General features: G+C 47.9%; 3 protein-coding genes and 1 pseudogene across 6 annotated transcripts; all 4 read right to left on the bottom strand.

Annotated features, from left to right (window-relative positions):
- Positions 1–4,980: 4,980 nt before the first annotated feature.
- Positions 4,981–11,308, bottom strand: LOC131414596 (palmitoyltransferase ZDHHC19-like; annotated as a pseudogene).
- Positions 11,309–28,061: 16,753 nt separating this feature from the next.
- Positions 28,062–56,383, bottom strand: LOC131414595 (palmitoyltransferase ZDHHC19-like). The gene is made up of 8 exons (XM_058555605.1): positions 56,157–56,383; positions 55,685–55,809; positions 54,993–55,138; positions 54,412–54,576; positions 34,264–34,380; positions 28,766–28,851; positions 28,219–28,423; positions 28,062–28,097 (listed from the first exon to the last, which is right to left on the bottom strand). The coding sequence occupies exons 1-8, from the start codon at positions 56,381–56,383 to the stop codon at positions 28,062–28,064; spliced, it is 1,107 nt and encodes a 368-aa protein (XP_058411588.1).
- A 16,179-nt stretch (positions 56,384–72,562) lies between these two features.
- On the bottom strand, positions 72,563–81,727 carry LOC131414594 (palmitoyltransferase ZDHHC19-like). Its single transcript, XM_058555604.1, has 8 exons — positions 81,568–81,727; positions 81,102–81,223; positions 80,429–80,568; positions 79,830–80,002; positions 79,330–79,435; positions 73,832–73,917; positions 73,285–73,489; positions 72,563–72,670 (listed from the first exon to the last, which is right to left on the bottom strand). The coding sequence occupies exons 1-8, from the start codon at positions 81,711–81,713 to the stop codon at positions 72,563–72,565; spliced, it is 1,086 nt and encodes a 361-aa protein (XP_058411587.1). The 5' UTR covers positions 81,714–81,727.
- Positions 81,728–120,913: 39,186 nt separating this feature from the next.
- LOC131414832 (palmitoyltransferase ZDHHC19-like) lies at positions 120,914–134,355 on the bottom strand. 4 transcript variants are annotated; one of them, XM_058556043.1, is made up of 8 exons: positions 129,607–129,766; positions 129,141–129,262; positions 128,468–128,607; positions 127,869–128,041; positions 127,369–127,474; positions 121,871–121,956; positions 121,325–121,528; positions 120,914–120,944 (listed from the first exon to the last, which is right to left on the bottom strand). In XM_058556043.1, the coding sequence occupies exons 1-8, from the start codon at positions 129,750–129,752 to the stop codon at positions 120,914–120,916; spliced, it is 1,008 nt and encodes a 335-aa protein (XP_058412026.1). In that variant the 5' UTR covers positions 129,753–129,766. The 4 variants fall into 4 exon arrangements, 1 of the variants encoding a protein (XP_058412026.1); XR_009222239.1 differs by lacking the exons at positions 120,914–120,944; positions 121,325–121,528; positions 121,871–121,956; ... (2 more) ...; positions 128,468–128,607; positions 129,607–129,766 and adding an exon at positions 133,884–134,355 and having other exon boundaries at positions 129,235–129,262; XR_009222240.1 differs by lacking the exons at positions 120,914–120,944; positions 121,325–121,528; positions 121,871–121,956; ... (3 more) ...; positions 129,141–129,262; positions 129,607–129,766 and adding exons at positions 132,306–132,793; positions 133,884–134,355.
- Positions 134,356–143,197: the final 8,842 nt, after the last annotated feature.

Raw genomic sequence — 143,197 nt, 5'->3', positions numbered from 1 at the left:
CGCAGGACCGCTTGCAGCTCTGAGAGGAGAAGGGGGAGGGGGCAGTCATTCGTGGGAATGCCTTCGCTCTCTGAGTTGCCTCCCAGCCTGTGGGACAGCTCCACTCTGAGGAGGCTAGGCAATCACTGGGGCGTATTCACCAAGCCCAGCATGCCAGGAGGGCAGAGAGCAAGGACAGAGGAGAAGCACCCGCAGTCTTGTGCACAGGAAAAAAAACGCCCCTCCCCCACCAAGCACACCAGTACTGTTGGTCAGCCAGAGCAAGATACCCCCGCCAGAGCGCCAGCACATATATGTGTAAATCAGCAGCATCCAGCAGTCAAATGCAGCTAGGCTCTGTCAGCATAACTTCCAAAGGACAGGCACAGCTGCCAGGGCATGGGGCAGGCTCGGAATACACAGGTCCTGTCACCCCCCAGTGGCAGCAGGTGAAATCTGTAACCTGATGCTACCACTCTGCGAAGGATCAAATCCACCCCATCAAATAGTATGAAAGTGTAAACTAAGACACCAGACCAGAAGTAAAATGACAAACACCCAGAAATCAATCCTGAGGGCAGCGCTATTTACAATCTAAATGACAGAGAATTCTCAATAGTTATCATGAAAAAACTAAACAAGTTACAAGAAAACTCAGAAAAATTGTTCAAGGAAATCATGAATAAAATTAATGACCAGAGGGAATTCTTCACAAAAGAGATTGAAACTATCAAGAAAAACCAATCAGAAATGTCAGAGAGGAAAAACACAATGAATGAGATAAAGAAAAATCTGGAGTCCTTAAATGAGTGCAGAAATAATGGAGGACAGAATAAGCAATTTAGAGGACAGAAATATAGAAATGCTTCAGATGGAGGAGGAGAGAGAACGAAGACTACAAAGAAACGCAGATATTCTTGGAGAAACATCCGACTCAATTAGGAAATGCAACCTAAGGAATATAGATATTCCAGAGGGAAAAGAGAGGGAGAAAGGAACACAAAGCTTGTTTAAAGAAATAATAGCTGAGAATTTCCAAAACCTGGGGAAGGAGCTGCAATTACAAGTAAAAGAAACTAATAAAACTTCTAACGACACCAGTCTAAAAAGACCTTGTCCAAGGCATACATTAGTAAAACTGGCAAAAGTCAATGACAAAGAAAAAATATTAAGGTCAGCAAGGCAGACGAAAATAACCTACAAAGGAACCCTTAGCAGGCTTTGAGCAGATTTCTCAGCAGAAGGCTTACAGGCTAGGAAAGAGCAGAATGATATATTCCAAATTCTGAAAGACAGAAACTGTCAGCCAAGAATACTCTATCCAGCAAAAATATCATTCAGACAAGATGGAGAAATAAAAACTTTGCCAGATAAATAAAAGCTGAGGGAGTTCCTTGCCACAAGACGCCCACTCCTAAAAGAAATGCTCAAGAGGACCCTCATACCTGAAAAAAAAAAAAAGGGTTTAGAAAGCCGTGAGCAAGGAGATAAATAGGCAGACAAAAATGACCATGACTTAACATTACTTTAAAAATGAATTTTCATTTAATTAGCCATGACCAGCCCATAAGGATGGAACAAGAACTATACTTTATAAGTAGAAACACACTAAAACTTCCTGCAAGAAAATAGCTACCTGCTCCCTGACTTTCCCTGATAACACCCTCCCCTTATCAGTGGGCCAAGGCCTGCGAGGGCTGTGAGTGAGATCATGGGCAGGTCCAGCAGAAATGGAGAGGAGGTGGAAAGGGAAGGTGGGTGCAGCTCAGCTGAGGCTCCAGCCTGGCAGGAAAGAATCTGTGAGGGGGGCCCAGCGCGTAGGGCAGAGGGTGTGTCGGGGATGTCAGAGGAAGGGGTGCACTAGGTCCCTCTTAGTCCTGGAGATGCAGAGGAGCATGAGGCAAGGGACTTTCCTAAAGAAACCCTACAAATCTCTGGCTGGGAGGGACCAGAAAGACCCAGAATCTATGTCCGAGAGCAGGAAGGGTCATGGCCGCCTTTGAGAGTCTGGGGAAAGAGATGTCTTTGCCCAGTGGGGAAACCGAGACCCAGGCTGTTGGGGGAGATGACTCACACCTGGCTTAGGACTTGGAAGGCTCGGCCTGGGACTGGGAGAGTGGCCTGTATAGCCGGAGGCAGGGACCCAAGAGGTGCCACCCTGATGACCAGTCGTCCAGCTCTGACCCAGGCAGGGAGGCAGAGGGACGGGCAGCAGGGTAGGGCGGGACTAGGCCTCCACGGACTCTGGGGCCTGGCCTTCCCAGCCTCCTGCAGAGCTGGGGCTCCAGCAGGCGCCACTCCTACACTCACCCCGTTCCATGCATATGCCCCTCCAGGCCTTGGCCCACGTTCCTGGATCCTCCTCCTATGAGGCCCAGGCCCAGACCACCCCTAGGACTCCCATTTGGGAGTGGGCCTGAGAGCCTCTCCTCACTGCTGGGCAGCCTGGGCTGAGCTGTGCCCTCTGAACACACACAGACGAGAGACCCACACAGATTCGTGCGCCACATGCACACCTGGGCTCAGGGGCTCAAAAGGCCTCATGCCCCCCTCCCCTCGCCACTTAACCATGGACTGTGGGCTTCCCAGACAGAGGAGGCTGCTTCAGCTTCACTCAATAAATGCAGGCCCCAAGCAGTGTAAATGTGGCCAATGAAGTCATTGACGGCAAGGCCCAAACTGGGCTGCCTTTTTGAATGTCAATGAATACCCTGCACCCCTCCCCGGAACCGTTGGTTAACCCTGAGTTAAGCATGATGAGAGCTGAGAACAAGCCTGCACCCCAAGGGAGCTTGGGACTGGGGAGATGCTGGGACCAGGGCAAGGGGACACGATAGAGCTGGAGTCCCTGGGGTTAGGCGAGGCTGCCCAGGAGCTCAAAGAGCCAGGGCCAGAGCCGGGGGTGACGCAAGGCCCAGACACAGAGGGGCCCGAGGCCACCACAGTCAGGGTGGGAGGAAGAGGAAAGGGCAGCCTCTAGGGGATTCAGCCTGTAGGGCACTGAAACCATGTCCTACATTGGAGGTCACTCGCCTCCTCAGGCTGTGCTGACACTAACCAAGGACGAGCTCCTGCCCCAACACAAAAGCTCGGGCATGCACACACAGGCGCACACACCTCCACGGGCCCCGGGCTGTTCATCTGGCCCTTCAGCCACATCCTGCCTTCTCACCCTCACCATATCTCGATTTCCCCTGGAGACAAGGGGGGCAGGAAGCAGTGTGGCTGGTGCCCATCTTCCCCTCCTGAGACAGTAGTTTGAAAACATCAGGGTGGCAGCATCACACCGGGCACTGGACAAAAATTCAGATTTAGATTCCCACCCACCCACACCCCGAGATTCTGAGTTCGTGGTCTGGGGGCCCAGGAATTCTGAGAACTTGCTTCAGAAAGGAACACAGGGTGGTCTGTCAGCAGTGTGATGGAGAAAATAATCATAATGGTACCGGCTGCATTCACTGTGTGCCTACTGTGTACCTGGTGTTTGCATGTACAACCTCATTTCATCCTCTGACCACCTGCCAGGAAGGTGCCGTTATTTTCCATTCCCAAGCTCACACACAGCACACTAGAGGAGCCCAGTTTGACGTGGTTCTCTCCTCCTCCCTCCCCCCACCCAGAGGTCTGCAGACTCACCGGGTCTAGAACCCCCACCCCCAGGAACAGGACCAGAACAGCATCTGACACCCAAACAGGAGGGAGCGACCAGGGTGAGACCCGCTTGCAGGAAAGATGCACGGTGGACTGTGATGGGGAACACCCCGTGATGAGGCCAAGGGAGGGTCCACTCCTAGCCTGAGGGCCAGCCCCAACCCACCCCAGAGCCTCCTGTGCTGCCAGGCTGGACCTGGCCAGGCAGGGCGAATTCCCAAGCAGCGCTCGCCCCCTGCATGCAGACAGCGGGGCTGCAGGGCGGAGGCCGGGACATTCCCTGGGCTGACATCCAGGCACTGCTGGGTTTTCTCTTCCATCATCTCCAGTCCTCACTGTGGTTGTTATGGTTTTCCGATTTGAAGGATGACGAAAATGTTGAGTGTCTTGCGCAAGGTCACAGAGCCAGCTGGTATTGGACCCTGGCTTATCCCTCCCAGGGTCTTTGTCTCAGCCCCCGGAGTCCAGCTCATCCATCCACTCCCTTGATCCCAACACACAGTGCAGCAGGGCAGCTGTAGGAGGCAGGCAAAGGAATCCGCCTCCCAAAATTTAAACCACTGGACTAGTCTCAGTTGTCACCAATAGCTAAGGAAACTGAGGGCTAGAAAAGGTAAGTGACTGGCCCAAAGCCAATCAGCAAGTGAGTGGTGTGGTCTTTTCCCTTTGTGTCTCCAGGGACCCCTGGTGTATTCTGGAGGCCTGGGACTCTACTTCCAACACTCCTCAGGGCTATAATCCCCCGCCCTTGAGCTCTGTGTGCTCCTGCTTCAGGGCCAGCCCTCAATGGCGGAGGCTTTCCCTAATCTGCACATGCCCTTTCCCAGTACAAAGGGCACCCACACTTGCATACACACACACACACACACACACACACACGCACACACACACACACACACGCAAGCACAGAGAGACACCTCATCTCCTGGAGGGCTGAAGCCTCACCACTCCGCTGGGGACTCTGCCCTGGTTGGTAGAGACCCAGAGGTGGGCTCGAGACTGGGCGTGGAGGGGCATTTCGGGATGTGCAGGATCTGCATGGGCACCCAGTCAGGCCTCCACTTTCTGTAGCCTGACCTGGGGATCAACACACCAAATGGAAGGGGTCGTGGCCACCCTCGCCTTTTTCCCCTCAGCTTGTGGAGCACAAGGCCAAGGGCCCGTCCCTGCAGAGAGCTGGGGCCTGCCTCATCCAGGCTGCCATGCCCTCTACCCCTTTTCTTGGGGCATGAGCCGACAGAGGCAAGGAAGGGGAGGCTCCCACAAGGCCCTGGGGAAAACCCCAAGACAATAGGAAGAGTGAGCGGAAGGGCCTGGGAGCTCTGCTAAGGGGCCAGGCGAGATGACCCAGCTTCACCCCACCCCACCAGCCCCAGGGCCACCACTCAGGCCTCTGGTTTGCCAACTCACTTGGGTCCCAGCGCTGCACAAAGTGTCCAATACCAATTTTTGGCACAGCCAAGGTCGAAAGGGTTGTGTCCATGTCGGTATTGGTACTGGAGAGGGCGAGGGTGGGACGAGGAGCTCAGATCCAGCAGGACTGGGCAGGCCGCCCCCACTGCCCTCCCTGAGCCGGTCAGCTCAGCCCAGGGCTGCAGCAAGACTCCAAGGGCGGGGAAGCTGGAAGGGTCAGCCAAGGCCTCCCCCAACCCACTTCCGAGGAGCTCTCTCCACGCGACCCCTGGCCCCGCACCCCCAACTCCTGCCATCTCTGGGATCCCTCCATCACCTGGCACCCCCATTGGCAGCATCTGCCCCGTCTCTGCCTCCTTTGGCCACACACATCCTCCTGCTGCCTCCTTCCAAATATGCTTTCAGATCTGCCTTGTTCTATTAAGCTGCTCCAAAGACAGCTCCACACCCCGCTCCCCCCTCTTCTCTGCTTTCCCCTCTCTCATTTTTTCTAAACTTGTGCCTTCACTGAATTTCACTATCTGGAAGGGCAGTGGTTTGGGGCCCAATCACATTCCCAACCAAACTCACATGGCCTTGGAAATCCGGGTTCAAAGTCCTGAGCACCCAGTGCTGTAAAGGTCAAGCCCAAAGGTCAACTTCACCCCTAGACACTCTTGACCCGGTTCTCCTCCCCCCTGCACTCCACCCACCACCCCCTCGCATCCTCCTCCCCAGCACACGCCGACTCTCACCCCGACTTCAAGACTCCTAGCTACAAAATGGTGGTGACGACCTCCACCCACCACCAGCTCTCCTGTGTCCCATTCCCCTGTCACAAAGACATTGATCTTCAACACTATTCTCCATCAAAGTGAACCAGGACCCCACAGAGGGCAGTGGAGCCCTGGAGGAGGAACAGTCAAGACAGTTCCATAATGTCCCACTGTGGCCAAAACCAACACTAACCATTGTGAGATTTTGAGTTCTGCGTCCTTTAAAGTGTTTAAAGATTTAAGCGAAACTAGTGTTCTAATCAAAATTTTAATTAAATGCCTAAAAGAGTTTGACTAGGGTCAGCCCTAGTCGCCTAGTGGTTAAGTTCGGCTGCTCGGTTTTGGTGGCTTGGGTTAGGTTCCCGGGCGCAGACCTATACCACTCTGTTAACGGCCACACTGTGCTAGCGGTCCACAAACCACAAAATAGAGGAGGATACCATGGATGCTACCTCAGGGTGAATCTTCCTAGGGAAAAAAAAAATTGTTTGACTAAATTGACAATCAAAATGTCAAATGTAAAGACATAAATTTTGGGCCAGCCCCGTGGCTTAGCGGTTAAGTGCGCGCGCTCCACTACTGGAGGCCCGGGTTCAGGTTCTGGACACACACTGACGCACCGCTTCTCCAGCCATGCTGAGGCCGCATCCCACATACAGCAACTAGAAGGATGTGAAACTACGACATACAACTATCTGCTGGGGCTTTGGGGAAAAAAAAAGGAGGAGGATTGGCAATATATGTTAGCTCAGAGCTGGTCTTCCTCAGCAAAAATAGGAAGATTAGCACAGATGTTAGCTCAGGGCTGATCCTCCTCACAAATAAATAAATAAATAAATAAATAAATAAATAAATAAATAAATTTTGATTCATGAGATCAACATGAAGTGTAGGAAAAGCTGATTCTAAAATTTACATGGAAAGTGAAAGGAACTATGATAGCCAAAAGAAATTTGAAAAAACACAACAACGTGGGAATCTCACATTCTGTGATTTCAAGACTTAATAGAAAGCTACCAATGAAGACAGTGTGGTAGTGGCAAAAGAACAGGGAGTTCAGAAATACACACACCTATAGAGTCAATTGATCCTTGAGGAATGTGAAAAGGCAACTCAATGGAAAAAGGATTGTCTTTTCAACAAATGGTGTTGGAACAACCAACACGCAAAAAATAAATCTTGACCCACACCTTGCATCATATAAAAAAATTAACCCAAAATGAGTCAGAGGCAAAAACAGGAAATCTAAAACTATAAAACTTCTAGAAGAAAACGGATGAGAAAATCTTAGTGACCTTGGGTTAGGCAAAGATTTCTTAATTACAACCTCAAAAACACAATCCACAAAAGAAAAAAACTGCAAATTCACTTTATCAAAATTTAAAACTTCTCATCTTTGAAAGACACTCTGAAAAAATGTGATGACAAGCCACAGCCTGGGGGAAAATACTTGCAAATCATATATTTAAATCCAGAATATAGAAAGAACTCTTTAAATTCAATACTAAGAAAACAACACAATACTTTTAACGGACAAAAGGTTGGAACTGACATTTAATCAAAGATATACAGGTGGCAAATGAGAACATGAAAAGATGCTCAACATCATTAGTCATTAAGAAGATGCAAATTCAAACCATAATGAGATACCAGTAAACGTTTATTAGACTAGGTAAATAGAAAAAAAGAAACCAAGAAAAGCTGACAGTGCCAAATGTTAGTGAGGATGCAGAAGCAACTGGATTTCTCATATATTACTCATGGGACTGCAAGAGGGTACAACCATTTTGGAAGACGATTTGACAATTTCTTATCAAGTTAAACATTCAGTTACCTTATAACCCAGCAATGCCACTCTTAAAAAAAATGAAAACTTATGCTCACATTCCTGTACACGAATGTTTACAGCAACTTTCTTTATGATCACCAAAAACCGGGAACAACCCAAATATCCTTCGATTGGCAAATGGATCAACAGGCTGTGGTACATCCATACGATGGAACAGTACACAGCAAGAAAAAGGAAGAAAGAACTCCTATCAGCAGCAACATGGAGGAATCTCAAATGCATTATGCTAAGTGCAAGACATCAGACTCAAAAACCTATGATTCCATTCACAAGAGACTCTGGAAAAGGAAAGACAAGTGGGATAGAAGACAAATCAGTGGTTGCCAGGGGCAGCAATTATGGGGAGAAACCAACTACAAAAGTGGCTTCAGAGAATTTTGGAGGGTGATGGAACTGTTCTAAATCTTAACTGTGGACATGGTTGCAGAACTGCATGCATTTGTCAAAACGCCTATAACTGGGCACTAAAAAAGGGTGAATTTTACTCCATGTTAAAAAAAAAAAAATCACTCCTGTCCTGGCTCCCAGGTTTCCACCAAACCAAGACTAATGCTCCACCTGACTTTCTGGGCCTTTTCCATCTGGCCAGTCGCTAGCAGTCCACTTGATTTCCCATCCACTTTCTGCTCCAATTACAACTGTCTCCTCACCATCCTATCAACATTCCACAGACTTTCAGGCTTCACTGCCTTTTTGCAAGCTCTGCCCCTCACCTGCAATGCCCTCCCCTCTGCCTTCTGCCCCCCAAACGCTCTACAACCGCGGTCCTCTCTGAACTCTCCATTCCCTCTGAGTCTGCGCTGCACAGCACAGGGCAGGCCCCTCTCTCAGTGTTCCAGGGCGTAGGGCGGGAGTTATTCTGACTTCAGGTTCCTTATCAACAGGAGCACAGGATGTGGCCTTACTCACCTCCAAGCCCAGCGCTCAAAATAACGCACGCGCGGCATAGCACTCACTAGGCCCTCGACACAGTGCACCCGGGAGGGAGAGGGACCCCCGAGCCCCTAGAGGAGGTGAGATCTGAGCTGAATCTGTGTCTGAAGGGCTAACGAGGCACCTTCGAGGGAAGTCAGGCCATGAGGACAGGGGTGGGGGAGAAAGAGTGGAAAGTGTGGCGGTTCTGGAGGCGCAAGGTGACCGCCCAGAGCCCGCTGTCGTGGCGCCCCCCGGGGACACGCGTACCTTGTCCTCGTAGGAGCGCTGGGCGGCGCTCACCGACCTGGCCTTCATCAGCAGAAGCACCAAGAGAGGCACAGGGAGCCAGTGGCGGGTACCGCCACCATGATGCTGCCCTGGAGCTAAGGAGCTGCCCCCCCAACGGTCCTCCTCGGCCCCGCCCCTCACCCCGACTCCGGCCCTAACGGACCCGCCCACGACCAGCCAGTCCATCCTCTCCCCACCCTCCAACTCCTGGTAAACCTCACCCCACCCTGCCGACCTGGTCTCGGTGACACCCTCAGCGTCCTCCATCCAAGACCCGGCTAGATTGCCCACTCACCGCAGTGCCTCATAGCCCCACCCATCTCCCCGACCCTACCATCCTCGCCTGGTCCAGACTGGTCCTCCTCACCCTTCTCTCTCTCTAACCTCGCCCACCAATCGCTCCGCCCCTGGCACCCCGCCACTCGGCTGTCCCCGCCGTCCCCACTGCTCCCCAAGTGGGCCCAGCAGACTGGCGGTGATGGGATGACCCTGTCCATGCAGAAGGGCAGGTGAGTCGTGCGCACCAGGAAGACCACGGAGGTGACCAGCAAGGCGCCTGAGGAGAGGCATAGGGACAGGATGGGCAGCATGAAGAAGCCAAAGTTGCACTGACCGATGCTGTTGTTGACACACTTGCAGTGGTGTTCTAAGTCCTGGGCAGAGGGAAGGGGGCAGCGTTCTGGACACCAGAAGAGGACAGGTAAAGCTCCCCGGGCCAGGCCTACAGCCAGTGTGGGGCCCCGGGGCATCTAGTGTCAGCGAGCCCTGGGGTAGGACAGGGGTGCCTTTTCTCCCCCTGGCCTGACCAGGCTTAGCGTAGATGTGGATGCTCCTGGGTGTGTGAGCTTTGGGTCGGCAGGGGCCAGCCTCCCAGGACAGGTGCAGGCAGGGAGGCAGTGAGCTGCATGAGTGACGAAGACTGGCTGGGAGTTACTGCCACCCTTGGGCTTGGCAGTCCCGGAAGTGGTTTGAGGCCAGCTGCTGGTCCCCTGTGCAGGTGGGCCTCCTGAACCGGCCCGGTACTGGGCAGGTGGGGTGGCGGCCGGAAGGGGGCAGATGAGAGGGGCGTTCATCTGCACACAAATGTTGCACCAGGGGCACGGGTAGGTCCGCGGCGGGCGGTGGAAGCAGCACTGTGGGCACCACTGCAGGCAGAAGGCTGTGTGGTTCACCCATTCCACATGCACCGTCCTGGGGCCCTGTTCGTTGGAGCCTGGCATGGGAAGAGGATTGTGCAGCAGCAGGAGCCCTTCATCAGTCTGCTGCTGCCGGGAGTGGGGGACAGCCCTGCAGCATCACTGGGCTCCACGAAGGGTGGGGAGGAGGGGGGCAGGGGAGTCCTAGTCCCCACTGAGAAAGCTGACCGAACTCGGAGAGGCTGGCAATCCAAGAGAAGGTAGACTTCCAGCCAGAGGAGTCTGTGATGACTCAGGCCTTTGGAACTGTGATTGATGCTGTAAGCAGTGTGTGCAGTGGGAAGGAAGAAGACAGAACTGAGTGGTTGCCAAGAGCTGGCTTCTCTCCCTGGCCTGCTCTGCCGTCCCCTCCAGAGCAATTGGAAAGCCTCCAGACTGCAGTTTTTTCACGTCTTGGTGGCTTGGGAAATGAAGCACCAGAAGCAGGGCCCAAGCAAAGGGGATAGGGGTTGACGGGGTCTTGAGACCCACGGAGGTGAGAGGGGAGGAGCACTTTAGGAATCATCCCTGCATGGAGGAGCCTTTAGGGTGCTACCTCCTTAACCTAGGGCCCGAGAGCACACCTTGATGCAAGATGTCAGAGTCTGAGAAGTTCAGGAAAACCAGACTGCTGAAGGTGAGGACGAACAATGGGAGGCCTGTGACAATGGGAAAGAACCACTCCCCACTCTGGGCCAGCCATCTGCAACTGAGACCAGAGAAGGACTCAGTCCTGATCCCGGGGGGCCCAAGCTTCTCGGGGGACTCAGTCCACCTGGTCAGGACTCACTGACGTCAAAGCCTGCTCTAAATAGCCAGAGTAGTCACAGATCCAGAGCGACTCCACCAAATGTCACCCACTATTACCAGCCACCAATAGCTCCCAAAGGCACCAAGCACTCTATGCCTCTGTGCCTTTGCATATTGGGTTCCCTCTGCCTAGAATATCCTCCCTTCCCTGATGCCTCTTCTGCACTTCACCTGTCCGGACTCTCATGATCTGTTTTCCTTTCTGACTCTCTGTAAGAAAACTGCCGGATTGTGTGGGAGACTCACGGGAAACCGAAGAAGAGTCCGTTGACATAGACCAGCAGGACTCCAGTGAAGGCAGCCAGCAGGCTCGGGTCGAGCCAGGGAAGCGGGACCTGAGGCGGGGATTGGGACTCCTTCATGAGGGGCATGCCATCCTGCCAGAGCCGCGCGGCCGGACCTCCGGTGCCCACAGGACCCCACCCCGATACTGCCTCCGAGAGCCCTATGTCACCAGTGACCGCTGAAGCCATAGTGAGGGCAGAAGCCACAGCCCAGGGTGGAAGGCAAGAAGCCCCAGCGTGGCATCACAGACGATGAAGAGGTCTGGGCTAGGGGCTCTGTAGCCTGTGACTGCCACTTCCAACAGCCACCCCCCAACCCTCAACTGTGCTGGGGAAGGAGAGGTCCTGCCCTCTGAGGATGGCCTCCACACTGCAGGAGATTAGAGAAACTCCTGGGGAGAAGAAGTTGATTTCAATCTCCGTTTCAGGCAAAGCGCTAATCGAAGCAAACAGTGCTCATTGCTCATCTGTCTCCAGGTTTTCTTTTGTACTATTCTGAAATTATACTTTGGGGGAGGGGGCAGCAAAATAATTTTGCAGGCTTCCTCATTTCCAGGCGTTTCATGACACAATTCTGCTCAATGAGATATGAGTGGATGTCTGTTCAGGGTTTCTAGAAAAGCTTTTGCCTTCCTGATAAAAGGGGGAAAGGACACAGTTGGCAGAGCTCTGTTCCTTCTTCCTGTCTTGAACCCAGATGTGCTGGCCGGGGGTGCCCCCTTTGACCCGTTAGCCAACACCTCCACAAGCTACACAGACAACAGTGAGGACCTTGTTGAGTCACTGCCCCAGCCTTGACTCCCTCCCTCTGAGCTGCTTATTATGTGAGAAAATAACTGGCCTCTCTCTTACCTGCAGCTGATAGTTGTCATTCGTTTTAGCCACTGAGCGTCTGAACCCCTATGTGTTTGGAAGATTCCCCCAACTGGGAGTCAGGTGCCACTAGTCAGCCTCAGAGCTGCTACCACCAACCGACGGGGAGTCTTGGCCGACAGGCAGCCAATGCACACATTTTCACAGCTCCCGCGTGTTGAGGTGTAGTGTCCATTTTGAAAGTCACCTTAATTTCAACAGCGATTGTATTTTTCCCGAACCTGGATAAAATATGTAATTCCAAGGTTCCTACTTTGCTTGGAAAAAGGCTGATATTGAATGGGAGTAATTGAATTGGAACATTCTGAGGAAATTACTTGGATTAAAAACAGAGAGCAAAAGTCCCTCATGGACACATAATTATTGTTACTTTTATTTTCCTGTCTACAGAAACATATTTTTTCTTCATGACATTCAAATTAAGAGGTCAAAATTCAAGGCCGGTCCCGTGGTGCAGTGCTTAAGTGCGCGCCCTCTGGTGCTGGCGGCCCGGGTTCGGATCCGGGGCGGGCACCGACGCACTGCTTGTCAGGCCATATGTGGCGGCTTCCCAAATCCAACTGAGATGGATGGGCACAAATGTTAGCCCAGCGCCAGTCCTCCTCAGCAAAAGGAGGAGGAATGGCATGGATGTTACCTCGGGGCTCATCTTCCTCGCATACACACACACACAAAATCCATGCAGTAAGAATACTGTCTTCTACCTGGTGAGAATATATTTTAAACACTAAAGTTGAAACCTTTAGATATTTTCATTTGTTATCATACAACTGTATATATGTATGCACATTTAAACTACTTACATATTGAAATATACTAAAATTACTTTTTTAATGGTGTAGTTATAATAGACAGGAAGACCTGGTAGCTTGGAAGAGAAATGATCTTTGTAGAACAGTCTCTTTGCATCCCGAGCCACTAAAAACTTATTATTTAGTTTCTGCCTATTCTTGTCATGGTAGAGACTTATTATCTCACTTAACCTCAATGAGTAATCTTCATTATAAGCAAATTAATAGAATGATAAAAGAGAATTAAGAGAATGATAGGAGATTCCTCACTTCTAAAAAAAACTGAAAAGGCTGAGTGCTTGTTATTTTACCTTCTGCTGTGCCATCTACAGGATTGTTAGTCTGACTAATGACACAGCCAACACAGTGACCATTTCTTGTCCTCAGACACCTCTACTCATACAGGGCAATGACTCTTTGAGGTTGCTATTTTCTGATACTGGGCCCCAAATTCAGAAGAATAAAATTGACCTTGTGTCTTGTTGGCTGCTAGGTAACACCAGAGGCTCGCTACCCACCCCGAACCCAGGAACCCATAATATGGCTCTCTCAGGCATCAAATGATGTGAAAGACATAGAGATGGAATTAACATGCTTTATATCTCCTTTATGTGCTCAATGATTTTGCAAGAGCTTCCCTATTGATTGGGACCACCTAGTGGGGTAAACTGATAAATACAAAAGAAGAGGGAAAATTGGTTTTGCGTGGGTAAAAGGTGTGGTCAGGGGGCTCTGACCATGTTGAAAGGACTAGAGCTCTCACGCAGAGAGGACTAACTCTGCTCTCCGTCTCTTGTGACACTTGTGTGTGTGCATGTGTATGTGAATGTGAAGTTTGTTTGCCTGTTTCAGGGGTTTTGTTCTAGGTTATGGGAGTCTGTCCGGAGGGAGCCCCAATTTGTAGAAAGGACTAACTCTTGGCACCATCTTTTCTGACACTTGTGTGGACATGTGTGAATGCAGGTAATGTGTGTGTGTGAGTGGTGCCATAATGGGAAACTGGGATTTGACTCCCAGTGGCAGCCCTCAGGGTCATGTATTGCAAAACTGGGATGTTTCCAGTTATAAACCTATGAAAAAAAAAGATGAAACTTAACCAAATTTGGGGTCTCAGCCTCCTCTCGTGGTCTTACAGAGGCTAATGAAATTGTGGGAGATCAAAATTTGGCCACCCTGAAATATATCTCTTTACCTTGATTGTTTTCTCTGAAGGACATTTGACCTCCCCCACTAACTGCCTAAAGAATTTGACATGGTGGCTCCTTCCTGGAACAGATCTTCTATCATGATGGCTATAAAGATAATGTAACATAGATGTTACAATGGGAGGGGCACCAAGCCCCTTTTATCAAAAACTTTGTCTCTCGCTGACCACATTATCTTATTTTTTTATTTTTTTTAAATTTTTTGTTTATTGCAGTAACATTGGTTTATAACATTGTAAAAATTTCAGGTGTACATCATTGTACTTCTATTTCTGCATAGATTACATCATGTTCACCACCAAAATACTAATTACAACCCATCACCACACAAATGTACCGAATTATCCCTTTCACCCTCCTCCCTCCCCCCTTCCCCTCTGGTAACCACCAATCCAATCTCTGTCCCTATGTGTTTGTTTATTGTTGTTATTATCTACTTCTTAATGAAGGAAATCATACGGTATTTGACCTTCTCCCTCTGACTTACCTTACACCATACACAAAAATTAACTCCAAATGGATTAAAGACTTGAATGTAAGACCTGACCACATTATCTATAGATGATCCCGAAAAGAATTGTCCTCCTGCCCTCTGAAGTCCCAGGCCATTCCCCACCCCCAACACGCTCCTCGCCTTTAGCTGCAATACTTACGGAAGCAGCTTAGACAGAGGGACGAGTTGCTCATTTCTGAGTTTCTCCCATGTATACATGTTATTAAACTTGGTATTATTTTCTCCTGCTAACCTGTCTTGTTGATTATTTGGCCAGCCAGAAGAACCTTAAGGAAAAGGGCAGAGGGAGATCCTCCCTCTTCCCCCAACAAAAACAAGTTAACAGAAGAATAAAAACAAGCTGAGAGAAAAAAAAGGGACTCTTCCCAGCAAGTTGGAAATTTTTAAAGGTATTTTTTGTATTCTAAGGGAAACTAAAGTAAGTAAGACAGTGGGGTAAATAAGACAAATATTAAAAGGGGGAAAAACAAAGAGGACTCAGAAAAGGAAAGAGTCACAGGACTCATCTCAGCAGGATGGAAATCTTTAGCTAGTTATTAAAAAGAAAAATGGGATAAATAAAACAGACATGAATGAGGTTAACATAAAGGTTTTCATAAAACACCGCCTAAAGTTAGGTGGGCTGAAAGGACCCCCTACTGGCCCCGCAAGATTAAAAGACCTCAGACAGGCCTGTTCTAGTCGTCCCAGTTTGGGGAAAAAAAAATATTTTTAAGCCAGAAAGCAGGAAATCACAATGAGAAATCTGACCAACAATTGTTGGGGGCAACAGTTAGAATGCTAATCTTGATAAGATCATAAAGATTATAATGTTTGAGCTAATATTAGAGGAAGAGGTCATGTCCACTTCGCCTGGATGTTTTTTCGGAAACGGATGTTATGTCTGGCTGGGAATGCTTTCCCTATACAATATTATAAGACAGAGACTTATTGATGGAATCCTAACGAAAGCTATGATGAGAGGTATAAAAATTGATAAAATTGAAATTAAATGTCGTTGAAAAATTAGTACAGTTAAATGGGCTTTATGTAAAATGATTACATCTCTTTGGCCTGATGCTATTACAGTATGTTACGGGGATAAAATATTGTGTCTCGCTGGGGAACGTTTCCCCTGCCTGATATTGTAAGGCCATATAAATCCACCCTTCAGCTAATGTTACTTAAACATGCTAAAGGAGACCTTACTTTAAAATGGCCAAAAGGGGGCAACTTCAGTTTACCCAAACTGGTGTATTTACATACGCAATTGGAAAAAGCCAGCCACAAAGTTAAACAACCAATGGGAAGCCTATTTTAATCTTTTGAGGCTTCTAAACGAAATCAGGACTAACTTCCTGCCTCTTTCAAAGGAAATAAGTAAGTAATTAAACACGCCAGATTGGGGGATGCCAGCGGCCCTGCTAGCGAAAGAAACCAAATCTCCTCTCTTGCTGAGCTTCCCCACTTCAACTCCCCCGAAATTCCTGAACTCAAGTTAAGCAAGTACAAATAGGTAAACTTTTGAGATCATTTGGAATTGTAACGGCCAGGCTGGGGAACTTCTGTTTCAAGACCACCTTAAGAGTCACCCTTAAAAGTGAGGATTCAAAAGCTCTCATAATGGAATGCAGTCTTTGAGTAATATGCAGAGGCTTCTCAAAGACAAAATGATGTCAAACACAGCCATGAAAAGGATCCTTACAACAAAAAAGAATCTTGAGGAAAAATCTTTGGCCATCTGAGCAGGTCCATTTGCTAGGGAGTAATTTGGATCCAACTGTTCTTCTGAGTTTCGTCCCTGCGACCAGGCTAAAGTTTTAAAGATCTCTGTTGGCATCTATCTGGATGTAAGTCTCTCTCTCTCTATTCGTCTGCCTACAGATGATATAATTTCTAAAGCATCTCCATTTAATTGGCTTAACGTAAGTGCTTATATAAATTCTTTCTAAATGTAATGGAAACTAACCCAAATGTCTTTCAAGTTAACATGATATAAAATGATCTTTGGTAAATAAAAGCTTATGGAAGTTTGTTGGTTTGATTAAAATAAATACGTTTTCAGAGTTATCAACATCATATATGGTGTTGACATGTTATGCTTGTGACAAAATTTGTCGGCCAACAATAATAACTTTCAATAATGGCTGATTTTGTCTGATGTCTCAGGAGGGTTTTGTAGGCAATCTAAACATAATTATTGGGAACAAGTAAACGAAATAGATGTGAAAAGGATAAAGGTGTTTTGGGGATCTTTTAACAATGATCACATTATGGTGTATATACTTCAAACAACTTAAGATGATGGCTAACGGCTGAATGTCACATGAAATTTTTGTGAGTAACCTAAACATAATTATTGGGAACAAATAATTTAGATAGATACAAATGGGTAAGAGGTTTGGGGTGCAATAATTATGTTTTATGGCCTATATGCTTGAAAAACTGCTTTGAAAATCTTTTTTGGTTACTTAAAACTTAAGAGTTTTGCTAAATTAAGTTAAACGATAAAATCTGTTGAGTACCTAGGTCATTTCTGCATTAAAAAAAATTAGAAATTGATTACTAAGCATAGATTTGTCCGCCTTTGGTTTCTGTTCACAGGGAACCTTAAAGATGCTTAAGTTGATTAATAAACGGGTTTTATGCATGCTCAAAAACTTTCCTTTGAAAACACGTATTTCTAGAACCTCTGTCTGCAAGGAAAATAAAATGTATGTTTGCAGTAAAGAAGGTATGATGCATAGAGATATCTGTCCTAAAGCATAAGGAAAGACAAAATCAAGGCATGGGACAAATTCTGAATGTAAAAAGTAAGCGACAGAAGGGTTGCGAAAGGAAAACCCTGAGGAGTTCTGTGTTCTTGGTCAAGTTGGCTGTGGTTGAAATGAATTTAATTAAGTCAATACGTTTCAATATGAAAAGTAAGCTGGTGCAGAATTAGAATTTGGCTTTCTTTCTTCAAAAGATAATTCTCTTGAACTTTGGGTCTGCTCTTGATAAAGAGGTTATAAAAAGTTTTTCTTTACCTTTGAGTAAGTTTACCTAAAAGACAGAAAATCCATGTTTTGTGAAAATAATTTCCTATGTTCAAGAACTGAGGTCTCTCTATTAAGGTTTGCTGACTGCTTGAACTCTCTGTTGCCTTTGCTGATTCTGTTGTCTCCTTGATTAAATGAATAACTAAGCATTGTTTCCTACATGACCAAGTGTTTTAAACCTTTTTGATATTTTTGATGAACTTCCCCCCAAATTCAAGTCTTTCTTTTGACTTAAAAAGAAAGCTTTGAGAATTTCCAATCAGCTCTGAGATGTTTCCAAGAATTTGTTCTCTCTTTCTACAAAGAGGAAGATGTAAACTCACGAAACTTATTTGGTACGTTAAATTACACGGGAAGCATTATCAAATAAACCATAACAAGCCTTCCGAGGTAATATTGTGTGGGTAAATGTTACTAACGTAGGTTTTCTTTTCTAAAAATTATCTAACATTCCAAAAATTCTGATCTGTCCTGGTTATCAGTCATAATTCTAGTCATTATCTCAAAGTGTTGTATGTTACAGAAATAGCCGAGTGTCTTTGCCAATTTGCCATTTTTGAATGTTGGGTCATACGTAGGCACTTGTCTTACTCTCATGTTTCATCTTCAGAGAGATTCATGGAAAGGACCCTGACACTTGCTCTAAAATACAGGTTGCTGACAAACTTTCAGATTACAAAACTGATCTGGGTAGGAAATCACAAAACTGTAACTGAGAAATTAGTGGCCTCATGAAACTGCAAACAGAAGATCAAAAGTTGACATCGTAGGACTGAATAAATTGATGAGGATGATTATAATTTTTATGACTCCCTGTTTGAAATATTGCTGATATTTAACGTTTTGTTTTTCCAGAGTTAGTAAACCTTTTTCTCTTTTCTCGTTAAGCTAACTATGACTTACAGCAATTTGTAAGCAAAAGGGAAGCATTTCTCTTTTTCTCCCTTATCTTATGCCTCCAGCATTTAAAAACTCTTCAAGAGTAAGTATTCTTATTTTCCTGGCAATATAGTTATTTGTATAAGTTCAATAAGAATCTGTTTCCCTTATAGCAGGGCAGAATTAGAAACGGGTTATATTGCCAAGGCTTTGACTGGAATGTCATATTTGACAGAAACATACACAAACTTGGATATGACCGTACAAATTTGAGAAGCAAACACTGGACTTTCCGGAATAAAGCCACTTAAAAATATTGCCCTGGCACCTTGCTTACAAGGTTCCCAGAAACCTCACCAGGCCAGTAAAGCAGGGCACTTCCCTGGCAGGTGCAAGAACTTTAGGATATTTGGGGGACCCTCAAGAGAAAAGAGGAATTCACACAAATCTGTAGGTATCCCAGGTCAAGTCTGATGACAAGTCCTTGGCTTGACTTTTCCTGGCGTGGAGGTGCCTTTCAAGTTCAATCTGAGATTCCTTATAAAAAGTTCCAGCAAAGCAGATTTAAAAGAACCTATATGATCAATTGCTACTCTTGCTGTACTTATGTAAATCATTGGGCAAAGTTTATTAAAACTAGAGTTAGTTTGCAAACCAATGACTCTTAATTTCACTGTCATTGGTACAAATGAAGGTAAATTTAGCGAGCAAACTTATGTTTCAATAGAAACTGTAATACACATTTGTGGATGTTGGATTTTGGTTCTGTTCATTAAAAACTTCAAGGTTTTTGTTTTTTATTTGTAAATTGGACTGGATCCTGAATTCTGCTAGTTTGCTCAAATATCTGGTACAGATCTCCAAATTGACGTTTTCAACTTTTTCTTTCCTTTTCATTTCCAATCATTGAGAACTAAAATCACGTTTTTTCCTGAAGCCCGGGAACCTGAAGCTGGAGAACTTGATATAAACCTAAGAGAGCGCACCACGACAACCCATGTTGGGACGATCTTCACGCCTGTTTCTGTGTAAGCCACTCAAAAGGTTTACCTGAACACCTGATGACATCATCGGAGACATTTTAAACTGCAGGGCATTCTTCAATGCTGACATCCAGAGATCTTCTTGAATAACCATACCCTGGGCTCAGAAATTGGTTTATCATTTGCTCCAAACCCATTAACTTTGCTTTTCTTTTCTAAAAATGCTTCCTATTAAATACCTGGTTACTTGCTGACACAACATAGGCCTAACTTTGGGAGACCCTTTCTACGTTCCAGAGATGATCCAAAAGCCCTGAAGGGAACTCAAACCAAGGAACTAGACACCGTCAGAGGTTTCTCTGCAGCATCGTTGTCATGGAGACTGGGTCCTATTGAATTCTTGGATTGCAGGGGACCATACTGAAAACGCCACAGGGAACAAGAATCATGCCACAGAAGTACATCACAACTGGGATCTCCCAAACTTTGGCTGGCTTCATCCTCTAGACACTGACTTCTCCGAATGCTCAAACGGACTCGTGACAGACTGCAAGTTGCTGTGCACAAGACAGCCTCCTATAGATGAGTAATACATGACTCCCAGGTTCTTACATTACTTGTTGGACGATTAGACAGCAGGCTACTTGGCTACATCAGATTTCACCTGAGCTTCCAGGCAGTAACCTTGATTGGTTTACAGTCACCTTCTCCGGGATTCCTCAAGGACTGAGGTCCATTATGGAGGGGATACTAAAATTTGGGCTGTCTATTTTGCTATCTGTGTGGTTATCCATGTAATTATAAGTGATGAACTTAAGTGTTGTTCCAAAGCCGTTGATCAGAGTACTAAAATATTAGTGATGCAAAGCGTAGCTCTCTCTCCCCACCCGGTACTCAAAACTATTTTAAAGTGACGGTAAAACAGTTTCATTCCTCCGATCCTGATCTTTGCCCTTTCACAGCAGAAGGTAGCTAGAGAGGCCTTCACCGCCGTTCCCGAAGACTGAAGCCTGATCATAAGAGGTGGGAACTGAAACCGAGCATGAAAAAGTTCAAAAATCTGCCCTAGAGCCAAAAGTTTTGACATAAGCTTTGCTAACTGCCCCTGTGCATATTCAGCATAATCGGCTGTTGTCTAAAACTAACCAGGTCTTCCTGTCTCTCCTCACTATATGAGTGAGCTGTCTTTCCCAGAAAGTCAAGGCCCAGACATCAGGATTCAGCCTCACAAGGCCAAATGCAGGCTAATGCCGAAAACTAACCGGAAAAGTCCAGAAAGTCAAGAGAAAGGAAATTCAGTCTTCAAGGCCAAACACAGGCTGCTGGAAGGTGCCAAGCAGCACAGCCACATGCTCCTGCTGCCCTACCTCAAACCCGGAACATGCTCTTGTTCCCCTACATAAAACCACGGCACATGCTCTCCCTCCCCTACCGAAAACCTCAGATACAAACCTCAACCTTTTTTCATTCGACCAGGTGGATCTGAGTTCTAACTCCCGTCTACTCATCTGGCTGCCCTTCGATAGTAAGGCTCTTTCCTTGCCACAAGCCTGCTGTTTCAGTTCCTTTACTTTTTTGGCCCTCCTGTGCGCTGGGTAAATGAACCTGTGTTTGGGATCGGTAACAAATATGATTAAGTTTTTCAGTAATTTACATACTCTTGCAGAGTGGGGAAAAGCACATTAGAATTCAAGTGCCTCGCCCGACACAGAGAATGTCAACAAATTAGCTTCTAAGAATACTTTATTCCTTGGTTTAAAACACTTATGTCAATTGGCAGCAATTGTGGCACAAACTGTACATAACAGATTCGTCACTGTTTTCATTGTCCATTAATCCATTTTCTCATTGGATTAATTATCAGTTGAGTCTTCATGGAACAATTACAGGGACCCACGTGCCTATGTACCTCACTCCCATAGAGATTCCACTCTCCTCCATTCTGATATTGTTAGTTACTGGAAGAAGTTAACCTGCCTTGTCATCAACACGTGGTTTCTCTGCTCCCTTCATTCTTGCCTGAAGGTCCCTGCTAGAAGCTACAACCAGAGATTGGGTCTTCTGGAAGAAGCACCCAAAAAAGACAGCCTGAGAAAGGGATATAGGGAACAGATGCATGATTACAGCCTTCCTAGAAGAAGCTGACACACCCACCATAGCAGATACCGGGAGGACCCGACACTCAGGACTCTAGGACTACAGGGTCTGGGAACAGATGACTTCAGGAACACAGACTTTTGAGCCAATACCGACAGAATTCACAACACGAGACTGAGTAACACTGATGAGAGAAATCTGCTGCTTGCTATTTGTTGCAGAATTTGTGGCTGTTTCTCTCAGAATTCTGTTGATCAGTTTTACTGTTTTATTTTCTGATGGGCATACAATAAGGTCCCGTTTTATGCTTTCTGTTCCATCTCCAAACCCTCATTTTTGCAGGCTATGACCACGACTATAACAACGGCCAACCTTAATTGATTATTGGTTTTGAATTTAAATCTTTGCTGGATTGACATAGTCATCCACTATACATGAAAAGGAAAAGAACAATCCAGTTTTAAAGAGAAAAAATATTTCTTCACCTGGGCCCAGCCTATCAGGATCCGGGCACATATACAAGGTCCTACATACAGTAACTGTGAGTCTGAATATGGAAAACTGTGAGTATATTTTACAAGGTAATTAATTCTCAGGAAAACTGTAAAATGATCCCCTAATAACTGGAATTTAGAGGAGTTCTGGGTCACATATTTATGCTTGGGAAAATTCCAGTGGCCCTATGAACATTCCACCAAACATTTAAACTATAATTTGTAGATAGCTCCACTTAGTAGTAGTGTCCATGATAACTGGATAGGAACGATGACATATATTGAAAAATTGATACTCAGCCGGTGCGTGATCACTTTCGTGGCCGGCTGAAGAGCCCACAAGGCCGCTTCAGTCCCAAGGGGTGGCCCAGGCTCCGACCCCCCTTGGAAGCCCCGCCCAAGAAGCAGCAACCGGAGTGAAGATGAGAAGAGCGGTTGGCAGACCTACGCATCTGGCCCAATGCATTCCCAGCCAGCATAAATGCCCATAGCACTTCCACAACTTTCAGCTGATGTGGTAGTACCAGAAACACAGTTCCTGCTTCAGCCCCAGTGGTAGCAGGTGGAATCTGCCAACGGATACAACCACAAATGCGCTGGCAAAACATTACTTCATCAAACACCACGAGAAACTAGAGCAACAATTCAGAGCAGAAGGAACATGACACTTCTCCAGAAACTGACCCTGAAGTCACAGAAATTTACAATCTCAATGGCAGAGGATTCAACACAGGTGTCATAAAGAAACTCCATGAGTTACAAGAAGACTCAGAAAGTTCAATGAGCACAGGAATAAAGCAGGAATAAAATTAATGAGAAGAGTTAATACTTCACCTGAGAGATGGAAACTATAAACAAAAATCCAAGCAGAAATTCTGGATATGAAGAACACAATAAGTCAAATAAGAAATAATCTAGAATTCTTAAAAAATAGAGCTGACGGGGGCCGGCCCAAAGGCGTAGTGGTAAAGTTGGTGCACTCCACTTCGGCGGCCTGGGGTTCGCAGGTTCGGATCCTGAGCGTGGACCTATGCACTGCTCATCCAGCCATGCTGTGGCAGCATCCCACAAACAAAATAGAGGGAGATGGGCACAGTTGATAGCTCAGGGCTAATCTTCCTCAGTGAAAAATGAAGATTGGCAATGGATGTTAGCTCAGGGGCCAATCTTCCTCATGAAAAAAAAAAAGAGCTGATGTTTGCAGGAAAGAACTAGTGATTTAGAGGATAGACAAATAGAAATCCTTCAGGTGGAGGAGGAGAGAGAACTAAGATTTAAAAAAAAATGAAGGAATTAATCAAGAAAAATCCCACTCAACTAGAAAAAGCATCCTAAGGACCATAGGTATTTCACAGGGAGAAGAGAGGGAGAAAGGAGCCGAGCGTTTCTTCAAAGTAATAATAGCTGAGAATTTCCCAGGACGCGGGAAGGAACTGGACTGACAAATACATGAAGCCAATGGAACTCCTAATTACATCAAGGATAAATGAGCTTCTTCGAGGCACATAACAGTAAAACTGGCAAAAGTCGATGACAAAGAGAGTGACGTCAGCATCCTGGCGGAGTGAGCTCTTCCCTTAGACTCTCCCTGCTGAGATACAATGGAAAGGACACTCATAAATCAACAGAGACATTCAAACAACACAATAGATGTCTGAGAGACCCATGCAGCCATATCTCTGAACGTGGAGGTGCAGAACTGCCCGGGAGGCAGTGGAAAGAGGTAAGGGGAATCTCCTCTACCTCCCCCACTGGCAGACACTTAGGGCGCAGGACCGCTTGCAGCTCTGAGAGGAGAAGGGGGAGGGGGCAGTCATTCGCGGGAATGCCTTCGCTCTCTGAGTTGCTTCCCAGCCTGTGGGACAGCTCCACTCTGAGGAGGCTAGGCAATCACTGGGCCGTATTCACCAAGCCGAACATCCCAGGAGGGCAGAGAGCGAGGACAGAGCAGGAGCACCTGCGGGCACGTGCACAGGAATGAAAGCGCCCCTCCCCCACCTGGCATGCAAGTACTATTGGTCAGCCAGAGCAAGAGACCCCCGCCAAGGTGCCGGCACACATATGTGTAAATCAGCGGCGTCCAGCAGTCAAATGCAGATAGGCTCCGTCAGCATAACTTCCAAAGGACAGACACAGCCGCCAGGGAATGGGCAGGCTTGGAATACACGGGTCCTGCCACCACCCAGAGGCAGAAGGTGGAATTTGTAACCTGATACTACCACTCTGGGATGGATCAAATCCACAACAACAAATAGTATGGAAGTGTATACTAAGACACGAGACCAGAAGTAAAATGACAAACACCCAGAAATCAATCCTGAGGGCACCGCTATTTACAATCTAAATGACAGAGAATTCTCAATAGTTATTATGAGAAAACTAAAGAAGTTACAAGAAAACTCAGAAAAATTGTTCAAGGAAATCACGAATAAAATTAACGACCAAAGGGAATTCTTGACAGAAGAGATCGAAACTATCAAGAAACATCAATGAGAAATGTCAGAGAGGAAAAACACAATGACTGAGATAGAGAAAAGTCTGGAGTCCTTAAATAACAGAGCTGAAATAATGGAGGACAGAATAAGCAATTCAGAGGACAGAAATATAGAAATGCTTCAGATGTGGGAGGAGAGAGAACTAAGAGTAAAAAGAAATGAAGACATTCTCTGAGAAATATCCGACTCAATTAGGAACTGCAACCTAAGGATTATAGATATTCCAGAGGGAGAAGAGAGGGAGAAAGGAACACAGAGCTTGTTCAAAGAAATAATAGCTGAGAATTTCCCAAACCTGGGGAAGGAACTGGAATTACAAGTAAAAGAAACTAATAAAATTTCTAATGACACCAGTCTAAAAAGACCTTCTCCAAGGCATATATTAGGCAAATAGGCAAAAGTCAATGACAAAGAAATAATGTTAAGGGCAGGAAGGCAGAAGAAAAGAATCTACAAAGGAACCCTTAGCAGGCTTTGAGCAGATTTCTCAGCAGAAGGCTTACAGGCTAGGAAAGAGCAGAACGATACATTCAGAAATCTGAAAGGCAAAAACTTTCAGCCAACAATAATCTACCGAGCGAAAATATCCCTCAGATATGATGGAGAAATAAAATCTTTCCCAGATAAACAAAAGCTGAGGGAGTTCCTCGCCACAAGACGCCCACTCCTAAAAGAAATGCTCAAGAAGACCCTCATACCTGAATAATAAAAAAAGAAAGGGTTTAGAAAGCTGTGAGCGAGGAGATAAATGGCAGACAAAAATGACCATGACTTAACATTACTTTAAAAATGAATTTTCATTTAATTAGCAATGACCAGGCTCAGCCTGGGACTGGGTGAGTGGCCAGTATAGCCGGAGGCAGGGACCCAAGAGGTGCCACCCTGATGACCAGCCGCCCAGCTCTTATCCTGGCAGGGAGGCAGAGGGACGGGCAGCAGGGCAGGGTGGGACTAGGCCTCCCCAGACTCTGGGGCCTGGCCTTCCCAGCCTCCTGCAGAGCTGGGGCTCCAGCAGGCACCACTCCTACACTCACCCCATTCCATGCATATGCCCCTCCAGGCCTTGGCCCACGTTCCTGGATGCTCCTCCGATGAGGCCCAGGCCCACACCACCCCTAGCACTCCCATTTAGGAGTGGGCCTGAGAGCCTCTCCTCAGTGTTGGGCAGCCTGGGCTGAGCTGTGCCCTCTGAACACACGCAGACGGGAGACCCACACAGATTTGTGAGCCAGATGCACACCTGGGCTCCGGGGCTCAAAAGGCCTTGTGCCCCCCTGCCCTGACCATGCGACCATGGACTGTGGGCTTCGCAGACAGATGAGGTTTCTTCAGCTTGACTCATAAATGTAGGCCCCACGAATTGTAAGGGTGGCCACTGAAGCCAGTGAAAGCAAGGCCCAAACTGGGCTGCCTTTCTGCCTGTCAGTGAATATCCTGCAGCCCTCCCCAGAAACCCACAGTTACCCCTGAGTGGAGCAGGATGAGAGCTGAGAACAAGCTTGCACCCCAATGGAGCTTGGGACTGGGGAGACCTGGCACCACGGAAAAGGGAACACAAAAGAGCTGCAGTTCCTAGGGTTCAGCGAGGCTGGCCAGGAGCCCAGGGAGCCAGAGCCAAGCCCTGGGTGAGGCTGGGCCTGGACACAGCGGGGCCTGAGACCACCACAGTCAGGGTGGGAGGAAGAGGGAAGGGCAGCCTCCACTGGGACTCTTCGTGTAGAGAACCGGAGCCATGGCCTGCATCGGAGGTCACCTACCTCCCCAGTCTGGGCTGACACTCCCCAACGATGAGCTCCTGCCCCAACACACAAGCTCGGGCGTGCACACACAGGCACACAATGTCCACGGGCCCGGGGCTGTTCATCTGGCCCTTCAGCCACATCCTGCCCTCTCGCCCTCACCATATCCTGGTTTCCCCTGGACACCAGGGGGACAGGAATCAGTGTGGTGGTGCCCATCCTCACCTCCTAAGGCAGCAGTTCGGAAACTTCAGAGTGGCAGCATCACACCGGGCACTTTACAAATATTCAGATTCAGATTGCAGCCCACCCCAACCCCGAGTTTTGGAGTCGGAGCCTGGGGCCCAGGAATATGAGAAGGTGGTCCGTGGAGGAACACAGGGTGGTCTGTTAGCAGTGTGAAGGAGAAAATAACCAGAATCATACCGGCTGCATACACTGTGTGCCTACTGTGTACCTGGTGTTTGCATGAACCACCTGATTTCATCCTCATAGGACCTGCCAGGAAGGGACCATTATTTCCCACTCTCAGCCTCACTCACTGCCCACTGGAGGATTCACCGTTTGACATGGTTCCCTCCTCCTCTCTCCCCCTACCCAGAGGTCTGCTGGCTCCCAGAGTCTAGGACACGCCCCCCCCACCGCCAGACACAGGACTAGAACCGGCATCTGACTCCCCAACAGGAGGGAGTGACCAAGGTGAGACCCACTTGGAGGAATGATGCAGGGTGGACTGTGATGGGGCACACCCCACTCCTCCACTTCCCTGTCTTGAGGCCGCAGGAGGGCACACTCCTAGCCTGAGGGCCAGCCACAACCCACACAGGAGCCTCCTGTGCAGCCAGGCTGGACCTGGCCAGGCTGGGCGAATTCCCAAGCAGCGCGTGCCCCCTGCAGTCAGACAGGGTGGCCGCAGGGCAGAGGCCAGGACTTGGCTAGGCCGACATCCAGGCACTGCTGGGTTTTCTCTTCCATCATCTCCAGTCCTCGCTTTGGTTGTTATGGTTTCCTCGTTTGAGGGGTGAGAGAAATGTGCAGTGTCTTGCACTAGATCGCAGAGCCAGCCAGTATTGAACCCTGGCTGCCCCCACCCCGGGTCTTTGTCTCAGCCCCCAGAGGCCCCCTCACCGCCCCACTCCCTTGATCCCAACACACAGTGCAGCAGGGCAGCTGTAGGAGGCAGGCAAAGGGTTTTTAATGGGCTTTCAGGGGTCTCGGTACTCCCGCCAGGGGACTGGGCAAGGATAGGGCTCAGAGAGCCTCCACGCGCGGCTCAGGGGGTGAGGCTCAGGTGCCGGGTCTCCTGGCATCTCCCGGTGCAAATGGGTGAGAGGCAGATCGAGCCGCCTCTGGGGCCTGAGCAGCAGGGGCCACACTGGGCCGGCCGGCGTGGATCTAAACACAGAGTGGAGGAGGTCAGCTCTCCAAAGGTGCCGGCCCCACACCGCATGACCCACCAGCTCGGGAGCAAGAAACTGTCCAAGGTGCCACCCCCCTAGGCAGAGCCAAGGGAGTGGGCAGGACCCACAGAATGTCACTGCAGGGGCCCTGTGGGCGGGGCTTGTGAATTACCTTCCCCGCAGCAGTCCTAAAGCTCCACTGCCACCTGTTTCAAACATTGAGCTTCAGGTTAAAAGTTGCCCTTAAATAAATGAATCCGCCCCCCAAAATTATTGCCCACTGGTCTAGTCTCAGTCCTCATTCATGGCTAAGGAAACTGAGGCCCAGAAAGGGTAAGGGACTGGCCCAAGGGCAACGAGCAAGTGAGTGGTGTGGTCTCTTCCCTTTGTTTCTCCAGGGACCCCTGGTGTAGTCTGCAGGCCTGTGACTCTACTTTCAACGCTCCGCTGGCCTATGATCCGCCGCCCTCGAGCTTGGAGTGTTCCAGCTTCAGCACAGCGAAAACATGGAGGGGGGCTTTCCCTAAACCTGTACAATCTTCAGATGCCCTTTCCCAACACGACGGGCGCATGCGCATGTGTGGGCACAAACACACACACACCCCTTACCTCCTGGAGGGCTGCAGCCTCACCACTCCCTGGAGGATCCTGCCCTGCTTGGTACAGATCCAGAGGTTGGACCTGGCGGCCAGACCCCAGCCCAGGGAGGGCTTCGGGAATGGGCATGGAGGGGCACGTCGGGAAGTGCAGGTTCCGCGTGGGCACCCAGTCAGGCCCCACCACTCTCTGCAGCCCGACAGCTTCGGACATGTACCTGGGGAGCAACAAGCCAGATGGAGGTGGTCGTGACCCTCCTTGACTGGTGCCCCTCATCTTAGGGAGGACAAGGCCCAGCGCTCGGCACCACGGGGAGCTGGGGCCTGTCTCATCCAGGCTGCAATGCCCTCTACACCATTTCTTGGGGCAAGAACCCACAGAGGCAAGGAAGTGGGGGCTCCAAATGCTCCCACAAGGCCCTGGGGAAAATCCCAAAACAATAGGAAGAATGAGCGGAAGGACCTGGGAGCTCTGCTAAGGGGCCAGGCGAGATGACCCAGCTTCACCCCACCCCACCAGCCCCAGGGCCACCACTCAGGCCTCTGGTTTGCCAACTCACTTGGGTCCCAGCGCTGCACAAAGTGTCCAATACCAGTTTTTGCCACAGCCAAGGTCGAAAGGGTTGTGTCCATGTAGGTATTGGTACTGGAGGGGGCGAGGGTGGGAAGAGGAGCTCAGATCCAGCAGGACTGGGCAGGCCGCCCCCACTGCCCTCCCTGAGCCGGTCAGCTCAGCCCAGGGCTGCAGCAAGACTCCAAGGGCGGGGAAGCCGCAAGGGTCAGCCAAGGCCTCCCCCAACCCACTTCCGAGGAGCTCTCTCCACGCGACCTCTGGCCCCGCACCCCCAACTCCTGCCGCCTCAGGGATCCCTCCACCACCTGGTACCCCCTTTGGCAGCATCCTCCCCCTCTCTGTCTCCTTTGGCCACACACATCCTCCTGCTGCCTCCTTCCAAATATGCTTTCAGATCTGCCTTGTTCTATTAAGCTGCTCCAAAGACGGCTCCACACCCCGCTCCCCCTACTTCTCTGCTTTCCCACCACTCATTACTTCCAAACTTGTGCCTTCACTGAATTTCACTATCTGGAAGGGCAGTGCTTTCGGGCCCAATCATATTTCCTACCCAAACTCACATGGCCCCGGAAATCGGGGTTCAAAGTCCTGAGCGCCTAGTGCAGTAAAGGTCAAGACGAAAGTTCAAGTCCTCTCCTGGACACACTTGACCCAGCTCTCGTCCTCCCCGCCCTCCACCCACCAGCCTCATCCCCTCCTCCTCCCCAGCGCAGGCCGACTCTCACCCCGACTTCGAGAGCCCTAGCTACAAAGTGCTGGTCACGACCGAAAGGGGCCCAGGAGCACATCCGCCCACCACCAGCTCTCCTGTGTCCCATGCCCCTGTCACAAAGACGTTGATCTTCAACACTATTCTCCACCAAAATGAACCAGGACCCCAGGCAGGGCAGCTGAGCCCTGGGGGAGGAAAAGTCAAGACAGCTCCAGAATGTCCCATTGTGGCCAAAACCAACACCAACCATTGTGAGAGTTTGAGTTCTGCGTCCTTTAGGGTGTTTAAAGCATTTAAGGGAAACTAAAAGCTTAAAAGAATTTGATTAAATTTACATTCAAAATTTCAAATTTAGAGAAATATATTTTCATTCATGAGATGTATATGGAGCATAGGAAAATGCTGATTATTCAGTGCCTCAAGGAATGATAGCTGTTGAAGGAATTTGTAAGAACTGACTAATATAGCAGAGCACCGTGCTCCCCCACATGGCCCCTCTCAGCTGGGAACGGAAGCCAGCAGCTCTGAGCTTCCCACACTGTCCCCTCTCACTGGCTCCAGACCCGGGTCTCCTGCTCCCATTGCGAGTCTCCAACGCCCTCACCCTCCACAGGCCCAGAGCAAAGTGGGCGTCTTCTTGTCCCGTCTCCTGCCCAACTCCCTGCTTCCTCTGCTCTCTCGTTTCTTCCCCAGGGTTTATGGCATCAGGCTTCTCTCTCTCTCTCTCTCTCTCTCTCTCTCTCTCTTTCTTTCTCTTCCTCCCAAAGCCAAATGCATTCCTTTGTCTGCAGGTTCACTCTTTGCTCATAAATACGTTGAGGCTTCAACAATGTTCCGGGCACTGCACTGGGGACAGAGGACACACCATGAACAACAAAGCCAGTCGTAACTTTCAGGGTGGAGAGGGCAGCTGGGGGTGGCAGAGCAGCAGGGAGAGGGGATCAGCGAGAAGAGCAGGCAGCCTAGGGCAAGACTCCACGGTGCAGGCCGAGGAGCATCAGCCAGGTGAGCAGAGGGATCGGGACCCCGAGAGCCTGGGGCAGGGCCATGGCAGCTGCGTTCCGTTCCCCATGGGGCTGTGTGCGGCCAGGAAAGATCAGTCTGAGGACTTCCTGCTGGCTGTGGCCTCGTGGAGAGCGCAGCATCACCGTGACAGTGAGGACAGAGGCTGAAGTGGGATGAGGAAGGTGAAGAACGATGCTAGTGAGCACAGCCAACTCTGTCAGAAACTCCGGCTGTGCCGAGGGGAGAGTATGACAGTTGGAGTGGAGGCCTGTGACGTTAACAGAGATTTGCTTTGTTTGTAAGATGAGAGAGACATGAAGACGTGGCAATGATGATGCCAAGGAACGGTAATAATAACAACAACAAAGTCTAGGACACTTACTTGTACCAGCCATTGTGCTATGTGTCTTACACATATTAACCCATGCGGCCTCCTTTTACAGATGGGGAAACTGAGGCACCAGGTGGCCAAGCAGTACTCCTAAGATCTCCATGCTGGCATGTTGTGGAGCTGGCAAGTGAATTTACATGGTCTGGCTCCAGAGCCCTTACTATGAACCACTAAGCAAGTGGCCCCAGCAGAAGCTGCGGTCAGGGGAAGCAGGCGGGAAGGGAACGAAGTGGAGGTGTGTGAAGGATGCCTGAAATGGGATCTGCAGGTGATGGGAAAGAGCCCTGCCTGGTGAATCACAGAGTGCAGACCCCAGTCGGGCTTCTCAAGGGTGGAGACCCCGGACTAGAAGAACCCCATGCGGAGCAGAGCAGGGGGCGCAGAGTTAGGTCCCGACCCGAGGCTGAAGAACCATAGGATGTGGGATGGGACAGTGCTGCCCAAGAGAGGCTGAAATGATGGACTGAGGATGGAGAGAGAAGGCATGCAGACAACAGGGGGCTGATGAGGAAGGGATGAGCAGAGGCGTCACACGGGAGCTGTGAACCAAATACGGGGGGAGCGATGGAGTGGTGATGGGAAGGATGGGAGGAGGTGGGCACAGAGGGCTCCTCTGTCCTTTCAGCTGCCTCGGTGTCTCCAGCCCCTCCCTCATCACTGTGGCCCACTACAGTCTTCCTAAAAAAGCCTTTACTCAAGTCCCTGTCCTGCTGAAGGAACCCCACGGCAAGGAGCTCCACTTTTACCACTCCACCTGCCACTGTAGCGGAGGGCCGAGACAGTGCAGGAAGACAAGAAAAAGAAATAAAGCCAGACACGCTGGAAAGGGGGAAATGAAACTGTCCTTATTCACAGATGACATGAATTTTGAGGTAGAATCAACAAAAAGGCTACTAGAACTTATAAGTCAATCCAGAAAAATTCCAAGATCCGAGACAAACATACAAAAGTCCACTGTATTTTCTAACAATAATAAGCAAATGTAAATTCAATTTTGCAAAAAATTTATAAGAGCACAAAAAACAAGGAAATACTTAGAAAACATCTAACACAAGGTATGCAAGCTGTATATGCTGAAAACTACACAACACTAAGGAAAGACATCAAAGAAGACCTGAATATGGAGAGGTATCCCATTTTCGTGGATTAAAAGATCAATACTGTTAAAAGGTCCATTTTCCAAAGCGGTCTATAGGTTCAATGCAATCCAAGTGAAAATCTCAGCAAACTTAGTTCTAGCAATTGACAAGCTGATTCTTAATTTATATGGAAAATCAAAGGAACTAGGATAGCCACAAGAACTCTGAAAAAAAGAACAAAGTTGGAGATGTCACATTGTGTCATTTCAAGACTTCATAGAAAGCTACCAGTGAAGACAGTGTGGTAGTGGCAACAAAAGAGACAGTTCAGAAATACACCCACATCTATATAGTCAATTGATTTTTGAGGAATGTGCAAAGACAACTCAACAGAAAAAGGACTGTCTTTTCAACAAATGCTCTTGGAACAACCCACACGCAAAACTATAAGTCTTGACTCATACCCTGCTTCATATCCAAAATTTAACCCAAAATGAATAGGAGGCCTAAAGAGAAAACCTAAAACTATAAAGCTTCTAGAAGAAAACATAGGAGAAATTCTTGGTGACCTCGGTTTAGGCAAAAATTTCATAATTACAACACCAAAACACAAGCCATTGAAGACAAAACTGAAAACGCTCTTGATCCAAATTGAACACTTCTGATCTTGGACAAACACTGGCAAGAAAATAAGGCCAAAGGCTCGGAAAAGACTGCAAACACGTAGCTGAATCTAGCAGATAGAAAGAACTCTTTAAATCTAATACTAAGAAAACAACATAATTTTTTGAATGGGCAAACGATTGGAACAGACATTTAATCAAAGATATACAGATGGCAAATAAGAACATGAAAGGATGCTCAACAGCATTAGTCACTAGGAAGATGCAAATTCAAACCACAATGAGATACCACTACACGTTTCTTAGACTAGCTACAACGGAAAATCAGAAAACAAAATGGTGACAATGCCAAATGTTAATGAGGATGCAGAAGCAACTGGATTTCCCATGCACTGCTTGTGGGAATGCAAAAGGGTACAGCCATTTTGGAAGACAATTTGGCACTTTCTTATCAAGTTAAACATTCAGTTACTGTCTAACCCAGCAATGCCACTTTTAAGAATTGACTCAAAGAAATGAAAACTTATCTTCCCATGCCTGTACACGAATGTTTATAGCCACTTTCTTTATGATCACCAAAACCCAGAAACAACCCAAATATCCTTCCGTTGGCAAATGGATAAGTAAGCTGTGGTACATCCATATGAGGGAATAGTACACAGCAAGAGAAAGGAGGAAAGAACTCCTACGGGCAGCAACGTGGAGGAATCTCAAACGCATTATGCTAAGTGCAAGACACCAGACTCAAAAGGCTATGATTTCATCCACACGAGACTCTGGACAAGGAAAGACAAGAGGGATAGAAGACAAATCAGTGGTTGCCAGGGGCAACAAGTATGGGGAGAAACCCACTACAAAAGGGGCTTCAGAGAATTGTGGGGGGTGATGGAACTGTTCTAAATCTTAATTATGGAGGTGGTTGCAGGACTGTATGCATTTGTCAAAACTCCTATAACTGGGCACTAAAAATGGGTGAATTTTACTCCATGTTAAAAAAAAAAAACAAAACCTGTCCTGGCTTCCAGGTTTCCACCGCACCAAGAGAAGGCTCCAGCTGACTTTCGTGCCTTTTCCATCTGGCCCGAGCCCAGCAGTCCACTTGATTTCCCATCCACTTTCTGCTCCAATTACAACTGTCCCCTCAGCATCCTCAACATTCCACAAACTTTCTGGCTTCCCTGCCTTTTTGCAAGCTGTGCCCCTCACCTGCAACGCCCTTCACTCTGCCTTCTGCCCCCAAACCCTCTACACCGCGGTCCTCTCTGAACTCTCCATTCCCTCTGAGTCTGTGCTGCACTGCACAGCACAGGGCAGGCCCTCTCTCAATGTGCACGGGCGAAGGGCGGGAGATTCTCTGACTTCAGGGGCCTTATCAACAGGAGCGCAGGATGGGCCTCCCTCACCTCCATGCCCAGCCTTCAAAATAACGGATGCGCAGCCTAGCACTCACTAGGCCCTCGACGCAGTGCACCTGGGAGGGAGAGGGACCCCCGAGTCCCTAGAGGAGGTGAGATCTGAGCTGAATCTGGGCCTCAAGGCCTCACGAGGCCCCTCAAGGGAGGTCAGGCCATGAGGACCAGGGCGGGGGAGAAAGGGCGGAAAGTGTGGAGGTCCTGAAGGCCCAAGGTGACCGCCCAGAGACCGCTTTCGTGGCGCCCCCGGAGTCCCGCGTACCTTGTCATCGTAGGAGCGCTGGGCGGTGCTCACCGACCTGGCCTTCATCAGCAGAAGCACCAAGAGAGGCACCAGGAAGCCGGCAGCGGGGACCACTACGACGATGCTGCCCACAAGCTAAGGAGCTGCGCCCGCAATGGACCTCCCGGGCCCGGACCCTCACCCCGACTCCGGCCCTGACAGACCCGCGCACGACCAGCCAGTCCATCCTCTCCCCACCCACCAACCCCTGGTAAACCTCACCCCACCCTGCCGACCTGGTCTCCGTGCCACCCTCAGCGTCCTCCATCCAAGACCCCGCTAGATTGCCCACGCACCGCAGTGCCTCCTAGCCCCACCCATCACCCGGACCCTACCACCCTCCCCTGGTCCAGACTGGTCCTCCCCAGGGGGTTTCTCTCTAACCCCGCCCACCACTCGCCCGCCCCCGGGACCCCGCCCTTCGGCTGTCCTCGCCCTGCCCACAGCTCGCCAAGTGGACCCTGCAGGAAGGAGGTGATTCCAATCTCCCTCTCAGGCAAAGTGCCAATAGAAGCCAACAGTGCTCATTGCTCATCTGTCTGCAGTTTTTCCTTTGGACTCTTCTAAAATTATACTTTGGGGGAGGGGGCAGCAAAATAATTTCGCAGGCTTCCTCTTTCCAGGCTTTTCATGACACAATTCTGGTCGATGAGATACAAGTGGATGTGTGTTCAGGGTTTCTAGAACAGCTTTTGCCTTCCTGATAAAGGGAGAAAGGACACAGGTGGCACAGCTCTGTTCCTTCTTCCTGTCTTGAACCTAGATGTGCTGGCCCGGGGGGCCCCTTTGACCCGTTAGCCAGCCCCTCAACAAGCTACACAGACAACATGTGAGGACCTTGTTGAGTCACTGCCCCAGCCTTGACTCCTTCCCCCTGAGCTGCGTATTATTTGAGAAAATAACTGGCTTCTCTCTTACGTGCAGCTGACAGTTGTCATTCGTTTTAGCCACTGAGCGTCTGAACCCCTCTGTGTTTGGAAGATTCCCCCAACTGGGACCCAGGGGCCACCAATGAGCCTCAGAGCATCTACCACCGACCGACTGGGGAGTCTTGGCCGACAGGCAGCCACCGCACTCATTTTCAGAGCTCCTGCGTGTTGAAGTGTAGTGGCCATTTTGGAGGTCACTTCAATTTCAACAGTGATTGTATTACTCGTGGACATGGGCCAAATATGTATTTCCAAGGTTCCTGCTTTGCTTTAAAAGCTTAGGCTGATAGTGAATGGGAGTAATTGAACTAGAACATTCTGAGAAAGTTAATTTGATTGAAAACAGAGAGCAGGGGACGGACCTGTGGCGTAGTGGTTAAGTTCGACGTGCTCTGCTTCGTCGGCCCAGGCTTTGCGGGTTCGGATGCCGTGCACAGACCTACACCGCCTGTCAGCCTGACTGTGGTGTCGACCCACATGCAAAAGAGAGGAAGAATGACACAGTTCTTCGCCCAGGGCTAATCTTCCTCAATCAAAAAAAAAGAGGCAGATTGGCAACGGATGTCAGCTCAGTGTGAATCTTCCTCAGAACAAAAAGAAGACAGCACAAGTCCCTCATCAACTCACAATGATTGTTACTTTTAGTTTCTTGTCTATAGAAATGTTATGTTTCTTCCTGATATTCAAATTAAGAGGTTGAAATCAATGTAGAAGAATATTGTCTTATAATTTGCTTGATAAAATTATATTTTAAAAACTAAAGTTTAAAGCTTTAGAATTTTCATTTGTCAGAATTTTGTATAACTCTATATTTCTATGCACATTTAAAATACGTACATACAGAGAGATATTAAAAACTTTTAAAGGTATATGTATAACAGAGAGAAAGAATTGGTAGCCTGCAAGAGAAATGACCTTTGAATAACAGTCTGTTGTCAACACGATACAGTAAAAAGTCCTTATTTGCTTTCTGCCTATTCCACCCAGTGGTAGACAGTCATTATCTCAGCGAAAACCTAAGTGAGTCATCTGAACGGGGTCTATTCACGTACATGCTTTTTTGCTGTTTTGAGACATGTTATCACCATAGACAATTCTAAACAAATTAGTAGAATGATAGGAGAGTCCTCACTTCTAACAAAAACGGAAAATGCTGAATGTTTGTCATGGTACCTTCTGCTATACCATGTAAAGGGCTGCTAGTCTGATGAATAACACGGCCAACACTATGACGCTTTCTTATCCTCAGGCACCTGGACTCATATAGAGCAACAGCTCTCTGATGTTGCTGTTTTCTGACGCTGAGCTCCAAATTCAGAAGAACAAAATTGACCCTGTGTCTTTTTGGCTGCTAGGTACACCACAGGCTGGCTCCGCCATCTCAGAACCCATGACATGGCACTCTCAAGCATCAAAGAATGTGAAAAACATAGAGATAGAACGAGCGTGCTCCATATTTTCTTCGTGTGCTCAATGACATTCTAAGCACTGCCTTACTTATTGGGCCCACATTGTGGGGTAAACTGATAAATTAGAAAGATGATTTCATGTCGGTTTTCTATTGGTAAAGTCTTATCAATGTGAATAAGTTTTCACTAATTTGGATCCTCTTGCAGAGTCAGGAAGAGCACATTCCAAGTCAAGTGCACGGCCCAACAAAGAGACTGTCAACAAACTGGCCTCTAAGAATATATATATATATTGTTTTGGAGAGGAAGATCAGCCCTGTGCTAACATTTGCCAATCCTCCTTTTTTTATTTTTATTTATTTTTTTGCTGAGGAAGACTGGTCCTGGGCCCACATCCGTGCCCGACTCCCTCCACTTTATATGGGACGCCGCCACAGCACGGCTTGCCAAGCGGTGCGTCGGTGCGTGCCCGGGATCCGAACCGGCGAACCCTGGGCCACCGCAGCAGAGCGCACGCACTCAACCGCTTGTGCCACCGGGCCGGCCCCATAAGAATATTTTATTCCTTGGTTTACAACACTTATGTCAATTGGCAGCCATTGTGGCACACGCTTTACATAACAGAGTCCTCAGTGTTTTCACTGCCCATTAATCCATTTTCTCCTCAGATTAATTACCAGTTAAGTCTTCATGGAACAATTACAGGGACCCATGCACTTATGTACCTCACCCCCATAGAGATTCCACTCTCCTCCATCTGATAATGTTGGCCTCTGTAAGAAGTTGCCCTGCCTTGTCATCAACACATGCTTTCTCTGCTCCCTTCATTTTTGCCTGAAGGTCCCTGCCAGAAGCTACTGGCCAGAGATTAGGTCTTCTGGAAGAAAATCAGAGAGGTGCAGCCTGAGAGAGGGATACAGAGAACAGATCCATGCTTACAGCCTTCCTAGAAGAAGCTGATGTGCCCACCAGAGCACACACCGGGGGGATCTGACACTCGGGACTCCAGGACTCCAGGGTCCAGCAACAGATGACTTGAGGAACACAGATTGTTGAGCCTGGGTTGACAGAAAGAGAATTCACAACATATGACTGAGTGACGCCCATGAGGGAAATCTGACGGTGCCTATTTGTTTCAGAATTTGTGGCTTCTTGTTTCAGAATTCTGTGGACCAGTTTTACTGTTTTCTTTTCTGATGAGCATACAATAAGGTCCCTTTTTATACTTTGTGTTCCGTCTCCAAACCCTGAATTTCACAAGCTATGACCATGACTATGACAATGGTCAAACTTAGCTGACTATTGCTGTTTAATTTAAATCTTTCCTTGATTGACATATTCATCCAAAATATATGGAAAGAACGATCCTTTTTGAAAGAGCAAAAATACTTCTTCACCTGGGCCCACCTATCGGAATCCGGGCACAGATGATAAGAGTTCCTCCACGCTATCACGGTGAGGCTGAATATGGAAAGCTGTGAGTTACAGCTGGAATTACAAGCTAATGAATTCTCAGGAAAACTTTACAATCATGCCCTAATAAGTGGAATCCAGGGGAGTGCTTTTGCACAAATTGAAGCCTGGGACTATTCTAGCTGCCCTGTGAACCTTCTGGGAAACATTTAAACTGTGATGTGTAGAGAGCTCCACTTGTTAGTGTCATGATAACTCTACAGGAACTTGAACATACATTTACACACAGACACTCAGGAGGCTGCTTAGATACACACAGTGCCTTTACTGAGTCCCTGTACTGATCACGGCAATGTCATTATTGTCAAAGTTTCCATAAGAACTAGTTCTCTTACCTAATTGAATACATCAAATCTGTTATCATGCCCATGACTGAAATGTCACTTCTAAAAATAAATTTCATTTAATTAGCGATGACCAGCCCACAATGAGGGAACGAGCAGTATACCTTATAAGTAGAAACATGCTAAAAATCCCTCCCAGAAAAATGGTACCTGTCCACTGGCTTTATAGACGGCACGTCAGGAACATTGGACAGCGTGGGGCTCTCAGAGAACACCTGGAGGTTTCTCACTACATGCCTGTAGCGACCGGCAGCAAAACCTGGAGGAGAAAGCACACTTGATCTCGACCTTGGAATACACAAGAAGATAGGTTCAGCAAAAAACTATATCTGGCATTTGGGAAGCATCTAAGTGACTCTCCAGGCAGAGTTTAATTCTCTAGTCTTAGGGTCTTACAGCTCTAGATCTCTGGCCAGAAATCAAGGAGGTCTTTGGGTGTCTTTTACTTACACCTCTTCCTATTTTACATAAACAAAAGAGCCCAAACAGAACACGACATGCACAAGTTGAAAGCCCAGGTCCTCCCAGCACATGCGCTGCCACCGCTGCCCTGGTCGCCGTGAGGTTTCGTTTCGATATCCTTGCCTAAGGGAGGAAACAGGCATAAACCAACAATATCAATGTGTGTAAAAATATAGCTGCTAATTGTGACTGTGTATGTCTTCTAAAGATTAATTTACATTCATGATAATTTCCTAATTATTCCTAATTTCCACTTCCTATAAAAACTGTAAAGAGGTAACATGTTCAATTAATGATATTGTCAAAACAATACAAAACAAAATACCACAGCTGAGATGGAACTTGAAACATTCGCTCAGTGAAAAAGAGGTATTGGAGAAAGTTGTGTGAAAACCCGATCTGGGACATTTTGCCTGTGATAAATCGCTAGCTGCTCCTGGGGAACAACTAGTGTGCTTGATCAAATCTGGTAGATTTTAATCAGATTAAGATTTCTTCTACGCAGTTACCAAGAGGACCCAGCCAACCGTCCATCAGAGGTCACATTGTCTTGAACAAGACATTTATTTGACCCCTTTCCTTCTTTTTCTTTCGTTCTTTTCTTTCTTTCATTTCCTTCCTCCCTCTCTCTCTCTTTCTCTCTCTCATTCTCTCTTCCTTTCTTCCTATTAATGTCTTTGAGAGAACTCTTCGAATTGGACTGCTTAGACTCCTCTGTCCTCGCAGCAAGTTTGAAACGAAACCTGCACGCATGCTTGTAGCCAAGTTGTAGAAAAAGTTGTACTGTTGTACTGTCTACAATAATTAGACACCACAACCTCCTGGTTTTCCTCCTCCTTTATTTACTGCTCTACCTGAGTCTCCTTTGCTGATGCTCCCTCCTCTCTGACCTCTAAATATTAGAGCACCCGGTGCTCTTCTCCATCTCTGCTTCACTTCCTAGACCATCTCATGTGGTCCATAGCTTAACTACTCTCCATCTGCTTTCAGTTCCCAAATTAGTATCTCCAGCCCTGTCCTCTCCCCTGAACTCCAGACTCATCCTTCCACCTGCTCAGACGACATCTGCACTTGGTGTCTAACAGGCATCTCACATTTCACCTTTCCAGACTGAATCCCTGGATTCCTTCCTCCAGAAGCCTACTCCTCCCTCAGTGCTGTACGTCCCAGGAATTAGGACCATCATTCACCCTCCTGTTCAGATCAAACCCTTAGAGTCACCTGACTCCTGTCTCTATCTCACATCCCACCTCCAGTCCATCAGCTCGACATTCAAAACAAAATCTCACGAGTCCAAGCCATCACCTTCTCTTGCTTGGATATTGCAATACCTTCCTAAGTGACCCGTGCCTCTTCCTCCCTTGAACCTTAATAGATTCTGCTGCAAATAGTAGCCAGTGCTCCTTATAAAGCTTAGATCACGGCCTCTGCTCAGAAGCCTCCAATTGCTTCCCGGCTCACTCCCGGTAAAGTCCGCACTCCTTACTGTGGCCTTCAGGCCCTCCCTCATCTGGCCCCACTCACTTCCTGACCTCATCCCTAACTGAGTGTTAGGAATGCTCACTCCATGCCAACAGGCACACAGCATTCCCCGCTACAAATATTCACAGAGCTGGCTCCCTCACTGCACGGAGTTCTTTGTTCAAGGGGTGCCGTCTGCCATTATCCACATGCCTGCATCTCCTATGACACCCTTAGAATAGATTCCTAACTGTTGGATTTGGGTCAATGAATGTGAACATTTGAAACTTCTTTTGCATAGTTTGCAAGATGCTTTCCTGAAAGTTTGCACACGTTTATACTACCATTGTGAGCATCCCCATGCCATAAGACTAAGATTATAATTAAATATTCACATAAAATAGTTTCACCAGTTTTATAGATGACAAATGATATGCTGATCTTTTCATTTATATCTTCTTAAATTACTTATGAAATTAAATATTTTTATACACCTGTAGGTCATTTTATTCTAGTTGTTTTGTTAATTGCCCTTTTATATCTTTTAGCACTCACATTTCAAGTTTATATCTTGGGGTATTTTTCTTTTCTTTATGTGGTAAATAAACATAACATAAAATTTACCATTTTAACCATTTTTAAATGAGCAGTTCTGTGGCATTACGTTCATTCACATTGCTATGTGACAATCACTACTATTCATTCCAGAACTTTTTCATCATTCCAAACAGAAACTCTGTACCCATTAAATAATGACTCCTCATTCTCCACTACCTCCAGCCCCTGATAAGCACTGTTCTGCTTTCTGACTCTATGAATTTGACTACTCTAGGTACCTCATACAAGTGCAATCATAGGATATCTGTCTTTTTGCGTATGGTTTACTCCACTTAGCATAATGTCCTCAAGATTCGTCTCTGACATTTAGCAGTCCTGAAAGTTGGTATGTTGTAGCGTGTATCAGAACTTCCTTCCTTTTCAAGGCCCAATAATATTTCGTTGTATGCATATGCCATATTTTCTTTATCCATTCATCTGTTGTTGGACATTTAGGTCCTTTCCACCTTCTGGCGATCGTGAGTAAAGCTGCTATGAACAAGAGGGTAGAAATATCTATTCAAGTCCCTGCTTTCAATTCTTTGGGGTACATAGCCAGAAGCAGAAGATCTGGATCGTATGGTAATTCTATGTTTAATTTTTTGAGGAACGGCCATATGATTTTCCACAGCAGCTGCACCATTTTACATTCTTGTCAGCAATGTGCAAGGGTTCCAATTTCTCCACATCCTTGCTAACACTTTCTGTTTTCTTCTGTTGCTGTTTTATAACATCTATCCTAATGGGTATCAAGTGGTATCTCATTGTGCTTTTGATGGAAGTGTTGGGTTTTTATTTCTGATTTACAGGAGCTCCTTTCTTTAAAACTTTTGGCACTGTTTATTGCAAATATATTCCTGGTTTGTTCTTTGCCTTTTAATTTTGTGTGCGATTTTGAATATCAGGTTTTGTTGTTTTTCTGTAATCAAATCTATTGATATTTCCTTAGCATCATCTTACCTTTCTTCTAAGTCTTTCCCTCTCCTTCTCTCTGATAAATATTTACCTATACATCTTATTTTCTTTGTCATTTAAATCTTTAATCTATCTGACATTCAGGTAGTGGTAAGACATCAGGTAAAGGTCTAATCGTGTATGTCACTCATGTCATCACAGTAAATTGTTCCAGCATCATTTATCAAGTAAGCTTTCCTTTTCCTCTTACAACAGTTACTAAGTTCTTCATATATGCTAAGATCTGTGGGTGGCCCTGTGAGGTGCCTCCCAGACCCCAGTCCTGGAAGGCAGAATCTATCCCCCAGCTGCTGGAAGACAGCCTCTGCTTTGAGGGTAGCCTCCTCGAAAGGAAATTGCCTCACCCAAGGTCCTGCCTCCTTCAGGGGCAGTTTGTTTGCATCCAGGGACTGGTCAACAGGAGAGTTTCAAGGCCCAGCCACTTTGCCCCAGTGCAGGACAATCCTGAAGGGCCATCCCAGCCCCCATGTGACCTCTGGGTTGCCTGAGGCTTTTGGGGGCCCTTACCACAGATGGACTGCTCCCTCTGCTCAGGCCCGCTTCCTTCCCTTCCCTTCCCTTCCCTTCCACAGGTGTTGATCCCAAAATCATTGCCTAATAAACATTCTGCAGGCTACTCTTTAGAATCTGTTTGTGAACTTCTCTTTCATTAATTTACTGAAATTAGCACCATGCATTTCGGTGTTTGTAGTTTTAGAATTCAGGGGGCTTTTTGCGTTCTTAGTTGTCAACCTCTGAATCCCTAAAGTTAGCATGTTACGTAGTAAACAAAAACACCAGAACGCAAAAATATTCACTCATGAACAAGAAATGAGGCCCCACCCAAACGTCACCTTTCACTCAAAAGTAGCATCTTCATTTCCCATCTCAACTGCAATGTAAAACAATGCCAAGTGCAGGTATAATGAAAACTTACTGCAAAGTGACATTTAAAATCTTGCAAAAGAAGCAGAATTTAATGATGTTTATAGAAGTGATATTAGAATACCATTGAAGTCACCCAAACGGCCATGAACCGATAAGGAGCTAGTCTAAAACAGCAAAACATTGAAGAAGGGACAACATGGTAGGCTCTTCAGAAAAGAATGGCCTATGGCTTCCCTGGTAAATTCTCAACACATTACAGAATGAACACTCATCCTTCTCAAATTCTTCCGAAAAACAGAAGAAGGAAGACTTTATCCAATTCATTCTAGCAAGTCAGTATCCCCATAACACCAAAGCCAGATGAAGACATCACACACATACAAACTACAGACCAGTATCCTTCATGGATATAGATGCAAAAACCCTCAACAAAATACTGGAGAACTGAAACCGGGGCATATTAAAGGATTACACACCAGGATCAAGTAAGATTTAGCCCAAGAACGCAAGAGTGGTTCAACACACAAAAGTCAATCAACGTACTACACCATATTAATAGAGTGCAGGGAAAACACAGCATGATCATCTCAATGGCGAATAAGCATTTGGCAAAATCCAACACCCCTCTGTGATTAAGACGCTCACACACCAGGGATGGAAGGGAACTTCTTCAACCCGATAAAGGGCATGGATGAACACCCCACAGTTAAATTGTACTTGATGTCAGAAGGACTGAAAGCTTTCCCCGTAAGATCAGGAACAAGACAAGTGTGCTTGCTTTTGCCATTTCCATTTAACACTGTGCTGCAAGTTCTAGCCAGAGCAGTTAGGCAAGAAAAACAAACAAAAGCATCCACACTGGAAAGGAAGAAGTAAAACTATATCCATTTGCAGATGACATGATCTTGTATATAGAAAACCCTAAACAATACACACACACCCACACCCACCCACCCACACACGCATACACACACACACACAGAGCTAACTAATGAGCTCAGCGAAGTAGCAACATTATTCATAGTAGCCAAAAACAGGGAAACAACTCACATGTCCATTAGATGATGAGTAGATAAAACAAAATATGACATATCCGTATGACAGACTATTATTCAGCCATGAGAAGGAATGAAGTACTGATACATACTATGACATGAATAAACCTTGAAAACATGCTAAATGAAAGAAGTCAGATGCAAAAGGCCACATATTGTATGATTCTCTTTAGATGTACCATCCACAAGAGACAAAACCGTTGAGACAGAAAGTAGATTAGTGGTTGCCAGGGGATGGGAGGAAGGAGGAATTGGGAAGTATGAGGCTTCTTTTTGGGATGATGGAAATATTCTGCAATTAGATTAATGGAGATAGTTGTACAACATTACAAATACGTTAAAAACCTCTGATTTATGCACTTTAAAGAAGAAAATGCTGAATTTTATGTTATGTGAATTTTATCTCAATAAGAATTTGTTGAAAAGAGAGAGCACGGCTTTTAAACATCAAATGATTGAGGAGTCCTGGGGAAAACACGGTGAATCTCAGGTTTCTTTTGCGTATTTTTATCTGTCAAAAATGACCCTTACACTGAGAAAGCCAAACTGAAGGGATAGGTGTCGTATCACATTATCATACAATTTTGTGAGGGAAATTAAGGCAAAAACATGAAACGAAGGAAGCTGTGTTCTTCTTGGCTCTAAAAATCGGTGTTTGAGAGGTAGCAGTCCAAAACTGTCAAGAGAAGAATTGATTGGCTGGTCTAGCTCGTCCTCTCTTGCCACAGCTGAGCTATGAATCGGCTGGCCTTGAGTCAGGGCTTCGCCCTGGACTAGTCACGGGTCACCCTGCACAGAAGATAGCCGCTGAGGGACTTTGGGTGGGGCAGCTAAAAGTCCTCCCCCTCACCCACACCCTGCCATTCCTCCCGCCATCCTCAGCCATCTTGAGAATTCGCCAGTCTCCCCTGGACCTCACAGCCCCTACAACCCAGCTGTGGGAGCACTGAGTGTCAGCCCAGCCGCCTCCCTTCCCGACTCCCTCCTGCTCTTCAACTCCCCTCTCTTGCCTCCCCCACCCCCAACGCTGTCCTGAAGAAGTTATGGAGAACACCCTCAGCACCCTGTTATCGGCTCTGGAGAAGGCTAAGGTTCAGGGCTTTGGCCCATTAAGCTCAAGGCCTCTCGCTGGCTAGAGATGAACGACCCAGGGAGCGCTCTGTGCACATAGTTTGAGGAAGCTGAGCCAGCCTGTGTCTTTGTCAGGGCTGCCAAGGTGATGGACCCTCTGGGGCTCAGTGCCCTTGATTCTTTGTTGTGCCTTTATCCCCACCGCAGGAGGTAATGGGGCCCCTGAGACTCCTGGTTCCCTGCATTGTCCTGTCCCCAGCATGTACTTTAGGAGGAGGCTGAGAGAGGGAGAGGATTCTGTTGACCCTGGGGAGATACTTGGAGGTGTTCGCGGACAGGAGGAGGGAGTCCTCTTGGTACCACAGCAGTAACTGCTCCTCTGATCGCATCTACTCCCCAGCCAGGGCAAGAGCCGCCTCTGCTTTCCCAGAATTCACTCTCTTGACCCTCTAGGAGTCCTTTCCTTACCATCAAAAATCTTCACCCGAACCTCAACAGAGCCCCTATAGCAGGTCCCTTCAGCTCTCTCCATACCTCCACAGCTTTCTATCCAATCTGATGTCATAACCTCTCTGAAACTCAGTTTCCTTAACTGGAAATTGGGAATAAAGATAGTATTTACCTGATAAGAGTGTTTATAAGATTGAAATGAGATCAGGAACATATTGTATTTCACACAGCACCTGGTGGTCCATAAAAGCTTAATACACATTAGCGGTTGCTGTTGCCATGATTTTATTACTTTAGAAGTCATGCAACCAATTCTAAGGAGCACTGAGTATGTGTGAGGCCCTGTGCCAGGAACCTAGGGTCACACTCTTTGGCCTCAGATAGGTTTAAATCTATTCTGAGAGAGAAGAGAAATCACCAGTCAATAAAATAGTTCATAAGCATATAATCGGCTTATCAAAATTGTCAGTTTTTCAAAATGTGTCAAAATGCTCAGAAATCTCACTCAGTACCTCTGCCTCTGAAATACAGCCTCCCTCGCATTTGCTGCAACCTTCGCTGCTGTGTGGCTGGATAAGCCCGTCATCTACATGTGGTGGGCCGGGCTTTGGGAAACCCACAAAGGCCTCATCTGGCTTTTCCAGCTGGTCCTCCCTTCCACACGCCGGGCCAACAGCACCAACACAGCCTAGGCCTCAGCCCTGACTCTCCCATCGCCAGGGCACCAGAGACTGAGCTCCGGACAGGTTCTGGGGGAGGGAGGGTTGCTGTCCAGGAGGTCTTGCAGGGAGGATTGAGAACTCTGTCCCTACCACTGCCTTAGAAGACGCCTTAGTGGGGGAAGTAGGATGGGGGTGGGCCAGGGGCAAGGGGTGGCCAAAGGCATTTGTGGGAGGGAGGCAGGAGGGACCACACCTAGGGACAGGGAGGAGTCAGGAGCCAGGGAACTCAGCCAGCAGACAGGATCCAATTCCTCCAGGGTGAACTCTGAGAAAGATTCTGGGAACTTTTGGGCACAAAAGGCTCCAAGAGGGAAAGAGCCAGAGGGGAAGACCGGCCACTCCACCTACCTGTGGCCTGAGTCCTCTGGGAAAGGCCAGCAGGCAACAGGGCCAGTGGGAGCCGCCTCCCTCAGGGCCCCCTCCTGCCCACCCCTCCTTGCCCTTCAGTGCCTGCCTGCAGAGCTGGAGAGGGAGAGAAGATCACGCAGTCAGGCAGGACTCAGATAAAACTGGACCCCAGCTCTTTATATATTTTGGAGATTAAGCCCTTATCAGATGTATGGTTTGCAAATATCTTCTCCCAATTGTTAGGTTGTCTTTTCGTTTTGTTGATGGTTTCCTTTGCTGTGCAGAAGCTTTTTAGTTTGATGCAGTCCCATTTGTTTATTTTTTCTATTGTTTCTCTTGCCCGGTCAGATGTGGTGTCAATAAACAAACACATAGGGACAGAGATTGGATTGGTGGTTACCAGAGGGGAAGGGGGGAGGGAGGAGGGTGAAAGGGATAATTCGGTACATGTGTGTGGTGATGGGTTGTAATTAGTATTTTGGTGGTGAACGTGATGTAATCTATGCAGAAATAGAAGTACAATGATGTACACCTGAAACCTTTACAATGTTATAAACCAATGTTACTGCAATAAGCAAAAAATTAAAAAAAAAAAAAAAACTGGACCCCAGGCGAGTGAGAGCACCAGGCCCTGAGCCAGTAGCCAGTTGATAAGGAGCGGTGGCCCCTATGGCTCTGGCCTGTCCCTCTCTCCCTCCCAGGGCCCTTTGGCTCCCAGCACACAGAGTGAGACAGGACTGATAATGGTCTGGCTGTCCATGAGGTCCTCAGGGACACTGTGGGTTTGGGCCAGTGCATGACCCCTCGGAGCCTTGGCTTTGCACGCCAACTGGAGAAAGAAAGATCCCAGAGGTGGGGACTCTGGGGGACTTGCACAGGACCCTGAACAGTTGGGGACCCTTCCCTGGTGCTAAGGCTCCTAAGGGTGCTAAGCTCTTTCTCTGAGATCCTGCTCTTTCTCCATAGCCAGCCTCTGGGCTGCTGCCTCAATGGAAGTGGAGAGAATGCACTGTGGGCTTTTTGGACGCCACAGCCAGACCTGCCTGTGGCCTGCGTGCCAGCCTGCCTGACACCCTAGCCTGGGCCAATTCTCCCTTCCCTACAGGTCTTGAGGGGAAATGGCCAGGCTTCCTGAACCCAGGAGTGTTTGAGGGAGTGTCAAGTAACTGGTGTCCCTTCTGGTACCCTCCCCCTTCCCCAAGTCCCCATATTCTGAAGGCAGGCTGACGTCTCTCCAGGTACACGGCAGGTCTTCTGGACATACTGAAAACCAGCTACAGCATCCCCTCTGCCTGCTTCTCTCTCCCGCCCACCGCAGCCCAGCTTCTGAGAGGTGAGTCAGGGACCCTCCCCAGAGGGAACTGAAGGGAGGAAATGAGCATCCCAGCGGGAAGTCAGGACAGCTGAGAGGAGCTGAGGAGAGGTGCTCCTGAGCTGGCCAGCCTGGAGAGCCTGGGAGGACGGCTGGCCCGGTATCCGTCGTGGTTAAGGCCTTGGAGAAGAACAACTCCTCACGGAGCCAGTAGGTCAAAGAAGGGACGTGACAACATAGCCCGGGAGACAAACTTGCATGTGGGGCCTCCCACAGATCCCGGGCTCAAAGCTCTCAAACAGGGGACACTGGCCTGGAGCAGTTTTCAGACCCCAGGGCCGTCCAGGGACTCAGGACGGTGCCCGAATGATCCAAGCCCCACAGAATCCCCTTGACGCCTGCACAACAGCCTCCTTGGGAAAGGGCCTGTGTCATTCCAGAGGGGTAGCCACTAGTAATAAAATTCTTAAAATGTAGATGAACCTGTGAAAGTATTCTGACCCTGCAGGCCCACTAGATCCTATCACTGAACGCTTTTGAAAATGAGAGGCAGAGGATGGGACTCAGTTTATTCTCTGGACACCTAAATCATCAACAGTCAAATGAATCTAGCACCTTTATAGCAAATGTGGTTCATATCCACGTTGTATTTTGTTTTCCCACTGCATGATTCACTTCCTCGAAGATGTGGATAAACAGGTGTCTCTATGGTATCCTAAATGCTTTCCCAACCTCCTTCTGATCTCGTCACCTCAAGGAGCAGACGCTCTCTGAACAACAGGATGTGCTCAGCGTGCACCAGGAGGCAGACGTGGACATGGCCTTGGGCAGTATTCAGCCCCGTTTCAGATGCTCTGAACCAGAGCAGATGCCAACTGCCAGAGAGTGTCCAGAGACACCTTGTAGCTGCTCTGTGGTTCGTGCCAGGAGGCAGCTGCCACCTCCAGCTCCAGGGACCCCTTGTTCAGACGGTGCAGCTGGGGGTACAAGTCTTCCCTTGCATCAGTGGTTGTCAACCAGAGGCCATGTTGTCCCCCAGGGGACTTCTGACAAGGTCTGGAGACAGGTTCAGGTGCCACAACTAGAGGGTGCTCCTGGCATGTAGTGGGCAGGGGCCAGGGATGCAGCCTGGAAACAAAGGAAAGCCCCCACAACAAAGAATTATCCGGGCCAGGTGTCAACAGTGCTCAGATTGAGAAACCCTGCCTTACCACGTTGCTTTGCTACAAAGTCTGCAAATAGAAGCACCAAGGATGTTCACAGTAGGGAGACCATTCTGGCTCTGGTCGTCGGGTGAGCTGCCTTGTTCCAGGTGGAACTGTTGGAGTTGGGTAGCAAGTGGAGAGTGGAGAGCAGGCAGTGGGCACGGCTGGGGTGGGCATAGAGACTGAATGAGCAGGCAGGTTCCCCAGACACTGAGGAGCTGGATCCGGCAGGAGTCAAGGTTACCGATGGAAAGCAGGTGACAGTTGAGAGGGCTTGGCAGGAAAGCTGGGGCCTGCTGAGCGTCAGGCAGAGGAGCTGTACTTGATCCAGCAGACAGAGGACTCTGAGATTGGGAGGGCCTGGATGGTGCTTTACGACCACTGATCAGTAATCAGGGTGCCTTCAGGGAAGAAAAGTCCTGAGAAGCAGGGGCATAAACGGGAGGTTATTGCCCCAGCCCAGCAAGACAGACAAGAGGCTGAACCAGGGCAAAGTCAGGGAAAGGAAGGGAAGGCTAGGGAACAGGCAAATCAAAGAAAGAGCCGGCAATCTGCTAAATATCTATACAAGGAAGGAAAGTAAAGGAGACTCTAATGATGACTCGGGATCTGGGCAAAGTGATGACAGTGCCGGAAACAGGGCGTCAGGAAGAGGCGCCCATTGGAGGATGTGGCGAAACCCCTTCCTCCTTCATTTGTAAATTCTTGTCTTCCTTGAGTTAAATGCCACTTAAGAAAGAGCTATTCTCGAAGAGCTATTGAACCTTTCACTAATTCATTCGTGAAATGCCTGTGATATGATTGCAATTATAATCCCTACAGGATTTTTTTTTTAACGGACTGATCCAAACATTTATATGGAGGAGTGCAAGGCCAAGAAAAGGCAAGAGAGTTCTCAAAAAGTGAAAGCAGGGTACGTGCCCTACCAGAGATTAGTTTAGCTTTAGATGCTAAAACGATAGTAATTAAAGCTATGAGGTACTAACTGTAAGGGGCCTGACAAGTAGACGAATGGAACAGAATAGAGGGCCCGGAACAGACCGCTGCCCACTCGGGGGCTGGCTTTATGAAACGATGCTACACATATCAGGGGGCAGGATGGATTCTCCAAGAAGAGATGCTGGACAATTGCCTGTCCCTATGGCAAATAAATAACCATGAAAATAGCTCCAAAGTAGCTTTAATCTGGATTAAGTACCTAAACGTAAAATGTAAATACCTTTACAAAAGAAAATATAGAGAGATATTTTTATGATCGGGAGTAGACAATAATTTCTTAAAACAGAAAAAAGCACAAATAATCATGGAGAAGATTGACCACATAAGGTAAACAAACTTCTGCACAACTAAAAACAGTAAAAACAACATTAAAAGCCAAACCATAGACCAGGAGAAGATATTTTCAAGCCTCTAAACAATGAAGGATGAGTAGGCAACATAAGAAAAATTACCCCATAGAAACTGGATAAAAGATATGAACAGATGATTCACAGAAGAAGATACCCAGATGGCCAATAAATATACAAAAAGATTATCTGTTTTGTTAGGAATTAGGGGACTGTGAATTGAACAATGAAATATCATTTCACTCCCGTCTTATAGGCAAAAATAAAGAGTCTGAGATTCCCCAGTGATGGTGAATTGGAGGTGAACTGTGAGCTCTCATAGACTACTGGTGGGAGTAAAAATTGGTGTAACCACTTTGGAGGGTAATTATATATCTGTAACACTGAAGATTCTCATCTCCTACACCCAGCAATTCCAGTCCGGCGGGTCCGAACACAGGAACTCCCCTATACCCGCCAGGGAGACACATCCATGAATGCTTACCGCAGCCTTTGTTTATCATGATAAAAATAAAAATCGTGAAAACAATGTTGGGTGGGAAAAGCATTGTGTAGGATGGTGCCATTTGCCTAGGTTTTGGAAGATGCAAAGCGATATCATATGTTGAGTGTGAACATATGTTGTAAAACTTAAAACATGATTGGGAAAGATATACACCAGCTTCAGAACAGCAGTTACCCCTGGGGAGTGAGGTCAGGAAGGGAAGAGGATCTGGGAGGTACATACAGGGGCCTTCAGATACGTCTGTAATGTTTTGTCTTGCTAAAAATAACTTTTGAAGCAAAATTAGCAATTTCGTAAAACTCTTTAAAATGGGCTCCGGGTATATTTTATGTTTGCTCTATTATTGTCTTTGTTTTGGGAATATTTTATAATTTTCAAAATAATTATGAAAATAGTTTTTGAAAGGCAGAGATGAAAAACCAGAATATAATCTTTACAATATGATTGCAGCAAGATACTATCTATGCACTCTGAGCACCATATTTTTTAAAACTACGGTTTTTTACACCTTCTTTTCTCTTTCTGATGAGCAAGACTGTCCCTGAGCTAACATCCGTGCTAATCTTCCTCAATTTTATATGTGGGATGCCGCCACAGCACGGCTGGATGAGTGCTGTGTGCGTCTGGCCCAGGATTCAAACCCGTAAGCCCCGGGCCACTGAAGAACAGGGCGTGAACCTATCCACTGGGCCACCGGGTCAGCCCCTAATCAGCATATTTTTTAAAACTACTTTTTATTGAGCAAATACTACACGCCAGGTGCTGTGCTAAGAGGTTTAATGAGAGGATAAATAAGCTGTCCAAGGTCCTACAGCAGGAAGGAGAATTTCGCTTTGAACTCAACTATCTATGACTCCAGACCTTACGATCTTAACCTCCCTGGAAACAAATACGCAAAAAGGAAAATAATTTTGGGTTGGGGACTAGCTAGGATTATGACTCATCCACTTTTTTTCAAAATTTTAATGTTGTGATATTGTTTGCATTATTTAAATAAGGAATCTTCGCTATTTCAGAGACAGTGGGAAATGTGCTAGTTGCTAAAGGTATAGTTGTTTTCAAAACGGTCAGCTAGACAAGCATTTCCCAAAGTGTCTTCCTGGAATAAGAATCCCGAGGAGCGCATCGTGAAAACAGAGTCGGCAGAAACACAAGTTTTGTACAAGCTGTGGTCTATGACATCCTTTTGGAAATTATTAATGTAAATCAGATTAAAAGGTCCAGTATGCTCTGCAGGAAAGAAACACGTTTAACTTTGTGTAAGGCATTTCTTTTGTCTAAGGCAGATCTTTAGGCGATAGAACACTTTTGTCCCATCATATCTATTAAGATGATGCAGTCAAATACGGTGGGGGACAATCTTCTAAGAAGACAAATGAGTGTGATGGAGCGAGGGGTGGCAGGCTATGGGTGCTCAGGCCCTGCTCTCTCTCAGCTTCTGCGCTGTGGAGGTGCACACAGGAGCCTGTAGATACTGCGGGTGCGAGAAAGAGTCGAGTGCCCAAGCCAGCACTCACAAGACACTGCACAAGCACTTCTGTACTGAACAGTCAGGAAATGCCCATCCCCACCTCGATCAACCGAAACAACCCTTTAGGGCTGCACTTGATTGTCTGTATCACTCCACGCTCTCTCCCGTATCCACGTGAACACACACCAAGAGTGAGTGTGTATAATGGTGAAGAATACGGGCTTAGCCTCAGGACCCCTGGGTTTCAATCAAGCTCCTTCTTTTCCAGGCTGTGTGACCCTGGGCAAGGTGCTTAACTCTCTCAGCCTAGTTGCCTGGAAAAGCCTATGCAATGGAAATGACAATAGCAATTGTCACGGGGTCATTTCTTTCATTCAAGAAATAGTCACAGACAGTTACTGCTCCAGGCAGTTGGATGGTGGAACGGAGAACAAGCCCCAAAGAGTCCTTGCCTTCGTGGAGCTTACACAATGGTGGGAGGACGGATGGTGGGGGCAACGACACACAGGGCCGGGGGGAGGCTAGCTGAGCAGGGGCATTGAAGCAGAGAGCTCAGAGATGAGAAGGAGCCAGCCACACGCAGCTCAGGGAGAAAAGCTGAGCAGGCAGAAGCCACCTGGAAAGTCCTGGAGGTGGGAATAGCTCACATAGTGGCAACATGGAGGAATCTCAAACGCATTATGCTAAGTGCAAGACACCGCACTCAAAAGGCTATGAGTCCATTCACATGAGACTCTGGAAAAGGAAAGACTAGAGGGATAGAAGACAAATCAGCGGTTTCCAGGGGCAGTAGGTACCGGGAGAAACTGACTACAAAAGGCCTCAGGAGAATTTGGGGGGGTGAAGGAACTGTTCGAAATCTTAATTATGGTGGTGGTTACAGGACTGCATGCATCTGTCAAAACTCCTATAACTGGGCACTAAAAAACCGTGAATTTTACTCCATGTTAAAAAAAAAAAAATCTTGTTTTGGCTCCCAGGTTTCCACGGCACCGGAACTTCTGGGCAGTTTCCCTAGGGTCAATCCCTAGCAGTCCACTTGATTGCCCATCCACTTTCTGCTCCAATTACAACTTTCTCCTCAGCATCTTACCAATATTCCACAGACTTGCCATCTTCCCGGCCTTTTTGCAAGCTGTGCCCCTCACCTGCAATGCCCTCCCCTCGGCCTTCTGCCCCCCTAAACCCTCTACACCGTGGTGCTCTGAAGCCTCCAGTCCCTTGCAGAGTCGGTGCTGCACAGCGGAGGGCAGGCCCCTCTCTCAGTGTTCCAGGGCGTCGGGCGGGAGTTATTCTGACTTCAGGTTCCTTACCAACAGGAGCGCAGGATGTGGCCTTCCTCACCTCCACGCCAAGCGCTCAAAATAATGCACGCGCGGGCTAGCACACAGCAGGCCCTCGACGCAGTGCACGTGGGAGGGAGAGGGACCCCGGAGCCCCAGAGGAGGTGAGATCTGAGCTGAATCTGTGTCTGAAGGGCTAACGAGGCACCTTCGAGGGAGGTCAGGCCATGAGGACCGGGGCGGGGGAGAAAGGGCGGAAAGTGCGGAGGCCCTGGAGGCGCAAGGTGACCGCCCAGAGCCCACTGTAGTGGCGCCCCCGGGGACCCGCGTACCTTGTCCTCGTAGGAGCGCTGGGCGGCGCTCACCGACCTGGCCTTCATCAGCAGAAGCACCAAGAGAGGCACAGGGAGCCAGTGGCGGGTACCGCCACCATGATGCTGCCCTCGAGCTAAGGAGCTGCGCCCCCAACGGTCCTCCTCGGCCCCGCCCCTCACCCCCACTCCGGCCCTAACGGACCCGCCCACGACCAGCCAGTCCATCCTCTCCCCACCCTCCAACCCCTGGTAAACCTCAGCCCACCCTGCCGACCTTGGTCTCCGTGCCACCCTCAGCGTCCTCCATCCAAGACCCGGCTAGATTGCCCACTCACCGCAGTGCCTCCTAGCCCCACCCATCTCCCCGACCCTACCATCCTCACCTGGTCCAGACTGGTCCTCCTCACCCTTCTCTCTCTCTAACCTCGCCCACCAATCGCTCCGCCCCTGGCACCCCGCCACTCGGCTGTCCCCGCCCTCCCCACTGCTCCCCAAGTGGGCCCAGCAGACTGGCGGTGATGGGATGACCCTGTTCATGCAGAAGGGCAGGTGAGTCGTGCGCACCAGAAAGACCACGGAGGTGACCAGCAAGGCGCCCGAGGAGAGGCATAGGGACAGGATGTGCAGCATGAAGAAGCCAAAGTTGCACTGACCGATGCTGTTGTTGACACACTTGCAGTGGTGTTCTAAGTCCTGGGCAGAGGGAAGGGGGCAGCGTTCTGGACACCAGAAGAGGACAGGTAAAGCTCCCCGGGCCAGGCCTACAGCCAGCCGTGGGGCTCCTGGGCATCCAGTGTCAGCGAGCCCTGGGGTAGGACAGGGGTGCCTTTTCTCCCCCTGGCCTGACCAGGCTTAGCGTAGATGTGGATGCTCCTGGGCGTGTGAGCACCTGGGTCAGCAGGGGCCAGCCTCCCAGGACAGGTGCAGGCAGGGAGGCAGTGAGGTGCATGAGTGACGAAGACTGGCTGGGAGTTACTGCCACCCTTGGCCTTGGCAGTCCTGGAAGTGGTTTGAGGCCTGCTGCTGGTCCCCTGTGCAAGTGGGCCTCCTGAACCGGCCCGGTACTGGGCAGGTGGGGTGGGGGCCGGAAGGGGGCAGATGAGAGGGGCGTTCATCTCCACACAAATGTTGCACCAGGGGCACGGGTAGGTCCGCGGCGGGCGGTGGAAGCAGCACTGTGAGCACCACTGCAGGCAGAAGGCTGTGTGGTTCACCCATTCCACATGCACCGTCCTGGGGCCCTGTTTGTTGGAGCCTGGCATGGGAAGAGGATTGTGCAGCAGCAGGAGCCCTTCATCAGTCTGCTGCTGCCGGGAGTGGGGGACAGCCCTGCAGCATCACTGGGCTCCACGAAGGGTGGGGAGGAGGGGGGCAGGGGAATCCTAGTCCCCACTGAGAAAGCTGACCAAACTCGGAGAGGCTGGCAATCCAAGGGAAGGTAGACTTCCAGCCAGAGGAGTCTGTGATGACTCAGGCCTTTGGAACTGTGATTGATGCTGTAAGCAGTGTGTGCAGTGGGAAGGAAGAAGACAGAACTGAGTGGTTGCCAAGAGCTGGCTTCTCTCCCTGGCCTGCCCTGCCGTCCCCTCCAGAGCAATTGGAAAGCCTCCAGACTGCAGTTTGTTCACGTCTTGGTGGCTTGGGAAATGAAGCACCAGAAGCAGGGCCCAAGCAAAGGGGATAGGGGTTGACGGGGTCTTGAGACCCACGGAGGTGAGAGGGGAGGAGCACTTTAGGAATCATCCCTGCATGCAGGAGCCTTTAGGGTGCTACCTCCTTAACCTAGGGCCCGAGAGCACACCTTGATGCAAGATGTCAGAGTCTGAGAAGTTCAGGAAAACCAGACTGCTGAAGGTGAGGACGAACAATGGGAGGCCTGTGACAATGGGAAAGAACCACTCCCCACTCTGGGCCAGCCATCTGCAACTGAGACCAGAGTAGGACTCAGTCCTGATCCCGGGGGGCCCAAGCTTCTCGGGGGACTCAGTCCACCTGGTCAAGACTCACCGACGTCAAAGCCTGCTCTAAATAGCCAGAGTAGTCACAGATCCAGAGCGGCTCCACCAAATGTCACCCACTATTACCAGCCACCAATAGCTCCCAAAGGCACCAAGCACGCTATGCCTCTGTGCCTTTGCATATTGGGTTCCCTCTGCCTAGAATATCCTCCTTTCCCTGATGCCTCTTCTGCACTTCACCTGTCCGGACTCTCATGATCTGTTTTCCTTTCTGAATCTCTGTAAGAAAACTGCCGGATTGTGCGGGAGACTCACGGGAAACCGAAGAAGAGTCCATTGACACAGACCAGCAGGACTCCAGTGAAGGAAGCCAGCAGGCTCGGGTCGAGCCAGGGAAGCGGGACCTGAGGCGGGGAATGGGACTCCTTCTTGAGGGGCATGCCATCCTGCCAGAGCCGCGCGGCTGGACCTCCGGTGCCCACAGGACCCCACCCCGATACTGCCTCCGAGAGCCCTATGTCACCAGTGACCGCTGAAGCCATAGTGAGCTCAGAAGCCACAGCCCAGGGTGGAAGGCAAGAAGCCCCAGCGTGGCATCACAGACGATGAAGAGGTCTGGGCTAGGGGCTCTGTAGCCTGTGACTGCCACTTCCAACAGCCACCCCCCAACCCTCAACTGTGCCGGGGAAGGAGAGGTCCTGCCCTCTGAGGATGGTCTCCACACTGCAGGAGATTAGAGAAACTCCTGGGGAGAAGAAATTGATTTCAATCTCCGTTTCAGGCAAAGCACTAATCGAAGCAAACAGTGCTCATTGCTCATCTGTCTCCAGGTTTTCTTTTGTACTATTCTGAAATTATACTTTGGGGGAGGGGGCAGCAAAATAATTTTGCAGGCTTCCTCATTTCCAGGCGTTTCATGACACAATTCTGCTCAATGAGATATGAGTGGATGTCTGTTCAGGGTTTCTAGAAAAGCTTTTGCCTTCCTGATAAAAGGGGGAAACGACACAGTTGGCAGAGCTCTGTTCCTTCTTCCTGTCTTGAACCCAGATGTGCTGGCCAGGGGTGCCCCCTTTGACCCGTTAGCCAACACCTCCACAAGCTACACAGACAACAGTGAGGACCTTGTTGAGTCACTGCCCCAGCCTTGACTCCCTCCCTCTGAGCTGCTTATTATGTGAGAAAATAACTGGCCTCTCTCTTACCTGCAGCTGATAGTTGTCATTCGTTTTAGCCACTGAGCGTCTGAACCCCTCTGTGTTTGGAAGATTCCCCCAACTGGGAGTCAGGTGCCACTAGTCAGCCTCAGAGCTGCTACCACCAACCGACGGGGAGTCTTGGCCGACAGGCAGCCAATGCACACATTTTCACAGCTCCCGCGTGTTGAGGTGTAGTGTCCATTTTGAAAGTCACTTTAATTTCAACAGCGATTGTATTTTTGCTGAACCTGGATAAAATATGTAATTCCAAGGTTCCTACTTTGCTTTGAAAAAGGCTGATATTGAATGGGAGTAATTGAATTGGAACATTCTGAGGAAATTACTTGGATTAAAAACAGAGAGCAAAAGTCCCTCATGGACACATAATTATTGTTACTTTTATTTTCCTGTCTACAGAAACATATTTTTTCTTCATGACATTCAAATTAAGAGGTCAAAATTCAAGGCCGGTCCCGTGGTGCAGTGGTTAAGTGCGCGCCCTCTGGTGCTGGCGGCCCGGGTTCGGATCCGGGGCGGGCACCGACGCACTGCTTGTCAGGCCACCTGTGGCGGCTTCCCTAATCCAATTGAGGTGGATAGGCACAAATGTTAGCCCAGCGCCAGTCCTCCTCAGCAAGAGGAGGAGGATTGGCATGGATGTTACCTCGGGGCTCATCTTCCTCACATACACACACACACAAAATCCATGCAGTAAGAATACTGTCTTCTACCTGGTGAGAATATATTTTAAACACTAAAGTTGAAACCTTTAGATATTTTCATTTGTTATCATACAACTGTATATATGTATGCACATTTAAACTACCTACATATTGAAATATACTAAAATTACTTTTTTAATGATGTAGTTATAATAGACAGGAAGACCTGGTAGCTTGGAAGAGAAATGATCTTTGTAGAACAGTCTCTTTTCATCCCGAGCCACTAAAAACTTGTTATTTAGTTTCTGCCTTTTCTGGTCATTGTAGAGACTTATTATCTCACTTAACCTCAATGAGTAATCTTCATTATAAGCAAATTAATAGAATGATAAATGAGAATTAAGAGAATGATAGGAGATTCCTCACTTCTAAAAAAAACTGAAAAGGCTGAGTGCTTGTTATTTTACCTTCTGCTGTGCCATCTACAGGATTGTTAGTCTGATTAACGACACAGCCAACACAGTGACCATTTCTTGTCCTCAGACACCTCTACTCACACAGGGCAATGACTCTTTGAGGTTGCTATTTTCTGATACTGGGCCCCAAATTCAGAAGAATAAAATTGACCTTGTGTCTTGTTGGCTGCTAGGTAACACCAGAGGCTCGCTACCCACCCCGAACCCAGGAACCCATAATATGGCTCTCTCAGGCATCAAATGATGTGAAAGACATAGAGATGGAATTGACATGCTTCATATCTCCTTCATGTGCTCAATGATTTTGCAAGAGCTTCCCTATTGATTGGGACCACCTAGTGGGGTAAACTGATAAATACAAAAGAAGAGGGAAAATTGGTTTTGCGTGGGTAAAAGGTGTGGTCAGGGGGCTCTGACCATGTTGAAAGGACTAGAGCTCTCACGCAGAGAGGACTAACTCTGCTCTCCGTCTCTTGTGACACTTGTGTGTGTGCATGTGTATGTGAATGTGAAGTTTGTTTGCCTGTTTCAGGAGTTTTGTTCTAGGTTATGGGAGTCTGTCCGGAGGGAGCCCCAATTTCTAGAAAGGACTAACTCTTGGCACCATCTTTTCTGACACTTGTGTGGACATGTGTGAATGCAGGTAATGTGTGTGTGTGAGTGGTGCCATAATGGGAAACTGGGATTTGACTCCCAGTGGCAGCCCTCTGGGTCATGTATTGCAAAACTGGGATGTTTCCAGTTATAAACCTATGAAAAATAAAGATGAAACTTAACCAAATTTGGGGTCTCAGCTTCCTCTCGTGGTCTTACAGAGGCTAATGAAATTGTGGGAGATCAAAATTCGGCCACCCTGAAATATATCTCTTTACCTTGATTGTTTTCTCTGAAGGACATTTGACCTCCCCCACTAACTGCCTAAAGAATTTGACATGGTGGCTCCTTCCTGGAACAGATCTTCTATCATGATGGCTATAAAGATAATGTAACATAGATGTTACAATGGGAGGGGCACCAAGCCCCTTTTATCAAAAACTCTGTCTCTCCCTGACCACATTATCTTATTTTTTTATTTTTTTTAATTTTTTGTTTATTGCAGTAACATTGGTTTATAACATTGTAAAAATTTCAGGTGTACATCATTGTACTTCTATTTCTGCATAGATTACATCATGTTCACCACCAAAATACTAATTACAACCCATCACCACACACATGTACCGAATTATCCCTTTCACCCTCCTCCCTCCCCCCTTCCCCTCTGGTAACCACCAATCCAATCTCTGTCCCTATGTGTTTGTTTGTTGTTGTTATTATCTACTACTTAATGAAGGAAATCATACGGTATTTGACCTTCTCCCTCTGACTTACCTTACACCATACACAAAAATTAACTCCAAATGGATTAAAGACTTGAATGTAAGACCTGACCACATTATCTATAGATGATCCCGAAAAGAATTGTCCTCCTGCCCTCTGAAGTCCCAGGCCACTCCCCACCCCCAACACGCTCCTCGCCTTTAGCTGCAATACTTACGGAAGCAGCTTAGACAGAGGGACGAGTTGCTCATTTCTGAGTTTCTCCCATGTATACATGTTATTAAACTTGGTATTATTTTCTCCTGCTAACCTGTCTTGTTGATTATTTGGCCAGCCAGAAGAACCTTAAGGAAAAGGGCAGAGGGAGATTCTCCCTCTTCCCCCAACAAAAACAAGTTAACAGAAGAATAAAAACAAGCTGAGAGAAAAAAAAGGGACTCTTCCCAGCAAGTTGGAAATTTTTAAAGGTATTTTTTGTATTCTAAGGGAAACTAAAGTAAGTAAGACAGTGGGGTAAATAAGACAAATATTAAAAGGGGGAAAAACAAAGAGGACTCAGAAAAGGAAAGAGTCACAGGACTCATCTCAGCAGGATGGAAATCTTTAGCTAGTTATTAAAAAGAAAAATGGGATAAATAAAACAGACATGGATGAGGTTAACATAAAGGTTTTCATAAAACACCGCCTAAAGTTAGGTGGGATGAAAGGACCCCCTACTGGCCCCGCAAGATTAAAAGACCTCAGACAGGCCTGTTCTAGTCGTCCCAGTTTGGGGGAAAAAAAATATTTTTAAGCCAGAAAGCAGGAAATCACAATGAGAAATCTGACCAACAATTGTTGGGGGCAACAGTTAGAATGCTAATCTTGATAAGATCATGAAGATTATAATGTTTGAGCTAATATTAGAGGAAGAGGTCATGTCCACTTCGCCTGGATGTTTTTTCGGAAACGGATGTTATGTCTGGCTGGGAATGCTTTCCCTACACAATATTATAAGACAGAGACTTATTGATGGAATCCTAACGAAAGCTATGATGAGAGGTATAAAAATTGATAAAATTGAAATTAAATGTCGTTGAAAAATTAGTACAGTTAAATGGGCTTTATGTAAAATGATTACATCTCTTTGGCCTGATGCTATTACAGTATGTTACGGGGATAAAATATTGTGTCTCGCTGGGGAACGTTTCCCCTGCCTGATATTGTAAGGCCATATAAATCCACCCTTCAGCCAATGTTACTTAAACATGCTAAAGGAGACCTTACTTTAAAATGGCCAAAAGGGGGCAACTTCAGTTTACCCAAACTGGTGTATTTACATACGCAATTGGAAAAAGCCAGCCACAAAGTTAAACAACCAATGGGAAGCCTATTTTAATCTTTTGAGGCTTCTAAACGAAATCAGGAATGACTTCCTGCCTCTTTCAAAGAAAATAATTAAGTAATTAAACACGCCAGATTGGGGGATGCCAGCGGCCCTGCTAGCGAAAGAAACCAAATCTCCTCTCTTGCTGAGCTTCCCCACTTCAATTCCCCCGAAATTCCCGAACTCATGTTAAGCAAGTGCAAATAGGTAAACTTTTGAGATCATTTGGAATTGTAACGGCCAGGCTGGGGAACTTCTGTTTCAAGACCACCTTAAGAGTCACCCTTAAAAGTGAGGATTCAAAAGCTCTCATAATGGAATGCAGTCTTTGAGTAATATGCAGAGGCTTCTCAAAGACAAAATGATGTCAAACACAGCCATGAAAAGGATCCTTACAACAAAAAAGAATCTTGAGGAAAAATCTTTGGCCATCTGAGCAGGTCCATTTGCTAGGGAGTAATTTGGATCCAACTGTTCCTCTGAGTTTCGTCCCTGCGACCAGGCTAAAGTTTTAAAGATCTCTGTTGGCATCTATCTGGATGTAAGTCTCTCTCTCTCTATTCGTCTGCCTACAGATGATATAATTTCTAAAGCATCTCCATTTAATTGGCTTAACGTAAGTGCTTATATAAATTCTTTCTAAATGTAATGGAAACTAACCCAAATGTCTTTCAAGTTAACATGATATAAAATGATCTTTGGTAAATAAAATCTTATGGAAGTTTGTTGGTTTGATTAAAATAAATACGTTTTCAGAGTTATCAACATCAGATATGGTGTAGACATGTTATGCTTGTGACAAAATTTGTCGGCCAACAATAATAACTTTCAATAATGGCTGATTTTGTCTGATGTCTCAGGAGGGCTTTGTAGGCAATCTAAACATAATTATTGGGAACAAGTAAACGAAATAGATGTGAAAAGGATAAAGGTGTTTTGGGGAACTTTTAACAATGATCACATTATGGTGTATATACTTCAAACAACTTAAGATGATGGCTAACGGCTTAATGTCACATGAAATTTTTGTGAGTAACCTAAACATAATTATTGGGAACAAATAATTTAGATAGATACAAATGGGTAAGAGGTTTGGGGTGCAATAATTATGTTTTATGGCCTATATGCTTGAAAAACTGCTTTGAAAATCTTTTTTGGTTACTTAAAACTTAAGAGTTTTGCTAAATTAAGTTAAACAGTAAAATCTGTTGAGTACCTAGGTCATTTCTGCATTAAAAAAAATTAGAAATTGATTACTAAGCATAGATTTGTCCGCCTTTGGTTTCTGTTCACAGGGAACCTTAAAGATGCTTAAGTTGATTAATAAACGGGTTTTATGCATGCTCAAAAACTTTCCTTTGAAAACACGTATTTCTAGAACCTCTGTCTGCAAGGAAAATAAAATGTATGTTTGCAGTAAAGAAGGTATGATGCATAGAGATATCTGTCCTAAAGCATAAGGAAAGACAAAATGAAGGCATGGGACAAATTCTGAATGTAAAAAGTAAGCGACAGAAGGGTTGCGAAAGGAAAACCCTGAGGAGTTCTGTGTTCTTGGTCAAGTTGGCTGTGGTTGAAATGAATTTAATTAAGTCAATACGTTTCAATATGAAAAGTAAGCTGGTGCAGAATTAGAATTTGGCTTTCTTTCTTCCAAAGATAATTCTCTTGAACTTTGGGTCTGCTCTTGATAAAGAGGTTATAAAAAGTTTTTCTTTACCTTTGAGTAAGTTTACCTAAAAGACAGAAAATCCATGTTTTGTGAAAATAATTTCCTGTGTTCAAGAACTGAGGTCTCTCTATTAAGGTTTGCTGACTGCTTGAACTCTCTGTTGCCTTTGCTGATTCTGTTGTCTCCTTGATTAAATGAATAACTAAGCATTGTTTCCTACATGACCAAGTGTTTTAAACCTTTTTGATATTTTTGATGAACTTCCCCCCAAATTCAAGTCTTTCTTTTGACTTAAAAAGAAAGCTTTGAGAATTTCCAATCAGCTCTGAGATGTTTCCAAGAATTTGTTCTCTCTTTCTACAAAGAGGAAGATGTAAACTCACGAAACTTATTTGGTACGTTAAATTACATGGGAAGCGTTATCAAATAAACCATAACAAGCCTTCCGAGGTAATATTGTGTGGGTAAATGTTACTAACGTAGGATTTCTTTTCTAAAAATTATCTAACATTCCAAAAATTCTGATCTGTCCTGGTTGTCAGTCATAATTCTAGTCATTATCTCAAAGTGTTGTATGTTACAGAAATAGCCGAGTGTCTTTGCCAATATGCCATTTTTGAATGTTGGGTCATACGCAGGCACTTGTTTTACTCTCATGTTTCATCTTCAGAGAGATTCATGGAAAGGACCCTGACACTTGCTCTAAAATACAGGTTTCTGACAAACTTTCAGATTACAAAACTGATCTGGGTAGGAAATCACAAAACTGTAACTGAGAAATTAGTGGCCTCATGAAACTGCAAACAGAAGATCAAAAGTTGACATCGTAGGACTGAATAAATTGATGAGGATGATTATAATTTTTATGACTCCCTGTTTGAAATATTGCTGATATTTAACGTTTTGTTTTTCCAGAGTTAGTAAACCTTTTTCTCTTTTCTCGTTAAGCTAACTATGACTTACAGCAATTTGTAAGCAAAAGGGAAGCATTTCTCTTTTTCTCCCTTATCTTATGCCTCCAGCATTTAAAAACTCTTCAAGAGTAAGTATTCTTATTTTCATGGCAATATAGTTATTTGTATAAGTTCAATAAGAATCTGTTTCCCTTATAGCAGGGCAGAATTAGAAACGGGTTATATTGCCAAGGCTTTGACTGGAATGTCATATTTGACAGAAACATACACAAACTTGGATATGACCGTACAAATTTGAGAAGCAAACACTGGACTTTCCGGAATAAAGCCACTTAAAAATATTGCCCTGGCACCTTGCTTACAAGGTTCCCAGAAACCTCACCAGGCCAGTAAAGCAGGGCACTTCCCTGGCAGGTGCAAGAACTTTAGGATATTTGGGGGACCCTCAAGAGAAAAGAGGAATTCACACAAATCTGTAGGTATCCCAGGTCAAGTCTGATGACAAGTCCTTGGCTTGACTTTTCCTGGCGTGGAGGTGCCTTTCAAGTTCAAGCTGAGATTCCTTATAAAAAGTTCCAGCAAAGCAGATTTAAAAGAACCTATATGATCAATTGCTACTCTTGCTGTACTTATGTAAATCATTGGGCAAAGTTTATTAAAACTAGAGTTAGTTTGCAAACCAATGACTCTTAATTTCACTGTCATTGGTACAAATGAAGGTAAATTTAGCGAGCAAACTTATGTTTCAATAGAAACTGTAATACACATTTGTGGATGTTGGATTTTGGTTCTGTTCATTAAAAACTTCAAGGTTTTTGTTTTTTATTTGTAAATTGGACTGGATCCTGAATTCTGCTAGTTTGCTCAAATATCTGGTACAGATCTCCAAATTGACGTTTTCAACTTTTTCTTTCCTTTTCATTTCCAATCATTGAGAACTAAAATCACGTTTTTTCCTGAAGCCCGGGAACCTGAAGCTGGAGAACTTGATATAAACCTAAGAGAGCGCACCACGACAACCCATGTTGGGACGATCTTCACGCCTGTTTCTGTGTAAGCCACTCAAAAGGTTTACCTGAACACCTGATGACATCATCGGAGACATTTTAAACTGCAGGGGAGTCTTCAATGCTGACATCCAGAGATCTTCTTGAATAACCATACCCTGGGCTCAGAAATTGGTTTATCATTTGCTCCAAACCCATTAACTTTGCTTTTCTTTTCTAAAAATGCTTCCTATTAAATACCTGGTTACTTGCTGACACAACATAGGCCTAACTTTGGGAGACCCTTTCTACGTTCCAGAGATGATCCAAAAGCCCTGAAGGGAACTCAAACCAAGGAACTAGACACCGTCAGAGGTTTCTCTGCAGCATCGTTGTCATGGAGACTGGGTCCTATTGAATTCTTGGATTGCAGGGGACCATACTGAAAACGCCACAGGGAACAAGAATCATGCCACAGAAGTACATCACAACTGGGATCTCCCAAACTTTGGCTGGCTTCATCCTCTAGACACTGACTTCTCCGAATGCTCAAATGGACTCGTGACAGACTGCAAGTTGCTGTGCACAAGACAGCCTCCTATAGATGAGTAATACATGACTCCCAGGTTCTTACATTACTTGTTGGACGATTAGACAGCACGCTACTTGGCTACATCAGATTTCACCTGAGCTTCCAGGCAGTAACCTTGATTGGTTTACAGTCACCTTCTCCGGGATTCCTCAAGGACTGAGGTCCATTATGGAGGGGATACTAAAATTTGGGCTGTCTATTTTGCTATCTGTGTGGTTATCCATGTAATTATAAGTGATGAACTTAAGTGTTGTTCCAAAGCCGTTGATTAGAGTACTAAAATATTAGTGATGCAAAGCGTAGCTCTCTCTCCCCACCCGGTACTCAAAACTATTTTAAAGTGACGGTAAAACAGTTTCATTCCTCCCATCCTGATCTTTGCCCTTTCACAGCAGAAGGTAGCTAGAGAGGCCTTCACCGCCGTTCCCGAAGACTGAAGCCTGATCATAAGAGGTGGGAACTGAAACCGAGCATGAAAAAGTTCAAAAATCTGCCCTAGAGCCAAAAGTTTTGACATAAGCTTTGCTAACTGCACCTGTGCATATTCAGCATAATCAGCTGTTGTCTAAAACTAACCAGGTCTTCCTATCTCTCCTCACTATATGAGTGAGCTGTCTTTCCCAGAAAGTCAAGGCCCAGACATCAGGATTCAGCCTCACAAGGCCAAATGCAGGCTGATGCCGAAAACTAACCAGAAAAGTCCAGAAAGTCAAGAGAAAGGAAATTCAGTCTTCAAGGCCAAACACAGGCTGCTGGAAGGTGCCAAGCAGCACAGCCACATGCTCCTGCTGCCCTACCTCAAACCCGGAACATGCTCTTGTTCCCCTACATAAAACCACGGCACATGCTCTCCCTCCCCTACCGAAAACCTCAGATACAAACCTCAACCTTTTTTCATTCGACCAGGTGGATCTGAGTTCTAACTCCCGTCTACTCATCTGGCTGCCCTTCGATAGTAAGGCTCTTTCCTTGCCACAAGCCTGCTGTTTCAGTTCCTTTACTTTTTTGGCCCTCCTGTGCGCTGGGTAAATGAACCTGTGTTTGGGATCGGTAACAAATATGATTAAGTTTTTCAGTAATTTATATACTCTTGCAGAGTGGGGAAAAGCACATTAGAATTCAAGTGCCTCACCCGACACAGAGAATGTCAACAAATTAGCTTCTAAGAATACTTTATTCCTTGGTTTAAAACACTTATGTCAATTGGCAGCAATTGTGGCACAAACTGTACATAACAGATTCGTCACTGTTTTCATTGTCCATTATTCCATTTTCTCATTGGATTAATTATCAGTTGAGTCTTCATGGAACAATTACAGGGACCCACGTGCCTATGTACCTCACTCCCATAGAGATTCCACTCTCCTCCATTCTGATATTGTTAGTTACTGGAAGAAGTTAACCTGCCTTGTCATCAACACGTGGTTTCTCTGCTCCCTTCATTCTTGCCTGAAGGTCCCTGCTAGAAGCTACAACCAGAGATTGGGTCTTCTGGAAGAAGCACCCAAAAAAGACAGCCTGAGAAAGGGATATAGGGAACAGATGCATGATTACAGCCTTCCTAGAAGAAGCTGACACACCCACCATAGCAGATACCGGGAGGACCCGACACTCAGGACTCTAGGACTACAGGGTCTGGGAACAGATGACTTCAGGAACACAGACTTTTGAGCCAATACCGACAGAATTCACAACACGAGACTGAGTAACACTGATGAGAGAAATCTGCTGCTTGCTATTTGTTGCAGAATTTGTGGCTGTTTCTCTCAGAATTCTGTTGATCAGTTTTACTGTTTTATTTTCTGATGGGCATACAATAAGGTCCCGTTTTATGCTTTCTGTTCCATCTCCAAACCCTCATTTTTGCAGGCTATGACCACGACTATAACAACGGCCAACCTTAATTGATTATTGGTTTTGAATGTAAATCTTTGCTGGATTGACATAGTCATCCACTATACATGAAAAGGAAAAGAACAATCCAGTTTTAAAGAGAAAAAATATTTCTTCGCCTGGGCCCAGCCTATCAGGATCCGGGCACATATACGAGGTCCTACATACAGTAACTGTGAGTCTGAATATGGAAAACTGTGAGTATATTTTACAAGGTAATTAATTTTCAGGAAAACTGTAAAATGATCCCCTAATAACTGGAATTTAGAGGAGTTCTGGGTCACATATTTATGCTTGGGAAAATTCCAGTGGCCCTATGAACATTCCACAAAACATTTAAACTATAATTTGTAGATAGCTCCACTTAGTAGTAGTGTCCATGATAACTGGATAGGAACGATGACATATATTGAAAAATTGATACTCAGCCCGTGCGTGATCACTTTCGTGGCCGGCTGAAGAGCCCACAAGGCCGCTTCAGTCCCAAGGGGGCTCAGATCCCCCTTGGAAGCCCCGCCCAAGAAGCAGCAACCGGAGTGAAGATGAGAAGTGCGGTTGGCAGACCTACGCATCTGGTCCAATGCTTTCCCAGCCAGCATAAATGCCCATAGCACTTCCACAACTTTCAGCTGATGTGGTAGTACCAGAAACACAGTTCCTGCTTCAGCCCCAGTGGTAGCAGGTGGAATCTGCCAACGGATACAACCACAAATGCGCTGGCAAAACATTACTTCATCAAACACCACGAGAAACTAGAGCAACAATTCAGAGCAGAAGGAACATGACACTTCTCCAGAAACTGACCCTGAAGTCACAGAAATTTACAATCTCAATGGCAGAGGATTCAACACAGGTGTCATAAAGAAACTCCATGAGTTACAAGAAGACTCAGAAAGTTCAATGAGCACAGGAATAAAGCAGGAATAAAATTAATGAGAAGAGTTAATACTTCACCTGAGAGATGGAAACTATAAACAAAAATCCAAGCAGAAATTCTGGATATGAAGAACACAATAAGTCAAATAAGAAATAATCTAGAATTCTTAAAAAATAGAGCTGACGGGGGCCGGCCCAAAGGCGTAGTGGTAAAGTTGGTGCACTCCACTTCGGCGGCCTGGGGTTCGCAGGTTCGGATCCTGAGCGTGGACCTATGCACTGCTCATCCAGCCATGCTGTGGCAGCATCCCACAAACAAAATAGAGGGAGATGGGCACAGTTGATAGCTCAGGGCTAATCTTCCTCAGTGAAAAATGAAGATTGGCAATGGATGTTAGCTCAGGGGCCAATCTTCCTCATGAAAAAAAAAAAGAGCTGATGTTTGCAGGAAAGAACTAGTGATTTAGAGGATAGACAAATAGAAATCCTTCAGGTGGAGGAGGAGAGAGAACTAAGATTTAAAAAAAAATGAAGGAATTGTTCAAGAAAAATCCGACTCAACTAGAAAAAGCATCCTAAGGACCATAGGTATTTCACAGGGAGAAGAGAGGGAGAAAGGAGCCGAGCGTTTCTTCAAAGTAATAATAGCTGAGAATTTCCCAGGACGCGGGAAGGAACTGGACTGACAAATACATGAAGCCAATGGAACTCCTAATTACATCAACGATAAATGAGCTTCTTCGAGGCACATAACAGTAAAACTGGCAAAAGTCGATGACAAAGGGAGTGACGTCAGCATCCTGGCGGAGTGAGCTCTTTCCTTAGACTCTCCCTGATGAGATACAATGGAAAGGACACTCATAAATCAACAGAGACATTCAAACAACACAATAGATGTCTGAGAGACCCATGCAGCCATATCTCTGAACGTGGAGGTGCAGAACTGCCCGGGAGGCAGTGGAAAGAGGTAAGGGGAATCTGCTCTACCTCCCCCACTGGCAGACACTTAGGGCGCAGGACCGCTTGCAGCTCTGAGAGGAGAAGGGGGAGGGGGCAGTCATTCGCGGGAATGCCTTCGCTCTCTGAGTTGCCTCCCAGCCTGTGGGACAGCTCCACTCTGAGGAGGCTAGGCAATCACTGGGCCGTATTCACCAAGCCGAACATCCCAGGAGGGCAGAGAGCGAGGACAGAGCAGGAGCACCTGCGGGCACGTGCACAGGAATGAAAGCGCCCCTCCCCCACCTGGCACGCAAGTACTATTGGTCAGCCAGAGCAAGAGACCCCCGCCAAGGTGCCGGCACACATATGTGTAAATCAGCGGCGTCCAGCAGTCAAATGCAGATAGGCTCCGTCAGCATAACTTCCAAAGGACAGACACAGCCGCCAGGGAATGGGCAGGCTTGGAATACACGGGTCCTGCCACCACCCAGAGGCAGAAGGTGGAATTTGTAACCTGATACTACCACTCTGGGATGGATCAAATCCACAACAACAAATAGTATGGAAGTGTATACTAAGACACGAGACCAGAAGTAAAATGACAAACACCCAGAAATCAATCCTGAGGGCACCGCTATTTACAATCTAAATGACAGAGAATTCTCAATAGTTATTATGAGAAAACTAAAGAAGTTACAAGAAAACTCAGAAAAATTGTTCAAGGAAATCACGAATAAAATTAACGACCAAAGGGAATTCTTGACAGAAGAGATCGAAACTATCAAGAAACATCAATGAGAAATGTCAGAGAGGAAAAACACAATGACTGAGATAGAGAAAAGTCTGGAGTCCTTAAATAACAGAGCTGAAATAATGGAGGACAGAATAAGCAATTCAGAGGACAGAAATATAGAAATGCTTCAGATGTGGGAGGAGAGAGAACTAAGAGTAAAAAGAAATGAAGACATTCTCTGAGAAATATCCGACTCAATTAGGAACTGCAACCTAAGGATTATAGATATTCCAGAGGGAGAAGAGAGGGAGAAAGGAACACAGAGCTTGTTCAAAGAAATAATAGCTGAGAATTTCCCAAACCTGGGGAAGGAACTGGAATTACAAGTAAAAGAAACTAATAAAATTTCTAATGACACCAGTCTAAAAAGACCTTCTCCAAGGCATATATTAGGCAAATTGGCAAAAGTCAATGACAAAGAAATAATGTTAAGGGCAGGAAGGCAGAAGAAAAGAATCTACAAAGGAACCCTTAGCAGGCTTTGAGCAGATTTCTCAGCAGAAGGCTTACAGGCTAGGAAAGAGCAGAACGATACATTCAGAAATCTGAAAGGCAAAAACTTTCAGCCAACAATAATCTACCGAGCGAAAATATCCCTCAGATATGATGGAGAAATAAAATCTTTCCCAGATAAACAAAAGCTGAGGGAGTTCCTCGCCACAAGACGCCCACTCCTAAAAGAAATGCTCAAGAAGACCCTCATACCTGAATAATAAAAAAAGAAAGGGTTTAGAAAGCTGTGAGCGAGGAGATAAATGGCAGACAAAAATGACCATGACTTAACATTACTTTAAAAATGAATTTTCATTTAATTAGCAATGACCAGGCTCAGCCTGGGACTGGGTGAGTGGCCAGTATAGCCGGAGGCAGGGACCCAAGAGGTGCCACCCTGATGACCAGCCGCCCAGCTCTTATCCTGGCAGGGAGGCAGAGGGACGGGCAGCAGGGCAGGGTGGGACTAGGCCTCCCCAGACTCTGGGGCCAGGCCTTCCCAGCCTCCTGCAGAGCTGGGGCTCCAGCAGGCACCACTCCTACACTCACCCCATTCCAGGCATATGCCCCTCCAGGCCTTGGCCCACGTTCCTGGATGCTCCTCCGATGAGGCCCAGGCCCACACCACCCCTAGCACTCCCATTTAGGAGTGGGCCTGAGAGCCTCTCCTCAGTGTTGGGCAGCCTGGGCTGAGCTGTGCCCTCTGAACACACGCAGACGGGAGACCCACACAGATTTGTGAGCCAGATGCACACCTGGGCTCCGGGGCTCAAAAGGCCTCGTGCCCCCCTGCCCTGACCATGCGACCATGGACTGCGGGCTTCGCAGACAGATGAGGTTTCTTCAGCTTGACTCATAAATGTAGGCCCCACGAATTGTAAGGGTGGGGACTGAAGCCAGTGAAAGCAAGGCCCAAACTGGGCTGCCTTTCTGCCTGTCAGTGAATATCCTGCAGCCCTCCCCAGAAACCCACAGTTACCCCTGAGTTGAGCAGGATGAGAGCTGAGAACAAGCTTGCACCCCAATGGAGCTTGGGACTGGGGAGACCTGGCACCACGGAAAAGGGAACACAAAAGAGCTGCAGTTCCTAGGGTTGAGCGAGGCTGGCCAGGAGCCCAGGGAGCCAGAGCCAAGCCCTGGGTTAGGCTGGGCCTGGACACAGAGCGGCCTGAGACCACCACAGTCAGGGTGGGAGGAAGAGGGAAGGGCAGCCTCCACTGGGAGTCTTCGTGTAGAGAACCGGAGCCATGGCCTGCATCGGAGGTCACCTACCTCCCCAGTCTGGGCTGACACTCCCCAACGATGAGCTCCTGCCCCAACACACAAGCTCGGGCGTGCACACACAGGCACACAATGTCCACGGGCCCGGGGCTGTTCATCTGGCCCTTCAGCCACATCCTGCCCTCTCGCCCTCACCATATCCTGGTTTCCCCTGGACACCAGGGGGACAGGAATCAGTGTGGTGGTGCCCATCCTCACCTCCTAAGGCAGCAGTTCGGAATCTTCAGAGTGGCAGCATCACACCGGGCACTTTACAAATATTCAGATTCAGATTGCAGCCCACCCCAACCCCGAGTTTTGGAGTCGGAGCCAGGGGCCCAGGAATATGAGAAGGTGGTCCGTGGAGGAACACAGGGTGGTCTGTTAGCAGTGTGAAGGAGAAAATAACCAGAATCATACCGGCTGCATACACTGTGTGCCTACTGTGTACCTGGTGTTTGCATGAACCACCAGATTTCATCCTCATAGGACCTGCCAGGAAGGGACCATTATTTCCCACTCTCAGCCTCACTCACTGCCCACTGGAGGATTCACCGTTTGACATGGTTCCCTCCTCCTCTCTCCCCCTACCCAGAGGTCTGCTGGCTCCCAGAGTCTAGGACACGCCCCCCCCACCGCCAGACACAGGACTAGAACCGGCATCTGACTCCCCAACAGGAGGGAGTGACCAAGGTGAGACCCACTTGGAGGAATGATGCAGGGTGGACTGTGATGGGGCACACCCCACTCCTCCACTTCCCTGTCTTGAGGCCGCAGGAGGGCACACTCCTAGCCTGAGGGCCAGCCACAACCCACACAGGAGCCTCATGTGCAGCCAGGCTGGACCTGGCCATGCTGGGCGAATACCCAAGCAGCGCGTGCCCCCTGCAGTCAGACAGGGTGGCCGCAGGGCAGAGGCCAGGACTTGGCTAGGCCGACATCCAGGCACTGCTGGGTTTTCTCTTCCATCATCTCCAGTCCTTGCTTTGGTTGTTATGGTTTCCCCGTTTGAAGGGTGAGAGAAATGTTCAGTGTCTTGCACTAGATCGCAGAGCCAGCCAGTATTAAACCCTGGCTGCCCCCACCCCGGGTCTTTGTCTCAGCCCCCAGAGGCCCCCTCACCGCCCCACTCCCTTGATACCAACACACAGTGCAGCAGGGCAGCTGTAGGAGGCAGGCAAAGGGTGTTTAATGTGGTTTCAGGGGTCTCGGTACTCCCGCCAGGGGACTGGGCAAGGATAGGGCTCAGAGAGCCTCCACGCGCGGCTCAGGGGGTGAGGCTCAGGTGCCGGGTCTCCTGGCATCTCCCAGTGCAAATGGGTGAGAGGCAGATCGAGCCGCCTCTGGGGCCTGAGCAGCAGGGGCCACACTGGGCCGGCCGGTGTGGATCTAAACACAGAGTGGAGGAGGTCAGCTCTCCAAAGGTGCCGGCCCCACACCGCATGACCCACCAGCTCGGGAGCAAGAAACTGTCCAAGGTGCCACCCCCCTAGGCAGAGCCAAGGGAGTGGGCAGGACCCACAGAATGTCACTGCAGGGGCCCTGTGGGCGGGGCTTGTGAATTACCTTCCCCGCAGCAGTCCTAAAGCTCCACTGCCACCTGTTTCAAACATTGAGCTTCAGGTTAAAAGTTGCCCTTAAATAAATGAATCCGCCCCCCAAAATTATTGCCCACTGGCCTAGTCTCAGTCCTCATTCATGGCTAAGGAAACTGAGGCCCAGAAAGGGTAAGGGACTGGCCCAAGGGCAACGAGCAAGTGAGTGGTGTGGTCTCTTCTCTTTGTTTCTCCAGGGACCCCTGGTGTAGTCCGCAGGCCTGTGACTCTACTTTCAACGCTCCGCTGGCCTATGATCCGCCGCCCTCGAGCTTGGAGTGTTCCAGCTTCAGCACAGCGAAAACATGGAGGGGGGCTTTCCCTAAACCTGTACAATCTTCAGATGCCCTTTCCCAACACGACGGGCGCATGCGCATGTGTGGGCACAAACACACACACACCCCTTACCTCCTGGAGGGCTGCAGCCTCACCACTCCCTGGAGGATCCTGCCCTGCTTGGTACAGATCCAGAGGTTGGACCTGGCGGCCAGACCCCAGCCCAGGGAGGGCTTCGGGAATGGGCATGGAGGGGCACGTCGGGAAGTGCAGGTTCCGCGTGGGCACCCAGTCAGGCCCCACCACTCTCTGCAGCCCGACAGCTTCGGACATGTACCTGGGGAGCAACAAGCCAGATGGAGGTGGTCGTGACCCTCCTTGCCTGGTGCCCCTCATCTTAGGCAGGACAAGGCCCAGCGCTCGGCACCACGGGGAGCTGGGGCCTGTCTCATCCAGGCTGCAATGCCCTCTACACCATTTCTTGGGGCAAGAACCCACAGAGGCAAGGAAGTGGGGGCTCCAAATGCTCCCACAAGGCCCTGGGGAAAATCCCAAAACAATAGGAAGAATGAGCGGAAGGACCTGGGAGCTCTGCTAAGGGGCCAGGTGAGATGACCCAGCTTCACCCCACCCCACCAGCCCCAGGGCCACCACTCAGGCCTCTGGTTTGCCAACTCACTTGGGTCCCAGCGCTGCACAAAGTGTCCAATACCAGTTTTTGCCACAGCCAAGGTCGAAAGGGTTGTGTCCATGTAGGTATTGGTACTGGAGGGGGCGAGGGTGGGAAGAGGAGCTCAGATCAAGCAGGACTGGGCAGGCCGCCCCCACTGCCCTCCCTGAGCCGGTCAGCTCCGCCCAGGGTTGCAGCAAGACTCCAAGGGCGGGGAAGCCGCAAGGGTCAGCCAAGGCCTCCCCCAACCCACTTCCGAGGAGCTCTCTCCACGCGACCCCTGGCCCCGCACCCCCAACTCCTGCCGCCTCAGGGATCCCGCACCACCTGGTACCCCCTTTGGCAGCATCCTCCCCCTCTCTGTCTCCTTTGGCCACACACATCCTCCTGCTGCCTCCTTCCAAATATGCTTTCAGATCTGCCTTGTTCTATCAAGCTGCTCCAAAGACGGCTCCACACCCCGCTCCCCCTACTTCTCTGCTTTCCCACCACTCATTACTTCCAAACTTGTGCCTTCACTGAATTTCACTATCTGGAAGGGCAGTGCTTTCGGGCCCAATCATATTTCCTACCCAAACTCACATGGCCCCGGAAATCGGGGTTCAAAGTCCTGAGCGCCTAGTGCAGTAAAGGTCAAGATGAAAGTTCAAGTCCTCTCCTGGACACTCTTGACCCAGCTCTCGTCCTCCCCGCCCTCCACCCACCAGCCTCATCCCCTCCTCCTCCCCAGCGCAGGCCGACTCTCACCCCGACTTCAAGCGCCCTAGCTACAAAGTGCTGGTCACGACCGAAAGGGGCCCAGGAGCACATCCGCCCACCACCAGCTCTCCTGTGTCCCATGCCCCTGTCACAAAGACGTTGATCTTCAACACTATTCTCCACCAAAATGAACCAGGACCCCAGGCAGGGCAGCTGAGCCCTGGGGGAGGAAAAGTCAAGACAGCTCCAGAATGTCCCATTTTGGCCAAAACCAACAGCAACCATTGTGAGAGTTTGAGTTCTGCGTCCTTTAGGGTGTTTAAAGCATTTAAGGGAAACTAAAAGCTTAAAAGACTTTGATTAAATTTACATTCAAAATTTCAAATTTAGAGAAATATATTTTCATTCATGAGATGTATATGGAGCATAGGAAAATGCTGATTGTTCAGTGCTTCAAGGAATGATAGCTGTTGAAGGAATTTGTAAGAACTGACTAAGACAGCAGAGCACCGTGCTCCCCCACATGGCCCCTCTCAGCTGGGAACGGAAGCCAGCAGCTCTGAGCTTCCCACACTGTCCCCTCTCACTGGCTCCAGACCCGGGTCTCCTGCTCCCATTGGGAGTCTCCAACGCCCTCACCCTCCACAGGCCCAGAGCAAAGTGGGCGTCTTCTTGTCCTGTCTCCTGCCCAACTCCCTGCTGCCTCTGCTCTCTCGGTTCTTCCCCAGGGTTTATGGCATCAGGCTTCTCTCTCTCTCTCTCTCCCTCTCTCTCTCTCTCTCTCTCTCTCTTTCTTTCTCTTCCTCCCAAAGCCGCATGCATTCCTTTGTCTGCAGGTTCACTCTTTGCTCATAAATATGTTGATGCTTCAACAATGTTCCGGGCACTGCGCTGGGGACAGAGGACACACCATGAACAACAAAGCCAGTCGTAACTTTCAGGGTGGAGAGGGCAGCTGGGGGTGGCAGAGCAGCAGGGAGAGGGGATCAGCGGGAAGAGCAGGCAGCCTAGGGCAAGACTCCACGGTGCAGGCCGAGGAGCATCAGCCAGGTGAGCAGAGGGAGCGGGACCCCGAGAGCCTGGGGCAGGGCCCATGGCAGCTGCGTTCCGTTCCCCATGGGGCTGTGTGCGGCCAGGAAAGATCAGTCTGAGGACTGCCCGCTGGCTGTGGCCTCGTGGAGAGCGCAGCATCACCGTGACAGTGAGGACAGAGGCTAAAGTGGGATGAGGAAGGTGAAGAACGATGCTAGTGAGCACAGCCAACTCTGTCAGAAACTCCGGCTGTGCCGAGGGGAGAGTATGACAGTTGGAGTGGAGGCCTGTGACGTTAACGGAGATTTGCTTTGTTTGTAAGATGAGAGAGACATGAAGACATGGCAATGATGATGCCAAGGAACGGTAATAATAACAACAACAAAGTCTAGGACACTTACTTGTACCAGCCGTTGTGCTATGTGTCTTACACATATTAACCCATGCGGCCTCCTTTTACAGATGGGGAAACAGAGGCACCAGGTGGCCAAGCAGTACTCCTAAGATCTCCATGTTGGCATGTTGTGGAGCTGGCAAGTGAATTTACATGGTCTGGCTCCAGAGCCCTTACTATGAACCACTAAGCAAGTGGCCCCAGCAGAAGCTGCGGTCAGGCGATGCAGGCGGGAAGGGAACGAAGTGGAGGTGTGTGAAGGATGCCTGAAATGGGATCTGCAGGTGATGGGAAAGAGCCCTGCCTGGTGAATCACAGAGTGCAGACCCCAGTCGGGCTTCTTAAGGGTGGAGACCCCGGACTAGAAGAACCCCATGCGGAGCAGAGCAGGGGGCGCAGGGTTAGGTCCCGACCCGAGGCTGAAGAACCATAGGATGTGGGAAGGGACAGTGCTGCCCAAGAGAGGCTGAAATGATGGACTGAGGATGGAGAGAGAAGGCATGCAGACAACAGGGGGCTGATGAGGAAGGGATGAGCAGAGGCGTCACACGGGAGCTGTGAACCAAATACGGGGGGAGCGATGGAGTGGTGATGGGAAGGATGGGAGGAGGTGGGCACAGAGGGCTCCTCTGTCCTTTCAGCTGCCTCGGTGTCTCCAGCCCCTCCCTCATCACTGTGGCCCACTACAGTCTTCCTAAAAAAGCCTTTACTCAAGTCCCTGTCCTGCTGAAGGAAACCCACGGCAAGGATCTCCACTTTTACCACTCCACCTGCCACTGTAGCAGAGGGCCGAGACAGTGCAGGAAGACAAGAAAAAGAAATAAAGCCAGACACGCTGGAAAGGGGGAAATGAAACTGTCCTTATTCACAGATGACATGAATTTTGAGGTAGAATCAACAAAAAGGCTACTAGAACTTATAAGTCAATCCAGAAAAATTCCAAGATCCGAGACAAACATACAAAAGTCCACTGTATTTTCTAACAATAATAAGCAAATGTAAATTCAATTTTGCAAAAAATTTATAAGAGCACAAAAAACAAGGAAATACTTAGAAAACATCTAACACAAGGTATGCAAGCTGTATATGCTGAAAACTACACAACACTAAGGAAAGACATCAAAGAAGACCTGAATATGGAGAGGTATCCCATTTTCGTGGATTAAAAGATCAATACTGTTAAAAGGTCCATTTTCCAAAGCGGTCTATAGGTTCAATGCAATCCAAGTGAAAATCTCAGCAAACTTAGTTCTAGCAATTGACAAGCTGATTCTTAATTTATATGGAGAATCAAAGGAACTAGGATAGCCACAAGAACTCTGAAAAAAAGAACAAAGTTGGAGATGTCACATTGTGTCATTTCAAGACTTCATAGAAAGCTACCAGTGAAGACAGTGTGGTAGTGGCAACAAAAGAGACAGTTCAGAAATACACCCACATCTATATAGTCAATTGATTTTTGAGGAATGTGCAAAGACAACTCAACAGAAAAAGGACTGTCTTTTCAACAAATGCTCTTGGAACAACCCACACGCAAAACTATAAGTCTTGACTCATACCCTGCTTCATATCCAAAATTTAACCCAAAATGAATAGGAGGCCTAAAGAGAAAACCTAAAACTATAAAGCTTCTAGAAGAAAACATAGGAGAAAATCTTGGTGACCTCGGTTTAGGCAAAGATTTCTTAATTACAACACCAAAACACAAGCCATTGAAGACAAAACTGAAAACGCTCTTGATCCAAATTGAACACTTCTGATCTTGGACAAATACTGGCAAGAAAATAAGGTCAAAGGCTGTGAAAAGACTGCAAAACACGTAGCTGAATCTAGCAGATAGAAAGAACTCTTTAAATCTAATACTAAGAAGACAACATAATTTTTTGAATGGGCAAACGATTGGAACAGACATTTAATCAAAGATATACAGATGGCAAATAAGAACATGAAAGGATGCTCAACAGCATTAGTCACTAGGAAGATGCAAATTCAAACCACAATGAGATACCACTACACGTTTCTTAGACTAGCTACAACGGAAAATCAGAAAACAAAAAAAGGTGACAATGCCAAATGTTAATGAGGATGCAGAAGCAACTGGATTTCCCATGCACTGCTTGTGGGAATGCAAAAGGGTACAGCCATTTTGGAAGACAATTTGGCACTTTCTTATCAAGTTAAACATTCAGTTACTGTCTAACCCAGCAATGCCACTCTTAAGAATTGACTCAAAGAAATGAAAACTTATCTTCCCATGCCTGTACACGAATGTTTATAGCCACTTTCTTTATGATCACCAAAACCCAGAAACAACCCAAATATCCTTCCGTTGGCAAATGGATAAGTAAGCTGTGGTACATCCATATGAGGGAATAGTACACAGCAAGAGAAAGGAGGAAAGAACTCCTACGGGCAGCAATGTGGAGGAATCTCAAATGCATTATGCTAAGTGCAAGACACCAGACTCAAAAGGCTATGATTTCATCCACACGAGACTCTGGACAAGGAAAGACAAGAGGGATAGAAGACAAATCAGTGGTTGCCAGGGGCAACAAGTATGGGGAGAAACCCACTACAAAAGGGGCTTCAGAGAATTGTGGGGGGTGATGGAACTGTTCTAAATCTTAATGATGGAAGTGGTTGCAGGACTGTATGCATTTGTCAAAACCTAAAAATTGGTGAATTTTACTCCATGTTAAATAAAAAAACAAAACCTGTCCTGCCTTCCAGGTTTCCACCGCACCAAGAGAAGGCTCCAGCTGACTTTCGTGCCTTTTCCATCTGGCCCGAGCCCAGCAGTCCACTTGATTTCCCATCCACTTTCTGCTCCAATTACAACTGTCCCCTCAGCATCCTCAACATTCCACAAACTTTCCGGCTTCCCTGCCTTTTTGCAAGCTGTGCCCCTCACCTGCAACGCCCTTCGCTCTGCCTTCTGCCCCCAAACCCTCTACACCGCGGTCCTCTCTGAACTCTCCATTCCCTCTGAGTCTGCGCTGCGCTGCACAGCACAGGGCAGGCCCCTCTCTCAATGTGCACGGGCGAAGGGCGGGAGATTCTCTGACTTCAGGGGCCTTATCAACAGGAGCGCAGGATGGGGCCTCCCTCACCTCCATGCCCGGCCTTCAAAATAACGGATGCGCAGCCTAGCACTCACTAGGCCCTCGACGCAGTGCACCTGGGAGGGAGAGGGAGCCCCGAGCCCCTAGAGGAGGTGAGATCTGAGCTGAATCTGGGCCTCAAGGCCTCACGAGGCACCTTCAAGGGAGGTCAGGCCATGAGGACCAGGGCGGGGGAGAAAGGGCGGAAAGTGTGGAGGTCCTGAAGGCCCAAGGTGACCGCCCAGAGACCGCTTTCGTGGCGCCCCCGGAGACCCGCGTACCTTGTCCTCGTAGGAGCGCTGGGCGGTGCTCATCGACCTGGCCTTCATCAGCAGAAGCACCAAGAGAGGCACCAGGAAGCCGGCAGCGGGGACCACTACGACGATGCTGCCCACGAGCTAAGGAGCTGTGCCCACAATGGACCTCCCGGGCCCGGACCCTCACCCCGACTCCGGCCCTGACAGACCCGCGCACGACCAGCCAGTCCATCCTCTCCCCACCCACCAACCCCTGGTAAACCTCACCCCACCCTGCCGACCTGGTCTCCGTGCCGCCCTCAGCGTCCTCCATCCAAGACCCCGCTAGATTGCCCACGCACCGCAGTGCCTCCTAGCCCCACCCATCGCCTGGACCCTACCACCCTCCCCTGGTCCAGACTGGTCCTCCCCAGGGGGTTTCTCTCTAACCCCGCCCACCACTCGCCCGCCCCCGGGACCCCGCCCTTCGGCTGTCCTCGCCCTAGCCACAGCTCGCCAAGTGGACCCTGCAGCCTGGTGGATACGCGATGACCTTGTCAATGGAGAAGGGCACGTGGGTGGTGCGCAGGAGGAAGACCATGCAGGTGACAAGCATGGAGCCCAAGTACAAGCATAGGCACAGGAGGAGCAGGATGAACAAGCCCAAGTTCCGGTGACCTATGCAATTGTTCACCCACCTGCAGTGGTGGTCGAAGTCCTGAGCGAGAGGGAGAGGGGGCAGCGTTCTGGACACCAGAAGAGGACAGGTCAAGCTCCCCGGGCCAGGCCTACAGCCAGCCGTGGGGCCCTTGGGCATCTAGTGTCAGCCAGCCCTGGGATAGGACAGGGGTGCCTTTCCTCCCCCTGGCCTGACCAGGCTCAGCATAGATGTCGATGCTCCTGGGCGTGTCAGCACCTGGGTCGGCAGGGGCCAGCCTCCCAGGACAGGTGCAGGCAGGGAGGCAGTGAGCTGCATGAGTGACCAAGAGTGGCTGGGAGTTACTGCCACCCTTGGCCTTAGCAGTCCCGGAAGTGGTTTGAGGTCTGCTACTGGTCCCCTGTGCAAGTGGGCCTCCTGGTCCCAGGCAGGTGCAGAGCGGGTGGGGGTGTGGGCCAGAAGGGGGCAGATGAGAGGGGCGCTCACCTCCACACAGATGTTGCACCAGGGGCAGTGGTAGGTCCGCGGCGGGCGGTGGAAGCAGCACTGTGGGCACCACTGCAGGCGGAAGGCTATATGCTTCGCCCAAACCACACGCACCGTCCTGGGGCCCTGTTCGTTGGAGCCTGGCATGGGAAGAGGATTGGGCAGCGGCAGGAGCCCTTCGTCACACTGCTGCTGCCGGGGTGAGGGCCGCCCCGCAGCATCACTGGCCTAGGCAAGGAGGTGTGCAGGGGAATCCTAGTCCGCACTGAGGAAGCTGACCAAACTCAGAGAGGCTGGCAGTCCAAGGGAAGGTAGACGTCCAGCCAGAGGACTTCTGTGAGAACGCAGGCCTTTGGAACTGTCAGTGATGTAAGGAGTGTGTGCAGTGGGAAGGAAGAAGACACAACTGAGTGGTTGCCAAGAGCTGGCTTCTCTTCCCAGCCTGCCCTGGCCCTGCCTCCAAGGCAACTGGAAAGCCTCCAGAATCCTGTTGTACCGCATCTCGGTGGCTTGGGAAATGAAGCAACAGAAGCAGGGCCCAAGTGAAGGGGATGTGGGGTGACGGGGTCTTGAGGCCCGAGGAGGGGACAAGGGAGGAGCACTTTAGGAATCTTCCCTGCACGCAGGACCCTTTAGGGTGCTACCTCCTTCTCCCACGGGCCCGAGAGCTCACCTTGGTGCAAGATACCAGGGTCGGAGATGTTTAGAAACATGAGAATGCCGAAGGTGAGGACGAAGAGGGGTCCTGTGACAACAGGAAAGGCCCACTCCCCATTCTGGGCCAGCCATCTGCAACTGAGACCAGAGCAGGACTCAGCGCTGACCCTGGAGTCCCAAAGCTCCGCGCGGGACTCACTCCACCTGGTCCGGACTCACAGACCTCAAAGCCTGCTCTAAATAGCCAGGGCGGTGACAGACCCAGAGAGGCTCCACCAAATGTCACCCAATACTCCTAGCCACCAACAGCTCCCAAAGGCACCAAGCACTCTATGCCTCTGTGCCTTTGCACATTGGTTCCCACTGCCTAGAATATCCTCTCTTCCCTGACGCCTCTTCTGCACTTCCCCTGTCCGGACTCTCATGATCTGTCTTCCTTTCTGACTCTGTAAGAAACCTGCCGGCTTGTGTGGGAGACTCACGGGAAACCAAAGAAGAGTCCACTGACAGCGACCAGCAGGACTCCACTGAAGGCAGCGAGCAGGCTCGGGACGAGCCAGGGAATTGGGACCTGAGGCGGGGGATGGCGCCCCTTCGTGAGGGGCATGCCATCCTCCCAGAGCCGCATGGCCGGACCTCTGGTGCCCACAGGCTCCCTCCCTGATACTGGCTCCGAGAGCCCTATGTTCCCAGCGAACGCTGAGGCCATAGTGAGCTCAGAAGCCTCAGCCCAGGGTGGAAGGCAAGAAGTCCCAGTGTGACATCACAGAGGATGAGGAGAATGTGGACTAGGGGCTCTGCAGCCTGTGACTGTCACTTCCCACAGCAACCACCCCACCCCCACCCGTGCTGGGGACTGAGAGGTCCTGCCCCTGTGAGCTTGGCTTGCACACCACATGAGATTACACAAACACATGGGGAGAAGGAGGTGATTCCAATCTCCCTCTCAGGCAAAGTGCCAATAGAAGCCAACAGTGCTCATTGCTCATCTGTCTGCAGTTTTTCCTTTGGACTCTTCTAAAATTATACTTTGGGGGAGGGGGCAGCAAAATAATTTCGCAGGCTTCCTCTTTCCAGGCTTTTCATGACACAATTCTGGTCGATGAGATACAAGTGGATGTGTGTTCAGGGTTTCTAGAACAGCTTTTGCCTTCCTGATAAAGGGAGAAAGGACACAGGTGGCACAGCTCTGTTCCTTCTTCCTGTCTTGAACCTAGATGTGCTGGCCCGGGGGGCCCCTTTGACCCGTTAGCCAGCCCCTCAACAAGCTACACAGACAACATGTGAGGACCTTGTTGAGTCACTGCCCCAGCCTTGACTCCTTCCCCCTGAGCTGCGTATTATTTGAGAAAATAACTGGCTTCTCTCTTACGTGCAGCTGACAGTTGTCATTCGTTTTAGCCACTGAGCGTCTGAACCCCTCTGTGTTTGGAAGATTCCCCCAACTGGGACCCAGGGGCCACCAATGAGCCTCAGAGCATCTACCACCGACCGACTGGGGAGTCTTGGCCGACAGGCAGCCACCGCACTCATTTTCAGAGCTCCTGCGTGTTGAAGTGTAGTGGCCATTTTGGAGGTCACTTCAATTTCAACAGTGATTGTATTACTCGTGGACATGGGCCAAATATGTATTTCCAAGGTTCCTGCTTTGCTTTAAAAGCTTAGGCTGATAGTGAATGGGAGTAATTGAACTAGAACATTCTGAGAAAGTTAATTTGATTGAAAACAGAGAGCAGGGGACGGACCTGTGGCGTAGTGGTTAAGTTCGACGTGCTCTGCTTCGTCGGCCCAGGCTTTGCGGGTTCGGATGCCGTGCACAGACCTACACCGCCTGTCAGCCTGACTGTGGTGTCGACCCACATGCAAAAGAGAGGAAGAATGACACAGTTCTTCGCCCAGGGCTAATCTTCCTCAATCAAAAAAAAAGAGGCAGATTGGCAACGGATGTCAGCTCAGTGTGAATCTTCCTCAGAACAAAAAGAAGACAGCACAAGTCCCTCATCAACTCACAATGATTGTTACTTTTAGTTTCTTGTCTATAGAAATGTTATGTTTCTTCCTGATGTTCAAATTAAGAGGTTGAAATCCATGTAGAAGAATATTGTCTTTTAATTTGCTTGATAAAATTATATTTTAAAAACTAAAGTTTAAAGCTTTAGAATTTTCATTTGTCAGAATTTTGTATAACTCTATATTTCTATGCACATTTAAAATACGTACATACAGAGAGATATTAAAAACTTTTAAAGGTATATGTATAACAGAGAGAAAGAATTGGTAGCCTGCAAGAGAAATGACCTTTGAATAACAGTCTGTTGTCAACACGATACAGTAAAAAGTCCTTATTTGCTTTCTGCCTATTCCACCCAGTGGTAGACAGTCATTATCTCAGCGAAAACCTAAGTGAGTCATCTGAACGGGGTCTATTCACGTACATGCTTTTTTGCTGTTTTGAGACATGTTATCACCATAGACAATTCTAAACAAATTAGTAGAATGATAGGAGAGTCCTCACTTCTAACAAAAACGGAAAATGCTGAATGTTTGTCATGGTACCTTCTGCTGTGCCATGTAAAGGGCTGCTAGTCTGATGAATAACACGGCCAACACTATGACGCTTTCTTATCCTCAGGCACCTGGACTCATGTAGAGCAACAGCTCTCTGATGTTGCTGTTTTCTGACGCTGAGCTCCAAATTCAGAAGAACAAAATTGACCCTGTGTCTTTTTGGCTGCTAGGTACACCACAGGCTGGCTCCGCCATCTCAGAACCCATGACATGGCACTCTCAAGCATCAAAGAATGTGAAAAACATAGAGATAGAACGAGCGTGCTCCATATTTTCTTCGTGTGCTCAATGACATTCTAAGCACTGCCTTACTCATTGGGCCCACATTGTGGGGTAAACTGATAAATTAGAAAGATGATTTCATGTCGGTTTTCTATTGGTAAAGTCTTATCAATGTGAATAAGTTTTCACTAATTTGGATCCTCTTGCAGAGTCAGGAAGAGCACATTCCAAGTCAAGTGCACGGCCCAACACAGAGACTGTCAACAAACTGGCCTCTAAGAATATATATATATATTGTTTTGGAGAGGAAGATCAGCCCTGTGCTAACATTTGCCAATCCTCCTTTTTTTATTTTTATTTATTTTTTTGCTGAGGAAGACTGGTCCTGGGCCCACATCCGTGCCCGACTCCCTCCACTTTATATGGGACGCCGCCACAGCACGGCTTGCCAAGCGGTGCGTCGGTGCGTGCCCGGGATCCGAACCGGCGAACCCTGGGCCGCCGCAGCAGAGCGCACGCACTCGACCGCTTGTGCCACCGGGCCGGCCCCATAAGAATATTTTATTCCTTGGTTTACAACACTTATGTCAATTGGCAGCCATTGTGGCACACGCTTTACATAACAGATTCCTCAGTGTTTTCACTGCCCATTAATCCATTTTCTCCTCAGATTAATTACCAGTTAAGTCTTCATGGAACAATTACAGGGACCCATGCACTTATGTACCTCACCCCCATAGAGATTCCACTCTCCTCCATCTGATAATGTTGGCCTCTGTAAGAAGTTGCCCTGCCTTGTCATCAACACATGCTTTCTCTGCTCCCTTCATTTTTGCCTGAAGGTCCCTGCCAGAAGCTACTGGCCAGAGATTAGGTCTTCTGGAAGAAAATCAGAGAGGTGCAGCCTGAGAGAGGGATACAGAGAACAGATCCATGCTTACAGCCTTCCTAGAAGAAGCTGATGTGCCCACCAGAGCACACACCGGGGGGATCTGACACTCGGGACTCCAGGACTCCAGGGTCCAGCAACAGATGACTTGAGGAACACAGATTGTTGAGCCTGGGTTGACAGAAAGAGAATTCACAACATATGACTGAGTGACGCCCATGAGGGAAATCTGACGGTGCCTATTTGTTTCACAATTTGTGGCTTCTTGTTTCAGAATTCTGTGGACCAGTTTGACTGTTTTCTTTTCTGATGAGCATACAATAAGGTCCCTTTTTATACTTTGTGTTCCGTCTCCAAACCCTGAATTTCACAAGCTATGACCATGACTATGACAATGGTCAAACTTAGCTGACTATTGCTGTTTAATTTAAATCTTTCCTTGATTGACATATTCATCCAAAATATATGGAAAGAACGATCCTTTTTGAAAGAGCAAAAATACTTCTTCACCTGGGCCCACCTATCGGAATCCGGGCACAGATGATAAGAGTTCCTCCACACTATCACGGTGAGGCTGAATATGGAAAGCTGTGAGTTACAGCTGGAATTACAAGCTAATGAATTCTCAGGAAAACTTTACAATCATGCCCTAATAAGTGGAATCCAGGGGAGTGCTTTTGCACAAATTGAAGCCTGGGACTATTCCAGCTGCCCTGTGAACCTTCTGGGAAACATTTAAACTGTGATGTGTAGAGAGCTCCACTTGTTAGTGTCATGATAACTCTACAGGAACTTGAACATACATTTACACACAGACACTCAGGAGGCTGCTTAGATACACACAGTGCCTTTACTGAGTCCCTGTACTGATCACGGCAATGTCATTATTGTCAAAGTTTCCATAAGAACCAGTTCTCTTACCTAATTGAATACATCAAATCTGTTATCATGCCCATGACTGAAATGTCACTTCTAAAAATAAATTTCATTTAATTAGCGATGACCAGCCCACAATGAGGGAACGAGCAGTATACCTTATAAGTAGAAACATGCTAAAAATCCCTCCCAGAAAAATGGTACCTGTCCACTGGCTTTATAGACGGCACGTCAGGAACATTGGACAGCGTGGGGCTCTCAGAGAACACCTGGAGGTTTCTCACTACATGCCTGTAGCGACCGGCAGCAAAACCTGGAGGAGAAAGCACACTTGATCTCGACCTTGGAATACACAAGAAGATAGGTTCAGCAAAAAACTATATCTGGAATTTGGGAAGCATCTAAGTGACTCTCCAGGCAGAGTTTAATTCTCTAGTCTTAGGGTCTTACAGCTCTAGATCTCTGGCCAGAAATCAAGGAGGTCGTTGGGTGTCTTTTACTTACACCTCTTCCTATTTGACATAAACAAAAGAGCCCAAACAGAACACGACATGCACAAGTTGAAAGCCCAGGTCCTCCCGGCACATGCGCTGCCACCGCTGCCCTGGTCGCCGTGAGGTTTCGTTTCGATATCCTTGCCTAAGGGAGGAAACAGGCATAAACAAACAATATCAATGTGTGTAAAAATATAGCTGCTAATTGTGACTGTGTATGTCTTCTAAAGATTAATTTACATTCATGATAATTTCCTAATTATTCCTAATTTCCACTTCCTATAAAAACTGTAAAGAGGTAACATGTTCAATTAATGATATTGTCAAAACAATACAAAACAAAATACCACAGCTGAGATGGAACTTGAAACATTCGCTCAGTGAAAAAGAGGTATTGGAGAAAGTTGTGTGAAAACCCGGTCTGGGACATTTTGCCTGTGATAAATCGCTAGCTGCTCCTGGGGAACAACTAGTGTGCTTGATCAAATCTGGTAGATTTTAATCAGATTAAGATTTCTTCTACGCAGTTACCAAGAGGACCCAGCCAACCGTCCATCAGAGGTCACACTGTCTTGAACAAGACATTTATTTGACCCCTTTCCTTCTTTTTTTCGTTCTTTTCTTTCTTTCATTTCCTTCCTCCCTCTCTCTCTCTCTCTCTCTCTCATTCTCTCTTCCTTTCTTCCTATTAATGTCTTTGAGAGAACTCTTCGAATTGGACTGCTTAGACTCCTCTGTCCTCGCAGCAAGTTTGAAACGAAACCTGCACGCATGCTTGTAGCCAATTTGTAGAAAAAGTTGTACTGTTGTACTGTCTACAATAATTAGACACCACAACCTCCTGGTTTTCCTCCTCCTTTATTTACTGCTCTACCTGAGTCTCCTTTGCTGATGCTCCCTCCTCTCTGACCTCTAAATATTAGAGCACCCGGTGCTCTTCTCCATCTCTGCTTCACTTCCTAGACCATCTCATGTGGTCCATAGCTTAACTACTCTCCATCTGCTTTCAGTTCCCAAATTAGTATCTCCAGCCCTGTCCTCTCCCCTGAACTCCAGACTCATCCTTCCACCTGCTCAGACGACATCTGCACTTGGTGTCTAACAGGCATCTCACATTTCACCTTTCCAGACTGAATCCCTGGATTCCTTCCTCCAGAAACCTACTCCTCCCTCAGTGCTGTACGTCCCAGGAATTAGGACCATCATTCACCCTCCTGTTCAGATCAAACCCTTAGAGTCACCTGACTCCTGTCTCTATCTCACATCCCACCTCCAGTCCATCAGCTCGACATTCAAAACAAAATCTCACGAGTCCAAGCCATCACCTTCTCTTGCTTGGATATTGCAATCCCTTCCTAAGTGACCCGTGCCTCTTCCTCCCTTGACCCTTAATAGATTCTGCTGCAAATAGTAGCCAGTGCTCCTTATAAAGATTAGATCACGGCCTCCGCTCAGAAGCCTCCAATTGCTTCCCGGCTCACTCCCGGTAAAGTCCGCACTCCTTACTGTGGCCTTCAGGTCCTCCCTCATCTGGCCCCACTCACTTCCTGACCTCATCCCTAACTGAGTGTTAGGAATGCTCACTCCATGCCAACAGGCACACAGCATTCCCCGCTACAAATATTCACAGAGCTGGCTCCCTCACTGCACGGAGTTCTTTGTTCAAGGGGTGCCGTCTGCCATTATCCACATGCCTGCATCTCCTATGACACCCTTAGAATAGATTCCTAACTGTTGGATTTGGGTCAATGAATGTGAACATTTGAAACTTCTTTTGCATAGTTTGCAAGATGCTTTCCTGAAAGTTTGCACACGTTTATACTACCATTGTGAGCATCCCCATGCCATAAGACTAAGATTATAATTAAATATTTACATAAAATAGTTTCACCAGTTTTATAGATGACAAATGATATGCTGATCTTTTCATTTATATCTTCTTAAATTACTTATGAAATTAAATATTTTTATACACCTGTAGGTCATTTTATTCTAGTTGTTTTGTTAATTGCCCTTTTATATCTTTTAGCACTCACATTTCAAGTTTATATCTTGGGGTATTTTTCTTTTCTTTATGTGGTAAATAAACATAACATAAAATTTACCATTTTAACCATTTTTAAATGAGCAGTTCTGTGGCATTACGTTCATTCACATTGCTATGTGACAATCACTACTATTCATTCCAGAACTTTTTCATCATTCCAAACAGAAACTCTGTACCCATTAAATAATGACTCCTCATTCTCCACTACCTCCAGCCCCTGATAAGCACTGTTCTGCTTTCTGACTCTATGAATTTGACTACTCTAGGTACCTCATACAAGTGCAATCATAGGATATCTGTCTTTTTGCGTATGGTTTACTCCACTTAGCATAATGTCCTCAAGATTCGTCTCTGACATTTAGCAGTCCTGACAGTTGGTATGTTGTAGCGTGTATCAGAACTTCCTTCCTTTTCAAGGCCCAATAATATTTCGTTGTATGCATATGCCATATTTTCTTTATCCATTCATCTGTTGTTGGACATTTAGGTCCTTTCCACCTTCTGGCGATCGTGAGTAAAGCTGCTATGAACAAGAGGGTAGAAATATCTATTCAAGTCCCTGCTTTCAATTCTTTGGGGTACATAGCCAGAAGCGGAAGATCTGGATCGTATGGTAATTCTATGTTTAATTTTTTGAGGAACGGCCATATGATTTTCCACAGCAGCTGCACCATTTTACATTCTTGTCAGCAATGTGCAAGGGTTCCAATTTCTCCACATCCTTGCTAACACTTTCTGTTTTCTTCTGTTGCTGTTTTATAACATCTATCCTAATGGGTATCAAGTGGTATCTCATTGTGCTTTTGATGGAAGTGTTGGGTTTTTATTTCTGATTTACAGGAGCTCCTTTCTTTAAAACTTTTGGCACTGTTTATTGCAAATATATTCCTGGTTTGTTCTTTGCCTTTTAATTTTGTGTGCGATTTTGAATATCAGGTTTTGTTGTTTTTCTGTAATCAAATCTATTGATATTTCCTTAGCATCATCTTACCTTTCTTCTAAGTCTTTCCCTCTCCTTCTCTCTGATAAATATTTACCTATACTTCTTATTTTCTTTGTCATTTAAATCTTTAATCTATCTGACATTCAGGTAGTGGTAAGACATAAGGTAAAGGTCTAATCGTGTATGTCACTCATGTCATCACAGTAAATTGTTCCAGCATCATTTATCAAGTAAGCTTTCCTTTTCCTCTTACAACAGTTACTAAGTTCTTCATATATGCTAAGATCTGTGGGTGGCCCTGTGAGGTGCCTCCCAGACCCCAGTCCTGGAAGGCAGAATCTATCCCCCAGCTGCTGGAAGACAGCCTCTGCTTTGAGGGTAGCCTCCTCGAAAGGAAATTGCCTCACCCAAGGTCCCGCCTCCTTCAGGGGCAGTTTGTTTGCATCCAGGGACTGGTCAACAGGAGAGTTTCAAGGCCCAGCCACTTTGCCCCAGTGCAGGACAATCCTGAAGGGCCATCCCAGCCCCCATGTGACCTCTGGATTGCCTGAGGCTTTTGTGGGGCCCTTACCACAGATGGACTGCTCCCTCTGCTCAGGCCCGCTTCCTTCCCTTCCCTTCCCTTCCCTTCCACAGGTGTTGATCCCAAAATCATTGCCTAATAAACATTCTGCAGGCTACTCTTTAGAATCTGTTTGTGGACTTCTCTTTCATTAATTTACTGAAATTAGCACCATGTACTTCGGTGTTTGTAGTTTTAGAATTCAGGGGCCTTTTTGCGTTCTTAGTTGTCAACCTCTGAATCCCTAAAGTTAGCATGTTACGTAGTAAACAAAAACACCAGAACGCAAAAATATTCACTCATGAACAAGAAATGAGGCCCCACCCAAACGTCACCTTTCACTCAAAAGTAGCATCTTCATTTCCCATCTCAACTGCAATGTAAAACAATGCCAAGTGCAGTTATAATGAAAACTTACTGCAAAGTGACATTTAAAATCTTGCAAAAGAAGCAGAATTTAATGATGTTTATAGAAGTGATATTAGAATACCATTGAAGTCACCCAAACGGCCATGAACCGATAAGGAGCTAGTCTAAAACAGCTAAACATTGAAGAAGGGACAACATGGTAGGCTCTTCAGAAAAGAATGGCCTATGGCTTCCCTGGTAAATTCTCAACACATTACAGAATGAACACTCATCCTTCTCAAATTCTTCCGAAAAACAGAAGAAGGAAGACTTTATCCAATTCATTCTAGCAAGTCAGTATCCCCATAACACCAAAGCCAGATGAAGACATCACACACATACAAACTACAGACCAGTATCCTTCATGGATATAGATGCAAAAACCCTCAACAAAATACTGGAGAACTGAAACCGGGGCATATTAAAGGATTACACACCAGGATCAAGTAAGATTTAGCCCAAGAACGCAAGAGTGGTTCAACACACAAAAGTCAATCTACGTACTACACCATATTAATAGAGTGCAGGGAAAACACAGCATGATCATCTCAATGGCGAATAAGCATTTGGCAAAATCCAACACCCCTCTGTGATTAAGACGCTCACACACCAGGGATGGAAGGGAACTTCTTCAACCCGATAAAGGGCATGGATGAACACCCCACAGTTAAATTGTACTTGATGTCAGAAGGACTGAAAGCTTTCCCCGTAAGATCAGGAACAAGACAAGTGTGCTTGCTTTTGCCATTTCCATTTAACACTGTGCTGCAAGTTCTAGCCAGAGCAGTTAGGCAAGAAAAACAAACAAAAGCATCCACACTGGAAAGGAAGAAGTAAAACTATATCCATTTGCAGATGACATGATCTTGTATATAGAAAACCCTAAACAATACACACACACCCACACCCACCCACCCACACACGCATACACACACACACACAGAGCTAACTAATGAGCTCAGCGAAGTAGCAACATTATTCATAGTAGCCAAAAACAGGGAAACAACTCACATGTCCATTAGATGATGAGTAGATAAAACAAAATATGACATATCCGTATGACAGACTATTATTCAGCCATGAGAAGGAATGAAGTACTGATACATACTATGACATGAATAAACCTTGAAAACATGCTAAATGAAAGAAGTCAGATGCAAAAGGCCACATATTGTATGATTCTCTTTAGATGTACCATCCACAAGAGACAAAACCGTTGAGACAGAAAGTAGATTAGTGGTTGCCAGGGGATGGGAGGAAGGAGGAATTGGGAAGTATGAGGCTTCTTTTTGGGATGATGGAAATATTCTGCAATTAGATTAATGGAGGTAGTTGTACAACATTACAAATACGTTAAAAACCTCTGATTTATGCACTTTAAAGAAGAAAATGCTGAATTTTATGTTATGTGAATTTTATCTCAATAAGAATTTGTTGAAAAGAGAGAGCACGGCTTTTAAACATCAAATGATTGAGGAGTCCTGGGGAAAACACGGTGAATCTCAGGTTTCTTTTGCGTATTTTTATCTGTCAAAAATGACCCTTACACTGAGAAAGCCAAACTGAAGGGATAGGTGTCGTATCACATTATCATACAATTTTGTGAGGGAAATTAAGGCAAAAACATGAAACGAAGGAAGCTGTGTTCTTCTTGGCTCTAAAAATCGGTGTTTGAGAGGTAGCAGTCCAAAACTGTCAAGAGAAGAATTGATTGGCTGGTCCAGCTCGTCCTCTCTTGCCACAGCTGAGCTATGAATCGGCTGGCCTTGAGTCAGGGCTTCGCCCTGGACTAGTCACGGGTCACCCTGCACAGAAGATAGCCGCTGAGGGACTTTGGGTGGGGCAGAAGTACCCCGTCACAGCTAAAGTCCTCCCCCTCACCCACACCCTGCCATTCCTCCCGCCATCCTCAGCCATCTTGAGAATTCGCCAGTCTCCCCTGGACCTCACAGCCCCTACAACCCAGCTGTGGGAGCACTGAGTGTCAGCCCAGCCGCCTCCCTTCCCGACTCCCTCCTGCTCTTCAACTCCCCTCTCTTGCCTCCCCCACCCCCAACGCTGTCCTGAAGAAGTTATGGAGAACACCCTCAGCACCCTGTTATCGGCTCTGGAGAAGGCTAAGGTTCAGGGCTTTGGCCCATTAAGCTCAAGGCCTCTCGCTGGCTAGAGATGAACGACCCAGGGAGCGCTCTGTGCACATAGTTTGAGGAAGCTGAGCCAGCCTGTGTCTTTGTCAGGGCTGCCAAGGTGATGGACCCTCTGGGGCTCAGTGCCCTTGATTCTTTGTTGTGCCTTTATCCCCACCGCAGGAGGTAATGGGGCCCCTGAGACTCCTGGTTCCCTGCATTGTCCTGTCCCCAGCATGTACTTTAGGAGGAGGCTGAGAGAGGGAGAGGATTCTGTTGACCCTGGGGAGATACTTGGAGGTGTTCGCGGACAGGAGGAGGGAGTCCTCTTGGTACCACAGCAGTAACTGCTCCTCTGATCGCATCTACTCCCCAGCCAGGGCAAGAGCCGCCTCTGCTTTCCCAGAATTCACTCTCTTGACCCTCTAGGAGTCCTTTCCTTACCATCAAAAATCTTCACCCGAACCTCAACAGAGCCCCTATAGCAGGTCCCTTCAGCTCTCTCCATACCTCCACAGCTTTCTATCCAATCTGATGTCATAACCTCTCTGAAACTCAGTTTCCTTAACTGGAAATTGGGAATAAAGATAGTATTTACCTGATAAGAGTGTTTATAAGATTGAAATGAGATCAGGAACATATTGTATTTCACACAGCACCTGGTGGTCCATAAAAGCTTAATACACATTAGCGGTTGCTGTTGCCATGATTTTATTACTTTAGAAGTCATGCAACCAATTCTAAGGAGCACTGAGTATGTGTGAGGCCCTGTGCCAGGAACCTAGGGTCACACTCTTTGGCCTCAGATAGGTTTAAATCTATTCTGAGAGAGAAGAGAAATCACCAGTCAATAAAATAGTTCATAAGCATATAATCGGCTTATCAAAATTGTCAGTTTTTCAAAATGTGTCAAAATGCTCAGAAATCTCACTCAGTACCTCTGCCTCTGAAATACAGCCTCCCTCGCATTTGCTGCAACCTTCGCTGCTGTGTGGCTGGATAAGCCCGTCATCTACATGTGGTGGGCCGGGCTTTGGGAAACCCACAAAGGCCTCATCTGGCTTTTCCAGCTGGTCCTCCCTTCCACACGCCAGGCCAACAGCACCAACACAGCCTAGGCCTCAGCCCTGACTCTCCCATCGCCAGGGCACCAGAGACTGAGCTCCGGACAGGTTCTGGGGGAGGGAGGGTTGCTGTCCAGGAGGTCTTGCAGGGAGGATTGAGAACTCTGTCCCTACCACTGCCCTAGAAGACGCCTTAGTGGGGGAAGTAGGATGGGGGTGGGCCAGGGGCAAGGGGTGGCCAAAGGCATTTGTGGGAGGGAGGCAGGAGGGACCACACCTAGGGACAGGGAGGAGTCAGGAGCCAGGGAACTCAGCCAGCAGACAGGATCCAATTCCTCCGGGGTGAACTCTGAGAGAGATTCTGGGAACTTGTGGGCACAAAAGGCTCCAAGAGGGAAAGAGCCAGAGGGGAAGACCGGCCACTCCACCTACCTGTGGCCTGAGTCCTCTGGGAAAGGCCAGCAGGCAACAGGGCCAGTGGGAGCCGCCTCCCTCAGGGCCCCCTCCTGCCCACCCCTCCTTGCCCTTCAGTGCCTGCCTGCAGAGCTGGAGAGGGAGAGAAGATCACGCAGTCAGGCAGGACTCAGATAAAGCTGGACCCCAGGCGAGTGAGAGCACCAGGCCCTGAGCCAGTAGCCAATTGATAAGGAGCGGTGGCCCCTATGGCTCTGGCCTGTCCCTCCCTCCCTCCCAGGGCCCTTTGGCTCCCAGCACACAGCGTGAGACAGGACTGATAACGGTCTGGTTGTCCATGAGGTCCCAAAGTGTGTTCCTGGAATAAGAATCCCGAGGAGCGCATCGTGAAAACAGAGTCGGCAGAAACACAAGTTTTGTACAAGCTGTGGTCTATGACATCCTTTTGGAAATTAATAATGTAAATCAGATTAAAAAGTCCAGTATGCTCTGCAGGAAAGAAACACGTTTAACTTTGTTTAAGGCATTTCTTTTGTCTAAGGCAGATCTTTAGGCGATAGAACACTTTTGTCCCATAATATCTATTAAGATGATGCAGACAAATACGGTGGGGGACAATCTTCTAAGAAGACAAATGAGTGTGATGGAGCGAGGGGTGGCAGGCTATGGGTGCTCAGGCCCTGCTCTCTCTCAGCTTCTGCGCTGTGGAGGTGCACACAGGAGCCTGTAGATACTGCGACTATGAGAAAGAGTCGAGTACCCAAGCCAGCACTCACAAGACACTGCATGCAGAAGCACTTCTGTACTGAACAGTCAGGACATGCCCATCCCCACCTTCATCAACTGAAACAACCCTTTAGGGCTGCATTTCATTGTCTATGTCACTCCACGCTCTCTCCCGTATCCATGTGAACACACACCAAGAGTGAGTGTGTGTAACGGTGAAGAAAACGGGCTTAGCGTCAGGACCCCTGGGTTTCCATCCAGCTCCTTCACTTCCAGGCTGTGACCCTGGGCAAGTTGCTTATCTCTCTCAGCCTAGTTGCCTGGAAAAGCCTATGCAATGGAGACAACAATAGCAATTGTCACGGGGTCATTTCTTTCATTCAAGAAATAGTCACAGACAGTTTCTGTTCCAGGCAGTTGGATGGTGGAATGGAGAACAAGCCCCAAAGAGTCCCTGCCTTCGTGGAGCTACACCATGGTGGGAGGAGGGATGGTGGGGGCAACGTCACACAGGGCCGAGGGGAGGCTAGCTGAGCAGGGACATTGAAGCAGAGAGCTCAGAGATGAGAAGGAGCCAGCCACACGCAGCTCAGGGAGAAAAGCTGAGCAGGCAGAAGCCACCTGGAAAGTCCTAGAGGTGGAAACAGCTCACATGGTTGCTGGGAGTCTGAAGGAGTGGTAGGGAAATCGGAAACCTCAATCAACAGAGAAGAGCTGAGCTGTCCTGACAGAGTTTGGAGAACACAGGGTGTGTGAGAGGGTGAGGAATCAGTGGAGGAGACCTGGGGTCAGAGGCCAGGGGGGAACCAGGAGGACTGCGGTCTGGGAGTCAAGGGGAGGGGGCTTTTCACGGAGGAGGGAGCAGTCAAGGACAGCGAGGACTGGGAAAGGCTCGGCCTTGATGGCTCAGGAAAGGGTGGTTTCTGCTCTCAGCTCTCAGTGATCTGATGAGGATGAGAGCTGAGTAGGGCGTGGGGGGTGCCGGGCAAGGAAAGGCTTCCAGCAGTGACTCTCGCTCCTGACAATGGACATTGGCTTTTAGAAATCTACTGAATAAATTTCGGTTTCCAGCTATCTGGACTTTATCTTTTGTTTGTAATTTTTTTTTTTTTTTTTTTGCTGATGAAGATTTGCCCTGAGCTACTGTCTGTTGACAATCTTCCTCTCTTTCCTTGAAGAAGATTCGCCCTGAGCTAACATCTGTTGCCAATCTTCCTGTATTTTGGATGTGGCTCACCACCACAGCACGCTCACTGACCAGTGGTGTAGGTTCCGCCTGGAACTGAACGCGGGCCACCAAAGCAGAGTGCACTGAACTTAACCACTGGCCCACCAGGCCAGCCCCCTGTATTTTTCTTAAAAGTAAACATTGCTACTGTAAAAATAAATTTTGTTCAGTAAACTGAATATGAAAATACCAAAGTAAAAGGAGGAAAATTCATATGTAATCCCACCACTCAGAGGCAGGAACTATAAATATCATAGTATAATTCCCTTTTTCTTTTTTATTTTCAATTTATTTAGTTTAATTTCTTTTGCTGATAATGGGAGTGCTGATTCATTTTATTTATTTATTTATTTTGTTTATTTATTTTGGTGAGGAAGATTGGCCCTGAGCTAACATCTGTGCCAATCTTTCTTTGTTTTGCACATGGGATGCTGCGACAGCATGACTTGAAGAGCAAGGTGTATGTCTGCACCTGGGATCTGCAACCACGAACCCCGGCCACGAAAGCAGAGAGAGCTTAGCAACTAGTTCACAAGGCTGGCCCTTCCTTTCTCTATGCTTTTATTTAACATTTGTACAGATTCTAGTCTACCTACAATTTTACATCCTGTATGTATTACCGGAACAGCATAGGAATTTTTTATATTATTATATATTTGGCAAAATGGGGCCTGGCCTTCCCAGCCTCCTGCAGAGCTGGGGCTCCAGCAGGCGCCACTCCTACACTCACCCCGTTCCATGCATATGCCCCTCCAGGCCTTGGCCCACGTTCCTGGATCCTCCTCCTATGAGGCCCAGGCCCAGACCACCCCCAGGACTCCCATTTGGGAGTGGGCCTGAGAGCCTCTCCTCACTGCTGGGCAGCCTGGGCTGAGCTGTGCCCTCTGAACACACACAGACGGGAGACCCACACAGATTCGTGCGCCACATGCACACCTGGGCTCAGGGGCTCAAAAGGCCTCATGCCCCCCTCCCCTCGCCACTTAACCATGGACTGTGGGCTTCCCAGACAGAGGAGGCTGCTTCAGCTTCACTCAATAAATGCAGGCCCCAAGCAGTGTAAATGTGGCCAATGAAGTCATTGACGGCAAGACCCAAACCTCCCAAGGCTGCCTTTTTGAATGTCAATGAATACCCTGCACCCCTCCCCGGAACCGTTGGTTAACCCTGAGTTAAGCATGATGAGAGCTGAGAACAAGCCTGCACCCCAAGGGAGCTTGGGACTGGGGAGATGCTGGGACCAGGGCAAGGGGACACGATAGAGCTGGAGTCTCTGGGGTTAGGCGAGGCTGCCCAGGAGCTCAAAGAGCCAGGGCCAGAGCCTGGGGTGACGCAAGGCCCAGACACAGAGGGGCCCGAGGCCACCACAGTCAGGGTGGGAGGAAGAGGAAAGGGCAGCCTCTAGGGGATTCAGCCTGTAGGGCACTGAAGCCATGTCCTACATTGGAGGTCACCCGCCTCCTCAGGCTGTGCTGACACTAACCAAGGACGAGCTCCTGCCCCAACACAAAAGCTCGGGCATGCACACACAGGCGCACACACCTCCACGGGCCCCGGGCTGTTCATCTGGCCCTTCAGCCACATCCTGCCTTCTCACCCTCACCATATCCCGATTTCCCCTGGAGACAAGGGGGGCAGGAAGCAGTGTGGCTGGTGCCCATCTTCCCCTCCTGAGACAGTAGTTTGGAAACATCAGGGTGGCAGCATCACACCGGGCACTGGACAAAAATTCAGATTTAGATTCCCACCCACCCACACCCCGAGATTCTGAGTTCGTGGTCTGGGGGCCCAGGAATTCTGAGAACTTGCTTCAGAAAGGAACACAGGGTGGTCTGTCAGCAGTGTGATGGAGAAAATAATCATAATGGTACCGGCTGCATTCACTGTGTGCCTACTGTGTACCTGGTGTTTGCATGTACAACCTCATTTCATCCTCTGACCACCTGCCAGGAAGGTGCCGTTATTTCCCATTCCCAAGCTCACACACAGCACACTAGAGGAGCCCAGTTTGACGTGGTTCTCTCCTCCTCCCTCCCCCCACCCAGAGGTCTGCAGACTCACCGGGTCTAGAACCCCCACCCCCAGGAACAGGACCAGAACAGCATCTGACTCCCAAACAGGAGGGAGCGTCCAGGGTGAGACCCGCTTGGAGGAAAGATGCACGGTGGACTGTGATGGGGAACACCCCGTGATGAGGCCAAGGGAGGGTCCACTCCTAGCCTGAGGGCCAGCCCCAACCCACCCCAGAGCCTCCTGTGCTGCCAGGCTGGACCTGGCCAGGCAGGGCGAATTCCCAAGCAGCGCTCGCCCCCTGCAGGCAGACAGCGGGGCTGCAGGGCGGAGGCCGGTACATTCCCTGGGCTGACATCCAGGCACTGCTGGGTTTTCTCTTCCATCATCTCCAGTCCTCACTGTGGTTGTTATGGTTTTCCGATTTGAAGGATGACGAAAATGTTGAGTGTCTTGCGCAAGGTCACAGAGCCAGCCGGTATTGGACCCTGGCTTATCCCTCCCAGGGTCTTTGTCTCAGCCCCCAGAGTCCAGCTCATCCCTCCACTCCCTTGATCCCAACACACAGTGCAGCAGGGCAGCTGTAGGAGGCAGGCAAAGGAATCCGCCTCCCAAAATTTAAACCACTGGACTAGTCTCAGTTGTCACCAATAGCTAAGGAAACTGAGGGCTAGAAAAGGTAAGTGACTGGCCCAAAGCCAATCAGCAAGTGAGTGGTGTGGTCTTTTCCCTTTGTGTCTCCAGGGACCCCTGGTGTATTCTGGAGGCCTGTGACTCTACTTCCAACACTCCTCAGGGCTATAATCCCCCGCCCTTGAGCTCTGTGTGCTCCTGCTTCAGGGCCAGCCCTCAATGGCGGAGGCTTTCCCTAATCTGCACATGCCCTTTCCCAGTACAAAGAGCACCCACGCTTGCATACACACACACACACACACACACACACACACACACACACATGCAAGCACAGAGAGACACCTCATCTCCTGGAGGGCTGAAGCCTCACCACTCCGCTGGGGACTCTGCCCTGGTTGGTAGAGACCCAGAGGCGGGCTCGAGACTGGGCGTGGAGGGGCATTTCGGGATGTGCAGGATCTGCATGGGCACCCAGTCAGGCCTCCACTCTCTGTAGCCTGACCTGGGGATCAACACACCAGATGGAAGGGGTCGTGGCCACCCTCGCCTTTTTCCCCTCAGCTTGTGGAGCACAAGGCCAAGGGCCCGTCCCTGCAGAGAGCTGGGGCCTGTCTCATCCAGGCTGCCATGCCCTCTACCCCTTTTCTTGGGGCATGAGCCAACAGAGGCAAGGAAGGGGAGGCTCCCACAAGGCCCTGGGGAAAACTCCAAGACAATAGGAAGAGTGAGCGGAAGGGCCTGGGAGCTCTGCTAAGGGGCCAGGCGAGATGACCCAGCTTCACCCCACCCCACCAGCCCCAGGGCCACCACTCAGGCCTCTGGTTTGCCAACTCACTTGGGTCCCAGCGCTGCACAAAGTGTCTAATACCAATTTTTGGCACAGCCAAGGTCGAAAGGGTTGTGTCCATGTCGGTATTGGTACTGGAGGGGGCGAGGGTGGGACGAGGAGCTCAGATCCAGCAGGACTGGGCAGGCCGCCCCCACTGCTCTCCCTGAGCCGGTCAGCTCAGCCCAGGGCTGCAGCAAGACCCCAAGGGCGGGGAAGCCGCAAGGGTCAGCCAAGGCCTCCCCCAACCCACTTCCGAGGAGCTCTCTCCAAGCGACCCCTGGCCCCGCACCCCCAACTCCTGCCATCTCGGGGATCCCTCCATCACCTGGCACCCCCATTGGCAGCATCTGCCCCGTCTCTGCCTCCTTTGGCCACACACATCCTCCTGCTGCCTCCTTCCAAATATGCTTTCAGATCTGCCTTGTTCTATTAAGCTGCTTCAAAGACAGCTCCACACCCCGCTCCCCCCACTTCTCTGCTTTCCCCTCTCTCATTTTTTCTAAACTTGTGCATTCACTGAATTTCACTATCTGGAAGGGCAGTGGTTTGGGGCCCAATCACATTCCCAACCAAACTCACATGGCCTTGGAAATCCGGGTTCAAAGTCCTGAGCACCCAGTGCTGTAAAGGTCAAGCCCAAAGGTCAACTTCACCCCTAGACACTCTTGACCCGGTTCTCCTCCCCCCTGCACTCCACCCACCACCCCCTTGCATCCTCCTCCCCAGCACACGCCGACTCTCACCCCGACTTCAAGACTCCTAGCTACAAAATGGTGGTGACGACCTCCACCCACCACCAGCTCTCCTGTGTCCCATGCCCCTGTCACAAAGACATTGATCTTCAACACTGTTCTCCATCAAAATGAACCAGGACCCCACAGAGGGCAGTGGAGCCCTGGAGGAGGAACAGTCAAGACAGCTCCATAATGTCCCACTGTGGCCAAAACCAACACTAACCATTGTGAGATTTTGAGTTCTGCGTCCTTTAAAGTGTTTAAAGATTTAAGCGAAACTAGTGTTCTAATCAAAATTTTAATTAAATGCCTAAAAGAGTTTGATTAGGGTCAGCCCTAATCGCCTAGTGGTTAAGTTCGGCTGCTCGGTTTTGGTGGCTTGGGTTAGGTTCCCGGGCGCAGACCTACACCACTCTGTTAACGGCCACACTGTGCTAGCGGTCCACAAACCACAAAATAGAGGAGGATACCATGGATGCTACCTCAGGGTGAATCTTCCTAGGGAAAAAAAAAATTGTTTGACTAAATTGACAATCAAAATGTCAAATGTAAAGACATAAATTTTGGGCCAGCCCCGTGGCTTAGCGGTTAAGTGCGCGCGCTCCACTACTGGAGGCCCGGGTTCAGGTTCTGGACACACACTGACGCACCGCTTCTCCAGCCATGCTGAGGCCGCATCCCACATACAGCAACTAGAAGGATGTGAAACTATGACATACAACTATCTGCTGGGGCTTTGGGGAAAAAAAAAGGAGGAGGATTGGCAATAGATGTTAGCTCAGAGCTGGTCTTCCTCAGCAAAAATAGGAAGATTAGCACAGATGTTAGCTCAGGGCTGATCTTCCTCACAAAAAAAATAAATAAATAAATAAATAAATAAATAAATAAATAAATAAATAAATTTTGATTCATGAGATCAACATGAAGTGTAGGAAAAGCTGATTCTAAAATTTACATGGAAAGTGAAAGGAACTATGATAGCCAAAAGAAATTTGAAAAAACACAACAACGTGGGAATCTCACATTCTGTGATTTCAAGACTTAATAGAAAGCTACCAATGAAGACAGTGTGGTAGTGGCAAAAGAACAGGGAGTTCAGAAATACACACACCTATAGAGTCAATTGATCCTTGAGGAATGTGAAAAGGCAACTCAATAGAAAAAGGATTGTCTTTTCAACAAATGGTGTTGGAACAACCAACATGCAAAAAATAAATCTTGACCCACACCTTGCATCATATAAAAAAATTAACCCAAAATGAGTCAGAGGCAAAAACAGAAAATCTAAAACTATAAAACTTCTAGAAGAAAACGGATGAGAAAATCTTAGTGACCTTGGGTTAGGCAAAGATTTCTTAATTACAACACCAAAAACACAATCCATAAAAGAAAAAAACTGCAAATTCACTTTATCAAAATTTAAACTTCTCATCTTTGAAAGACACTCTGAAAAAGTGTGATGACAAGCCACAGCCTGGGGGAAAATACTTGCAAATCATATATTTAAATCCAGAATATAGAAAGAACTCTTTAAATTCAATACTAAGAAAACAACACAATACTTTTAACGGACAAAAGGTTGGAACTGACATTTAATCAAAGATATACAGGTGGCAAATGAGAACATGAAAAGATGCTCAACATCATTAGTCATTAAGAAGATGCAAATTCAAACCATAATGAGATACCAGTAAACGTTTATTAGACTAGGTAAATGGAAAAACAGAAACCAAGAAAAGCTGACAGTGCCAAATGTTAGTGAGGATGCAGAAGCAACTGGATTTCTCATATATTACTCATGGGAATGCAAGAGGGTACAACCATTTTGGAAGACGATTTGACAATTTCTTATCAAGTTAAACATTCAGTTACCTTATAACCCAGCAATGCCACTCTTAAAAAAAATGAAAACTTATGCTCACATGCCTGTACACGAATGTTTACAGCCACTTTCTTTATGATCACCAAAAACCGGGAACAACCCAAATATCCTTCGATTGGCAAATGGATCAACAGGCTGTGGTACATCCATACGATGGAACAGTACACAGCAAGAAAAAGGAAGAAAGAACTCCTATCAGCAGCAACATGGAGGAATCTCAAATGCATTATGCTAAGTGCAAGACACCAGACTCAAAAACCTATGATTCCATTCACAAGAGACTCTGAAAAAGGAAAGACAAGAGGGATAGAAGACAAATCAGTGGTTGCCAGGGGCAGCAAGTATGGGGAGAAACCAACTACAAAAGTGGCTTCAGAGAATTTTGGAGGGTGATGGAACTGTTCTAAATCTTAACTGTGGACATGGTTGCAGAACTGCATGCCTTTGTCAAAACGCCTATAACTGGGCACTAAAAAAGGGTGAATTTTACTCCATGTTAAAAAAAAAAAAATCACTCCTGTCCTGGCTCCCAGGTTTCCACCAAACCAAGACTAATGCTCCACCTGACTTTCTGGGCCTTTTCCATCTGGCCAGTCGCTAGCAGTCCACTTGATTTCCCATCCACTTTCTGCTCCAATTACAACTGTCTCCTCACCATCCTATCAACATTCCACAGACTTTCAGGCTTCACTGCCTTTTTGCAAGCTCTGCCCCTCACCTGCAATGCCCTCCCCTCTGCCTTCTGCCCCCCAAACGCTCTACAACCGCGGTCCTCTCTGAACTCTCCATTCCCTCTGAGTCTGCGCTGCACAGCACAGGGCAGGCCCCTCTCTCAGTGTTCCAGGGCGTCGGGCGGGAGTTATTCTGACTTCAGGTTCCTTATCAACAGGAGCGCAGGATGTAGCCTTACTCACCTCCAAGCCCAGCGCTCAAAATAATGCACGCGCGGCATAGCACTCACTAGGCCCGCGACGCAGTGCACCCGGGAGGGAGAGGGACCCCCGAGCCCCTAGAGGAGGTGAGATCTGAGCTGAATCTGTGTCTGAAGGGCTAACGAGGCACCTTCGAGGGAAGTCAGGCCATGAGGACAGGGGTGGGGGAGAAAGAGTGGAAAGTGTGGCGGTTCTGGAGGCGCAAGGTGACCGCCCAGAGCCCGCTGTCGTGGCGCCCCCGGGGACACGCGTACCTTGTCCTCGTAGGAGCGCTGGGCGGCGCTCACCGACCTGGCCTTCATCAGCAGAAGCACCAAGAGAGGCACAGGGAGCCAGTGGCGGGTACCGCCACCATGATGCTGCCCTCGAGCTAAGGAGCTGCGCCCCCAACGGTCCTCCTCGGCCCCGCCCCTCACCCCGACTCCGGCCCTAACGGACCCGCCCACGACCAGCCAGTCCATCCTCTCCCCACCCTCCAACTCCTGGTAAACCTCACCCCACCCTGCCGAACTGGTCTCGGTGACACCCTCAGCGTCCTCCATCCAAGACCCGGCTAGATGGCCCACTCACCGCAGTGCCTCCTAGCCCCACCCATCTCCCCGACCCTACCATCCTCACCTGGTCCAGACTGGTCCTCCTCACCCTTCTCTCTCTCTAACCTCGCCCACCAATCGCTCCGACCCTGGCACCCCGCCACTCGGCTGTCCCCGCCCTCCCCACTGCTCCCCAAGTGGGCCCAGCAGACTGGCGGTGATGGGATGACCCTGTCCATGCAGAAGGGCAGGTGAGTCGTGTGCACCAGGAAGACCACGGAGGTGACCAGCAAGGCGCCCGAGGAGAGGCATAGGGACAGGATGGGCAGCATGAAGAAGCCAAAGTTGCACTGACCGATGCTGTTGTTGACACGCTTGCAGTGGTGTTCTAAGTCCTGGGCAGAGGGAAGGGGGCAGCGTTCTGGACACCAGAGGAGGACAGGTAAAGCTCCCCGGGCCAGGCCTACAGCCAGTGTGGGGCTCCTGGGCATCCAGTGTCAGCGAGCCCTGGGGTAGGACAGGGGTGCCTTTTCTCCCCCTGGCCTGACCAGGCTTAGCGTAGATGTGAATGCTCCTGGGTGTGTGAGTATTTGGGTCGGCAGGGGCCAGCCTCCCAGGACAGGTGCAGGCAGGGAGGCAGTGAGCTGCATGAGTGACGAAGACTGGCTGGGAGTTACTGCCACCCTTGGGCTTGGCAGTCCCGGAAGTGGTTTGAGGCCTGCTGCTGGTCCCCTGTGCAAGTGGGCCTCCTGAACCGGCCCGGTACTGGGCAGGTGGGGTGGGGGCCGGAAGGGGGCCGATGAGAGGGGCGTTCATCTCCACACAAATGTTGCACCAGGGGCACGGGTAGGCCCGCGGCAGGCGGTGGAAGCAGCACTGTGGGCACCACTGCAGGCAGAAGGCTGTGTGGTTCACCCATTCCACATGCACCGTCCTGGGGCCCTGTTCGTTGGAGCCTGGCATGGGAAGAGGATTGTGCAGCAGCAGGAGCCCTTCATCAGTCTGCTGCTGCCGGGAGTGGGGGACAGCCCTGCAGCATCACTGGGCTCCACGAAGGGTGGGGAGGACGGGGGCAGGGGAATCCTAGTCCCCACTGAGAAAGCTGACCAAACTCGGAGAGGCTGGCAATCCAAGGGAAGGTAGACTTCCAGCCAGAGGAGTCTGTGATGACTCAGGCCTTTGGAACTGTGATTGATGCTGTAAGCAGTGTGTGCAGTGGGAAGGAAGAAGACAGAACTGAGTGGTTGCCAAGAGCTGGCTTCTCTCCCTGGCCTGCCCTGCCGTCCCCTCCAGAGCAATTGGAAAGCCTCCAGACCGCAGTTTTTTCACATCTTGGTGGCTTGGGAAATGAAGCACCAGAAGCAGGGCCCAAGCAAAGGGGATAGGGGTTGACGGGGTCTTGAGACCCACGGAGGTGAGAGGGGAGGAGCACTTTAGGAATCATCCCTGCATGGAGGAGCCTTTAGGGTGCTAACTCCTTAACCTAGGGCCCGAGAGCACACCTTGATGCAAGATGTCAGAGTCTGAGAAGTTCAGGAAAACCAGACTGCTGAAGGTGAGGAAGAACAATGGGAGGCCTGTGACAATGGGAAAGAACCACTCTCCACTCTGGGCCAGCCATCTGCAACTGAGACCAGAGTAGGACTCAGTCCTGATCCCGGGGGGCCCAAGCTTCTCGGGGGACTCAGTCCACCTGGTCAGGACTCACCGACGTCAAAGCCTGCTCTAAATAGCCAGAGTAGTCACAGATTCAGAGCGGCTCCACCAAATGCCACCCACTATCACCAGCCACCAATAGCTCCCAAAGGCACCAAGCACTCTACGCCTCTGTGCCTTTGCATATTGGGTTCCCTCTGCCTAGAATATCCTCCCTTCCCTGATGCCTCTTCTGCACTTCACCTGTCCGGACTCTCATGATCTGTTTTCCTTTCTGACTCTCTGTAAGAAAACTGCCGGATTGTGTGGGAGACTCAGGGGAAACCGAAGAAGAGTCCGTTGACACAGACCAGCAGGACTCCAGTGAAGGCAGCCAGCAGGCTCGGGTCGAGCCAGGGAAGCGGGACCTGAGGCGGGGAATGAGACTCCTTCATGAGGGGCATGCCATCCTGCCAGAGCCGCGCGGCCGGACCTCCGGTGCCCACAGGACCCCACCCGATACTGCCTCCGAGAGCCCTATGTCACCAGTGACCGCTGAAGCCATAGTGAGCTCAGAAGCCACAGCCCAGGGTGGAAGGCAAGAAGCCCCAGCGTGGCATCACAGACGATGAAGAGGTCTGGGCTAGGGGCTCTGTAGCCTGTGACTGCCACTTCCAACAGCCACCCCCCAACCCTCAACTGTGCCGGGGAAGGAGAGGTCCTGCCCTCTGAGGATGGCCTCCACACTGCAGGAGATTAGAGAAACTCCTGGGGAGAAGAAGTTGATTTCAATCTCCGTTTCAGGCAAAGCACTAATCGAAGCAAACAGTGCTCATTGCTCATCTGTCTCCAGGTTTTCTTTTGTACTATTCTGAAATTATACTTTGGGGGAGGGGGCAGCAAAATAATTTTGCAGGCTTCCTCATTTCCAGGCGTTTCATGACACAATTCTGCTCAATGAGATATGAGTGGATGTCTGTTCAGGGTTTCTAGAAAAGCTTTTGCCTTCCTGATAAAAGGGGGAAAGGACACAGTTGGCAGAGCTCTGTTCCTTCTTCCTGTCTTGAACCCAGATGTGCTGGCCGGGGGTGCCCCCTTTGACCCGTTAGCCAACACCTCCACAAGCTACACAGACAACAGTGAGGACCTTGTTGAGTCACTGCCCCAGCCTTGACTCCCTCCCTCTGAGCTGCTTATTATGTGAGAAAATAACTGGCCTCTCTCTTACCGGCAGCTGATAGTTGTCATTCGTTTTAGCCACTGAGCGTCTGAACCCCTCTGTGTTTGGAAGATTCCCCCAACTGGGAGTCAGGTGCCACTAGTCAGCCTCAGAGCTGCTACCACCAACCGACCGGGAGTCTTGGCCGACAGGCAGCCAATGCACACATTTTCACAGCTCCCGCGTGTTGAGGTGTAGTGTCCATTTTGAAAGTCACCTTAATTTCAACAGCGATTGTATTTTTCCCGAACCTGGATAAAATATGTAATTCCAAGGTTCCTACTTTGCTTTGAAAAAGGCTGATATTGAATGGGAGTAATTGAATTGGAACATTCTGAGGAAATTACTTGGATTAAAAACAGAGAGCAAAAGTCCCTCATGGACACATAATTATTGTTACTTTTATTTTCCTGTCTACAGAAACATATTTTTTCTTCATGACATTCAAATTAAGAGGTCAAAATTCAAGGCCGGTCCCGTGGTGCAGTGCTTAAGTGCGCGCCCTCTGGTGCTGGCGGCCCGGGTTCGGATCCGGGGCGGGCACCGACGCACTGCTTGTCAGGCCATATGTGGCGGCTTCCCAAATCCAATTGAGGTGGATGGGCACAAATGTTAGCCCAGCGCCAGTCCTCCTCAGCAAAAGGAGGAGGATTGGCATGGATGTTACCTCAGGGCTCATCTTCCTCACATACACACACACACAAAATCCATGCAGTAAGAATACTGTCTTCTACCTGGTGAGAATATATTTTAAACACTAAAGTTGAAACCTTTAGATATTTTCATTTGTTATCATACAACTGTATATATGTATGCACATTTAAACTATCTACATATTGAAATATACTAAAATTACTTTTTAATGCTGTAGGTATAATAGACAGGAAGACCTGGTAGCTTGGAAGAGAAATGATCTTTGTAGAACAGTCTCTTTTCATCCCGAGCCACTACAAACTTATTACTTAGTTTCTGCCTATTCTGGTCATGGTAGAGACTTATTATCTCACTTAACCTCAATGAGTAATCTTAATTATAAGCAAATTAATAGAATGATAAAAGAGAATTAAGAGAATGATAGGAGATTCCTCACTTCTTAAAAAAACTGAAAAGGCTGAGTGCTTGTTATTTTACCTTCTGCTGTGCCATCTACAGGATTGTTAGTCTGATTAATGACACAGCCAACACAGTGACCATTTCTTGTCCTCAGACACCTCTACTCACACAGGGCAATGACTCTTTGAGGTTGCTATTTTCTGATACTGGGCCCCAAATTCAGAAGAATAAAATTGACCTTGTGTCTTGTTGGCTGCTAGGTAACACCAGAGGCTCGCTACCCACCCCGAACCCAGGAACCCATAATATGGCTCTCTCAGGCATCAAATGATGTGAAAGACATAGAGATGGAATTGACATGCTTCATATCTCCTTTGACCTCCCCCACTAACTGCCTAAAGAATTTGACATGGTGGCTCCTTCCTGGAACAGATCTTCTATCATGATGGCTATAAAGATAATGTAAAATAGATGTTACAATGGGAGGGGCACCAAGCCCATTTTATCAAAAACTCTGTCTCTCCCTGACCACACTATCTAAAGATGACCCCGAAAAGAATTGTCCTCCTGCCCTCTGAAGTCCCAGGCCACTCCCCACCCCCAACACGCTCCTCGCCTTTAGCTGCAATACTTAAGGAAGCAGCTTAGACAGAGGGACGAGTTGCTCATTTCTGAGTTTCTCCCATGTATACATGTTATTAAACTTGGTATTATTTTCTCCTGCTAACCTGTCTTGTTGATTATTTGGCCAGCCAGAAGAACCTTAAGGAAAAGGGCTGAGGGAGATTCTCCCTCTTCCCCCAACAAAAACAAGTTAACAGAAGAATAAAAGCAAGCTGAGAGAAAAAAAAAGGGACTCTTCCCAGCAAGTTGGAAATTTTTAAAGGTATTTTTTGTATTCTAAGGGAAACTAAGGTAAGTAAGACAGTGGGGTAAATAAGACAAATATTAAAAGGGGGAAAAACAAAGAGGAATCAGAAAAGGAAAGAGTCACAGGACTCATCTCAGCAGGATGGAAATCTTTAGCTAGTTATTAAACAGAAAAATGGGATAAATAAAACAGACATGGATGAGGTTAACATAAAGGTTTTCATAAAACACCGTCTAAAGTTAGGTGGGCTGAAAGGACCCCCTACTGGCCCCGCAAGATTAAAAGACCTCAGACAGGCCTGTTCTAGTCACCCCAGTTTGGGGAAAAAAAAATATTTTTAAGCCAGAAAGCAGGAAATCACAATGAGAAATCTGACCAACAATTGTTGGGGGCAACAGTTAGAATGCTAATCTTGATAAGATCATAAAGATTATAATGTTTGAGCTAATATTAGAGGAAGAGGTCATGTCCACTTCGCCTGGATGTTTTTTCGGAAACGGATGTTATGTCTGGCTGGGAATGCTTTCCCTACACAATATTATAAGACAGAGACTTATTGATGGAATCCTAACGAAAGCTATGATGAGAGGTATAAAAATTGATAAAATTGAAATTAAATGTCGTTGAAAAATTAGTACAGTTAAATGGGCTTTATGTAAAATGATTACATCTCTTTGGCCTGATGCTATTGCAGTATGTTACGGGGATAAAATATTGTGTCTCGCTGGGGAACGTTTCCCCTGCCTGATATTGTAAGGCCATATAAATCCGCCCTTCAGCCAATGTTACTTAAACATGCTAAAGGAGACCTTACTTTAAAATGGCCAAAAGGGGGCAACTTCAGTTTACCCAAACTGGTGTATTTACATACGCAATTGGAAAAAGCCAGCCACAAAGTTAAACAACCAATGGGAAGCCTATTTTAATCTTTTGAGGCTTCTAAAGGAAATCAGGACTAACTTCCTGCCTCTTTCAAAGAAAATAATTAAGTAATTAAACACGCCAGATTGGGGGATGCCAGCGGCCCTGCTAGCGAAAGAAACCAAATCTCCTCTCTTGCTGAGCTTCCCCACTTCAACTCCCCCGAAATTCCTGAACTCAAGTTAAGCAAGTGCAAATAGGTAAACTTTTGAGATCATTTGGAATTGTAACGGCCAGGCTGGGGAACTTCTGTTTCAAGACCACCTTAAGAGTCACCCTTAAAAGTGAGGATTCAAAAGCTCTCATAATGGAATGCAGTCTTTGAGTAATATGCAGAGGCTTCTCAAAGACAAAATGATGTCAAACACAGCCATGAAAAGGATCCTTACAACAAAAAAGAATCTTGAGGAAAAATCTTTGGCCATCTGAGCAGGTCCATTTGCTAGGGAGTAATTTGGATCCAACTGTTCTTCTGAGTTTCATCCCTGCGACCAGGCTAAAGTTTTAAAGATCTCTGTTGGCATCTATCTGGATGTAAGTCTCTCTCTCTCTATTTGTCTGCCTACAGATGATATAATTTCTAAAGCATCTCCATTTAATTGGCTTAACGTAAGTGCTTATATAAATTCTTTCTAAATGTAATGGAAACTAACCCAAATGTCTTTCAAGTTAACATGATATAAAATGATCTTTGGTAAATAAAAGCTTATGGAAGTTTGTTGGTTTGATTAAAATAAATACGTTTTCAGAGTTATCAACATCAGATATGGTGTAGACATGTTATGCTTGTGACAAAATTTGTCGGCCAACAATAATAACTTTCAATAATGGCTGATTTTGTCTGATGTCTCAGGAGGGTTTTGTAGGCAATCTAAACATACTTATTGGGAACAAGTAAACGAAATAGATGTGAAAAGGATAAAGGTGTTTTGGGGAACTTTTAACAATGATCACATTATGGTGTATATACTTCAAACAACTTAAGATGATGGCTAACGGCTTAATGTCACATGAAATTTTTGTGAGTAACCTAAACATAATTATTGGGAACAAATAATTTAGATAGATGCAAATGGGTAAGAGGTTTGGGGTGCAATAATTATGTTTTATGGCCTATATGCTTGAAAAACTGCTTTGAAAATCTTTTTTGGTTACTTAAAACTTAAGAGTTTTGCTAAATTAAGTTAAACGATAAAATCTGTTGAGTACCTAGGTCATTTCTGCATTAAAAAAAATTAGAAATTGATTACTAAGCATAGATTTGTCCGCCTTTGGTTTCTGTTCACAGGGAACCTTAAAGATGCTTAAGTTGATCAATAAACGGGTTTTATGCATGCTCAAAAACTTTCCTTTGAAAACACGTATTTCTAGAACCTCTGTCTACAAGGAAAATAAAATGTATGTTTGCAGTAAAGAAGGTATGATGCATAGAGATATCTGTCCTAAAGCACAAGGAAAGACAAAATGAAGGCATGGGACAAATTCTGAATGTAAAAAGTAAGCGACAGAAGGGTTGCGAAAGGAAAACCCTGAGGAGTTCTGTGTACGGTCAAGTTGGCTGTGGTTGAAATGAATTTAATTAAGTCAATACGTTTCAATATGAAAAGTAAGCTGGTGCAGAATTAGAATTTGGCTTTCTTTCTTCAAAAGAAAATTTTCTTGAACTTTGGGTCTGCTCTTAATAAAGAGGTTATAAAAAGTTTTTCTTTACCTTTGAGTAAGGTTACCTAAAAGACAGAAAATCCATGTTTTGTGAAAATAATTTCCTATGTTCAAAGAACTGAGGTCTCTCTATTAAGGTTTGCTGACTGCTTGAACTCTCTGTTGCCTTTGCTGATTCTGTTGTCTCCTTGATTAAATGAATAACTAAGCATTGTTTCCTACATGACCAAGTGTTTTAAACCTTTTTGATATTTTTGATGAACTTCCCCCCAAATTCAAGTCTTTCTTTTGACTTAAAAAGAAAGCTTTGAGAATTTCCAATCAGCTCTGAGATGTTTCCAAGAATTTGTTCTCTCTTTCTACAAAGAGGAAGATGTAAACTCACGAAACTTATTTGGTACGTTAAATTACATGGGAAGCGTTATCAAATAAACCATAACAAGCCTTCCGAGGTAATATTGTGTGGGTAAATGTTACTAACGTAGGTTTTCTTTTCTAAAAATTATCTAACATTCCAAAAATTCTGATCTGTCCTGGTTGTCAGTCATAATTCTAGTCATTATCTCAAAGTGTTGTATGTTACAGAAATAGCCGAGTGTCTTTGCCAATTTGCCATTTTTGAATGTTGGGTCATATGCAGGCACTTGTTTTACTCTCATGTTTCATCTTCAGAGAGATTCATAGAAAGGACCCTGACACTTGCTCTAAAATACAGGTTTCTGACAAACTTTCAGATTACAAAACTGATCTGGGTAGGAAATCACAAAACTGTAACTGAGAAATTAGTGGCCTCGTGAAACTGCAAACAGAAGATCAAAAGTTGACATCGTAGGACTGAATAAATTGATGAGGATGATTATAATTTTTATGACTCCCTGTTTGAAATATTGCTGATATTTAACGTTTTGTTTTTCCAGAGTTAGTAAACCTTTTTCTCTTTTCTCGTTAAGCTAACTATGACTTACAGCAATTTGTAAGCAAAAGGGAAGCATTTCTCTTTTTCTCCCTTATCTTATGCCTCCAGCATTTAAAAACTCTTCAAGAGTAAGTATTCTTATTTTCATGGCAATATAGTTATTTGTATAAGTTCAATAAGAATCTGTTTCCCTTATAGCAGGGCAGAATTAGAAACGTGTTATATTGCCAAGGCCTTGACTGGAATGTCATATTTGACAGAAACATACACAAACTTGGATATGACCGTACAAATTTGAGAAGCAAACACTGGACTTTCCGGAATAAAGCCACTTAAAAATATTGCCCTGGCACCTTGCTTACAAGGTTCCCAGAAACCTCACCAGGCCAGTAAAGCAGGGCACTTCCCTGGCAGGTGCAAGAACTTTAGGATATTTGGGGGACCCTCAAGAGAAAAGAGGAATTCACACAAATCTGTAGGTATCCCAGGTCAAGTCTGATGACAAGTCCTTGGCTTGACTTTTCCTGGCGTGGAGGTGCCTTTCAAGTTCAAGCTGAGATTCCTTATAAAAAGTTCCAGCAAAGCAGATTTAAAAGAACCTATATGATCAATTGCTACTCTTGCTGTACTTATGTAAATCATTGGGCAAAGTTTATTAAAACTAGAGTTAGTTTGCAAACCAATGACTCTTAATTTCACTGTCATTGGTACAAATGAAGGTAAATTTAGCGAGCAAACTTACGTTTCAATAGAAACTGTAATACACATTTGTGGATGTTGGATTTTGGTTCTGTTCATTAAAAACTTCAAGGTTTTTGTTTTTTATTTGTAAATTGGACTGGATCCTGAGTTCTGCTAGTTTGCTCAAATATCTGGTACAGATCTCCAAATTGACGTTTTCAATTTTTTCTTTCCTTTTCATTTCCAATCATTGAGAACTAAAATCACGTTTTTTCCTGAAGCCCGGGAACCTGAAGCTGGAGAACTTGATATAAACCTAAGAGAGCGCACCACGACAACCCATGTTGGGACGATCTTCACGCCTGTTTCTGTGTAAGCCACTCAAAAGGTTTACCTGAACACCTGATGACATCATCGGAGACATTTTAAACTGCAGGGGATTCTTCAATGCTGACATCCAGAGATCTTCTTGAATAACCATACCCTGGGCTCAGAAATTGGTTTATCATTTGCTCCAAACCCATTAACTTTGCTTTTCTTTTCTAAAAATGCGTCCTATTAAATACCTGGTTACTTGCTGACACAACATAGGCCTAACTTTGGGAGACCCTTTCTATGTTCCAGAGATGATCCAAAAGCCCTGAAGGGAACTCAAACCAAGGAACTAGACACCGTCAGAGGTTTCTCTGCAGCATCGTTGTCATGGAGACTGGGTCCTATTGAATTCTTGGATTGCAGGGGACCATACTGAAAACGCCACAGGGAACAAGAATCATGCCACAGAAGTACATCACAACTGGGATCTCCCAAACTTTGGCTGGCTTCATCCTCTAGACACTGACTTCTCCGAATGCTCAAATGGACTCGTGACAGACTGCAAGTTGCTGTGCACAAGACAGCCTCCTATAGATGAGTAATACATGACTCCCAGGTTCTTACATTACTTGTTGGACTATTAGACAGCAGGCTACTTGGCTACATCAGATTTCACCTGAGCTTCCAGGCAGTAACCTTGATTGGTTTACAGTCACCTTCTCCGGGATTCCTCAAGGACTGAGGTCCATTATGGAGGGGATACTAAAATTTGGGCTGTCTATTTTGCTGTCTGTGTGGTTATCCATGTAATTATAAGTGATGAACTTAAGTGTTGTTCCAAAGCCGTTGATCAGAGTACTAAAATATTAGTGATGCAAAGCGTAGCTCTCTCTCCCCACCCGGTACTCAAAACTATTTGAAAGTGACGGTAAAACAGTTTCATTCCTCCGATCCTGATCTTTGCCCTTTCACAGCAGAAGGTAGCTAGAGAGGCCTTCACCCCCGTTCCCGAAGACTGAAGCCTGATCATAAGAGGTGGGAACTGAAACCGAGCATGAAAAAGTTCAAAAATCTGCCCTAGAGCCAAAAGTTTTGACATAAGCTTTGCTAACTGCACCTGTGCATATTCAGCATAATCAGCTGTTGTCTAAAACTAACCATGTCTTCCTGTCTCTCCTCACTATATGAGTGAGCTATCTTTCCCAGAAAGTCAAGGCCCAGACATCAGGATTCAGCCTCACAAGGCCAAATGCAGGCTGATGCCGAAAACTAACCAGAAAAGTCCAGAAAGTCAAGAGAAAGGAAATTCAGTGTTCAAGGCCAAACACAGGCTGCTGGAAGGTGCCAAGCAGCACAGCCACATGCTCCTGCTGCCCTACCTCAAACCCGGAACATGCTCTTGTTCCCCTACGTAAAACCACGGCACATGCTCTCCCTCCCCTACCGAAAACCTCAGATACAAACCTCAACCTTTTTTCATTCGACGAGGTGGATCTGAGTTCTAACTCCCGTCTACTCATCTGGCTGCCCTTCGATAGTAAGGCTCTTTCCTTGCCACAAGCCTGCTGTTTCAGTTCCTTTACTTTTTTGGCCCTCCTGTGCGCTGGGTAAATGAACCTGTGTTTGGGATCGGTAACAAATATGATTAAGTTTTTCAGTAATTTACATACTCTTGCAGAGTGGGGAAAAGCACATTAGAATTCAAGTGCCTCGCCCGACACAGAGAATGTCAACAAATTAGCTTCTAAGAATACTTTATTCCTTGGTTTAAAACACTTATGTCAATTGGCAGCAATTGTGGCACAAACTGTACATAACAGATTCGTCACTGTTTTCATTGTCCATTATTCCATTTTCTCATTGGAGTAATTATCAGTTGAGTCTTCATGGAACAATTACAGGGACCCACGTGCCTATGTACCTCACTCCCATAGAGATTCCACTCTCCTCCATTCTGATATTGTTAGTTACTGGAAGAAGTTAACCTGCCTTGTCATCAACACGTGGTTTCTCTGCTCCCTTCATTCTTGCCTGAAGGTCCCTGCTAGAAGCTACAACCAGAGATTGGGTCTTCTGGAAGAAGCACCCAAAAAAGACAGCCTGAGAAAGGGATATAGGGAACAGATGCATGATTACAGCCTTCCTAGAAGAAGCTGACACACCCACCATAGCAGATACCGGGAGGACCTGACACTCAGGACTCTAGGACTACAGGGTCTGGGAACAGATGACTTCAGGAACACAGACTTTTGAGCCAATACCGACAGAATTCACAACACGAGACTGAGTAACACTGATGAGAGAAATCTGCTGCTTGCTATTTGTTGCAGAATTTGTGGCTGTTTCTCTCAGAATTCTGTTGATCAGTTTTGCTGTTTTATTTTCTGATGGGCATACAATAAGGTCCCCTTTTATGCTTTCTGTTCCATCTCCAAACCCTCATTTTTGCAGGCTATGACCACGACTATAACAACGGCCAACCTTAATTGATTATTGGTTTTGAATTTAAATCTTTGCTTGATTGACATAGTCATCCACTATACATGAAAAAGAAAAGAACAATCCAGTTTTAAAGAGAAAAAATATTTCTTCGCCTGGGCCCAGCCTATCAGGATCCGGGCACATATACGAGGTCCTACATACAGTAACTGTGAGTCTGAATATGGAAAACTGTGAGTATATTTTACAAGGTAATTAATTCTCAGGAAAACTGTAAAATGATCCCCTAATAACTGGAATTTAGAGGAGTTCTGGGTCACATATTTATGCTTGGGAAAATTCCAGTGGCCCTATGAACATTCCACAAAACATTTAAACTATAATTTGTAGATAGCTCCACTTAGTAGTAGTGTCCATGATAACTGGATAGGAACGATGACATATATTGAAAAATTGATACTCAGCCCGTGCGTGATCACTTTCGTGGCCGGCTGAAGAGCCCACAAGGCCGCTTCAGTCCCAAGGGGGCTCAGACCCCCCTTGGAAGCCCCGCCCAAGAAGCAGCAACCGGAGTGAAGATGAGAAGAGTGGTTGGCAGACCTACGCACCTGGCCCGATGCTTTCCCAGCCAGCATAAATGCCCATAGCACTTCCACAACTTTCAGCTGATGTGGTAGTACCAGAAACACAGTTCCTGCTTCAGCCCCAGTGGTAGCAGGTGGAATCTGCCAACGGATACAACCACAAATGCGCTGGCAAAACATTACTTCATCAAACACCACGAGAAACTAGAGCAACAATTCAGAGCAGAAGGAACATGACACTTCTCCAGAAACTGACCCTAAAATCACAGAAATTTACAATCTCAATGGTAGAGGATTCAACACAGGTGTCATAAAGAAACTCCATGAGTTACAAGATGACTCAGAAAGTTCAATGAGCACAGGAATAAAGCAGGAATAAAATTAATGAGAAGAGTTAATACTTCACCTGAGAGATGGAAACTATAAACAAAAATCCAAGCAGAAATTCTGGATATGAAGAACACAATAAGTCAAATAAGAAACATTCTAGAATTCTTAAAAAATAGAGCTGACGGGGGCCGGCACAAAGGCGTAGTGGTAAAGTTGGTGCACTCCACTTCGGCGGCCTGGGGTTCGCAGGTTCGGATCCTGGGCATGGACCTATGACTGCTCATCCAGCCATGCTGTGGCACCATCCCACAAACAAAATAGAGGGAGATGGGCACAGTTGATAGCTCAGGGCTAATCTTCCTCAGTGAAAAATGAAGATTGGCAATGGATGTCAGCTCAGGGGCCAATCTTCCTCATGAAAAAAAAAAGAGCTGATGTTTGCAGGGAAGAACTAGTGATTTAGAGGATAGACAAATAGAAATCCTTCAGGTGGAGGAGGAGAGAGAACTAAGATTTAAAAAAAAATGAAGGAATTGTTCAAGAAAAATCCGACTCAACTAGAAAAAGCATCCTAAGGACCATAGGTATTCCACAGGGAGAAGAGAGGGAGAAAGGAGCCGAGCGTTTCTTCAAAGTAATAATAGCTGAGAATTTCCCAGGACTCGGGAAGGAACTGGACTGACAAATACATGAAGCCAATGGAACTCCTAATTACATCAAGGATAAATGAGCTTCTTCGAGGCACATAACAGTAAAACTGGCAAAAGTCGATGACAAAGGGAGTGACGTCAGCATCCTGGCGGAGTGAGCTCTTCCCTTAGACTCTCCCTGCTGAGATACAATGGAAAGGACACTCATAAATCAACAGAGACATTCAAACAACACAATAGATGTCTGAGAGACCCATGCAGCCATATCTCTGAACGTGGAGGTGCAGAACTGCCCGGGAGGCAGTGGAAAGAGGTAAGGGGAATCTCCTCTACCTCCCCCACTGGCAGACACTTAGGGTGCAGGACCGCTTGCAGCTCTGAGAGGAGAAGGGGGAGGGGGCAGTCATTCGTGGGTATGCCTTTGCTCTCTGAGTTGCCTCCCAGCCTGTGGGACAGCTCCACTCTGAGGAGGCTAGGCAATCACTGGGCCATATTCACCAAGCCGAACATCCCAGGAGGGCAGAGAGCGAGGACAGAGCAGGAGCACCTGCGGGCACGTGCACAGGAATGAAAGCGCCCCTCCCCCACCTGGCACGCAAGTACTGTTGGTCAGCCAGAGCAAGAGACCCCCGCCAAGGTGCCGGCACACATATGTGTAAATCAGCGGCGTCCAGCAGTCAAATGCAGATAGGCTCCGTCAGCATAACTTCCAAAGGAAAGACACAGCTGCCAGGGAATGGGCAGGCTTGGAATACACAGGTCCTGCCACCACCCAGAGGCAGAAGGTGGAATTTGTAACCTGATACTACCACTCTGGGATGGATCAAATCCACAACAACAAATAGTATGGAAGTGTATACTAAGACACGAGACCAGAAGTAAAATGACAAACACCCAGAAATCAATCCTGAGGGCACCGCTATTTACAATCTAAATGACAGAGAATTCTCAATAGTTATTATGAGAAAACTAAAGAAGTTACAAGAAAACTCAGAAAAATTGTTCAAGGAAATCACGAATAAAATTAACGACCAAAGGGAATTCTTGACAGAAGAGATCGAAACTATCAAGAAACATCAATGAGAAATGTCAGAGAGGAAAAACACAATGACTGAGATAGAGAAAAGTCTGGAGTCCTTAAATAACAGAGCTGAAATAATGGAGGGCAGAATAAGCAATTCAGAGGACAGAAATATAGAAATGCTTCAGTTGTGAGAGGAGAGAGAACTAAGAGTAAAAAGAAATGAAGACATTCTCTGAGAAATATCCGACTCAATTAGGAAATGCAACCTAAGGATTATAGATATTCCAGAGGGAGAAGAGAGGGAGAAAGGAACACAGAGCTTGTTCAAAGAAATAATAGCTGAGAATTTCCCAAACCTGGGGAAGGAACTGGAATTACAAGTAAAAGAAACTAATAAAATTTCTAATGACACCAGTCTAAAAAGACCTTCTCCACGGCGTATAATAGGCAAATTGGCAAAAGTCATGAACAAGAAATAATGTTAAGGGCAGCAAGGCAGAAGAAAAGAATCTACAAAGGAAACCTTAGCAGGCTTTGAGCAGATTTCTCAGCAGAAGGCTTACAGGCTAGGAAAGAGCAGAACGATACATTCAGAAATCTGAAAGGCAAAAACTTTCAGCCAACAATAATCTACCGAGCGAAAATATCCCTCAGATATGATGGAGAAATAAAATCTTTCCCAGATATACAAAAGCTGAGGGAGTTCCTCGCCCCAAGACGCCCACTCCTAAAAGAAATGCTCAAGAAGACCCTCATACCTGAAAAATAAAAAAAGAAAGGGTTTAGAAAGCTGTGAGCGAGGAGATAAATGGCAGACAAAAATGACCATGACTTAACATTACTTTAAAAATGAATTTTCATTTAATTAGCAATGACCAGGCTCAGCCTGGGACTGGGTGAGTGGCCAGTATAGCCGGAGGCAGGGACCCAAGAGGTGCCACCCTGATGACCAGCCGCCCAGCTCTTATCCTGGCAGGGAGGCAGAGGGACGGGCAGCAGGGCAGGGTGGGACTAGGCCTCCCCAGACTCTGGGGCCTGGCCTTCCCAGCCTCCTGCAGAGCTGGGGCTCCAGCAAGCGCCACTCCTACACTCACCCCATTCCAGGCATATGCCCCTCCAGGCCTTGGCCCACGTTTCTGGATGCTCCTCCGATGAGGCCCAGGCCCACACCACCCCCAGCACTCCCATTTAGGAGTGGGCCTGAGAGCCTCTCCTCAGTGTTGGGCAGCCTGGGCTGAGCTGTCCCCTCTGAACACACACAGACGGGACACCCACACAGATTCGTGTGCCACATGCACACCTGGGCTCCGGGGCTCAAAAGGCCTCATGCCCCCCTGCCCTGACCATGCGACCATGGACTGCGGGCTTCGCAGACAGATGAGGTTTCTTCAGCTTGACTCGTAAATGCAGGCCCCAAGAATTGTAAGGGTGGCCACTGAAGCCAGTGAAAGCAAGGCCCCAACTGGGCTGCCTTTCTGCCTTTCAGCGAATATCCTGCAGCCCTCCCCAGAAACCCACGGTTACCCCTGAGTTGAGCAGGATGAGAGCTGAGAACAAGCTTGCACCCCAAGGGAGCTTGGGACTGGGGAGACCTGGCACCACGGAAAAGGGAACACAAAAGAGCTGCAGTTCCTAGGGTTCAGCGAGGCTGGCCAGGAGCCCAGGGAGCCAGAGCCAAGCCCTGGGTGAGGCTGGGCCTGGACACAGCGGGGCCTGAGACCACCACAGTCAGGGTGGGAGGAAGAGGGAAGGGCAGCCTCCACTGGGACTCTTCGTGTAGAGAACCGGAGCCATGGCCTGCATCGGAGGTCACCTACCTCCCCAGTCTGGGCTGACACTCCCCAACGATGAGCTCCTGCCCCAACACACAAGCTCGGGCGTGCACACACAGGCACACAATGTCCACGGGCCCGGGGCTGTTCATCTGGCCCTTCAGCCACATCCTGCCCTCTCGCCCTCACCATATCCTGGTTTCCCCTGGACACCAGGGGGACAGGAATCAGTGTGGTGGTGCCCATCCTCACCTCCTAAGGCAGCAGTTCGGAAACTTCAGGGTGGCAGCATCACACCGGGCACTTTACAAATATTCACATTCAGATTGCAGCCCACCCCAACCCCGAGTTTTGGAGTCGGAGCCTGGGGCCCAGGAATATGAGAAGGTGGTCCTTGGAGGAACACAGGGTGGTCTGTGGGCAGTGTGAAGGAGAAAATAACCAGAATCATACCGGCTGCAGACACTGTGTGCCTACTGTGTACCTGGTGTTTGCATGAACCACCTGATTTCATCCTCATAGGACCTGCCAGGAAGGGACCATTATTTCCCACTCTCAGCCTCACTCACTGCCCACTGGAGGATTCACCGTTTGACATGGTTCCCTCCTCCTCTCTGCCCCTACTCAGAGGTCTGCTGGCTCCCAGAGTCTAGGACACGCCCCCCACCGCCCGACACAGGACTAGAACCGGCATCTGACTCCCCAACAGGAGGGAGTGACCAAGGTGAGACCCACTTGGAGGAATGATGCAGGGTGGACTGTGATGGGGCACACCCCACTCCTCCACTTCTCTGTCTTGAGGCGGCAGGAGGGCACACTCCTAGCCTGAGGGCCAGCCACAACCCACACAGGAGCCTCCTGTGCTGCCAGGCTGGAGCTGGCCAGGCTGGGCGAATTCCCAAGCAGCGCGCGCCCCCTGCAGTCAGACAGGGTGGCCGCAGGGCAGAGGCCAGGACTTGGCTAGGCTGACATCCAGGCACTGCTGGGTTTTCTCTTCCATCATCTCCAGTCCTCGCTTTGGTTGTTATGGTTTTCCCGTTTGAAGGGTGAGAGAAATGTTCAGTGTCTTGCACAAGATCACAGAGCCAGCCAGTATTGAACCCTGGCTGCCCCCACCCCGGGTCTTTGTCTCAGCCCCCAGAGGCCCCCTCACCGCCCCACTCCCTTGATCCCAACACACAGTGCAGCAGGGCAGCTGTAGGAGGCAGGCAAAGGGTGTTTAATGGGCTTTCAGGGGTCTCGGCACTCTCGCCACGGGACTGGGCAAGGATAGGGCTCAGAGAGCCTCCATGAGGGGCTCAGGAGGTGAGGCTCAGGTGCCGGGTCTCCTGGCATCTCCGGGTGCAAATGGGTGAGAGGCAGATCGAGCCGCCTCTGGGGCCTGAGCAGCAGGGGCCACACTGGGCTGGCCGGCGTGCATCTAAACACAGAGTGGAGGAGGTCAGCTCTCCAAAGGTGCCGGCCCCACACCGCATGACCCACCAGCTCGGGAGCAAGAAACTGTCCAAGGTGCCACCACCCTAGGCAGAGCCAAGGGAGTGGGCAGGACCCACAGAACATCACTGCAGGGGCCCTGTGGGCGGGGCTTGTGAATTACCTTCCCCGCAGCAGTCCTAAAGCTCCACTGCCACCTGTTTCAAACATTGAGCTTCAGGTTAAAAGTTGCCCGTAAATGAATGAATCCGCCCCCCAAAATTATTGCCCACTGGCCTAGTCTCAATCCTCATTCATGGCTAAGGAAACTGAGGCCCAGAAAGGGTAAGGGACTGGCCCAAGGGCAACGAGCAAGTGAGTGGTGTGGTCTCTTCCCTTTGTTTCTCCAGGGACTCCTGGTGTAGTCTGCAGGCCTGTGACTCTACTTTCAACGCTCCGCTGGCCTATGATCCGCCGCCCTCGAGCTCGGAGTGTTCCAGCTTCAGCACCAGCGAAACATGGAGGGGGGCTTTCCCTAAACCTGTACAATCTTCAGATGCCCTTTCCCAACACGACGGGCGCATGCGTATGTGTGGGCACAAACACACACACACCCACACACACGCCCCTTACCTCCTGGAGGGCTGCAGCCGCACCACTCCCTGGGGGATCCTCCCCTGCTTGGTACAGATCCAGAGGTTGGACCTGGCGGCCAGACCCCAGCCCAGGAAGGGCTTCGGGAATGGGCATGGAGGGGCACGTCGGGAAGTGCAGGTTCCGCGTGGGCACCCAGTCAGGCCCCACCACTCTCTGCAGCCCGACAGCTTCGGACATGTACCTGGGGAGCAACAAGCCAGATGGAGGTGGTCGTGACCCTCCTTGCCTGGTGCCCCTCATCTTAGGGAGGACAAGGCCCAGCGCTCGGCACCACGGGGAGCTGGGGCCTGTCTCATCCAGGCTGCAATGCCCTCTACCCCATTTCTTGGGGCAAGAACCCACAGAGGCAAGGAAGTGGGGGCTCCAAATGCTCCCACAAGGCCCTGGGGAAAACCCCAAAACAACAGGAAGAATGAGCGGAAGGACCTGGGAGCTCTGCTAAGGGGCCAGGCGAGATGACCCAGCTTCACCCCACCCCACCAGCCCCAGGGCCACCACTCAGGCCTCTGGTTTGCCAACTCACTTGGGTCCCAGCGCTGCACAAAGTGTCCAATACCAGTTTTTGCCACAGCCAAGGTCGAAAGGGTTGTGTCCATGTAGGTATTGGTACTGGAGGGGGCGAGGGTGGGAAGAGGAGCTCAGATCAAGCAGGACTGGGCAGGCGGCCCCCACTGCCCTCCCTGAGCCGGTCAGCTCCGCCCAGGGCTGCAGCAAGACTCCAAGGGCGGGGAAGCGGCAAGGGTCAGCCAAGGCCTCCCCCAACCCATTTCTGAGGAGCTCTCTCCAAGCGACCCCTGGCCCCGCACCCCCAACTCCTGCCGCCTCAGGGATCCCGCACCACCTGGTACCCCCTTTGGCAGCATCCTCCCCCTCTCTGTCTCCTTTGGCCACACACATCCTCCTGCTGCCTCCTTCCAAATATGCTTTCAGATCTGCCTTGTTCTATCAAGCTGCTCCAAAGACGGCTCCACACCCCGCTCCCCCTTCTTCTCTGCTTTCCCACCACTCATTACTTCCAAACTTGTGCCTTCACTGAATTTCACTATCTGGAAGGGCAGTGCTTTCGGGCCCAATCATATTTCCTACCCAAACTCACATGGCCCCGGAAATCGGGGTTCAAAGTCCTGAGCGCCTAGTGCAGTAAAGGTCAAGACGAAAGTTCAAGTCCTCTCCTGGACACACTTGACCCAGCTCTCGTCCTCCCCGCCCTCCACCCACCAGCCTCATCCCCTCCTCCTCCCCAGCGCAGGCCGACTCTCACCCCGACTTCAAGCGCCCTAGCTACAAAGTGCTGGTCACGACCGAAAGGGGCCCAGGAGCACATCTGCCCACCACCAGCTCTCCTGTGTCCCATGCCCCTGTCACAAAGACGTTGATCTTCAACACTATTCTCCACCAAAATGAACCAGGACCCCAGGCAGGGCAGCTGAGCCCTGGGGGAGGAAAAGTCAAGACAGCTCCAGAATGCCCCATTGTGGCCAAAACCAACACCAACCATTGTGAGAGTTTGAGTTCTGCGTCCTTTAGGGTGTTTAAAGCATTTAAGGGAAACTAAAAGCTTAAAAGACTTTGATTAAATTTACATTCAAAATTTCAAATTTAGAGAAATATATTTTCATTCATGAGATGTACATGGAGCATAGGAAAATGCTGATTATTCAGTGCTTCAAGGAATGATAGCTGTTGAAGGAATTTGTAAGAACTGACTAATACAGCAGAGCACCGTGCTCCCCCACATGGCCCCTCTCAGCTGGGAACGGAAGCCAGCAGCTCTCAGCTTCACACACTGTCCCCTCTCACTGGCTCCAGACCCGGGTCTCCTGCTCCCATTGGGAGTCTCCAACGCCCTCACCCTCCACAGGCCCAGAGCAAAGTGGGCGTCTTCTTGTCCTGTCTCCTGCCCAACTCCCTGCTGCCTCTGCTCTCTCGGTTCTTCCCCAGGGTTTATGGCATCAGGCTTCTCTCTCTCTCTCTCTCCCTCTCTCTCTCTCTCTCTCTCTCTCTTTCTTTCTCTTCCTCCCAAAGCCGCATGCATTCCTTTGTCTGCAGGTTCACTCTTTGCTCATAAATATGTTGATGCTTCAACAATGTTCCGGGCACTGCGCTGGGGACAGAGGACACACCATGAACAACAAAGCCAGTCGTAACTTTCAGGGTGGAGAGGGCAGCTGGGGGTGGCAGAGCAGCAGGGAGAGGGGATCAGCGGGAAGAGCAGGCAGCCTAGGGCAAGACTCCACGGTGCAGGCCGAGGAGCATCAGCCAGGTGAGCAGAGGGAGCGGGACCCCGAGAGCCTGGGGCAGGGCCCATGGCAGCTGCGTTCCGTTCCCCATGGGGCTGTGTGCGGCCAGGAAAGATCAGTCTGAGGACTGCCCGCTGGCTGTGGCCTCGTGGAGAGCGCAGCATCACCGTGACAGTGAGGACAGAGGCTAAAGTGGGATGAGGAAGGTGAAGAACGATGCTAGTGAGCACAGCCAACTCTGTCAGAAACTCCGGCTGTGCCGAGGGGAGAGTATGACAGTTGGAGTGGAGGCCTGTGACGTTAACGGAGATTTGCTTTGTTTGTAAGATGAGAGAGACATGAAGACATGGCAATGATGATGCCAAGGAACGGTAATAATAACAACAACAAAGTCTAGGACACTTACTTGTACCAGCCGTTGTGCTATGTGTCTTACACATATTAACCCATGCGGCCTCCTTTTACAGATGGGGAAACAGAGGCACCAGGTGGCCAAGCAGTACTCCTAAGATCTCCATGTTGGCATGTTGTGGAGCTGGCAAGTGAATTTACATGGTCTGGCTCCAGAGCCCTTACTATGAACCACTAAGCAAGTGGCCCCAGCAGAAGCTGCGGTCAGGCGATGCAGGCGGGAAGGGAACGAAGTGGAGGTGTGTGAAGGATGCCTGAAATGGGATCTGCAGGTGATGGGAAAGAGCCCTGCCTGGTGAATCACAGAGTGCAGACCCCAGTCGGGCTTCTTAAGGGTGGAGACCCCGGACTAGAAGAACCCCATGCGGAGCAGAGCAGGGGGCGCAGGGTTAGGTCCCGACCCGAGGCTGAAGAACCATAGGATGTGGGAAGGGACAGTGCTGCCCAAGAGAGGCTGAAATGATGGACTGAGGATGGAGAGAGAAGGCATGCAGACAACAGGGGGCTGATGAGGAAGGGATGAGCAGAGGCGTCACACGGGAGCTGTGAACCAAATACGGGGGGAGCGATGGAGTGGTGATGGGAAGGATGGGAGGAGGTGGGCACAGAGGGCTCCTCTGTCCTTTCAGCTGCCTCGGTGTCTCCAGCCCCTCCCTCATCACTGTGGCCCACTACAGTCTTCCTAAAAAAGCCTTTACTCAAGTCCCTGTCCTGCTGAAGGAAACCCACGGCAAGGATCTCCACTTTTACCACTCCACCTGCCACTGTAGCAGAGGGCCGAGACAGTGCAGGAAGACAAGAAAAAGAAATAAAGCCAGACACGCTGGAAAGGGGGAAATGAAACTGTCCTTATTCACAGATGACATGAATTTTGAGGTAGAATCAACAAAAAGGCTACTAGAACTTATAAGTCAATCCAGAAAAATTCCAAGATCCGAGACAAACATACAAAAGTCCACTGTATTTTCTAACAATAATAAGCAAATGTAAATTCAATTTTGCAAAAAATTTATAAGAGCACAAAAAACAAGGAAATACTTAGAAAACATCTAACACAAGGTATGCAAGCTGTATATGCTGAAAACTACACAACACTAAGGAAAGACATCAAAGAAGACCTGAATATGGAGAGGTATCCCATTTTCGTGGATTAAAAGATCAATACTGTTAAAAGGTCCATTTTCCAAAGCGGTCTATAGGTTCAATGCAATCCAAGTGAAAATCTCAGCAAACTTAGTTCTAGCAATTGACAAGCTGATTCTTAATTTATATGGAGAATCAAAGGAACTAGGATAGCCACAAGAACTCTGAAAAAAAGAACAAAGTTGGAGATGTCACATTGTGTCATTTCAAGACTTCATAGAAAGCTACCAGTGAAGACAGTGTGGTAGTGGCAACAAAAGAGACAGTTCAGAAATACACCCACATCTATATAGTCAATTGATTTTTGAGGAATGTGCAAAGACAACTCAACAGAAAAAGGACTGTCTTTTCAACAAATGCTCTTGGAACAACCCACACGCAAAACTATAAGTCTTGACTCATACCCTGCTTCATATCCAAAATTTAACCCAAAATGAATAGGAGGCCTAAAGAGAAAACCTAAAACTATAAAGCTTCTAGAAGAAAACATAGGAGAAAATCTTGGTGACCTCGGTTTAGGCAAAGATTTCTTAATTACAACACCAAAACACAAGCCATTGAAGACAAAACTGAAAACGCTCTTGATCCAAATTGAACACTTCTGATCTTGGACAAATACTGGCAAGAAAATAAGGTCAAAGGCTGTGAAAAGACTGCAAAACACGTAGCTGAATCTAGCAGATAGAAAGAACTCTTTAAATCTAATACTAAGAAGACAACATAATTTTTTGAATGGGCAAACGATTGGAACAGACATTTAATCAAAGATATACAGATGGCAAATAAGAACATGAAAGGATGCTCAACAGCATTAGTCACTAGGAAGATGCAAATTCAAACCACAATGAGATACCACTACACGTTTCTTAGACTAGCTACAACGGAAAATCAGAAAACAAAAAAAGGTGACAATGCCAAATGTTAATGAGGATGCAGAAGCAACTGGATTTCCCATGCACTGCTTGTGGGAATGCAAAAGGGTACAGCCATTTTGGAAGACAATTTGGCACTTTCTTATCAAGTTAAACATTCAGTTACTGTCTAACCCAGCAATGCCACTCTTAAGAATTGACTCAAAGAAATGAAAACTTATCTTCCCATGCCTGTACACGAATGTTTATAGCCACTTTCTTTATGATCACCAAAACCCAGAAACAACCCAAATATCCTTCCGTTGGCAAATGGATAAGTAAGCTGTGGTACATCCATATGAGGGAATAGTACACAGCAAGAGAAAGGAGGAAAGAACTCCTACGGGCAGCAATGTGGAGGAATCTCAAATGCATTATGCTAAGTGCAAGACACCAGACTCAAAAGGCTATGATTTCATCCACACGAGACTCTGGACAAGGAAAGACAAGAGGGATAGAAGACAAATCAGTGGTTGCCAGGGGCAACAAGTATGGGGAGAAACCCACTACAAAAGGGGCTTCAGAGAATTGTGGGGGGTGATGGAACTGTTCTAAATCTTAATGATGGAAGTGGTTGCAGGACTGTATGCATTTGTCAAAACCTAAAAATTGGTGAATTTTACTCCATGTTAAATAAAAAAACAAAACCTGTCCTGCCTTCCAGGTTTCCACCGCACCAAGAGAAGGCTCCAGCTGACTTTCGTGCCTTTTCCATCTGGCCCGAGCCCAGCAGTCCACTTGATTTCCCATCCACTTTCTGCTCCAATTACAACTGTCCCCTCAGCATCCTCAACATTCCACAAACTTTCCGGCTTCCCTGCCTTTTTGCAAGCTGTGCCCCTCACCTGCAACGCCCTTCGCTCTGCCTTCTGCCCCCAAACCCTCTACACCGCGGTCCTCTCTGAACTCTCCATTCCCTCTGAGTCTGCGCTGCGCTGCACAGCACAGGGCAGGCCCCTCTCTCAATGTGCACGGGCGAAGGGCGGGAGATTCTCTGACTTCAGGGGCCTTATCAACAGGAGCGCAGGATGGGGCCTCCCTCACCTCCATGCCCGGCCTTCAAAATAACGGATGCGCAGCCTAGCACTCACTAGGCCCTCGACGCAGTGCACCTGGGAGGGAGAGGGAGCCCCGAGCCCCTAGAGGAGGTGAGATCTGAGCTGAATCTGGGCCTCAAGGCCTCACGAGGCACCTTCAAGGGAGGTCAGGCCATGAGGACCAGGGCGGGGGAGAAAGGGCGGAAAGTGTGGAGGTCCTGAAGGCCCAAGGTGACCGCCCAGAGACCGCTTTCGTGGCGCCCCCGGAGACCCGCGTACCTTGTCCTCGTAGGAGCGCTGGGCGGTGCTCATCGACCTGGCCTTCATCAGCAGAAGCACCAAGAGAGGCACCAGGAAGCCGGCAGCGGGGACCACTACGACGATGCTGCCCACGAGCTAAGGAGCTGTGCCCACAATGGACCTCCCGGGCCCGGACCCTCACCCCGACTCCGGCCCTGACAGACCCGCGCACGACCAGCCAGTCCATCCTCTCCCCACCCACCAACCCCTGGTAAACCTCACCCCACCCTGCCGACCTGGTCTCCGTGCCGCCCTCAGCGTCCTCCATCCAAGACCCCGCTAGATTGCCCACGCACCGCAGTGCCTCCTAGCCCCACCCATCGCCTGGACCCTACCACCCTCCCCTGGTCCAGACTGGTCCTCCCCAGGGGGTTTCTCTCTAACCCCGCCCACCACTCGCCCGCCCCCGGGACCCCGCCCTTCGGCTGTCCTCGCCCTAGCCACAGCTCGCCAAGTGGACCCTGCAGCCTGGTGGATACGCGATGACCTTGTCAATGGAGAAGGGCAGGTGGGTGGTGCGCAGGAGGAAGACCATGCAGGTGACAAGCATGGAGCCCAAGTACAAGCATAGGCACAGGAGGAGCAGGATGAACAAGCCCAAGTTCCGGTGACCTATGCAATTGTTCACCCACCTGCAGTGGTGGTCGAAGTCCTGAGCGAGAGGGAGAGGGGGCAGCGTTCTGGACACCAGAAGAGGACAGGTCAAGCTCCCCGGGCCAGGCCTACAGCCAGCCGTGGGGCCCTTGGGCATCTAGTGTCAGCCAGCCCTGGGATAGGACAGGGGTGCCTTTCCTCCCCCTGGCCTGACCAGGCTCAGCATAGATGTCGATGCTCCTGGGCATGTCAGCACCTGGGTCGGCAGGGGCCAGCCTCCCAGGACAGGTGCAGGCAGGGAGGCAGTGAGCTGCATGAGTGACCAAGAGTGGCTGGGAGTTACTGCCACCCTTGGCCTTAGCAGTCCCGGAAGTGGTTTGAGGTCTGCTACTGGTCCCCTGTGCAAGTGGGCCTCCTGGTCCCAGGCAGGTGCAGAGCGGGTGGGGGTGTGGGCCAGAAGGGGGCAGATGAGAGGGGCGCTCACCTCCACACAGATGTTGCACCAGGGGCAGTGGTAGGTCCGCGGCGGGCGGTGGAAGCAGCACTGTGGGCACCACTGCAGGCGGAAGGCTATATGCTTCGCCCAAACCACACGCACCGTCCTGGGGCCCTGTTCGTTGGAGCCTGGCATGGGAAGAGGATTGGGCAGCGGCAGGAGCCCTTCGTCACACTGCTGCTGCCGGGGTGAGGGCCGCCCCGCAGCATCACTGGCCTAGGCAAGGAGGTGTGCAGGGGAATCCTAGTCCGCACTGAGGAAGCTGACCAAACTCAGAGAGGCTGGCAGTCCAAGGGAAGGTAGACGTCCAGCCAGAGGACTTCTGTGAGAACGCAGGCCTTTGGAACTGTCAGTGATGTAAGGAGTGTGTGCAGTGGGAAGGAAGAAGACACAACTGAGTGGTTGCCAAGAGCTGGCTTCTCTTCCCAGCCTGCCCTGGCTCTGCCTCCAAGGCAACTGGAAAGCCTCCAGAATCCTGTTGTACCGCATCTCGGTGGCTTGGGAAATGAAGCAACAGAAGCAGGGCCCAAGTGAAGGGGATGTGGGGTGACGGGGTCTTGAGGCCCGAGGAGGGGACAAGGGAGGAGCACTTTAGGAATCTTCCCTGCACGCAGGACCCTTTAGGGTGCTACCTCCTTCTCCCAGGGGCCCGAGAGCTCACCTTGGTGCAAGATACCAGGGTCGGAGATGTTTAGAAACATGAGAATGCCGAAGGTGAGGACGAAGAGGGGTCCTGTGACAACAGGAAAGGCCCACTCCCCATTCTGGGCCAGCCATCTGCAACTGAGACCAGAGCAGGACTCAGCGCTGACCCTGGAGTCCCAAAGCTCCGCGCGGGACTCACTCCACCTGGTCCGGACTCACAGACCTCAAAGCCTGCTCTAAATAGCCAGGGCGGTGACAGACCCAGAGAGGCTCCACCAAATGTCACCCAATACTCCTAGCCACCAACAGCTCCCAAAGGCACCAAGCACTCTATGCCTCTGTGCCTTTGCACATTGGTTCCCACTGCCTAGAATATCCTCCCTTCCCTGACGCCTCTTCTGCACTTCCCCTGTCCGGACTCTCATGATCTGTCTTCCTTTCTGACTCTGTAAGAAACCTGCCGGCTTGTGTGGGAGACTCACGGGAAACCAAAGAAGAGTCCACTGACAGCGACCAGCAGGACTCCACTGAAGGCAGCGAGCAGGCTCGGGACGAGCCAGGGAATTGGGACCTGAGGCGGGGGATGGCGCCCCTTCGTGAGGGGCATGCCATCCTCCCAGAGCCGCATGGCCGGACCTCTGGTGCCCACAGGCTCCCTCCCTGATACTGGCTCCGAGAGCCCTATGTTCCCAGCGAACGCTGAGGCCATAGTGAGCTCAGAAGCCTCAGCCCAGGGTGGAAGGCAAGAAGTCCCAGTGTGACATCACAGAGGATGAGGAGAATGTGGACTAGGGGTTCTGCAGCCTGTGACTGTCACTTCCCACAGCAACCACCCCACCCCCACCCGTGCTGGGGACTGAGAGGTCCTGCCCCTGTGAGCTTGGCTTGCACACCACATGAGATTACACAAACACATGGGGAGAAGGAGGTGATTCCAATCTCCCTCTCAGGCAAAGTGCCAATAGAAGCCAACAGTGCTCATTGCTCATCTGTCTGCAGTTTTTCCTTTGGACTCTTCTAAAATTATACTTTGGGGGAGGGGGCAGCAAAATAATTTCGCAGGCTTCCTCTTTCCAGGCTTTTCATGACACAATTCTGGTCGATGAGATATAAGTGGATGTGTGTTCAGGGTTTCTAGAACAGCTTTTGCCTTCCTGATAAAGGGAGAAAGGACACAGGTGGCACAGCTCTGTTCCTTCTTCCTGTCTTGAACCTAGATGTGCTGGCCCGGGGGGCCCCTTTGACCCGTTAGCCAGCCCCTCAACAAGCTACACAGACAACATGTGAGGACCTTGTTGAGTCACTGCCCCAGCCTTGACTCCTTCCCCCTGAGCTGCGTATTATTTGAGAAAATAACTGGCTTCTCTCTTACGTGCAGCTGACAGTTGTCATTCGTTTTAGCCACTGAGCGTCTGAACCCCTCTGTGTTTGGAAGATTCCCCCAACTGGGACCCAGGGGCCACCAATGAGCCTCAGAGCATCTACCACCGACCGACTGGGGAGTCTTGGCCGACAGGCAGCCACCGCACTCATTTTCAGAGCTCCTGCGTGTTGAAGTGTAGTGGCCATTTTGGAGGTCACTTCAATTTCAACAGTGATTGTATTACTCGTGGACATGGGCCAAATATGTATTTCCAAGGTTCCTGCTTTGCTTTAAAAGCTTAGGCTGATAGTGAATGGGAGTAATTGAACTAGAACATTCTGAGAAAGTTAATTTGATTGAAAACAGAGAGCAGGGGACGGACCTGTGGCGTAGTGGTTAAGTTCGACGTGCTCTGCTTCGTCGGCCCAGGCTTTGCGGGTTCGGATGCCGTGCACAGACCTACACCGCCTGTCAGCCTGACTGTGGTGTCGACCCACATGCAAAAGAGAGGAAGAATGACACAGTTCTTCGCCCAGGGCTAATCTTCCTCAATCAAAAAAAAAGAGGCAGATTGGCAACGGATGTCAGCTCAGTGTGAATCTTCCTCAGAACAAAAAGAAGACAGCACAAGTCCCTCATCAACTCACAATGATTGTTACTTTTAGTTTCTTGTCTATAGAAATGTTATGTTTCTTCCTGATGTTCAAATTAAGAGGTTGAAATCCATGTAGAAGAATATTGTCTTTTAATTTGCTTGATAAAATTATATTTTAAAAACTAAAGTTTAAAGCTTTAGAATTTTCATTTGTCAGAATTTTGTATAACTCTATATTTCTATGCACATTTAAAATACGTACATACAGAGAGATATTAAAAACTTTTAAAGGTATATGTATAACAGAGAGAAAGAATTGGTAGCCTGCAAGAGAAATGACCTTTGAATAACAGTCTGTTGTCAACACGATACAGTAAAAAGTCCTTATTTGCTTTCTGCCTATTCCACCCAGTGGTAGACAGTCATTATCTCAGCGAAAACCTAAGTGAGTCATCTGAACGGGGTCTATTCACGTACATGCTTTTTTGCTGTTTTGAGACATGTTATCACCATAGACAATTCTAAACAAATTAGTAGAATGATAGGAGAGTCCTCACTTCTAACAAAAACGGAAAATGCTGAATGTTTGTCATGGTACCTTCTGCTGTGCCATGTAAAGGGCTGCTAGTCTGATGAATAACACGGCCAACACTATGACGCTTTCTTATCCTCAGGCACCTGGACTCATGTAGAGCAACAGCTCTCTGATGTTGCTGTTTTCTGACGCTGAGCTCCAAATTCAGAAGAACAAAATTGACCCTGTGTCTTTTTGGCTGCTAGGTACACCACAGGCTGGCTCCGCCATCTCAGAACCCATGACATGGCACTCTCAAGCATCAAAGAATGTGAAAAACATAGAGATAGAACGAGCGTGCTCCATATTTTCTTCGTGTGCTCAATGACATTCTAAGCACTGCCTTACTCATTGGGCCCACATTGTGGGGTAAACTGATAAATTAGAAAGATGATTTCATGTCGGTTTTCTATTGGTAAAGTCTTATCAATGTGAATAAGTTTTCACTAATTTGGATCCTCTTGCAGAGTCAGGAAGAGCACATTCCAAGTCAAGTGCACGGCCCAACACAGAGACTGTCAACAAACTGGCCTCTAAGAATATATATATATATTGTTTTGGAGAGGAAGATCAGCCCTGTGCTAACATTTGCCAATCCTCCTTTTTTTATTTTTATTTATTTTTTTGCTGAGGAAGACTGGTCCTGGGCCCACATCCGTGCCCGACTCCCTCCACTTTATATGGGACGCCGCCACAGCACGGCTTGCCAAGCGGTGCGTCGGTGCGTGCCCGGGATCCGAACCGGCGAACCCTGGGCCGCCGCAGCAGAGCGCACGCACTCGACCGCTTGTGCCACCGGGCCGGCCCCATAAGAATATTTTATTCCTTGGTTTACAACACTTATGTCAATTGGCAGCCATTGTGGCACACGCTTTACATAACAGATTCCTCAGTGTTTTCACTGCCCATTAATCCATTTTCTCCTCAGATTAATTACCAGTTAAGTCTTCATGGAACAATTACAGGGACCCATGCACTTATGTACCTCACCCCCATAGAGATTCCACTCTCCTCCATCTGATAATGTTGGCCTCTGTAAGAAGTTGCCCTGCCTTGTCATCAACACATGCTTTCTCTGCTCCCTTCATTTTTGCCTGAAGGTCCCTGCCAGAAGCTACTGGCCAGAGATTAGGTCTTCTGGAAGAAAATCAGAGAGGTGCAGCCTGAGAGAGGGATACAGAGAACAGATCCATGCTTACAGCCTTCCTAGAAGAAGCTGATGTGCCCACCAGAGCACACACCGGGGGGATCTGACACTCGGGACTCCAGGACTCCAGGGTCCAGCAACAGATGACTTGAGGAACACAGATTGTTGAGCCTGGGTTGACAGAAAGAGAATTCACAACATATGACTGAGTGACGCCCATGAGGGAAATCTGACGGTGCCTATTTGTTTCACAATTTGTGGCTTCTTGTTTCAGAATTCTGTGGACCAGTTTTACTGTTTTCTTTTCTGATGAGCATACAATAAGGTCCCTTTTTATACTTTGTGTTCCGTCTCCAAACCCTGAATTTCACAAGCTATGACCATGACTATGACAATGGTCAAACTTAGCTGACTATTGCTGTTTAATTTAAATCTTTCCTTGATTGACATATTCATCCAAAATATATGGAAAGAACGATCCTTTTTGAAAGAGCAAAAATACTTCTTCACCTGGGCCCACCTATCGGAATCCGGGCACAGATCATAAGAGTTCCTCCACACTATCACGGTGAGGCTGAATATGGAAAGCTGTGAGTTACAGCTGGAATTACAAGCTAATGAATTCTCAGGAAAACTTTACAATCATGCCCTAATAAGTGGAATCCAGGGGAGTGCTTTTGCACAAATTGAAGCCTGGGACTATTCCAGCTGCCCTGTGAACCTTCTGGGAAACATTTAAACTGTGATGTGTAGAGAGCTCCACTTGTTAGTGTCATGATAACTCTACAGGAACTTGAACATACATTTACACACAGACACTCAGGAGGCTGCTTAGATACACACAGTGCCTTTACTGAGTCCCTGTACTGATCACGGCAATGTCATTATTGTCAAAGTTTCCATAAGAACCAGTTCTCTTACCTAATTGAATACATCAAATCTGTTATCATGCCCATGACTGAAATGTCACTTCTAAAAATAAATTTCATTTAATTAGCGATGACCAGCCCACAATGAGGGAATGAGCAGTATACCTTATAAGTAGAAACATGCTAAAAATCCCTCCCAGAAAAATGGTACCTGTCCACTGGCTTTATAGACGGCACGTCAGGAACATTGGACAGCGTGGGGCTCTCAGAGAACACCTGGAGGTTTCTCACTACATGCCTGTAGCGACCGGCAGCAAAACCTGGAGGAGAAAGCACACTTGATCTCGACCTTGGAATACACAAGAAGATAGGTTCAGCAAAAAACTATATCTGGAATTTGGGAAGCATCTAAGTGACTCTCCAGGCAGAGTTTAATTCTCTAGTCTTAGGGTCTTACAGCTCTAGATCTCTGGCCAGAAATCAAGGAGGTCTTTGGGTGTCTTTTACTTACACCTCTTCCTATTTTACATAAACAAAAGAGCCCAAACAGAACACGACATGCACAAGTTGAAAGCCCAGGTCCTCCCAGCACATGCGCTGCCACCGCTGCCCTGGTCGCCGTGAGGTTTCGTTTCGATATCCTTGCCTAAGGGAGGAAACAGGCATAAACAAACAATATCAATGTGTGTAAAAATATAGCTGCTAATTGTGACTGTGTATGTCTTCTAAAGATTAATTTACATTCATGATAATTTCCTAATTATTCCTAATTTCCACTTCCTATAAAAACTGTAAAGAGGTAACATGTTCAATTAATGATATTGTCAAAACAATACAAAACAAAATACCACAGCTGAGATGGAACTTGAAACATTCGCTCAGTGAAAAAGAGGTATTGGAGAAAGTTGTGTGAAAACCCGATCTGGGACATTTTGCCTGTGATAAATCGCTAGCTGCTCCTGGGGAACAACTAGTGTGCTTGATCAAATCTGGTAGATTTTAATCAGATTAAGATTTCTTCTACGCAGTTACCAAGAGGACCCAGCCAACCGTCCATCAGAGGTCACATTGTCTTGAACAAGACATTTATTTGACCCCTTTCCTTCTTTTTCTTTCGTTCTTTTCTTTCTTTCATTTCCTTCCTCCCTCTCTCTCTCTTTCTCTCTCTCATTCTCTCTTCCTTTCTTCCTATTAATGTCTTTGAGAGAACTCTTCGAATTGGACTGCTTAGACTCCTCTGTCCTCGCAGCAAGTTTGAAACGAAACCTGCACGCATGCTTGTAGCCAATTTGTAGAAAAAGTTGTACTGTTGTACTGTCTACAATAATTAGACACCACAACCTCCTGGTTTTCCTCCTCCTTTATTTGCTGCTCTACCTGAGTCTCCTTTGCTGATGCTCCCTCCTCTCTGACCTCTAAATATTAGAGCACCCGGTGCTCTTCTCCATCTCTGCTTCACTTCCTAGACCATCTCATGTGGTCCATAGCTTAACTACTCTCCATCTGCTTTCAGTTCCCAAATTAGTATCTCCAGCCCTGTCCTCTCCCCTGAACTCCAGACTCATCCTTCCACCTGCTCAGACGACATCTGCACTTGGTGTCTAACAGGCATCTCACATTTCACCTTTCCAGACTGAATCCCTGGATTCCTTCCTCCAGAAACCTACTCCTCCCTCAGTGCTGTACGTCCCAGGAATTAGGACCATCATTCACCCTCCTGTTCAGATCAAACCCTTAGAGTCACCTGACTCCTGTCTCTATCTCACATCCCACCTCCAGTCCATCAGCTCGACATTCAAAACAAAATCTCACGAGTCCAAGCCATCACCTTCTCTTGCTTGGATATTGCAATCCCTTCCTAAGTGACCCGTGCCTCTTCCTCCCTTGACCCTTAATAGATTCTGCTGCAAATAGTAGCCAGTGCTCCTTATAAAGCTTAGATCACGGCCTCTGCTCAGAAGCCTCCAATTGCTTCCCGGCTCACTCCCGGTAAAGTCCGCACTCCTTACTGTGGCCTTCAGGCCCTCCCTCATCTGGCCCCACTCACTTCCTGACCTCATCCCTAACTGAGTGTTAGGAATGCTCACTCCATGCCAACAGGCACACAGCATTCCCCGCTACAAATATTCACAGAGCTGGCTCCCTCACTGCACGGAGTTCTTTGTTCAAGGGGTGCCGTCTGCCATTATCCACATGCCTGCATCTCCTATGACACCCTTAGAATAGATTCCTAACTGTTGGATTTGGGTCAATGAATGTGAACATTTGAAACTTCTTTTGCATAGTTTGCAAGATGCTTTCCTGAAAGTTTGCACACGTTTATACTACCATTGTGAGCATCCCCATGCCATAAGACTAAGATTATAATTAAATATTCACATAAAATAGTTTCACCAGTTTTATAGATGACAAATGATATGCTGATCTTTTCATTTATATCTTCTTAAATTACTTATGAAATTAAATATTTTTATACACCTGTAGGTCATTTTATTCTAGTTGTTTTGTTAATTGCCCTTTTATATCTTTTAGCACTCACATTTCAAGTTTATATCTTGGGGTATTTTTCTTTTCTTTATGTGGTAAATAAACATAACATAAAATTTACCATTTTAACCATTTTTAAATGAGCAGTTCTGTGGCATTACGTTCATTCACATTGCTATGTGACAATCACTACTATTCATTCCAGAACTTTTTCATCATTCCAAACAGAAACTCTGTACCCATTAAATAATGACTCCTCATTCTCCACTACCTCCAGCCCCTGATAAGCACTGTTCTGCTTTCTGACTCTATGAATTTGACTACTCTAGGTACCTCATACAAGTGCAATCATAGGATATCTGTCTTTTTGCGTATGGTTTACTCCACTTAGCATAATGTCCTCAAGATTCGTCTCTGACATTTAGCAGTCCTGAAAGTTGGTATGTTGTAGCGTGTATCAGAACTTCCTTCCTTTTCAAGGCCCAATAATATTTCGTTGTATGCATATGCCATATTTTCTTTATCCATTCATCTGTTGTTGGACATTTAGGTCCTTTCCACCTTCTGGCGATCGTGAGTAAAGCTGCTATGAACAAGAGGGTAGAAATATCTATTCAAGTCCCTGCTTTCAATTCTTTGGGGTACATAGCCAGAAGCGGAAGATCTGGATCGTATGGTAATTCTATGTTTAATTTTTTGAGGAACGGCCATATGATTTTCCACAGCAGCTGCACCATTTTACATTCTTGTCAGCAATGTGCAAGGGTTCCAATTTCTCCACATCCTTGCTAACACTTTCTGTTTTCTTCTGTTGCTGTTTTATAACATCTATCCTAATGGGTATCAAGTGGTATCTCATTGTGCTTTTGATGGAAGTGTTGGGTTTTTATTTCTGATTTACAGGAGCTCCTTTCTTTAAAACTTTTGGCACTGTTTATTGCAAATATATTCCTGGTTTGTTCTTTGCCTTTTAATTTTGCGTGCGATTTTGAATATCAGCTTTTGTTGTTTTTCTGTAATCAAATCTATTGATATTTCCTTAGCATCATCTTACCTTTCTTCTAAGTCTTTCCCTCTCCTTCTCTCTGATAAATATTTACCTATACTTCTTATTTTCTTTGTCATTTAAATCTTTAATCTATCTGACATTCAGGTAGTGGTAAGACATCAGGTAAAGGTCTAATCGTGTATGTCACTCATGTCATCACAGTAAATTGTTCCAGCATCATTTATCAAGTAAGCTTTCCTTTTCCTCTTACAACAGTTACTAAGTTCTTCATATATGCTAAGATCTGTGGGTGGCCCTGTGAGGTGCCTCCCAGACCCCAGTCCTGGAAGGCAGAATCTATCCCACAGCTGCTGGAAGACAGCCTCTGCCTTGAGGGTAGCCTCCTCGAAAGAAAATTGCCTCACCCAAGGTCCCGCCTCCTTCAGGGGCAGTTTGTTTGCATCCAGGGACTGGTCAACAGGAGAGTTTCAAGGCCCAACCACTTTGCCCCAGTGCAGGACAATCCTGAAGGGCCATCCCAGCCCCCATGTGACCTCTGGGTTGCCTGAGGCTTTTGTGGGGCCCTTACCACAGATGGACTGCTCCCTCTGCTCAGGCCTGCTTCCTTCCCTTCCCTTCCCTTCCCTTCCACAGGTGTTGATCCCAAAATCATTGCCTAATAAACATTCTGCAGGCTACTCTTTAGAATCTGTTTGTGGAGTTCTCTTTCATTAATTTACTGAAATTAGCACCATGTATTTCGGTGTTTGTAGTTTTAGAATTCAGGGGCCTTTTTGCGTTCTTAGTTGTCAACCTCTGAATCCCTAAAGTTAGCATGTTACGTAGTAAACAAAAACACCAGAACGCAAAAATATTCACTCATGAACAAGAAATGAGGCCCCACCCAAACGTCACCTTTCACTCAAAAGTAGCATCTTCATTTCCCATCTCAACTGCAATGTAAAACAATGCCAAGTGCAGGTATAATGAAAACTTACTGCAAAGTGACATTTAAAATCTTGCAAAAGAAGCAGAATTTAATGATGTTTATAGAAGTGATATTAGAATACCATTGAAGTCACCCAAACGGCCATGAACCGATAAGGAGCTAGTCTAAAACAGCAAAACATTGAAGAAGGGACAACATGGTAGGCTCTTCAGAAAAGAATGGCCTATGGCTTCCCTGGTAAATTCTCAACACGTTACAGAATGAACACTCATCCTTCTCAAATTCTTCCGAAAAACAGAAGAAGGAAGACTTTATCCAATTCATTCTAGCAAGTCAGTATCCCCATAACACCAAAGCCAGATAAAGACATCACACACATAGAAACTACAGACCAGTATCCTTCATGGATATAGATGCAAAAACCCTCAACAAAATACTGGAGAACTGAAACCGGGGCATATTAAAGGATTACACACCAGGATCAAGTAAGATTTAGCCCAAGAACGCAAGAGTGGTTCAACACACAAAAGTCAATCAACGTACTACACCATATTAATAGAGTGCAGCGAAAACACAGCATGATCATCTCAATGGCGAATAAGCATTTGGCAAAATCCAACACCCCTCTGTGATTAAGACGCTCACACACCAGGGATGGAAGGGAACTTCTTCAACCCGATAAAGGGCATTGATGAACACCCCACAGTTAAATTGTACTTGATGTCAGAAGGACTGAAAGCTTTCCCCGTAAGATCAGGAACAAGACAAGTGTGCTTGCTTTTGCCATTTCCATTTAACACTGTGCTGCAAGTTCTAGCCAGAGCAGTTAGGCAAGAAAAACAAACAAAAGCATCCACACTGGAAAGGAAGAAGTAAAACTATATCCATTTGCAGATGACATGATCTTGTATATAGAAAACCCTAAACAATACACACACACCCACACCCACCCACCCACACACGCATACACACACACACACAGAGCTAACTAATGAGCTCAGCGAAGTAGCAACATTATTCATCGTAGCCAAAAACAGGGAAACAACTCACATGTCCATTAGATGATGAGTAGATAAAACAAAATATGACATATCCGTATGACAGACTATTATTCAGCCATGAGAAGGAATGAAGTACTGATACATACTATGACATGAATAAACCTTGAAAACATGCTAAATGAAAGAAGTCAGATGCAAAAGGCCACATATTGTATGATTCTCTTTAGATGTACCATCCACAAGAGACAAAACCGTTGAGACAGAAAGTAGATTAGTGGTTGCCAGGGGATGGGAGGAAGGAGGAATTGGGAAGTATGAGGCTTCTTTTTGGGATGATGGAAATATTCTGCAATTAGATTAATGGAGGTAGTTGTACAACATTACAAATACGTTAAAAACCTCTGATTTATGCACTTTAAAGAAGAAAATGCTGAATTTTATGTTATGTGAATTTTATCTCAATAAGAATTTGTTGAAAAGAGAGAGCACGGCTTTTAAACATCAAATGATTGAGGAGTCCTGGGGAAAACACGGTGAATCTCAGGTTTCTTTTGCGTATTTTTATCTGTCAAAAATGACCCTTACACTGAGAAAGCCAAACTGAAGGGATAGGTGTCGTATCACGTTATCATACAATTTTGTGAGGGAAATTAAGGCAAAAACATGAAACGAAGGAAGCTGTGTTCTTCTTGGCTCTAAAAATCAGTGTTTGAGAGGTAGCAGTCCAAAACTGTCAAGAGAAGAATTGATTGGCTGGTCCAGCTCGTCCTCTCTTGCCACAGCCGAGCTATGAATCGGCTGGCCTTGAGTCAGGGCTTCGCCCTGGACTAGTCACGGGTCACCCTGCACAGAAGATAGCCGCTGAGGGACTTTGGGTGGGGCAGAAGTACCCCGTCACAGCTAAAGTCCTCCCCCTCACCCACACCCTGCCATTCCTCCCGCCATCCTCAGCCATCTTGAGAATTCGCCAGTCTCCCCTGGACCTCACAGCCCCTACAACCCAGCTGTGGGAGCACTGAGTGTCAGCCCAGCCGCCTCCCTTCCCGACTCCCTCCTGCTCTTCAACTCCCCTCTCTTGCCTCCCCCACCCCCAACGCTGTCCTGAAGAAGTTATGGAGAACACCCTCAGCACCCTGTTATCGGCTCTGGAGAAGGCTAAGGTTCAGGGCTTTGGCCCATTAAGCTCAAGGCCTCTCGCTGGCTAGAGATGAACGACCCAGGGAGCGCTCTGTGCACATAGTTTGAGGAAGCTGAGTCAGCCTATGTCTTTGTCAGGGCTGCCAAGGTGATGGACCCTCTGGGGCTCAGTGCCCTTGATTCTTTGTTGTGCCTTTATCCCCACCGCAGGAGGTAATGGGGCCCCTGAGACTCCTGGTTCCCTGCATTGTCCTGTCCCCAGCATGTACTTTAGGAGGAGGCTGAGAGAGGGAGAGGATTCTGTTGACCCTGGGGAGATACTTGGAGGTGTTCGCGGACAGGAGGAGGGAGTCCTCTTGGTACCACAGCAGTAACTGCTCCTCTGATCGCATCTACTCCCCAGCCAGGGCAAGAGCCGCCTCTGCTTTCCCAGAATTCACTCTCTTGACCCTCTAGGAGTCCTTTCCTTACCATCAAAAATCTTCACCCGAACCTCAACAGAGCCCCTATAGCAGGTCCCTTCAGCTCTCTCCATACCTCCACAGCTTTCTATCCAATCTGATGTCATAACCTCTCTGAAACTCAGTTTCCTTAACTGGAAATTGGGAATAAAGATAGTATTTACCTGATAAGAGTGTTTATAAGATTGAAATGAGATCAGGAACATATTGTATTTCACACAGCACCTGGTGGTCCATAAAAGCTTAATACACATTAGCGGTTGCTGTTGCCATGATTTTATTACTTTAGAAGTCATGCACCCAATTCTAAGGAGCACTGAGTATGTGTGAGGCCCTGTGCCAGGAACCTAGGGTCACACTCTTTGGCCTCAGATAGGTTTAAATCTATTCTGAGAGAGAAGAGAAATCACCAGTCAATAAAATAGTTCATAAGCATATAATCGGCTTATCAAAATTGTCAGTTTTTCAAAATGTGTCAAAATGCTCAGAAATCTCACTCAGTACCTCTGACTCTGAAATACAGCCTCCCTCGCATTTGCTGCAACCTTCGCTGCTGTGTGGCTGGATAAGCCCGTCATCTACATGTGGTGGGCCGGGCTTTGGGAAACCCACAAAGGCCTCATCTGGCTTTTCCAGCTGGTCCTCCCTTCCACACGCCGGGCCAACAGCACCAACACAGCCTAGGCCTCAGCCCTGACCCTCCCATCGCCAGGGCACCAGAGACTGAGCTCCGGACAGGTTCTGGGGGAGGGAGGGTTGCTGTCCAGGAGGTCTTGCAGGGAGGATTGAGAACTCTGTCCCTACCACTGCCCTAGAAGACGCCTTAGTGGGGGAAGTAGGATGGGGGTGGGCCAGGGGCAAGGGGTGGCCAAAGGCATTTGTGGGAGGGAGGCAGGAGGGACCACACCTAGGGACAGGGAGGAGTCAGGAGCCAGGGAACTCAGCCAGCAGACAGGATCCAATTCCTCCGGGGTGAACTCTGAGAGAGATTCTGGGAACTTGTGGGCACAAAAGGCTCCAAGAGGGAAAGAGCCAGAGGGGAAGACCGGCCACTCCACCTACCTGTGGCCTGAGTCCTCTGGGAAAGGCCAGCAGGCAACAGGGCCAGTGGGAGCCGCCTCCCTCAGGGCCCCCTCCTGCCCACCCCTCCTTGCCCTTCAGTGCCTGCCTGCAGAGCTGGAGAGGGAGAGAAGATCACGCAGTCAGGCAGGACTCAGATAAAACTGGACCCCAGCTCTTTACATATTTTGGAGATTAAGCCCTTATCAGATGTATGGTTTGCAAATATCTTCTCCCAATTGTTAGGTTGTCTTTTCGTTTTGTTGATGGTTTCCTTTGCTGTGCAGAAGCTTTTTAGTTTGATGCAGTCCCATTTGTTTATTTTTTCTATTGTTTCTCTTGCCCGGTCAGATGTGGTGTCAATAAACAAACACATAGGGACAGAGATTGGATTGGTGGTTACCAGAGGGGAAGGGGGGAGGGAGGAGGGTGAAAGGGATAATTCGGTACATGTGTGTGGTGATGGGTTGTAATTAGTATTTTGGTGGTGAACGTGATGTAATCTATGCAGAAATAGAAGTACAATGATGTACACCTGAAACCTTTACAATGTTATAAACCAATGTTACTGCAATAAACAAAAAATTAAAAAAAAAAAAAAACTGGACCCCAGGCGATTGAGAGCACCAGGCCCTGAGCCAGTAGCCAGTTGATAAGGAGCGGTGGCCCCTATGGCTCTGGCCTGTCCCTCCCTCCCTCCCAGGGCCCTTTGGCTCCCAGCACACAGAGTGAGACAGGACTGATAATGGTCTGGCTGTCCATGAGGTCCTCAGGGACACTGTGGGTTTGGGCCAGTGCATGACCCCTCGGAGCCTTGGCTTTGCACGCCAACTGGAGAAAGAAAGATCCCAGAGGTGGGGACTCTGGGGGACTTGCACAGGACCCTGAACAGTTGGGGACCCATCCCTGGTGCTAAGGCTCCTAAGGGTGTTAAGCTCTTTCTCTGAGACCCTGCTCTTTCTCCATAGCCAGCCTCTGGGCTGCTGCCTCAATGGAAGTGGAGAGAATGCACTGTGGGCTTTTTGGACGCCACAGCCAGACCTGCCTGTGGCCTGCGTGGCAGCCTGCCTGACACCCTAGCCTGGGCCAATTCTCCCTTCCCTACAGGTCTTGAGGGGAAATGGCCAGGCTTCCTGAACCCAGGAGTGTTTGAGGGAGTGTCAAGTAACTGGTGTCCCTTCTGGTACCCTCCCCCTTCCCCAAGTCCCCATATTCTGAAGGCAGGCTCACGTCTCTCCAGTTACACGGCAGGTCTTCTGGACATACTGAAAACCAGCTACAGCATCCCCTCTGCCTGCTTCTCTCTCCCGCCCACCGCAGCCCAGCTTCTGAGAGGTGAGTCAGGGACCCTCCCCAGAGGGAACTGAAGGGAGGAAATGAGCATCCCAGCGGGAAGTCAGGACAGCTGAGAGGAGCTGAGGAGAGGTGGTCCTGAGCTGGCCA

Source organism: Diceros bicornis, chromosome 15 (assembly GCF_020826845.1).
Source record: "Diceros bicornis minor isolate mBicDic1 chromosome 15, mDicBic1.mat.cur, whole genome shotgun sequence".
NCBI lineage: Eukaryota > Metazoa > Chordata > Mammalia > Perissodactyla > Rhinocerotidae > Diceros > Diceros bicornis.
The sequence above is the reverse complement of the archived record's forward strand: the minus strand, read 5'-3'. Positions and strand labels throughout refer to the sequence as shown.

What these genes read in the sequence shown, in the direction of transcription:
- LOC131414595 (XM_058555605.1), bottom strand. Translation starts at nt 56,383, where the DNA reads ATGGCTTCAGCGGTCACTGGTGACATAGGGCTCTCGGAGGCAGTATCG. An exon ending in GGACTCTTCTTCGGTTTCCC is followed by an intron (nt 55,810 to 56,156) that starts GTGAGTCTCCCG and finishes CTCTGGTCTCAG; the next exon opens with TTGCAGATGGCTGGCCCAGA. An exon ending in CTCTGACATCTTGCATCAAG is followed by an intron (nt 55,139 to 55,684) that starts GTGTGCTCTCGG and finishes TTCCCATGCCAG; the next exon opens with GCTCCAACAAACAGGGCCCC.
- LOC131414594 (XM_058555604.1), bottom strand. Translation starts at nt 81,713, where the DNA reads ATGCGGCTCTGGGAGGATGGCATGCCCCTCACGAAGGGGCGCCATCCC. An exon ending in GGACTCTTCTTTGGTTTCCC is followed by an intron (nt 81,224 to 81,567) that starts GTGAGTCTCCCA and finishes CTCTGGTCTCAG; the next exon opens with TTGCAGATGGCTGGCCCAGA. An exon ending in TGTGCAGCGCTGGGACCCAA is followed by an intron (nt 73,490 to 73,831) that starts GTGAGTTGGCAA and finishes GTTGCTCCCCAG; the next exon opens with GTACATGTCCGAAGCTGTCG.
- LOC131414832 (XM_058556043.1), bottom strand. Translation starts at nt 129,752, where the DNA reads ATGCGGCTCTGGGAGGATGGCATGCCCCTCACGAAGGGGCGCCATCCC. An exon ending in GGTGCAACATCTGTGTGGAG is followed by an intron (nt 128,042 to 128,467) that starts GTGAGCGCCCCT and finishes CCTCTCGCTCAG; the next exon opens with GACTTCGACCACCACTGCAG. An exon ending in TCCATTGACAAGGTCATCGC is followed by an intron (nt 127,475 to 127,868) that starts GTATCCACCAGG and finishes GCTCGTGGGCAG; the next exon opens with CATCGTCGTAGTGGTCCCCG.